Raw genomic sequence first — 143563 nt, 5'->3', positions numbered from 1 at the left:
TTGATCCAGTATTGGCACGGGATTTCGTTTGCACATTAGACACAACTAAGAAAAGCAAATTAGAGCCTAAAAAAAAAAAAAGAGAATGAACTCGAGAGCGACTGGTCAAAATGTTTGCTACATGCTTGGCAATATCATAAGTGACTGAGTTTATGCTGCTGACGACAGGCCTGAGGGGCTCCATCTTCATGATTATATGCAAGGAATGCTGTCTTGTGGGTACAGATGGCGGTAAGATGGCTTTCTGTATTTTCTGGAGGCTTTCCATTATCTTCCTCTTGTAGCCATCCATTGGATCATGTCTCAGTAGTTTATAAGTTTTAGTGTCGCTGAGTAATGACACGATCTTGGCGTTCCCTACGTCCGAGCTCTAACAAGCCACTGACATTCAATAGCGGGGATAACGACTCCTCTGAGGCTATAAATCTTTCATCACCAGCCAGTCAGACTTGCTTTACCTAGTCAGAAGGCACAAAATGAGGAAGTTCCTTGGATGAGAGGCGAAACGTCTGCAAGGATATAATACCAATTCCAGTCGTTCCCCAGTCAGTTCTCTTTGGATGACCTGAATGAATGAAGACATTCACAGAAATGGAAAAAAAAAGTAAAGATGCTCATACCCAGAAATGTATGACACCCATCTTACTTGATATGTACAGCTTTTAATGATTATTTGACTTGAATATTTCTATGACAACATGGAGTGTTTAAGAAATGTGGCAAGAGCTTCTGTGAAACACCAACAGAATCACATCTAAAATAACCAGAGTCTGGCAAATGTGAAAACACTCAGCAAGTACAGAACAGTTAATCACTCGAACAAATTACAGTAAATTGTCTTTCATTATTTCAGGGAACATTGTTATTTCATTCGTTGTTTACTTACAACTAAAGTAATCGAAAAATCTATGCTTTTTGTGTACGTCTGTCTTTGTTTCGACAGTGTTGGACCGTAGAAAACAGTTTGCCTGATGTGTTCTGTCACATTGGTCATAAAAAGAGAAAATAAGATTTACGGGCCTGTGGGAACATGTTGGATGTATGTGATGAGATGTGACCTCCATGTTAAATATGTATTTCTTGTTTTTTTTTTATCAGCGCAGAATTAATGACTGGGCTGTTTTTATTCCAGATGGAATTGCCTGCTGAGGCACGCTTTCATTTTTTTTTATTTTTGCCTATTGCAACATCATTATGAGTGAACTGCCAATATTGTAAATGGTCTTTTTTCATTTCCGTGCTACTCATTTACATGATGGTCTATTCATTTGAATTGTATTGTGTCTTTCTTTTTATCTTTCTTTCATTGTGACTTGCAGATGGAATAGGAATCAACCCTACCCAGACAGCAGGTGAGTTATTTTGTTCCGTTATTAAAAAGAACAAGAAGAAAAAAGCTATTGCCGGCATAGAATAAAACTATTTAGTTGCTCCATTAAAGTCGTTCCAGATGATGTGAGATGGTAAGTGATAAGCTCCTCGCCACATGCCAGTGTACTTTCATCAAAGCCTTAATAACCCAAAGCAGTATTACCAAACTTGAATAAAGCGTGTTTCATAATACACTGTGGTAATGTTTTAATAATAAAATTAATGAGATTACTTTGAGCCCATGACAATGGTGGGTGGTTCCACAAAGGACCAGAAAAAAAAAATAAGATGTCATAAATCAACCTGGCATAATGATCAGGCTTAATTAAGCCAGATTTGAACAATGTATCAGTAAAAGTAAGGGACTGTTCAGAAGTGTCAATAAATCCAGAACCAAAGCAAACAGTCCTCACTCACATTACCCGCTCAGCAAACATTGCAGTGGTGTGCACCGACTCTGAGAAGGGCGGGAGTGCGAATCACATTCGAAATGGCTCTGAGTGTGGTTGATTAATTGAAAATGATTAAAGTAAGCTTGAATTAGCAGGATAAATTTGATCTGGCTGCATCTGTGTGTTTGAGCAGGTCTCAGAGTTGTTTATATGGAAATGGTGTTTACTGAGTCTTCAACATAGATGCATTGCCCAGAGAAGCAGTATTTAATATACAATTACAAAGCAACCTAGCAACTGCAGGCGAGTTTGATGCACCAAGCTGTTCAGTGCTTTACTTCAGATTCCCATATTATTGCTGAGCTGTGGTGAATCACTTTTCTTTTTTTTCTTTTTTTTTTTTTGTCTGTGTCAGCCTCCTTTGTGTTTTCCCTGAGGTCTGTTCTGAAAATGTAGCCCACCTCTCCTTATGTAAGTCGTCATCTTCAAAAAAATAAATAAAAGAACACGTAACAGACGATCGGCTTTTCCGTATAGAGCAGGATAAGAAAATACCTGCTCTGAGCAAGGGCAAGATTGGCTCTTTTTCAGCTGAGAAAGGAAATGAGTGGTGGGAAATCACTACAGCTTTTTATCTGCGCAACACTTATGCTCTGCTGTGCTTCCAAAAATAGCCTCAGTTCAGACACCCCTGTCAGATTGCCCCTTTTTCCTTTTCCAACCGCTGCAGCCGTGTTCACAGGATTGAGTGAAAGGTAGAAACTGATCGGATGTAATTTTACATCCCTCTTTTCTTCACACAGCTTTACACAGCAAATATTGTGCATTTTTTTCAGACATAATAGAGATGCACTTACATTCTGTTGGTCCTGAGACTGAGTCATGCATACATGACCAAATTACTGTATTAAATTGCTTTGTGGTTGTTATGAACTGATATTGTGTGATTTATTTTTTTTATCTTTATATTCCTCATAATCTACAGTTACATTTACAACCTCAAATCGTTTTGTTTTGTTTTAAATCAACATTTCTGAGTAGAGATAGTTTTTAGTTTGTTGCCCAGCTGGCGATCTGTCATCTTGTTTGCAGCGTAGAGACAATAGTGGTTGTAAACCCCCCACCCACATATTAAAGCACACCGATTATAAAATGTTCTCTGTCCTGTGTTGCAGGAAATGTGTTTCTAAAACACGGCTCAGAGCTTCGCCTCATTCCCAGAGACAGAGTGGGAGGACAAGGAGACCGATGCTGCTTTCCCTCTTTGACAGCTTAATGACTCACCCAGCAGAATCATATAACACTTGAGACCCAGGAAACACCTCAGAGTGTGTCATATTTATTTTCTGGCCCACAACTGACAGTGGCTCACATGAGAACACATATATAAATATTTAAACATGATAATGACATGCATACACACTTGCATGCCCCCCACTTTACCAGGCAATTCTCTTTTTTTTTTTTACCTGAAGATATACTCACATCAAAAGATTAGAGTAATTCCCATACATATACAAATACAGCACAGCAGCCACATCCTGGGAAAGATTTTAGCAAAGATTAAAAAAACAGCTGAGTCAATAATTATAGCTTTTGTGTCTTTGTAAATTATAACAAACAATCAGTATGACTAACAGTACAGACTATTAGACCATTTTTTTAATGGCATTGTGAAGATGGACATTTGAAAATTAATTTTTTTAATACATATACATACATGTGTGTGTGTATGTATATGTACATGTGTGTTCAGCCTCTTCTTAGGGACCATTTTCACTATATGTGGCTGTTGATGTAGGAAAATGTCTGCCCGTAGTATACTTTATCGGGCGGCTGCTCCCAGAAAAGTATTCCTCAAATCATGGATCTGTGCTCAGCTCATATTGAGGATCAGACTTCCCTATAAGAGAATATCTACAGATTATGATACATTGGCTAATCTAAAGAAATGAGCTTGACTGGATGTCAAACTGTGCAGGCAGGTAGATCTTTGCTGCCCTCTGTCAGCTTACATTTCACCCTCAGTTTGTACTCACCCGAATGCCTCACCTCTGTATTGCAAAATATGTCTTATGTCTCCTCTTTGCACAATAAATATAAAAAGATTGCCCTGAGTAATTTGAATGTTTTATTAATATGCACCATTAGATTAGTTCGGAGCGGAGCAGCAGGTGGTGAGGAAATAGGGACGGTAACCCGAAGAGCATAGATTGAAACAAAGAGGTCCCCCACACTGTGCCACAATGTGTGAGTGCAGTCTTTAGACCTGTGTCTACTCTTTTGACAGGAACCTGCTGACAATTTCAAAAATGGCTGGATAGAGGGGAAAAAAAGGTTTCATATAAAGTCTTACAAAAAAAGCATGACTAAGAAGCAGAGTAGGAGTGTGGGCCTTATTGTTTCTGTGACTGATTAATGAGGGAAAGCAGTTTATCCCCTTCACATTAATCATTATCGTCTAAGAAGGTCTGAATCATTTGGTTCTTAACCATTGTTTTTTTTTTTTTTTTCCCCCCCACCCCAGGGAAACAAAAATGCATAGTTGGTAAAGAAAAATGGAAGAGAGGCTAATGGAGCGTGCATAATTCACAAGAGGAAGCACGCCGTAGTGTCTCACCATCCATTAGGACACAGGCTCAGATGGATAGGAGGAGCAGGAGCGCCATCACAAATGGACCTCCTCATTTATTTTAATCAAAGTCACTGTTGGGCACATTCACCAGACATTTATTTCTGAAATGACTAAAGACCACAGACTGTTCTAGATGCAGTAGCATCTTGGCCTTGGTGCTCTGAAAAAGAAAATGCATGATTACCGCTAAATAATTCATATTTACAAGCCCACTGTGAAACTGTGTGCACATTTCATTTGAAATCTTTAAAATCTTTGTGTTTTCTTATAGGGTGGAAAGTTGTTGATCAACAACCCAGCATGAATATATAAATACTAAGATAACGATTCCATAGATTCATTTAAATTAAAAATTAAACTTGGACGTTAAGTTATTTCATCCCATCCTGATTTTATGCTCTTAGGCATGAAATTAAAATTTCACTCTCGAACAAAACAAGAGTGGCAGTTTAATCTCCATGAGCAACGAAGTAGAAGGAAGCTTCGTAATCACATTTCAGGTTAAGCTCTCTGTCCTGAGCCAAGTCCGGGATGGGCTGCGGATCCAGCAGCAGCACTTTTCCAACCTTCAGCAAGTTAAATGGCTTCCTGGGAAACTTGTTCGGCAGGCGGCAGAAAGGCTCGGACTATCGACTGTGCAGTGGAACACATCCTCAGGGCAGATGTCACATCAATGATGATCTGACTGAGACGGCCTGAAAATGTAAGAATCCTTCAGCTGATATGAATCAGTGCACAGAGGAATAGAGGAGGGAGTACGTGCGTAGCTGTGGATTGATTCATAATTTTTTCATTATAAATGGCAGAAATGAGAAGAGTTTAATAGATGGCTGACATTTTCCTGAGAGGGAGCAGGCCTGCCCACAACGGCATGTTGAGGGTCCAGTTTCTCTGAGTTTTCAGAATAAAACGCTGCCTGTTGAAAAACTTTATTCACTCTGACTGCATCCTGATGCAGGCGTGGGGGGAAAAAAGAAAAAAAAAAATCTGAAACATTACAGTTTATCTCAATAGCTTTGGCTCACACAAATACGTTTATGATGGATTAATGAGAATGATAAGTAAGATAGATTTTTGAAAGCATTGTGGGGCCTTTTGACAAACTTGTCACATTGACTGATTCATCTTTCTTGTGATCAAACTCGAAAGTGTTCAGCAGTGTTGTTAGTTTCTCAGTTTGAAGAAATGCCCAGGAACGTTAGACAGGATGCTGACAGGGGGTGGCAAAGTACTTTGGGTTTGATGGAGGAATCAAAACCAGCTTGCTGATCTTTCTTTTTCCTGGTCTTTTATGCCCTGACTGCTTTATAGATGACACGCTGAGTGTGCTCCTTGGCTTCCCATTAAAGGCGGACAATCTAAAATGAGATCTGGAGATCCTCCATAGTCACAGAGTGTGGAGGACCAGCACTGTGACCAAAGGTCAGTGAGGCATATAAAGAAATGAGGAACCAGGGAGGGGAAACAGCCTCCTCTCTGACATCCCATCCACTCACTACCATTCAATTCATTCTCGTGCATCTGTCACTCAAACACACACACACACACACACACACACACACACACACACATGTATGTCTGTGTGTGTGTGTGTGTGTGGGAACGCTGCTCCAAATGAGCTGGAACCTCCATCACCGCACACAAAGGCCAGGTGCTGATAAAAAGTCCTAAGAGGGGCGGCATGAAGATTATTTAATTATATTAATGACCTGATCCTGCCCCCTTCTGTCCTAAAATAAGTATGGCAGGTGGAGAAAAAAGTCCCACAGGGGAGCGCAGAAATTGTTATTCAGCTCTGATTCATATTCCCCTATCTGCTCGTCTGCAGAATGACAGCTTATTAATCTTGACGGAGGACAGATATTTAGGCAACTTGCATATTTTAGATATGCTTCCATTCTCTGTAATTCAGCAGAGAGACAGGCCACTCTACATATCTGAGCCCAGGGGAAGATATCCCTCAGATCATGGATCTGATGATCTGATATCCTCAGGCCAAAAGTGAGACAGATAGTGTGGCTTTAAAGCACAGCTGTGCTATCTCTTGGATTTCAAAAACTAAAGAAAAAAAAAAAAATCCAAAGTTCTTTCTCATTCACAGTTGAAATTATTCTTTTAGAAGTGTCGTACTTTGTTGCCCTTTTGGGGCGCCTTTTGAAATTTATTTGATTTGAATCACAAATTTTTATTTGCTGTCTTAGCTCTCAAATGCAAATGACTAACTGACTGATATTTTTGATAATCCAGCCAATGTTTTTTTTTTTTTTTTAAAGGAATAAGGAATCTGCCAACATTAATAACACATCTCCTGGAGAAAAGGCCCACACACATAAACAGGCACACTCATGCTCTTCAGATGTAAATGGTCCACTTATTTCACGTCAAAAACGATGATTCAACCTGCTACTTGAGGAGTTAACAGAAAATACCTTCTGCCTCTCACCACCTCTCCCCTTCCTGGCTGCGGCTCCACTGTTTAACTCAACAACAGCACAGAGTGAAGCTGGTGGTTTTCAGGAGGAAGTTACTTTCACATTTTTGTCAATATGTACTTCTTTTTCAGCAGCAAACAGATTGATCTTTCATGCATCTGAGGAGTCTTTTCTAGTGTGAAAACCTTTTCACATGAACATTCACAACAGATATTACATGACTAAGAATGTATTCTTTAGATCAGAGGTGGCAGAAAATCCCTACAATAGTGCTAAAGCATTTGATGTAATATATATACTTTCTTACAGCATCTTCAGTGTTTTTCGGATATATGAGTAAAACTAAAAACACTTATGAGTCCCTCCACTCCCTTAAGTGGTCTTCTAAATCTGCTGAGGCAGTCCTGAAGCTAATATTTCGTAATCCCCTCCTTCTTTGTAGGCCATCTCTTCTCTCACTGCACCAGTGTGTGTGAAGGGCTGGTGGGAGTATTAATATACAGCTTGGAGAATGTGTTTTAAGGACAAACAGCCACAGGCAAGTTTAGCTTGTTTGTTGAACATCCTCAGCTCAACAACAAGCTCAGTCAAAACAGACAGAGCGAAGTCTTCCACAGCACAACAGCTCGTGCTGCATATGTGCGCAGAGCTGTACTTAAGAGCTCCCCACTGTCTTTCTCTGCCTTGTTTTGCTTCTTTTGGCCGTACCGGCAGCTTAGCTCAGTGGCTCTGTGGCTCCACCACTTAAATCCACACTTAAATATCCCAGCTACTGTTGAAAGGATTCAACCCCTACAGTTTCTCGCACTGGTGGCCTGCTGACATTTAATTCCAGCATAAACGCAGGGGTTCACGCTGTAGTTTTAAGTTTTTTGTGAAGTTATTGATTAGAAGGACATGAAGTTTAGCAGAGATAGCCATTAAGTTGCCCTTTACAGCAAGCAGGTTGACATTTGTGGCTACATGGGAACATTTTCACAGTGTCTCGGATGTAATTACTACACATTAACGTTTCCTTCTGCGTGAACTCTAATCTCTCTGTCGATGCTGCATAAATGTAAATGATCAAACATCCACAAAACTATTCATTCATATACTCCCATCAGGTTCAGCTGTGCTTTGTGTTTCATGGGAATTAGAAAATGTTAGTGTGGTGCTATGCGAAGCTAAAAGATGGTGAACACGGCAAACATTGTGGCTGCTAGAACATCAGCATTAGTATTGCCATTGTGATTGCTTTTTGAGTTACATCTGAGCTCAGAATGAAATCGGAATTGAATATTACATATATATGCTGTGGTGAAAACCCAACTGCTAAATATGACTAAAATACAAGCATTTGATTACTGTTATTCTAAAAACTTCGTTTAAAATGTTATCATTATGAGTCCATCAATCTTCAGTAACCTACAGCTGATATATTTTATAACATTTTTAGCAGCCACAACATCAAAAAGCAGCTGATGAAAACTTATCCAGTCAACAAAAATATACTCGCTCAATAGGACCCAAATATTGCAAAACTATTCTCTGAAAACTTTTTGTAATACTGCATTTACTGCCACTGACTGGATCAGTTAGTGCTGCACTGCAACCATTTTACTCGAGAAATTACATTTTACAAAGACCATTATTCAGCATATGAAAGCTCTTCTTTAATGTCCTCTGTCTCTCTGAGAAAGTGGCGCCATCAGGATTATCTTGGTTTGGGCTTGGGTGTTAAATTTTTAACAAGAAGCACTGCATTTCAAAGCAGACGTTTGTGCGGCTGTGAGAGGTGGGTACTTTGAAAGTAGGGAAGGCCTAATGAAAGTCCTTTATTTCTGCTGCATTATAGGAACTGTAGGATTTAACATTGTAGCTTAGACTCACGTCAGTAGTAATAGAGTTTTGTTTTGTTTTGTTTTGTTTTTTTAAGTTGTGATAACACATTTGCTGCTTCAACTATGAGGATTACTTTTTTTACATTTTTTTCTTTAGAAGTGCACTTTCGACTGGCTGAATCCTGCCTTCCCTCATTATTATCCTCTGTGGCGAGGGAGCTAACCTTTAAATCAGTGAGACTAGCATAGCTTTGCCTTTGTCTGTCAGGTAGGGCTGACCTTCTTGTTCTTTACAGCACTGAGCAATGAAAATGCATTTTTAAGAAAACCCATTTAAGCAGTATTTCACAACACAGACCTTACCGTTTATTGATGACTTGTTTCCCCCTTTGTGTTAGAGGCTCTTTGGCATCTTTTCTGACTATGCTGCGGTGTTGTTACGGCCCACTTTGCACACAGGTGAGTCTGTTTGTCACACGGATACAGTGAACCCCGATGGGGACGGCCGATCAGATAAAAGTAGTCCTCCTCGTAGTGGAGATCTCACCTGTGCGCTCATATTAAATGTCAGAGAGTTTGTGTGTGTGGAACTGTTGGTGAACAAATAACAACTCAGGCAAACAAAGAGAGGAGCAGGGGTGAAGTGATGGTAAAGAGTGTAATACAAAGTGCTGTTAACCTTCAAACCAGCTGCACTGTCTGGTCTGACTCAGAGTTCAGCTGTGACTGTCAGAACTTTGTTATTAGTCTCTTGTACTCTCTCTCTTTTCTTTTAATGACTGTCTTTAACAGTGTGGCCTTCTCTGTGGAGTGTATTTTTTGAAAGCAAATAGATGCCTGTTAAGCAAATGTCAGTGTGAAAATCCTCACTGGAGTACACTTGCAAATTAAACATGGATGTGTGTGTGTGTTCGTGAGTGTGTGCGTGTGTTGTCTGGGGCCTTTGATGTGCTTTCATAACTTTCAGAACAGCCTAATGTGGTAACCCTCTGATTTCTGCTCACCGCTCTCACCCCCGAGCCAGCGGAAAACTTTAATATCCATGATGCGATCATTTGAAATAATTGAGTGTAACACAACACTGGGATGGCTGAGACGATTAGCAGAGACAAATTTAAACTCTGACTCTGCTTCACCCACTGTTGGGGTGTTTGCCATCCAAACAACTGAAATTAACAAACTTCAGCTGCCTGATGACTTGCAAGACCCACGAAGTGATTCCTGCTGCATGCTGCTGCAGCTTTTCACCACCAGAGAGCAGTAGTCTATTAAAAAATAAAACTTACATTCCTTGATTACCTCCACGGGAGTGATGATCACATTTCTGTGATTGATTTGCCTTGTTTAAATCACTCATTGGAAGCATTTGTCTTTTTCTTCTCTCTCTACTGAAACTTTTTGTTTACCTTCCACACATCCTCTCCGACTCCCTCTTATCTGAATCTTTGGTTAATATTGGAATTCACGGTGACAAGACAATCCTGTAAGCTGACCAACAGCTCCTACAAAATTGATAGTGCCTTGCAGGGCTGGGAGCTGAGTGCTCTGTCTGCTGTGTGATGGAGTGTGGCAGGACTGTCCCTTATTAGACTCATCACCTCTGTGAAATAGCATGAAATAGAGAGAATGCACTCTGTGGGGTGTCTGGCATGTCACAAAACCAACCAGCTGGAAATCATTTCACACATCAGCTGTAAACAAGTCATTAAAGTTGAACTGTGCAGTGCAAAGGCGATTGTACGTGTAAGGTAAGATACACCAGTAAATGTCAACCTGGAGAAACACACTTTGCAAAACTACACAAGTTTTTCAGCGTTTTCAGCTTAATTTATTTATTTATTTATTTTTCTTTTTTTTTTTTTTCAGAAAGCGGCTCATTAAAAGTCTTGAATGTCACTGGATAACTTTCCGCAGTTCTTCCAGGCCATTCAACCAGACAGAGATTCACAGATACAGATATTTAGCCAATTCTCCTCTAATTTATTTTAATAACCTCGGAAGCTCTGACTGAAAGTCAAACGCCTAAAGGAGCATTGCTGTCTGTAAATCATGTACATAAATGTGTGAGACGCAGGAACAAACTGGCAGTTTCACCAGACAGTAAACGTTTACCAGAATGGCACTTAGTGTAAAACTCACATGGTCATTGTGTTGATGATTACAGAGCTGCGGCAGCGCTGAGATGCCTGTTTGGACTAAGGAGTTCCTGGTTTGTCCTCTGAATGCCGACGTTTTCACAACTGTAATATGGGAACAAAGACAGACCAGCTGTGAATGTGGATGTGTTTGTATGTCATTGTGTGAATGTATGTGTGCAATCAGAGAGATTGTGAGGGGGGGGGGGGGTGGTGGTGGTGGTGGTGGTGGGGGGGGGGATTCCCATAACACTTTCAGCTGACCTAGACAAACAGTAATTGCATGTTGGGCTAAAGTCTGTGGCTTTGCATGCAGAGCCGCTGCTTTTATGTGCCGATTCCTCAAGAAGCAACAGGTTCTGTGCAGATATGGAGACAGTGAGGACATGGCAGTGAGTTGACAGGAGGCCGGCTCCTTTCATTCACGCTGAGCGCTGAAACCACGAGGGCGACACCTGTGTGATTGAAAACAAAGGTGCTTTTTAAGATAAATGGCCCTTTCTGCAGGACTATTTCATTCCTGCATTGTGATGACTTGATATATTTGGAGCACTTGCTGGTTGAGCAGAGACTAATTTGAACTAACTACAGAAAAATGAGATGCAGAGTGCAAAAGTAGCTATCACTGTTGAAATATAGTTGGGCGTAAAAAATAAATGCCCATTCACATTTCCATCTCAAATGCAGTGAAGAAGACGTGCAATGTAGCATAGGATGATAACACTCAAGTGCAAGCAATCGAATATTATACTTTATTGCCCCCGCTGTGTATGCAGAGGAAATTCTTTTCTCTCCTTGAATATATTCACTGTATGAATAATTCTTTTGGGTTATGGGTCATTTATTTAATGTGTATTAAAATGTGACCAGGAGTGATGTTCTTCTAAAACGACAAAGTAATAGCATGCACTCTTTCACGGCCACACTCAGCTCTGTCACGGCATCACGGATTAAAACTCCTACTACTTGTTTCTGGTGGGTACGAGGTTGAGTTGTGTGGGCGGTGTGTGTCTACAAACAGAAACCCAAGTTTCCTCTGTGCAGAATAGGGGCTAAGCCCTGCAGTGAAAATCTGTGTTTTCTCAGCTGTTATTTTTGGTCCTAATTGTACCGTTTTGGATGGTTACATCTCCAGGAAACAAGATAAAGTAGTTTGCGCCATACATTTACAAACCCTCAGTGATTTTCACTTTGCTCAAACAAAACATGCAAAGCTGAGAAATCTGTTCTGCTTTGCTTGTGCGACTGACTGGAAATCAGTCATACGCTAATGAATATTAATTTAGCTTTTAATGTGGAATGCAGGTCTAGTTCATGAAAAAAAGTCAAATAAATCAGCTTTTATAATTACTGAATGTTTTCGTAATTTGTGTTGTGCATACCAGGATTTTATGCAAATGCAACAATCCCAACCCTCATTACATGTTGCTTTGGTATCATTCACACTCCCATGTAGACTCAAAACCCAGAATCTCCATGTGTGGCCTTATCGCAGCAGAGCAGCTGCTGTGCAGGAGGAAGCCCAACATCTCATACTCTATGAATATGTCATAAATCTCTAGGCTGGACTTTGCGAAACGTTCAAAGTGCTTGGTAGGTGATACACATGAGCTGTGAAGAATAAGCTAGCGTTTGTGCTGCTAATAATTAGGGAGCAGAAAAGATGCCTGTGAAACACTTGACATCAAGCTAGTCAAAATAATAAGGTTTCCCTGATAAACAGGCCACTCATCAGGCCATTATACAGATTCCCGTGTTTTCTGTGGAAAAAAATTGTGGGATTGTGGGAACCGAACACAGTCGCGTAAAGTTCCGGCTGAAAATGTTCACTAGCTTCTAATTTAGTCAGCTGGAAAATGATGATTTTTACATCTGCCCTTTGTTCCCCCCCCCTCACTCCTTCTGTCTCCCATCAGGCTTCAACATTTAGTATAATTTGTCTAAATGTGCCCACTTTTCACAGAGCGGATCCAACACGCGTGAATCTGAGAGATGTCACTCATGTAAAAATTGGAGAAAACTGTTCTGCCACACATAAACTGTACGACAGCTGGAAAAGCTCTGGGTGCTATGTACTTTGAAATGACAAGGCACTGGAAACCCTCTAATCACCTGGCATTTTAAACGTGGGTGGTGGAGAGCCAAGAACAGGATGAAATCACAGGCATTGCTGCTAAAGTGCAGGCTTATGTATGGAGATTTTTTTTTTTTTTTTTTTTTTTTTTAAGACTGCCAGCCAGTTTCACTGAGATGGGAAAATCTTCCAATTGGATTATAGTAACTATATGAATTTTGGTCATAATGGCATTAGTATGAATTGTGACACACACTTTGCCGACGGCCTGTCCCTCACTCATGAACTCCTTTTGGTTCCTGAAAGGTGCAGGAAGTCATCGTCAAACTTCTTTTTGCACTAACTTCTTAACTGACTTATGTTTGATTAATGGCAGCCATGCTTCTCAGTTGGCCAGGACTGATGCCAAAGCCACAGCAAATCCGTCACCACATACTCTAAATATCAAATAAAAAAAAAAGTATTCAGCAGAAATCGCGAATGGCAGAGAATGGATCATATCAAAATGCCTCAGTTGCAGACCAAGGAGGAGAAAAGTGAGTTCATTCTCTCGTGATTTATGCTTAACAGATATTTCAACTTGTCACAGAAATACCTCCCTAGGACCGCGAAAGTCTGGCAGGATAGATATTTTCTTGTTTTTAACCAAAGAATTTGTAGCATTTTTTTTTTCTTCCTTTTGGCATCTTACAACTGAATTTACACCCCCTGCTGCTGCTTGTGGCAATATTTTGGATTCTCATATTTTACATTATATTCCAGTTTACTGACGCAGATTGACAAGGACGGGGTCACTCTGTCTCAAGTCCACTGGGTGACGAGAGGCTTTCATAGTTTTTACTGGCTTGGGGGAAGGTCACCATGTTTCAGAGCCCCAGCGTTCAACTGTCTATTCACTGCAAAAATAAAAATTTAATAAAAATGGATGATTGCCTCCATGAATAACAGATAAGCCGCCTCTTCTCTGTTTTATCCAGGAGGTGTAGAGTTGGAATAAACGAGGGGGCACGTTAAAGAGGATTGTTAGTGGCTGTCTGCCTTTGGGGGGGGCAAAAGGCTTGCAAATGTTTATCTCACCAGTGTCCCATCTCATTTCTCAAGTCTTCTGGCTCTGCTTTGGATAACTGATCCCTATCTTTTTCTTTTAAGCTAATTTTAGAGATTTTTCTGTTTATTTATTTATTTATTTTTTCTTCGTGGGACAGTCTGACAGCCGGCAGAATAGTAGTAGTAGAGAGAGAGAGAGAGAGAGAGAGAGAGCTTTTGGAAGTGAAAAAACAAATCAGTCTGCCAGCCTACACAAATTACCTAAAATAGCTGCCATCCAACAAAGTTAGTGGAATAACCCAACTTCCTCTTTCTTTCTACCATTAAAAAACAATATATTAATATTTCATTTCTCCTAATTACCTCAGTGTTTCTGGGTTTACAGGCGACTTGAGCTTATGTCTTAAACCATAAACCGAAATGAGCTGTTTAGTCTCCATTATCTCTGGCTGCACTTATCAAATCTTGAGGGTATTGAATCGCCTTTAAAAAGAAAATAAAGAAAAAGCTTAGTGTAACTCCACTTTTATCATGTTCCGGAGCAGCTTCTGTTTCCGCGCAGCCTCAGTAATTGAACTAAATGAATCACATCTGTGTAATTGAGCTCATCCTCTTGTCTCCGCCCCCCCCCCCCCCCCTCCACCCTCCGTGACTGACAGCCGGGTCGCCTATGGCCGGGCAGGCTGAAGCTCCGAGCCCTGAAAACGCTCCAATGTGCGGGGAGGGGGGCGGTGCGCTTTTACGCAGACTCCCAAGTGTCTGAAGTTAAAAACTCCTGCGCGCTATTCTCAGTGTATGTTCAGAGTCCGGGCGGAGTGGTGCACGGACATCCAGCTGACTCCGCTCCACTTTTTATTTTTTCTCCTCATTTATTTATTTTCTTTTTAAAATCCCTGAAAAGAAGGTGAGGATTCCTCCCCCATCCTCCTCCTCCTCCTCCTCCTCCTCCTCCGCTGCTCTCAGCATCACCGGCGCAGGTCGGCTGTTTTTCCTCATCGGCCGCCGAGATGTTTTACTCCGGACTTCTCCTGCTTCTGTCAGTAACAGGTTTGGCTTTGGCGCAGCCTGACAGCTCCGGATTGTTTTACGCGCTGAGATCCGAGCTGTCGGAGGACGCGATCCTGGTGGCCAACAGCGGAATACGCGTGCCTTTCGGGAGGTCGGTTTTCATCGATCCCATCAACGATCTGGTGATCCAGACTCAGCCGGGGGATCGCTGCAGCATCACCGTCCTGGACAGCGATCCGCTCTCGCAGAGACCCGGCCACCTCTCCCCCAAAAAGTTTCCGTGTGATTTCGGCCCCAACGACGTGACCTACTCCCACTACGGCTCCAGGAGTCCGGCGAAGGACCGAGTCCGGCTGCAGCTCAGGTACGACGCGCAGACCGAAACCGTCATTATCCCGTTCATGATGGAGGTGGAAGTAGTTTTCACGCAGCTGGAGTTGCTCACCAAAAACATGCCGCTCACTGTGGGCCAGCTCAAGGGGCTCAGCAATCCGATAGATGGGAAGATTTTAGAGTTTACCTACGACAGGGACTCCTATCGATGTGAGGTGGCCGCCCTGTCCGGCGGCAGCGCTCTGCCCAGATATGGGAGACTCGTGGACGGCGGCAAACTTTCCCAGATGATGGACTGTGATGAATTCACACAGGCTCACATCCGCTACGAGCACACGTTTGACCGCAGGTCCCCCGACAGAGATTACGTCCCCATGGTGGTGGAGCTGCACGACAAGGAGGGAAACGTGGTGAAACAGGAGCACTTCCATCTGATGATCCGCATCAAGGAGGGGGCAGAGAACACCCGGCCCAAGCCCAGCTTCGTGTCCATGATGATGGTGGAGGTCAGCCAGTTTGTCATGACCGCCCTCACCCCTGACATGCTGTCAGCCGAGGACGCAGAGTCAGACCCAGATGAGCTCATCTTCAACATCACCTCCCCCCTGTCCTACGAGGAGGGCTACATAGTCAGCACTGACGACAGAAACCTCCCCATCACCTCCTTCTACCAGAGAGACCTGCGAGATCTGAAGATAGCCTACAAGCCCCCCTCCCTGGACTCAGACACCGAGAGGATTTTCCAGCTTGAGTTTGAGGTGGTGGACACAGACGGCGCCGTCTCGGACCCCTTCGCCTTTATGATTGTGGTGAAGCCCATGAACACTCTGGCCCCCGTGGTGACCCGCAACACGGGCCAGCTGCTGTACGAGGGGCAGTCCAGGCCGCTCTTCGCCACGCACAACCTGGAGATCAGCGACGAAGACAACCTGGATATGGTCACCGTCACGGTGGTGGATGGGCTCCGTCACGGCGACCTCTTGGTCCTGGGCTCTCACCGGAAAGTCTTCACACCCGCTGACCTCAGAACTGGAGCGGTTGTGTACCAGCACGACGGCAGCGACACGTACAGCGACAACATTGTCTTCAAGATGACGGACGGGAAGAACGAAGTAGAGTTCCTTTTCCCCATCACCATCGTTCCCACCGATGACGAGCCGCCCATCATAAACGCCAACACCGGCCTGGTGCTCTTCAAAAACCAGATGATGCCCATTTCGCCCCTCATGCTCAGTGCCGCCGATATCGACTCTGAAGACTCCACTATCAAATTCACTGTTGCCCCCCCCCTTTCTACAGTCGGCACGCTGCTCCTAAGGCAGTCAGATGCCCCTGAGGACCCGTCCTCTTGGAAGTTCAACGCTGAGGATGAGGTGTATGAGAAAGAGGTGACGGAGTGGCTTCAGAAAGATGTCACAGATGGGAAGCTGTTTTACAAGCACACAGGCCCTCACAACACTGAAACCATCATGGACCAGTTTGTGTTCACCGTTCAGGATGACAACGACCCCCCCAATCAATCGGGAGAGAGCATTTTTATAATCCGGATTTTGCCCATTGATGATCTACCCCCCGAGCTGTTCCCCGGCACAACCCTGCAGATGACTGTTCAGGAGTACAAGCTCACGCACTTTAACAAAGAAGTTTTGCGCTACACCGATCTGGACTCCGAGGACCGGGACCTCAAATACACCGTCATCCAGCCTCCGACCGATACGGATGAAAACAACCCAGCCGTGTTCGGCTCTCTGGTTCTGACAGACAGTCCGCACACCGAGGTCACGGAGTTCACGCAAGCACAGATCAACCATCATAAACTATCCTACAGCCCCCCGGACATCGAGCTGGGAATCACAGCCCACGTTGTACAGTTTCGGTACACAGTTGAGGACACAGCCGGCAACAGCGTAGAAGGGGCTTTTACTATCTACCTCCAGCCCGTCAACAATAAGCCCCCCCAGATAACAAACACTGGCTTCACTGTGCTGGAACGTGGCATGCACATCATCAGCGTCGCCGAGTTAGACGCCACAGACCTCGACACGGAGAGTAAACAGATTACCTTCACTCTAAGCCAGCCACCCAAACACGGCCAGGTCCAGGTTGCATTTACTGATTTAGAGAAAAAAGGGCTTTTTAGACTCGAGGATATCTCCGAGGGCAAGATATCGTACACTCATGACGGGGAGGAGACGGTGAGCGACGGATTTCAGCTGGATGTGAGTGATGGAATCCATGTTGTCACCGTGACGGTCAAAGTTAACGTAAAGCCTGTCGATGATGAGACTCCAACGGTCAGCCTGCCCGCCGGAACAATCGGCTCTCACTTAGATGTTCTGGAAAACGGAGCCACAGAAATCACAACTAATGTCATTCAAGGCCACGACGACGACACAGATGACCTCCAGCTGACCTTTATTGTGGAGGATCCTCCGGTTATGGGTGAAATCTTGGTCAAAGGGGTTCCCGCCACCAGGTTTACGCAGGCTGACATTATTAACGGTGTGGTTGTGTACGCGCACGCTGGCGGTGAGATAGGTCTGACCTCTCAGCAGGATGGGTTCAACCTGACTCTTACGGACATGTCCGATGAATGGACAGTAGGTGGCAATAAGGTCAACGGTGTCCATGTTCGAGTCACTATCCTTCCTGTTGACAGCCAGCCCCCTGAGGTTGGAGTTGGTGTTCAGTTCAGCATCACTGAAGGGGAAAAGCACGCCATTGGCCCTCAGCACTTGACCGCTGATGATAATGATACACCAACGGATGACATCCTGTGCACCATTATTGTGCAGCCTACTGCCGGCTATGTGGAAAATATATCACCAGCTCTGGGCTCAGAGAAGTCAAGGTCAGGAACAGCTATCAGCGCCTTTACCATCCAAGACATCAGGGAGGGGAATGTGTACTATGTGCAGAGCATTCACAAAGGGGTAGAGCCGGTGGAGGACAGGTTCACATTTAGGTGCTCTGATGGCATAAATTTTTCAGAGAACCATTTCTTCCCAATTCTTATCATCCCAGCAAATGATGAAAAGCCTGAGATTTATTTGAGGGAAATGGTGGTGATGGAGGGAATGAACATCGTCATTGACACCCCGATTCTGAATGGAGCCGATGCCGATATCCCGCCTGAGGAGCTCATGTTCATCATTTCCAAACCTCCCAAACACGGTGCCATTTTGAACCAGCTATCAACAGGCTCGGTTCCTGTTACTAATTTCACTTTAGAGCAGATCAGGGAAGCATCGAGCATTATTTATGAACACGATGACTCAGAGACAACAGAGGACAGCTTCGATATAATTCTTACGGACGGGAAGTACTCTGTGCAGAAAACAGCTGTGGTTGTGATCATCCCCGTGGATGACGAGACGCCCAGGATGCTTATCAACGATGGTCTGGAGGTGGAAATCGGAGAGACTAAAGAGATCAACGACAAAGTGCTCAAAGCAACGGATTTGGATTCAGATGACAGCACGCTCACATATATCATCCGGTTTGGGCCTGGCCAGGGTCTCCTGCAGAGGAAAACTCCCTCGGGGTCTCTGGAGAATATCACGCTGCGAATGAATTTCACACAAGCTGAGCTTGATGCTGGACTGCTAGTTTACACACACAGTGGGCAGGAGGGCATTCGAGACCTGATCAAATTTGATGTCACGGATGGGCTGAACCCCCTAATCGATCGTTACTTCTACATCACCGTGGGCAGCATCGACATGGTCTTCCCTGATGTCATCAGCAAAGGCGTGTCCCTGAGAGAGGGCGGCAGGGTGACTTTGACCACTGACCTTCTCAGCACGAGTGACCTCAACAGCCCCGATGAACGCTTAGCCTTTACAATCACAAGGGCCCCCGTCAGGGGCCACTTGGAGTGTACGGACACTCCAGGTATGCCCATTGTTTCATTTACTCAATTGCAGCTGGCTGGCAGTAAAATTTACTACATCCACACCTCTGACGATGAGCTGAAAATGGACAGTTTTGAGTTTGAAGTCACTGACGGCTACAATCCGATATTCAGAACATTCAGAATCTCTATTGTGGATGTTGACAATAAGAAACCTGTCGTGACGGTAAATAGTCTTGTTGTGACAGAAGGGCAGATAAAGCTGATTACACCATTCGAGCTCACCGCCGAGGACCAGGACACAGCTGAGAGGCTGCTAAAATTCACTGTCACCCAGCTGCCCGTTCATGGTAAACTCCTTTACAACCAGTCCACGCCCGTCACCAGCTTCACAAAACAAGACCTCAATGAAAACCTCATCAGCTACACACACGACGGCACAGAATCGTCCGAGGACTCTTTCTCCTTCACCGTCACCGACGGCACACACACCGACTTTTATGTTTTCCCCGACACAGTTTTTGAGACCCGGCAGCCACAAACCATGAAGATCACTGTTGTGCCTATAGACAATGGCGTCCCCCAGATCGTGGTGAATAAGGGCGCCCCCACCTTGAAGATCCTGGCCACAGGTCACCTGGGGTTCCCCATCAACTCCAAAGTGCTGAGAGCAGAGGACAGAGACAGCAGCTCAGACGCCCTGCTGTTTCACATCACCGCCCAGCCCAAACATGGCTACATCATCCACCTGGGACACGGAAACAACTCCATCGACACATTTAGTCAAGGTAAGCCCTCACCAAAACTTTAACAGCACAGTAGTGCATTGCATGAATACGTCCAAATCAATTTTGTTTTAATGTTATGGATTTTGAAGCGAAACATAAATTACATCAAACTTAATCCCGCTCTCTAATAAACGAGCAATTGTGGCTAGAACAATAACAGCACCACATAAATTTGAAGGGATTTGTCAAAGTGTGTGTGGTTTTAAATTTCCATTTTTAAAAATCCTCTAACGTCTAATGTGATACTTCTATCTCAAAGCAAAATGTTTAAGTTAAAAATCCCTGCAAACCAGTAAGGTTTGATTAATTTTTCACACTCACTGCCAAAGAGTTTAATTTATGGGGTAATAATTATCCCCATGAGTGACGAGTGCCGGCTTGAGAGTCTCAATGGTTAATTTGTGGGCCTGATTTAGATGTGCCCTGCTCATCAAATCATAATTAGCAGACCAAAGTTAGGGGCTGCTGTTTCACACAAATGTCTTTTAGATGGTTAGAGATGAATAATTTATTGCTTCTGCATCTCTGGGGATATGTTCGCATCTGATGTTCTCGACAGTGGTTTGTTAAATGAAGCAGGACAGAAGTAGAGGATGGTGTGAAAAGGTCAGCGCAGACCTTTTTAGTGACAGTGTGGCATTTGAGGTGCACTCTGTTCTGGTTTCACCAGGTCACAGTGAATTTGTGCCAATTTATTGGAATTTGTACAGCTTTAAATGAGGGGGGAAAAAAAGCCTCAAAACTGCAAGGCATAGTAAATCAAAATCAGAAATCCATTTCTCCACACAGACAGGGAAAGTTATGGCACTTGAACTGGGCGTTAGTTTTGCATGTAAGCATTTCTCACTATTGATTTTTTTTTTTTTTCTGCTCAGAGTCAAGACAACAGTAGCAGTGATTGAGCTTTAAAACGATGCCATCAATGCAGCATTTCATTTCATGCTGAGACAGTTACACAAACAAGCGCGAAAATTCACCTCACGGCCCCACAGCCCGGCACAGCCACAGACGGCTGAGTACACACAGGGGACAAAGCAGCTCCTCAGTCTGCAGGAAACGGACACTTCTGACAACCACTGTGCGGCTGCAGTCTTTGAGAGAAAAGTGCAAGAAAAGGGCAAGGTGACAAGATTGAAGCGAGAACGAGAGCCGAAGGGGCAGAAGAAGGGGCAGAGATATCAAGTAAAGTGGAAGAGAGTGCAAAGCGGGCAGGGGAAAATTGGGAAAAATGGAGGGAGGGTTGCATGACAGAAATAAGGAATGAGGGAAGGGGGTTATGGGAGAGAGAGTGAACAAGAGCAAACAGGCTCGTCAGTGGAGTCAGTCAGGTGAAAGAGACAATCCCTTGCTCTTTATTTACTCATCCTATTTCCAGGGCACATCCCGTGAGACATTCTCTTTAAATATTTGATGAATAGCGTTGCCCCCAGTTCACAGTGTTGACTTTTTATTTGCATGGTCCTCAGGCTCAAGGCAGCCTCTTAGCGGTGCCTCCCCAATACAAGCTCTTCGATGCTCTCTAATGGGGGAAAAAGATGAGTCGGCCAACATAATTGCAGTTTGCATCGCAGTAAAGTGTAAAGCGGTTACGGGCATTTTTTTTTCCCTCCTCTTTGTTAGAAAAAGGAGGCATCAATGACTGGAAGTCACATAAGCGGTTGAAGATGTGTCCCAGCCAGAAGTCAGAGGTTTATACTTTTATGAAGCTCCTTCCTCTGACATCTATTATTGAAGGAGGTGGTTTGCAGAGGCCAAGCCCTTTCACGGTCTTGATGATTTCTTCTTTTCTGCACTGTAATAGATGTTTCTGGAATATGGTTGAAAAAATCCAGAAGGTGCCCTGTAATTCAGAGAAGTTTGGGGCTGGGGGAACAGCTGTGGAAGTGCAGCTTGTCTGTTCCCCCCGTCACAATCCTGCTTTTAACATTCTTCCCCTCATCTTTCATTACAACATCCACTGTCACCTGGTTTTCAGAGCTGTTGATGCAGAGAGCCGGCAGGTTCCCGATTCAAACGTTTTGTGTTGGTTTAGCTCGAGCTGTCTTGGATTTGACATGGTGGCCTTATCGTCCTGGATTACAGATGCATGACTTTGAGAGCACTTTTCTCTGGTATAAAATTATTCATGCTGAGAGGTGATAAGGAACTGAAACAGTGTGATACTTGAGACCTGCTGTTACTGTAGCTGATACGGTGCTGAAGCAGGACAGCTTCCATCTTTGGGCGATTATTTGACTGAGAGACTGTTTGAACAAGTCATAAACCCATAATGCAACTTCAAAAGTGTGTTTGAGGCCATTTCTGCAGCCAGCATGAAACTTCCCATAAAGTTTTTTTTTTCCCCCCTCTTTCTTAATCTTTAAATGCAAAGTGTTTCATAAATAAATAAGTAAATGTATTTTTTTTTTTTAACTCTGCAAGGGCAAATCTTTTGGATGTTTGATAAGTTAGCCTTCACCTTGCTTTAAGTCAGTCCTGCACAGTTGTTAATATTTTAACTGTGTAGCCTCTCGCGTCGACATAACACTTTCAGTTTAAAATGCAGAGCTCGCCACCCCTCATTTGCAGTCTATCATTAATTACAACATTCGTTGTTGTTTACTTGTTATCTCTGTGTGGTTTTAGTGTTTGTTCTCCTATGACAGGGCTTTTATCATATTTGCACAAATTTCAGCTTTGTGTTGCTGCTTCAGCTCTTCTGTTTTTTTTTTAAGTAAACAGAAATGTCTGTTTTTCAGCTGATATTGATGACCTGAACATCTGCTACGTGTTGCGGGGTGAGGAAAACGCCACGTCAGATCTCTTCCATTTCTCTGTTGAAGATAGCGGTAAGATTTTTCTTTGTCTTTTGTGTTTGCAAATAGGTATAAGCTGCTTCTTAAATATCCACAAAAATGTTTACCCTCAAGGAGAGAAAAAGCCTCGGGTGTTTCCAAATAACATCTGAACAGGATGCTGCTGGATACAAATTGGCTCATGCGAAGATCAAACCTGTCACTCTGTGGTTTAGGCTCACCGGGTTCTCATCTCTCTGGGTGAATTGGTGACTCTCCTCCTCTCCTCCTGAGTTTCTGCTGCAGTTGTCAGGTTTCGGAGAATCACTCATTACTCATACAGCAGTTCACAGCTCCTGTTTGTGATGCACCTGCGAGTCAACTGCCAAGTATCATATTCCAGCTTGCTGTGTGTTTAATTTTGCAAATAGTTCCCTGCAGCTTTTATAAACAGCTCAGTGAAGTTTTTTTTTTTTTTTTGTTGTTGTTGATATTTTGGTTGTTTTTCCATTCATATCTTTGTGGTAAATGGAGGTCTGCTGCTTTGTCAGCTTCAGATGCATTTGCATTGACGTCCTCTTGATTCAGGATTTGCGAAAGCGGGGGGGGGGGGGGTCTGTCTGTACCTGTACACTATAAATGATGTTACATCTTATTAACTTACTGAGAAACTGATGAGGCTTCCGCTTTCATTAAAGATAGAAAACTCTTTCTGTGGTGCTTAGATTAACATGCATCATTTTCACATTTCAATGATTTGATGAGACCGCCTGTGTAATTTGTGAATATGACTGCCGGATATGTCGGGCAGTGTTATTGTATATTCTGTTCAGATGGAAGGCCGTTTTATTGAGGCTTTTTTAGATAAGCACAAAGAAGGGTATTTCAATCCCGTTTTGTAAATAGCAGCTATAGAATGTCAAGACAACTCAAGCATACAAAGCAATGAGCGCGTTGAATTTGGAGAAAACAACAACTTTAATTTCTCTCCTGTTATGACAAAAGGGTGCTTATAATAACTGTCATCTGCAGTTTAAAATATGCACATGCCACTTAAAATTTTCTACATTTTGTTCTATAAGCGCGCTTGCAATTTGCATAGATTAGCTTTCTGTTATCAGTGACGGTGTCTAATTAAGCAATCAGTGAGTGAGAGGTTCGTATCAGAAATTTCTGCCATTGAGCAGAGCTCAGGAGATCAGCAAAGCTCAGAGAAAAAAAACCAAATGTCCTCCTACTGCACAGAAATCATTATGAATGAGGTAATAACAATTTAAAAGCTTTGCTAAAGCTACAGTTAGGTATTTATATCAGTGTGCAATTAGAACAAAAGTAGATGAAATGTGCATCAAAAGAAACTACCCACATGTAAAAGAAAAACCAAAACATACACAATAGGTTGGTCTAACGTCTTGTGATAAAATAGTCTGGATTTCCTCTTAAAATAAATAAATAAATAAATAAAAATCCAGTGACCAGAATAAACGCCTTCATAAAACCTCTATATTGTGCTTTAAGTTGAAGTAAAATTTTAATGACTTTACACAACAGCTCCCTGCCAACACTTCCGATGTCTTAAAACAGCCACATAATGGCTCTATGGGTTCACTTAAATCAGCAGGATGTATAGTCAAACATTTACCGCACAGCGCTCTGTGCTATTTGTGCACTCCTCCCTTAAACGCGCAGTGAAAAGAATAAACATCTGTACTTTAACAGAGAAAGCATTCAGAATAAGTTCCAGAAACAGTTTCTCTCATTTCTCTCTTTACTAATTTTCCTCCCATATGATCAAACATGGCCGTGTTGTGTTAAAGGCCAGAAAAGAACCAGAGAGCGCTGAGACTGGCATCACAACAAAAAGAGTGTTGTCTTTACTTGTGATTACATGGTCATCCTGTGTTAAGGCATTCAGAATCTCATATAACTGTCACTGACATTGGAGGAAAAAAAAAAAAAAACACTTTGAAGTTTTCTTCTAGAGGAAAACCAAGCCTTACACTCCGTCTGTATAGAAACGTGTTAATGGACGTAGTCTTATTTTTAATATGTGCTTTCTTTTTTTTTTTCTTTTTATAACTGTAACTATAACCATAATGCACTTGGTAGAAGCTGCTAATGTGTGGCAGTGTAGAAACGCAGTGCCTTTATACACATGAAAGGAGATACACTGACTAATAGATTGTCCATCCTGCTCTAAAGTTCTCAGTTGTTTTATTTTTTTTTTTTTCTTATACTCAGCTCGCGGCGATAGTCTGTCTGCAATAAAAGGGCCTGAGGCTTTCAACAGGAGCTCTGTACTTCAATTGAATTCATATGAGTTCATATTATCAATCCATAACTTCACTGGATCTTCTTGGGCTTTGTTCATTCCCAAGAGACTTGTGGATTCTGCAAACTTACCCAACAACTCAATATATATATACGGGTGGACCAACAAAGCAATCTTCTCAGAGTCTTCCTTCCCAGAAATCCCCCCCAATGTCTTTGAGCATCTGCTTTACACCAGGAAGTTGTAATACATGAATGTGCGCGTAAATGGGTACACATATATTTATGAAGCTATGTCACAGCCATGTGCCTACTACACACACACACACACAGACACACACCACTGCAGCAAACAATCCCACACATGCATGCGCAGCAAAGAGCGAGAGGGGTAGCCGGCAGCTAAGGGGGTGGCTGGTCCCCCCCAGCACAAAGAGGTGTTTGATATTTAAGAGCTCAGGCAGCATTGTCAGTAATGAGAGCCCTGGGCGTCTGAGCCAGGCAGAGCTCCCAGGCAACCACTGATAATTACCACTGGTAATTACACGGCTCTGTTACAGGCTCATCTATAGAGGAAGAGTGGCAGGAAGCGCCTTCTGTCAAAGGTTAGGACCAGCTGCGATCGCTGCGGCGGACCGTAATGGGCTGGACTTGTTTCCCAGGCAGAAAAACAACACAAATTACAATGAAAGCAATCTGAAAGTCTCGAAAGCAGGACCGCCTATGTGACTGCGATTTTCATTATTGATTGGCCAGCGATGTCTTACTAAAATATTTTGACTGTCCAATGATCAGAAACACAAAGCCAATCTGTTTAGAATCTACAAACAAAACGCACAAAGGAAACGTTCATATTTGAGAAGCTGGGACTGAGCATTGATATCCATCAAGAATTGCCTCAGACGCTAAGCATCTTCAAATTACCAAACCACACATTGCTCTACACGCTTCGCTCTCGTGCTATTGAGGCAAAATTTAATGTTTTTTTTTTTCCACATCATAAGATTTTGTTGTATTTATTTATTTATTTTTTTATTTCTCTATGTTCCACTTGTAGTGGGTAAGACAGAGCGGCAGGTGCTTTGTGCTGAGGAAGAGATGTTGCTGTTGTATTTGATTCAGCTCAAATGAGTAGTGGCAGAAATCTCAGAGCTAGACGGATGATGATAATAATAATACAATTTTTTTGGAAAATCTGGCTATTTTTCTGGCCTCCAACTGATACAACCAAAGGCATTAATGAATAGGTATTTTGGTTTTCTTAGAATTCAGGAGTATCTCACACGGACAGATGACAGGATGAGGGCAGGATGCTTCCTCTCGCTCTCTCCTGACTTCTATTTGTCTCCATGTTTCTTGGGATCGATTGTTACAACAGATACCTTTCATCCCGCCCCCATTAGGAGCCCAGACATACTGCAGCTTTACAATATATCCCCCTGCAGTTTCCATATCCCCACCTCGTCCACGCTTCACTGCCCACAGCACACATTAAATGCGTTTGGTCGTCACACATTCCTGCTGAATAAAACAACATACTGAGTGCAGATTTTCCCTTGTTAGTGCTCGAAGACTAATTATCGCCACAGACTCCACTGCCAGGGCATCGGCTCTTTGTCATCAATTTTGTTTGGGCACAATGTGTGATTGTGTGAGTCTGTGCTGCCACAGCGACTTCCCTCTCTTTGCTTCAGAAAGCCTTTATTCCATAACAGTAGTGCCAACACTTCAGAGGAAATAGCCTCCTCGGATGCACGCCCCCTGCCTTTTTCTTTTGTTTTTTAAAATGCTTCTCTTGTAACTTTTAAACTCCTCACCTTCGTAATGGAATGAGTCAAAGTCTGATTATATCTTGGTCCAGGAAAGTAAATTCGTCAACAAATGCACTGAATGTAAACAGCATTCATGATAACAACTCAGGCTGATATGATTTCCATGTTGATAGTGGGGTTTGTTTTGGTGGTGGTGTTTTTTTGTGGTTTTACATCTCCTCTGTCGGGTTTCTCTCTGGAGCTCTCGCTGGCTGACTGTTTTCTGAGCAATCTAGGAGCGATATAGCAGATATGCAATACAAATCCTCCAAGACTGGCAAGTTGGAAAGTCTTGAATCATCTTATGGCGCCGTTTCTGAGAAAGGTTGCTTGTATTTGTTTGTGGGATGAGCATTTTGATGCATTAAAGGAACCTAGATCTGTTCCAAAAATATGGGACAATGTCAGACTAATGACATTGTTTTATTTGGCCCTTTTAACAAAATGTAAAAAAAAAAGAAGCATATTTGCCTTTTTGTTTATATCTTATTTGTCACATCGGGCATTATAGGCAATTCAGGCAATAACAAAAACTTTTGGCCATCTGAATCTTTATTTTTTTCCAAACAGCTGCCTTTTTCAATCTCTTTTTCTTTTCTTTTGCTGAGGCGACGGTCTCATAAATGTATGTATCAAATATGGCATTATAGGGTTAATACGTTTCCAAAGTTGCGTAGTTGTCGCGGTATTGGTTTTCTAAATCCGTCTTTAATATATCTCACTTTCCCTTTGGAAATTGAGTTTACACATGAAAGCACCTAAAATAATAAAAAAAACACACAAAAAAAACAAACACTAGTTGTCATGGCCGCGGTGGAAAAGAGGAATCCCTTTTTTTTTTTTTTTTTTTTTTTTTTCCTTCTTGTTGTTCAGCTGACCAGCATGCATTTGCAGAATTGCAGCGTAATGCATCAACATGCATCATCTAGAGACCAACACACACACACAGCAACATGCTTGAAGGCTTTATGGTTTCTCTTTATCTGTCTACTCTCAGGAATTTACTGTCATTCAGTTCTCTCAGGGCCCAACTCTTCCATCTTTATCCACTTCACCTCTCCACAATGTCACTCTTAGATCTCTATGAAAGTGTTTGTTTATTTTCCTCCTGCCACGCCGTTCAGCATCCTTTTGTTCATTATATGTTTTGTTATTTGGTGTTACTTTCATGTCTTGCTGCCTATCAATGTCCTCTCTTCTCCAGTCGAGGTACAGTCTCAATATGTGGCCCTACCCGTCTTCCTGTATTTAATCTGAAAATATGTTGCGGCTCATTGTGCCAAGTGTCAACTGTTGTCTGAAGCTTCAGACAAGAGTTTTACTGTCACACCCTCGCTGCTTTGTCCTGCTGTCTCTCCCCGCCGTGTTTTTCTGTCAGCGCCGGTACTGATGGATGTCTCTGTTGTAGGATTACGGCACATTCTGCAGCTTCGAGTGTCGCAGCCGATGATTTGCAAATCATTATAGTACTGAGATGAGAGCATGAGACTTGTTGAGAGATGTGAAGGGATTTTTTTTTTTCATCACCATAATCACCGGTGATGCTGTGTTTCTCCAAGCTTGACAAGTGATCCGATGCACAAACATGACCAAACAGCGTAATCTGAAGAATAATCTTTTCCACATCCATTTTGCTCAGAAATATTCTTAAAAACCTAAAAAGTCAGTTATTTCAATCAATGTCACCGCTTCCTTCCTCGTCGTGGTTTTCTCAGTGTGAAATAAAACTGAATTATCTTTTTTGCTTGTCAGGAATTCTCTCTTTCCTGCTATTTAACTTTTAAGAGACTCCCATGAAACTTTTCCTGTAACGATTTTTGTTAATCATACAAACATTTCCATGTGAATGGGAGTTGCAGTTGCACTTTTCTGTTTCATGTTGTAATATAAAAGCACACAGCGTTGGGGAGCCGTTCTTAGCTCTGCTCTAATCTGCAATAATAAAAAAACATACATCTAAAAGTATGGGAAGCCACTGAAGTAAAGAGCCGAAGGAGACAATGGAGGGAAATGAGACCATAGGAAAAAAAGTGGTAAGGAGAAACCAGGGATTTCAGTAACCCATCCCTCTGTTAAATATTATATTAGCAGCATGTGGAGATGGAGATTTGCAGTGAAGCTGGAGTGATAGACGCGCTGGAGTTCTGCCTCTGTGATGAGCATACAAAAAAAAAAAAAAAAAAGCTTTTAGATGTTATTATTCATCTGACACTCCAAACGCGCACGGACACATGGATGCACACACGCCCAGCTAAAGCTACAACCGCAGACGCACACACTCTTTCACCTGAGAGAAGCCCCAATCTCTTTGTCCCCGAGCCATTTCCCCATAAGATATGCCCTGGGTCATGAAAGGCATTTGTAGGTTTTTGTAGATATCAGTGAAAAAAGCTCAAGGTTATTAAGTGTATCTCAAGAACTTCAAAGGCGTGAGCACTCTCTGCCCTGCGTGTCAGTTTCCTCGGGTTTCATGTGCGAGGGTGCTCCAGGTGTTTCTGCACCACAGCCAATGGCTGCTGAGTGTAGGAAGGAAATAATGCATTTTTCTGAGGCGTGCAACTTTCATTCCTTTAGGGCAGGTGTTTAGTGGTGGGGTGGTTAATTTTGTGTTTCGCTTCACGTCCTCGCACACGCAAACACACACGACTACATGAAGTGATACAAACTGCAGCAACACGTTGTTGCTTTGGATTGGCTTGTGAAGTCGTGTGAAACGATTGATCAAACGCATTGCGTAGTGGAAATAATTACCTCCACACATGTAAAAGTGTTGGTGCAGAGCAGTCCAACGGTTTTTGATCCTGGTGAGTTAAAAACAAAGAAAGCGCATGCAAATTAGCATCAATTTGCTCCACGGTCGAGCAGCATTTTAAACAGGTGCGCTCATCACGGCCAACCTCCTGACATCTCGCCACATCTCATGAGACATCCCTTGTCGTGCGGTTTGCCACGGGCACAGTGAATGTGCAGTGTGATTCGTGCACACACACACATGCAGATAAACACACCTTGTGGACTGAGGAATAGATCCCACTGCGGTCTTTGCTCTCGCGTCTCTTTGCCACTGGTCGCATAAATGCCAAGCCCGCCAGCCTCACGACAGTGATGACGGCGCATCTGTCAGGCTAAACTAAAAGGTGCTGAAACATGCTGAGGGGGAGGGAGATGTTTGTGTTGTGCCAGCCATCAAAATTTATGTAGAGTGCCACTCCTGTCAGACGGATTGTGCGTGGGCTCCTATTAATGCTGAAATATTACCGCAAGTGTATTTTACTGAGGTGGGTGTCACCTTGTCCTGGGTAATTTGTGAAAAGGAACATCTTGTCAACCAGATGACTGGCAGAATTTAGCAATTACGTCCTGCTCTGATGGTTCGCTAAGGTTTTTGTTGTTGTTGTTGTTGTTTTTGTTGGTTGCATACAGCTGTTTTGTTGCCAGTTGCACTGACTGTTCTGGACTTGTATACAAAGAAGTATACAAGGTTGATGGAGCCATAACAGTGAGGGAAGGACGACTACTGCCAGCAACAGATGTACCCAACAGCAGACAGCATCGTCTTGCTGTGAGAAACTCCTTTTGATTTTTGTGGGTAAAAACTCAGACTAGACACAGAGCTAAGTTTTTTTTTTTTTTTGTTATTTTTGTTTTTGTTTTTTTGAGAGGAGTGAAGCTTCTTTTAAAATTGGAATTAAAACGTTATTTGTCATGGTGTTGTTTCTCATGGAAGTGTTATTTTTCTCACATGGCTCTGGCTGTTGAACTTTATGCTGAAAACACGATATTCTCTCTTATCAAAAGCCACAAGTACACAAAAGAACACCTGCTTCACACATCACCCAAAAACCTATGATTGGCAGCTCCACCGTTTATTTCGACGCACTACTCATAAATGTGTTTAATGGCCAAACATGAGTCTGTGCCGAAAAAGTGAAATCAATTGGAAATCAAGGTTGAAAAGTGTTTTCAGGGAGACTGAAGATTTGATGTTGCCATCTGCCCCCGGTTTGTGCTGTATTCATATTTGCACAGATTGTTTGTTTTGCGTTGGCTGTGTGATGCTTTCAGTCTGACTTATCTCTTGTAGAGAGGTGGAGCTTCATTCTGTGACTCGGTGACCAACAGCATACAGCATTAAATGGGTGATGCCATATTGTGCTAAACCTGGAATGGACACTGATGCTGTAACGAGCCAGTAAAATGGTTTGAATGGCGATTTGGTTGGTTGGTGTGAAAAGTCCTTATAGCCTGATGTCTGAGTCTGGAGTTGGCTGTCAGGCAGCATAAACATCTGGCACTGCTGATGTTTAGAGACCTATTTTGCTGTTTTATCCTTTTCTAAGGATAAAACTTACTAAGATAGACTTTTCAGTTTACTCTTAATCTGACTCAGACAGAACGTCCATGACAGCTCAGTGCAACACTTTTTTTACTCAAGTCAGACTCAGATCAAGGATTCGATAATGGATTCTGCTTTAATAAACTCCAAAATTACTTTCAGCTCCACTTTGACGTGAACACCATCTCTTGACTTCACATGCCCTCAGTTTGGATGGCTTAAGACTTCATTCCTTTCATAGACCCAAAGTGTGAGAATCTAGCATGGTGCTTGAGCAGCATGTTCCCAAACTGAACAGATACCTACAGTAAGGGGGGGGGGTACTTTTAGGGGTTGAGGGTCTTCAAATTTGTAGAAATTGAAGGTTAGAGAGAAAAGGGAGGTGTGAGATAGTGTGAGATGAAAGTGTGATTGATAATCTCTGTATGAAAAAGATCTTTTAAATGGAAGTGGCAGTTCCGGAGACCAAACAAGTTAAAAGACAGCAGAGCAAACAGACGCCTGTACCCAGACGACAGGTGTGTGATTGTGTGTTTTCCTTATCACTCAGATTGGATCTCACTAACTTCAGATTTTTAGCTCTCTCTTTATCCTTAACAGGTAGAGTAGAGTCGTTTTTAAGCTGAGCTTTTTTCAGCTTTTTTTCAGCAGACCACATTTAGACTAAACCGTTGTGTAATATGTGAACCATAAAACTGAATCTGTTAGATGAAAGAAACTGTAAAGCTCCATGGAGGCAGCGTTGATTAATTCCCAATGCTTCATCCCTGCCAGCAAAGGCTTTCACATGACACGAAACCATTTGCCTCGGTGATATTATACAAAACTATAGTCGAAGCTGTAACACTTTAACACTAACAATGTTTAAGTTATCGAATTTCAACAGAAAGGCGAGACTCGTCTGCGTTACCTACGTCGGCACTGTCTCCATGTGTCATTTCGAATGCGAGATGAGCACGTGCAGCGCACAGTTTGCAAATCTTGAACTTCAGGAGGGGATGGTGGGGAAAAAAAAAAAAAAAAAAACAGCCACACGCTTTATCTGTCTGGACAGCTCTCCGTGATTATTCATCATCAAAACTGGAGTATCAAAGTTTCTCTCAGAGCGCCCAGTTGCTTGAAATTTGTTCTACAGGAACGGATCACTAATTGGTTGAAAAAAGAAAACCCTGTGGTGAGTTTTTGTTAGAGAAGCCTTTGAAAGATGCCCTGAAGTGAATTTAGCTCTATAGAGGATGATTTCAAAGCTGTTTTTTTTTTTAATATGGTCAGCACACGTGAAAAGTCTTTTATCCTTCCAAGAGGCCGGAGCAGTGAGGCAGTCTGATGCCCTCTGATTCACAGCCCCATTGTCTGAACACCTCCAGTGAGAGGTCTCACAGTAAGGCAAGGCCAGTTTATTTATACAGCGCATTTCATACACATAGGCCATTCAATGTGCTTTACATACATATAACAGTATGGAGAAGTTCAGAGAAGTTCAGTGCAGGCTTCATCAATAAGCACATGAGAAAAGACTAATTTTTAACCTGGACTAAAAGGACTAACATTTGACCTCCACTGGACGATTGTTCCACTTTTTTGCAGCATAAAAGCTTAATGCTGCTGCGTCTCCATGCTTTTTCAGGACTCTGGTCTGGACTAGGTGACCTGAGTCCATGAGGATTCCTGCTCCGTTTAAATTCTGCTCCCAAACCGTTCTGCGGTTTCTAAACTAGCAGAAGGGTTTTAAAATATCCTGTGGCTGACTGGGAGCCAGTGTAAAGATTTAAAACTGCTGTAATGTGCTCTGATCTCTGAGCTGCAGCTGTGTAATGCTCCTTTTGGGGATACCGGTCAGAACACCGTTACAGCAATCGAGTCTCCTGGAGATGAATGTCTTTTTGGGTGACAAAACTTTTCATCCTGTTGATGTTGTTTTTTGAGCCGGTAAAAGCTGTCTACAGTAGGTGACAGCTTTGATGTGGCTGCTCAAAGCCAGATCTTACTCAACTAGCGCACCAAGGGTGCGATCTTGGTCCGGGTGTTTTTAGAGGTCGAGACCGAACCAATTAAGGACCGCTCCAGAAAGTCCAACCCAGTTTTCCGACCTGTGCGGCAGGATCCTGTGATCTACTGTGTCAAATGCAGCACGGAGATCTAGAAACACCAGGACTGATACGTGAGTGGAATCAGTGTTCAGCCTGAGATCATCTAACATCCTGTGGTGAGGTCGGAAGCCTGATTGAAATTTATCAAGGTCACTGCTTTTGTTTAAAAGGTTGTTGAGCCGATTTAATACAACTTTCTCAATAATCTTGGATATTAAAAAGAAGTTTGAGACAGGTCTATAGTAGCATTTAGAGTGCTCTTTTCTAAGACTTAATGGCAGCTGTCTTTAGTGACTTGGGAAAAATGCCCGATATCAGTGAGCTGCTTATTGTTTGTAGGAGATCAATTTCTACTGAGCTAAAAATATATTTTAAAAAGTGAGATGGAATGACGTCCAGAGTGCATGTTGTTGGTTTGAAATGCTGAACTGTTCCTTTTATGATTTCAAAATCAATCAAACTAAATGGTTTGGCAATAATGTTTAGTCTAAAGGCATTGATTTTTTTTTTGATTTTTTTTTTCTCCCCCCCACTAAAAAAAAATGGCATTTCTCAGTGGAGAGGAGTTCTGTGCTTTTCTGTTTTGGAGGGTTTGTGAGTTTACCAACCACAGCAAACAGTGTCCGATGGCAGCTGACGTTCTTGTTAATCATGTCAGGTAAATGTAGCCGTCTGGCCTTGCTGTTTGTACAGCTCATAGTGCAGCTGAAGTTTAGTTTTTTCCTCCACTTGTACTCAGCTTTCTCTGCATTCTCTTTTCAGCTTTGTTACCGTAGTGGCGTTTTCTCTTTTGTTTGTGTTGTTGATTTTGATCAAATCTACAACATCAATTGCATTCAAGATTTTTCACTGGAAAAGATTCAAGAGTCTGTCATCCGACTCTGCACGCACAGTTGGTGATGTAGCTGCAGCCTCGACAAACTGAGCAGGGTTATTTTTTTTATTTTCCATTCTGAGTGATCGGGAAATCAAACAAAACAGAAATGGTCAGACAAGATCAGATCCATAACCACAACAGAGGAACTTTAGAAATGACCAGGTCCAGAGTGCGGCCTCAAATGTGTGAATATGTTGGACCAGACCACATGTGTCTCATATAAAAGAAAGTTCTTAGTATCTATGTGATCGTTAAAACCCTCAGCTAAGACAAAACGGCTAAAGTCAGTGGAAATAACTGACAGGAAATCAGCAATAAAATTTTATTCAAAAGAACTAACAGTCTCCTCCTTTCCTGCCTTTTCTGCCCTTTTTCATGAACCTTTAAGAACAGTAGCACTGGTGGCTTCTGTATACTGTATCAGTTGTACTGGTACACACTCACTGATTAAGAGCTCAGGGGGCTGGAAGTCAAGGTTGTAGCGAAGTTGAAAGGGGAGTGTGTGAGTGATGAACTGGACCCTCCGATTGCGTTAGCTGTCTTCGTCTGCACGCCTGCTGCCGTGAGAACGCCGAACTTTTCACCTCCGCTGCGTCTCAGCAGCACGTCTGTTACCCGTCTGTGGAGTTGGGCTGGACCTGTTTGTCTACTCGGAGAATGTCGATTCCACTTTTCATTATGACTGCTTGTGTTTATTTTGAAAGCATCAAAACTGAGAAATATTTATTTCATCTATCATCAGAGTATGAAAATGTGACATTTGTCGGAGTGCAGGGCATCCTTTTTTTTTCCCGGTTGGCACTTATGATTTCTGAGTTTATACGATGGAGGTGAAGTTCTATGTTTGTCGTGCTTCGAACTGCAGTGCTGTTCCACCTTGAAGAGGCATGAATAACTCATAGAAATATACATAAGAACAAATTGCCTTGAGATCATCTTTAGTGCAGTTCAATGAGATTTTTTTTCTCTCTGACAGTCAACAAACAACATTTGCACAAATACTCCTTCACCCCTACATTTTCCTCTGCTGGCAAAATACAAACTCTCAGGCATGTAGTTTATCTCTCCCCATAATGCCATGCATAGGAGAGCATTGTTCACTGCGATACAAAAACAGATGAAAAAAAAAAACAAAAAACAATAAGATCCCTCCTCTGCTCCTTCTTTGTTTTTGTTTTTTTCACTTTGACAGTGGTTGCTCACCCTTTCCATGCATTATTGCAGAACATCTCTCATTTACCAGCGTTGTATGTGGGTAAATTAGACACACAAAGCATCATGAGAAATCCTCTCTGACTGCTTGTTGAAGTGGCAGCTATTCAGCGCTATTAGCCTAGCACTACCCCTGCCATGTCCTCTGCATACCACCCCCTTCGTAGTACGGCCTGGCTGGCAACTCCAATCCTCTGGATGATGTGCTGTTTCACTGAAGCAAAACATTAAATAAATAAATAAGGGCAGGAGAGCATATGAGAATTTCTTTTAATTGTAAAACTCAAAGGGTTGCATATACAAAACGTTCAGAACTGTGGGACTTGTCTCTCTCTTTTTTTTTTTTTTCTTTCTTTTTTATGAACCTGTAAATATTGTGCACCAGATGTGTTGTGAACATTTGCGCTGCACTTTGGAAATAATTAAAACATTTTTTCTTCATTACAATTTTACAGTAATTGCTCTCTTGGGTCGCGGAATTTCCCCGCATCGTTTCCTTTCCAGTTTTTACAGAAAACCCAGTGCAGTATTTGGTAGTTAAATCTGAGAAATAAACGAGTGCAGTCCCGCCGCTGCGCCATTTCCACAGAGATCCAATAAAGAGTGTGTTTACACCTTCACACTTGACTTATTCAGGAAGCACATATTTCAGATAGATGAGGACTAGACCAGTAACAGAATGCTTTAACCGTCTTGAATATTTTGTCCAGGTGGTAACAAGCTAAAGGGGCAGCGTTTCCGTCTTGACTGGGCCTGGATCTCTCTGGAGAAAGAGTACTACGTGGTGGATGAGGAGGACAAATTTCTGGAGGTGGTGCTGAGACGCAGAGGCTACCTCGGAGAGACGTCTTTCATCGGTGAGTGCGGTTCTGTCCCTCCTAACCTTTCTGTTCCATTAGCAGGAACGGCCACATCTGTCTGCAGCTCAACAGACGCACAGCTTTGGTCCACATTTCCTGTAGCCACAGTAAATTCTCAGACATTCAAAGATCACAACTCTGGATAAAACCCTGATATTTCTTTTCTGCACTCTCCTCATGTCCCCTCAAAATGAACTCGATCTAATTTGTTGTGGTTATGTCTGGTTCGCAAACATCTGTAAGTTTAAAAGCACTGGTGAATACAACATTTTACCTCTTAAACCTCATGTAAGCACATCAGTGTGCTTACATTTATCCAGTTTTTTACTGCTGTTGGACTTCCTGTTAATTATTTTAGCTGTTTATTCAGTTTTATGTGTACTCTCAGTGAAAATGAAGCCATGCCTGAAACGGTTCTTAGAGATTTAAATTATGATTGAATGCAAAAAAAAAAACAAAACAAGAAACCAAGAAGCAAAAATAGCTTTTACCTAAAAGCGTCTTTGTGCCTGAGCATAATCTCAAATATTTAGCGATAGCCTCGTAGTAGCATTCATTTAAAATGTTATTGCTTATTATAACTACCGTTAATATTCAGGTTTTCATAGCTCTGTGCTCCTCTTTCTGTGTATAAATAGCAATAAAGTAAAAAGTGAAAGGCAAATACTGTCAAAATGGAATGGAATCCAGGAAACGAGACAAAACCTGCACCCCCTCTTTCCACACGTTTTTTCTTTTATGGTGGTTGATGAACACATTTTCTCATTTTCTCCACCGCAGAGCTTCATATATATCACAGTCGCCTGCTGTGCGGCTCCCTAATACATACACAGACCCCAGCTGAAACCAAAAAGCAACTGCACCGTTTCCTACACACAGCGTAACCAGATTTGTCCCATAAACCAAAGTAATTCTGTTTGGCCTTGAGTTATTTTCGAGTTTACAGAATGAATTTTTATTATGAATTGAGAAGACAATATGAGATACAGTAGCTGTGAAAGCAGTTTGCAGAGATGCAACTCTTTATTTCCCACCAAATATAAAAAGTAAAGTAAAAAGTAAAAATAGTGTGAAGAAAAGGTCTTTTTTTTGCCACAGGTTAGCAGCATGCTATTTTCCTTGATTCCCACAAGCCCTTAATTTCTCAGCAGGTCATCAAGAGCACACAAAACGGGGATGGGGAGGTCAAAAACAGATAAAAATAAGATGTAAATGTGAGTCAAAATCTTTTTGCCTGCATGTGTTTGATTTAGTTTCTTTGGCCCTAATAAAGCAAGCAGTCAGTCAGCCATTCAGCAGTATACAGCCAAAGAGTCAGTTTTCAATGTGTCCAGCACTGCTGGCACTTAAAATTCACATTTGACTAACTGAGCATGTTAATCTTGCTGCTCAGCCTGTCTGACTTTATCCTTTCAGTGCAGTATTTCCTCTTTTTTATTCCCACCTCTGCCTTTTATTTTCCACTCCCGAGCTGACAACTTGGGCACAAAGCAAAGTTTCTCGCTGCTTTGATAATATGTCTGTTCTCAATTTGTTTTTTATTCCATATCACAGGGATATTTAATAACGCTCCCAATAGCTTTGAAAAAGGTTGGCTGGCTGCTTGGAGTAGAAATGGAGTGCTAATGCAACTTTAGATAGTAGGCAGGAGGCAAAATGAGCCAATATGTCAGCTGGTCTTTGTCAGGTTGCTTTATATCGGTGGGTTTTATCTGTCAGCACCCTAAACTACAGCATCAAAGGGGAGAGATGGAGATGACATTAAGATCAGACAAAATACAAAGCAACCTACTCACAATTTCATTTAATGTGACTTTGTGCACTGTTGGCTTTGTGAAACACATACATCACTGTCTTGTTCTTGGGGAAGGCGTCCATTGCTGAAACGAAAAATAGAGCTGCCATAAAATTTTGTTCCAAATTAATTTGGCTCTTAAAATTAAACTCATCATCACTCTAAGGTAGCTGTTTCCTTCTCCGAGTTAACAGTGACACACAAACATTTCACCTTTGTCTAGAAGTCTGATAATTATGACAAACAACAGACGCTTAGGAACGTAGGAAACTAACTGCTTATTTTTGCGCTTGTCAAAATCTCGAATCCAGTCAACTTCCCAAAAATCAATACCGCAGTGCTAATGGGCGTTTTGACCAACAGATCTTGGTGATATGTTGTTCAGAGCAACACTGTTTTTGTAATTACGTCTGCTGCTGTATTTCTCTTCACAGGCTCTCATTAGTGCCCTCCCATTTAGTACACCACACAGGAGTAATAATAACTGGTGGAGTGTGTGAAATTTGAAGGAAAGACAACCAGAACATTTATCACTCATCAAAATGTAATCTTTGTTGACGCGAGTCAAAAACCCAGAGAGGCTTTATTTTCCTGCCCGTGCCACCTGTTACATGCAACATGCATTACGCCACCATCTGCGCCAACATGTGGTTTTTTTTAATCAGTCTCAGATTGGGAGCTTTTAGGGAGACGAGTGTCCAGCGTCTCAGTCTAATCCTTTTGACCATTTCAACACATCATCTTGATGCTGAGAGTGATGGTGGCACTGCGAGCCGCCGTAGTTGTCAGTCTGAATACGCTTGTGCCCTCAAACCAGCAGGTTGCTCACATGTAAGAAGGCTCCACAAACTGAGACACAGCACGAGTGTGCTTGCAGGCTAAAAGGATGACGATGGTGCTGATGTCCCTGTCCCTGAAAGGCTCCTTGTAGCCGCGACTTTATCGTGCTTCAGCCTGCTCGCTGTGGGAGAAGCAGCAGCTGTAAGCAGCTTTTACTCTCTCCCACCTCTCAACGTCTTTCTGATCCTCGCTAATCGCTTGGTCAGGTGTTAGCATCACAGTCTGGCAGTTTATTTGAGCTCTAAGACTCGTCCATTGCGGGTGTGTGTGTTTGTGCTTTGAGTGAAGCTCTTGGGTACACATGAGCATTTCTTTGCAGTTGGTGTGTGTGTGTGTGTGTGTGTGTGTGTGTGTGTGCACCTGGTTATCTCTGACTATACACACACACACACACACACACACAAAAACAAGACTCATTCATTCTGCTTTTTGAATGAACGCCTAACATGATAGGTCAGCATGTTGCTGTAGAGCATCAGTGTCAAAGTGGCGTGGCCATTTTTAACCACAAATTCTTTTGCAGGGAAAATAAAGAGCATGAATGTTTATTAGTATTCTTAAAAGCCCACTCTGATGAAAATTACTGTTTGTTTTTTTTAACATTATTAGTATGTCCATATGCCATATTAATCAGTCAAATAATCAGTCACTGCCGTGGTTACCCAGGTTCAGTGGAATTTGAATTAGTCCAACCACTAACACTGTGTCAGCCACTCCCAGGTACAAGCCGGCAAACAGCATAAAGAAAGAAGAAAAACAAAATGCTAACTGCTCTGATTCAGATGACTTCAACCGTCACCAAAACCTAATCCTTATTTTCCTTTTTTACGATTCATTTATTCAGTTTTGATGTGGACAAAAAATCCTATTAAACAAAAGACGAAAAGAAAAACATTTGTACATTTTTACATACGGCTTAAAACAAGACAATAAAGGGGAACGTGTATCAAATCTAACTGACGACAATATTTCGCCTCATAACCAAAATTAAATGTAAGTTCAATGCATTTTGTGTGTCTACATGCCCAGTGTGGCTCTTTTTAGGCACAGATGATGAAATATGGTCCAGTTTAGGGCAACTCAGAATGAAAAACAGAAACTGATCAAAGTCTAATAACTTTCATAGATTTCAATTTGCTGGGCTGGTGAACAGAGGAATGGAGCAAATGAACCAACAATGAAGTGGCAACACACTCGAAATGGACAAAATAGTGAGAACACCATACTATGTAATTCAATCCAATCCAATACTCCTTCAGTGACGGCGCCTTTGATTGATTTAGCTGTCAGTTGAATTTTAAAGCTGCAGTTTGTGTTGTTGTCAAGAAAATATCTCATTAAAAGTCAGTGTTGCTGAGGCTCCACTTATGTTCCTCTCTGCTAATTCAGCTCGTGTGTATCTGGCTCAAGCCTTAATGATTTTTCTTCTTCTCTTTGCCATAGCGTTGTTGTTGTAATTTGGATGTACAGGCCAAGGACAAAACAGCAGAAACATGTCAAGGCCACATGTTAATTTTTTGAAAGCGAAACATGCAACTTCAAAACAAGTGAAAAAAAAAAAAAAAATCTACCAAAAGATAAATACCTCACTTTTTTTTTTAAATGTGTCTACTATTTCAAACTAATTAAAGTTCATTGTCACTTCTGTCAAAGATATAAAACTGTGGCAACGATGATGATCGGAAAGTGTTAACATATTTCCCCAAAGCTTCAAGTTTAAACTGTCACTTTCAATTTGTAATAAAGTTTTGGTTTTTTTGTTTTTTTTTTCCCCCTCACTTTTTATATGATGAAGACCATTCTGTAAGCCTGTTTACACATAAAAATTTCACAAAACATTTCAAGAAATGAAACATTTGAACAGCCACAAACATCAGTCCGTTAACTGAGTTGGATAGTTGAAAATTTTCCACTGTTCTCCCTTGTTCGTATTTTTCTTTTTTGCTGCATTGTCCTAAAAATTGGATGAGGTAGAAAAGATGTCACTGTGATTTCCCAGAGGCTAAGTTGGCATAATGCAGTTGAAAACATTTCAGAATCCAAACGTACTGAATTTCTGGTTATATAAAGCGGAGAGAGGGAGTGAATCCTCACATTTGTAACCAGCAAGTTGTTTAGCATTTTTGCCGAAGAAAAAATAGATTATATTATCACAGTTGTTGCCAAGAGTCGATTGGTTAGTTGATAAAACTCTGAAAAGGGTTGAGAAATGAGTCGCACATTGTTGAGCAAGTATGGATATAACATTTAAAACTCCCTTCAAAGTCATTGTTTCATTTCAAAGCCAAAGTGGAACTGAACCAAAACAATTACAATATCCTTTTGTGTGTGTGTGTGTGTGTGTGTCTGTCTGTGGGGGGGGTTTGCTAAAGAGGGATATGGGAGATTAGTAACAAATATTAAGGATCACGGCAAAACCAGACCTGTAAATGAAAAGAAAATTGATTACAGTGCCAAAAAGAAAAAGGTGGCTGGCGTTAGTGCAGCTGGATGGATTCGAGGCGTAATGTGTCAGAGGTACGGAGGCAGAAGAGAAACACACCCCGCGATGTTTACAGAAGCTTTTCTGATGAAAGCTGGCGTGGTGCCAGGCAACGGCGGAGGAGAGCTGTTACGCTTGCTCCATCACAACAGGACATATAGGTAGAGAGGATCAGTGAAGGACGAGCACAGAGATAAGATCAAGGTTCAAAGATGCCCCCGCGTAGCAGAGCTCAGGCAGAACAGGGCCAGACAAGACTGCGAGGATCAGGCTGGATTCTTTCACTGCTTCGGGCTTATTCCTTCCTTTCTCACGTCATATGAGGAAGGGGCGATAAAAAGAAATCCAAAACATGACTAAGACATCGACCTGCGGCTTAATTCTGCCTCATTATGGGTGTGTGATCGCTGTCTCACGTGCTGTGATCTACTAATTGAGTTCTGTCACTTTCTCGTCTCTTCTGCAACACCTCTCGTCCCGCTGACTTGTCAACCCACTTAATCCATCTCGCAGTCTTTTCATTTCATCGATAATCTCTCCTCGACCTGTTTTACTGTGGAAAACATTTGGCCCTTTGTGCGCCAAGCCTTCCTTTTTTCATCAAAGACAACACCTCTCCATATAGCCTGGGTCTATGCTATAAGCTGTCTCAGATTCTTCCTTCACCTGCTCCCCCATTTGTCATTCATCTTGTCTTCTCTCTCGCCTTTCTCACCCCGCCAAAGCGCTCAATTACATTTTGTTCCTGCTCTGTCTTCAGATTCTCACTTCGTGTGCATCCTGTCTTTGGTTGTGAACCTGTGGCGTTCCTCTGCTTATCCCCCGTCTTTGTCTTCTCACGTCGTTTTGCTCAGTTCCTCATCTTATCCAAATCTTTCTTTTCGTGACTAGTTTCAGGAATTAAAGCTCACTCCTTGACAACTTTTTTTTTTTTTTTTATTGTATCTGCACTGTCCTTTTCTGTTCTGTCCTTGCGCTGACAGACAAGAGCAGGATTGTTACTTTCGCCAGGTTAAGATATATCATCTCCTGTGGGATATATTCCAGTCTCATTATTGGTGCCAAGCAGGGTGGATGGAGAGATAATTTTATTTCACCTGCAGAGAACAGAAGCTGTTACCTCCCTGAACCTTGCTTCAACAGATCTCCACCTCAGCTGCCTCGATGTGAGATGACCTTTATGATATAATGAGCATGAAGGTACCTGCAACCATAAATATTATGATGAAGTGTATATTTTACATCCAGCCAATCTCAGCCTGCCGCAGTATTTGCTCTCAATAGTGGCATAAACTATAATACAGAACAAAGTAAAAGAAACGTTTTCAGCTATAAACAGACTTTTTTGTTGTTTGGAAACAACCCTTTGTATCGGTGTGTTTGTGCGCAATGGATATGGTATGGAGACACAAACACAAGGGGGTGCAGCGCTGAGGAGCAGTGCTGGAGACATCAGAAGGCCTTTGGTGGGTCTATTTCCACCTGCTGAGGAAGAAGCCCAGTGCAACTCCCGGCAAGGCGTGTCTCTACCCTCCAGGGAGTCCAGTGAGATTGGCTCAACACTTCCTGCCTTTGCTGTGGGCAGAGGGTAGGAATTGGTGTGAATATGTATAATATATATGTATGTATCTTTAATTAGCTGCTGATCAACTGGTGCTGAGGATGGAAGGATAAAGACGAATAGAAACCATCTGTTGTGATTTTTTTTAATTTGTATAGTTACCTCCTTCGTTATGTCAACAAAATCTATCCACCCATCTATCTATCTCAGATAGTCTTTATTAGTTGAGTTTGCCTTTCTTGCATCAAATTCAAAGGGAGCTCCACAGGAAATGATCCCTGAATACAAACTGGCTGTGGATCATTTCCCAAGCATAAGATCTGAGCCAGTGCAGGCACACACCTCCCACAATGAAGAAGGCACCCCGTCATGACTTGCATGACTTCAGTATTAACATGTCAGACATCACTGTCATCTTTGGTCCTCCATTAGGGGTGATTTGATGACTCCTTTTGGCCCACTTTCTTTGTTCTATGCTGCAAATAGGTATGGCGTGCTGCTTTTCTGGCTCAAGGCATCACATGCATGCCAAACTGAATGAAATTCACAATTTTGGGATGTGTATAATAAAAATGCACATGCTGTTATGACTAGTAACCACCCAGTTGTTATTTTTTGCTTGTTAGTGGCACAGCCCTGTGTATTTGGCAACAAGATGCTTTTTTTTTTCTTTTTTTTGTCACTATTTCTGCACAACTATTTGTTTTACCAAAGCTTTTGCTCCTCGCCAAGAAACAAATACAACAAATTGCATCGGAATGGCTGTTGACAGTTGTGGCCTTGGTATACCACAAAGCTGAAATTTTCCTCTCTGCAAGAGAAATATCAAAATCCAGCAGCAGGTTTCCAAGCACAGTTATTCTTTGAATCCAAACTTGGATGTGGGCCTTAATTTAACCTTGCAGATGTAGTCACTGATGTTTTATGCTGTTTTAAGTAAGAATGCACCCCTTTCATTCCACATGTTGTTAATTCACAATTCCAACTTGAAAGAGCCAGCTTTGTGTAAATCTAACCAGAGAAAACTCGACCACTCATTAGACAAAACACGTAAACCAAAAGTTGTGCTGAGCTTCCGATCGTCATGTCTATAAAATTCACGTTCCGAGAATGACATTTAAAAACCAACAGAAGGAGTTTTTAGTCATGAGCTACTGCTGAGTGATTGTTGAAGTTGCAGCATTGGTTGGCCAATAGCTATTGATAGTGAATTATAGATAATAACTAACTATCAATAACTATTGGCTAATAGTCATTAGTCTCAATGGTGCATTTAATGAATGCAATCTATGCACCGCAACAGAGGTGAGGTTCAGTAGATTGCACACGAGGCTTCAGCCAGGCCAGATGGGTGACTTAACAAAGACAGAGGTGCAGCCCAAGGCAAACAAAATGTTAAATATAGCATGATTCTGTTGTTGAATAAATTCAGTTTAAGTTGAATAAATGCACATTCAGCTTGGCGGGCAGCTGTGTCGTATGCCAGGTTCATATCTGGTCTTGTTTGTGCTCTAGTGAAGCTGCAGCAATGGATAGCAGCATCATTACTTCTTTTTGTTCAGAGGAAACAGATCTTGTTATTATGTGTAATGCACGACACTCAGGTCAAGTGTGAGGCAGCGCTGCATCGCACCATTGTTGGCTACTTTGACTATCGCTGCCGAAACGTTCTCTTGTAATCGCTGGCGTTCTGAAAACTGAGGTAAAACAGCAAATGACCCCAAACATTTATTTATTCCATTTATTCTGCAGCATATTTGCCCTCTTACTTCTGTTAAAAACAAAGATGATAAAATAAACCCAGAAAGACAAAGATTGGCATGGAAAGTCATTTCTAATTATCTTTTTATTACAGTATTCCTTCATTTCTTGGGAGTCGGCACATTAGTATTAGTAACATGACAGAACATGATTATGATAATAGTTGGGCTCTAGCTTGTGCGATTATTATAAGCCTGTAATTTGTGTACAATGTTTACCTCTCAAAGCTAATTTTTTCTACAGTCCAACATATCGGGCCTCGTCTCATTGTGTTCGCCACCTTCTCCTTTCTGTTTGTTTCGGCCCCTCAATGTCTGAAAAAAGAAAACAGATCTGTTTTATTTACAGACACATGCATCACCCTGGCATGTATCCGCTCAGGTTGTTCTCACGAGGCACTCTGAAAACAGGAAAAGGGGATATGTACAGCATATTTACAAAAGTAATACATTATTTTACAGCTCACACCACCACCAGGGCTCTCCTGATGTGCATTTATATGTGAAACCCGATATTAACAGCAAGCCCCCTGCCGCTGAAGGTGTATCGATGAGGATTCACATGAAAGATTTATTGTAAATGAAGTAAGAGCTATTTGAAGAGGAAGGAAGGAAAAGGAGCTGATACACAGACACACATTCACATGAATATCTGACACTTGGAAAACAGTCATGGTTGCTAATCCACCCCAGGAAGGTGAATATGTTTATTTAAATGCTTCAGTCACAAATTCACTTCACACATTTCTGAGGATCTGTAAGTGATCGCTGAAGAAAAGAAGATGCACCACTTGTTTTCACACCACTCTCTGAACAACATTAAAGGGTGTGAATATCTAATCTGTTTTTCATCTGTTTCTTTTTCCTGCCTGTCACCTTTTCATGTTTGCTTTCTTTGTTTTTTTGTTTTGTTTTTTTTTTTTACTCGTCTGGCCTTTCCTCTTCTTTTCCCTGCTCTTCTATGTCTGTCCCTTTGTGTATCTCCCAGGCATTGGCACCCAGGACGGCAGCGCCAAGAAGGATGAGGATTTCAAGGGCAAGTCCCAGCGGCAGGTCCAGTTCAATCCGGGACAGACCAGAGCTGTGTGGCGAGTCCGGATCCTGACTGATGGGAAGTACGAACAGGCGGAAACCTTCCAGATCCTGCTCTCAGAGCCGGTAATGGGAGTGCTGGAGTTCCCTGCCACTGCAACGGTCGAGATCCTGGATCCCAATGACGGTCCGTGCTGCTCATGCAAACATCAAACCCCTCCCCCTGTTCATTTTAGAGATAAAACTAACTACTACTGGATTTCATTTGTGGCGGAGACTGAGTGCACTTACTCAGTTACCACTGGCACAATATAAAGTTGAAATTGCATCCCAATAGACGATTACAGGAGGAAATTATTTTTAATTATTATCATGTTTGCACAGTTAATCTGATCACGTTATGCAGAACATTGTTGGGAAGATTTGCAGGAGAGATGCCCTTTTATTTATTTATTTTTTTATTCCGCTTCATAAATTGAACTTGCTTTGCAGCAAACAAACAGATCATAAACATCTGTACTCTGTGAATCTATTTATTCTGCATTTCTCAGCATGAATCTATAATTCATTCACTCCTGCATCCTTATTCCATCTGAGATCCATTATTAAAATGTGAAAATCAAATGCATATTATATGGACAGGCAACATAGAGCATTGAAAGTTAATAAAATATATCCAGAGCAGAGACCTTCGCTTTGTCTACCTAAGCAGGCAGACACGCCGAAGACTCTGAGATTTATGATGTTGTAAAGTCCAAGCTGCCACTCAGGCATCGCTGTCACAAAGCAATGAAAAATACAAAACTCATCAGTCAACTTGGCAGAATGAAGAACTGTCAATATAAACATTGCCTGCTGTAGATATAGTGTCATGCCAATCTGCCCATAGGCATGAAAAAGGAGTGTGCTCCTGACATGACAACTTTTGCAGAGTTGTTGTGATGTTTTTTTTTTTTTTTTTTTTCACAATACAAATCGCAGCATAATTTGAATTGCAATTATATCTTTTTTTTTTTTTAATTATCAAAGATTATCAGTCCATCTAATTTTCTTTTTTTTTCCCCAACTGCGTTGCTGGTCACCAGCGAATGCAGCAGTCTAATAGTCTGATGAAATGGTTTCTCTCAAAAAAACAACTTGTCTTTGTGTCTTTGCCAAGAAATTGAAATGTTGGAAAAACTGACTATTGTGCGCCATCCAGGCTGGATTTACTCTGATGTATGTGTGTATGTGTCACTCCCCTCCAGCAGTAGCAACATATTCTAAGTAACATGTAGCAACGATGGAGACACTGAAGCTCCCGTTGCATTCATCATACACAACAGCTGCTTTCATCTCTCTCATTCGTCTCCTCGATCAGTCTTTCTATCTCACCCATCCTCGTCAATCTTTTGTCCCTCGTGGGTTAATTATGGGATGCGTGGAGGGCAGGGGCCGGTCTCTTTTCTGCCATCTCTGGGGATTGTGTAATGTGACAGAGATGTGCCACTCTGTACTCTAATGGGCCAGTGAAGCTTTAGCTATGCCTGTGGCATTAGCTGTACTCCCATTTCTCGCTCTAATGATGAAAACTGGCTTTGTTTGGCCCTCTGCTTAGCCTGAAGTTTCCCTCCCTGGAGGACATGTCAGCTAGGCTAATATCAGCTTTGGAGGAGCAGAGTGGATCGACAAGCTTTAACCAAAAGTACTCCACAATTAAGGCAAGCATAACAAGCGGGGAGTTTTCTCTTTCTGTGCGAATGGCTCGGAGCTCTTCTGTGTATATTTCTCACTTTCAGCTGTAACAAAGCATTCTCTCTGCTACCCTCCTGGATTGAAGCTTTGATTCATAACAAGGAGTGAGCTGGTCCAGGTTCAAGTTTGCCTACCATACACCCCCCCCCCCCAAAGTCTTTCTGCTGCTGCAAAAACAAACTGGAATTTACAGGGTGTGGTGCCCCAGCCTTCCCTCTACAAAACTTTATCACTTTCCGTCATATATAATTCATGCACAATGCTGACTCAAGATGAAGGTGGTAGCCTGCTGTTAGACTGTTTGCTGCAAGCGGCAGTTGCGTCTTGCCAGAGCCAACGATATCTCTCTTGCTCTCTCGATAGCTACCATATATCACCAGAGCTGTTACCCCTCTGCCTCCCTGCATCAAGGTCATTCTACTAAAAGTTGAAGAACTGCTCCTTCTTTTGCAGTATTTTTTTTATTGTGTGTTGAACCTCGGGGCCAGCTGAAGTTGGTTCTTTCTAATTATTGGGGTTTTGTCTCATTTAAGAAGTTAAATCTGTTGACTAAGGGAAAGAACATAAAACATTTTGCGAGGGTTGGTGTTGGAGTGGACTTTGTTTAGTGCACACAGACTCATTGGCTTCACATTTACAGTTAAACTAATGGCAATTCGCCAATGGGGATAACCAGCATTGTGAACTGTTATTGTGTAAAACAACAAAACTATATCACCACACCAACAACCAAACAATAGAAACAAAATACCTCTCCACCCATAGAATATTCATGAAATGATCAATAATGGAAAAGGTCTGGGCATAAAAATAAAAGTCCAACATTTATTTTTTTATTTTGTTGTCTGTTCTGTGTTGTTTTGTTTTTTGGCTGGAAGATAATAGGAGGTACAAGAATTTTTAGTAGTTTTACTACTGTCTTAGAAAACATGTTTTACCTTCCTCCGCCTAAAGCTTTCCTCCAGGAGGTGAGCTTGACCCACTTGGCTAGAATTTTTTTATTTATTTTTTTGGTTTATTATTATTATTATTATTGTATATTAGGTGAATTTAGAGGAGAGAAAACAGCAATGTTTGAGGTGAAATGTGAAAAAAAAAAAAAAAAAATCTGCAAGAAGAGGTGGTGTGCAAAGCAAGTGTGATGAGAGAGGGAGAGAAAAAAGCGGTGTATTATGTGTGTGTCTGTGTGAAATAGGTATAAGCAGGGCACTCTAATCCCCTCTAACCCCCCAGGGAGTAACAAATTGCTGGGAGTGACAGAAAAGAGAAATGGAGGAGAGGGGAGAAAACTGAGAGGCGCGAGAGCGATTTAGGGAGTTCCCATAAAAGGAGAGGAATATTTGAACCCCCTGTGGTGTGTAAGATTGTTTTATGTTGATGACTCCGTCCCTCAGAATCATCTCGTGTGTCGATCTCTTTACGCTGCGTGTCGAATCCTATGTCCAAATCTGCTTTCTTTTTTTTTCTTTAAGATATTCAGCCGCTAGTGCTTTACTTTTAAACACAACTTATTGTTGCACAGGCGAGCCTCAAGTGTTTTGCTTATGCCATAATTCAGTCCCTCATCCGTTCGCTCGCTCAAGGAGGTGTAAGAGAGAGGGACAGGGAAGTGGGGAGTGGAGGGCCAACTAGCGAGAAGATCTGGGACGAGCCGGAGCTCAGTCCACTCTATGTTTTTATTGGTCCCCCTGCGTCTGTGGAAAATAGCTCCAACATTTATTGTTTCTGTAATACCAGTAAGTTCGTCTCTTTGATAGATGATGCTTTCACTGGCTTTAAGTCTCTCTCTCAATAACAAACTTCTCTCAGAAACAGAGAGACGGGGAAGAATATGAGAGAGATGGTTTGTCTGTACGGAGCAGTGGATGAATGAAGCTCCCGTCTGGCTCGCACGGAGGGGTGAACTTTGAGGTTTGCATGTGTAATTGTCTGCAACACAATAGGTAGCAAGAACAAACTTCCGGAGAGGTCTCTTTGAAGAGCACCTCTGATTGCGTCAAACTGGAAAGTGTGATAGAGAGTTATTTTTGAATATGAATAAGCACACTGCGGGTCCACAACTTCAATAGATCTGAATAATAATAATAAAAAAAGAAGTCAGCCGCTGCTCACTAATGCAGAGCCAGAACAAAAGCCTGTATCTGCCTAATGCACTGTGGATTTTTTGGATATTGTTATACATATCATTACCCTTTTCTTTTTTCTCCTCTTGTTCTCCTTTGTCCTTCAAACAGAGTCGACTGTGTTCTTCCGCGAACAGATCCACGCAGTGGAGGAAGATATTGGGGAGCTTTTCATCCCGGTGCACCGCAGTGGAGATATCAGCCAGGAGCTGATGGTGGTCTGCTACACACAGCAGGGTATGCACTGGCCTTTTCTCACCTTATCTAACCCGTTTATCCTCAGTGTACTCTGGCCGCCCAGCTGCCTCCCTGCACGCCTGGCTTCCCGCCTGCTGCTTTTGGTCGTCAAACTCAGCACATCAGATGAGGGGATTATTGTTTAACACACATGATGAACCGAGTGGAGGTATAGATAGATAATTAGCATTTTTGGCTTTTCAGATTAACATCAATGATAACGTCATCCACTTGTATTGCTTTGATACAAACTTTATGGATGCAAGATTTAGTTAGTACGTATGGATCCTTCAAAAGATCATTTCACCTGAGCAGGATGTTTCTGATTTCTCCTGGTTAGTTACATTTTTCCGTTCACATTTCTGAAGATTTCATAAAATGCTAATACACACATTTCTATTTGTAAGCTTTTCTGTCAAGCATCCGCTGTTGTTGCATTAAAGAAACGAGAGGTTAATTTAAATTAAAAAACTTGAATTAATTTGCCTCAGCAGTGCTACCGTATTCTGGGCACATTGGAGGCTAAAGAGAGTTGTTATCAAGACGTGGCAAGCTGGTTAGCATTTTAACTTCAGCAAAAGAAAAGACAAAGTAGACGGGTAAAGTCAACAGCAGTTTATGGTAATGTTGGTTATATAGCAAAAGCAAAAGTACAAACCAATCAGCTGTTAACCTCTGTGCTTTAACTTTTACTGTACTTCACCCTCCAAAGTTCCCCATCATTGCTGAAAAAGACTTTCAATTGCAGCTAGTTGGGGTGACATTGTGTGAAAGGTTACAGACTTTAACCTGTTTGCTCTCTTCGTGCCACCAATCCCACAAAATAAATGAAGACAACATGACAGGATAATGCGTTCCCTGATTAATGAAGACGCTCTTCTTAAATGTCAGAGGTGGCAACACTGCAGGTTTCACTCTGAGAGGAGGTCTGTTCCCATTGTGCCCTGATATTAAAAGTGATATACTGACTGAACTGATGGGCTTGCTGTAATTAAAGGTCATACTTTCATAAGCCACTCTGGTTATCAACATTAAGAATTTTACTCAGTGCTTCATAATACAGATCTTCTAATTACTGATATTTTGTTAACTTGATGTTCATTCCCCTCTGAATTTTTACATCAAATTCAGCTTAATATGAATATGTATATGAAAATTACACCTTCAAATGCAGTGAATCACTAAAGGAAAAAAAAAAATGTGCCTGAAGCTAACCACCCAGTTTTTCTAAAATAAGAGATGCTCTTTGAAAAGCTGTTAAGTGGGCCCAAGGCTTATGTTTTCTGGTTTGGCTTTCAAAGAAATGGTGTTTAAATATATTATGTCAGTGTTGTCCGCATTTTAAATGTTGGACATCTTTTGATTGCTCCCATAATTCATCATATCTGTCTTCACCTCTGAAGGTTCTGCCACCGGAACAATTCCCACCACCGTCCTGTCTTATTCGGACTACATCTCCCGTCCGGAGGAGCACGCCAGCATCCTTCGCTTCGACAAGGGTGAGAGGGAGAAGCAGTGTCGCGTGGTGATCATCGACGACTCTCTGTACGAGGACGAGGAGAGTTTCAACGTGACACTGTCTCTGCCCGTCGGAGGACGTCTGGGAATGCACCACCCCACCACCAAAGTCAAGATCCTGGAGGATATGGATGACGGTAGGGCCCGCTGGTTCCGATAATCCGTATGTACAGCATGTCTGTCGATCCACAGGTAATGAGTGTTTTTTCCTGTCCGTGTTCAGTCGCATACTTCCACTGTCTTTTCGTTTCCAGGAATCTTTCTGGAAAATTAGAGTAACTTTCAAAGAAAATCAAACTCTGCTTGAACGTTGAAGGTAATGCAGTCAGATCACACGGATGAGAGGTCGTGGTGAACTTTACAAAAAACATTTGGTCTCCAAAGACAGTGAGAAGACTTAATTAATATTTGTTTAGTGGGTCTCTGGATTTAAGCTGAAGGGAACACATGCAGAAGCGTTGTTTCATATAACCGGTTTTCGGGAGTGAATTCACAATGTTGGAGGTTCTGATGACTTGAATTCTCACCAGAGAATTTATGCCACAAAGTTCTCTTAATTAAAGTTGTTTACAAACCTGCTGGGTGTTGACACATGTAGGATTAGAGTGCTGACAGCACCTTTGCATGGACCCTTCAGATTGAATAAAACCCCCATCTCTCTGTCATCCAGACAGTTTTTAATTACGACTGAGACTCTCGACGGAGGCCAGTGGGACTATATTATCACACATGACCGTGGTCTGCTTTCATCATGCTGCGCCGCTATATGGACAAAGTATATTACATCTTGTGAGAGGCAAAGAAATGTGTAAGAGATTTATCTGGGGACAGACAAGTCTGCTGGGAAATACTTATTCCAATCTAAGGCCCTCCTCCACCATCTCACTATCCTGCATTGATTTACTTTATAGACTCAGAGAGGTTGAATGTCTCTATTCAAGGTTTTTTGTTAAATGCCATGCTGGAGATTGTTAGAGTAAAAGTCATCCTTTGCCCTTCTTAGAGATGAATGATGAGGGGAGCAGTGGTGTAATAAATCTAGGTCAAATACCAGCCATCTAACAAAGGGCTTGATTTTGCATCCAAACTAATGGATGGAGTGAAGGAAGTCTTCCCCGTCCTCATGCACACTGCGGCTGCCGCTGTGAAGGCACACAGGCTCACATATCATTCTGGCTTCTCAATAGATAAACTCCTCTGTACTGAGCTAACAGTGCCTGTAAACATCCCGGCGCTGAAATAAATAAACAAGAAATTCTAATTGACCTACATCCAGTCCAATCCAGTCCACTGCTGACAGTTCTCCAGAGGTGTGAACACATATGTTTCTCATCCTTTTGTTACACAAACAAAAAAAGAGAGTCTGTGATAAGACAGGAAATCACATGGAGTAAAGAGTCGGATTTTAATCTGAGACCGCTGAACCGCAAAGTGTTCATCCTTTCTATTTGAGTGTTCTCTTGCTTTTGTTAAATAGACATTAACCCGGTTATTTGTCATATTCTCAAGCTGGAAATGAACGTCTACATTTAACTGTCATCTTAAATAACTACAAAGGAACAAAAATAACTTTCTTTCTTGGTGCAGAGAAAGGAGGAGAGATTTTTAAAAGCTTTAATGCAGTTAGACATATTGGTTTTGAATTTGATTTTGCAGGTTCTACTATGCTCTAAATAGACAAAACACCTGAATACTGTGCCACATAAGGAAACTAACAGATGAATATAGTTTGGGTTTTTTTTTTTCCTGCACGAAAACACCTTTATTTATTGATGTCTGCATTGTTTTCAGAGAACTTTCAGCCGTCCTCATCAGTGGCTCTTTCGTTTTGTCATCTCTTGTTTGCATCGGAAAGAACGGTGACAGATAGGACCTGTCACGCTGTAGACTGGGGTACATAAAACGATGAGGACTCAGAGAGCTCATTCAGGGATACAAGCAAATGGGCCCAATTGAATGTGTGTGTCTGTGTCTGTGTCTGTGTGTGTGTGTGGAGGCATCAGGAGGCTAGTTAACAAGAAACCATGACATGCTGTCTGATTGTTAGTAAATTGTCAGAAGACTTCAGTCGTGGTGCCGAGTTCAAAGCAATGGAGATGAGTTTGTGAAAGCCCAACTCCAGCGAGAGATCATTTTCAGCCTCCCGGAGGATAATACAGCGTCTGCCAGCGCTCTCATACCTGCACGCTGCAGCCCGCCTCATTTCAGTTCAACCCGGAGTCACCAAGGAAAACAGTTAGTTTTAATGGAGGTGCGAAGCTGTGTTTTCTTACATGTGTGTGGCTGCATGCGGCTGCAGCGGGTTAACGTTAGACCTCGAGTTCTGCATCAGATATCAGTAACTGCTTGCACTCTCTTCAGCTCCATTTTCCTTCCTCCAAGTCAAAGTCAAGTTCAGAAAGTTCTCCTTCCATCCATTTCTCTGCTGCCACCACTCTCCCCCTCCCCTCCCTTTTCACACGTTTACTTTTTCTCTCACTTTGGCTGGAAAAAAAGGTGCCCATGGGTGTCTGCTGGATTTCGTGCTTTATCAGATTAAACTCTACAGTACCTGTCTCCCTGCGTGCTGCGCTCCGCATGGCTGCTCACTGGCTTCAAGTGAGTGTTGTCATCTCCTTGTACCGTGCCAAGGAGAGAGGACACTCTGAGTCGGGCACATATGGCCACAGCTGAGTTTGTAGAATTGTAGATTAGCTTGATGTATTTCTTGGAAAAACCAATCCTGCTCATAAATATCAGGGCAGCCATGCTGCGGACCACACTCCAGAAGCAGCAGTCTCACTCGTCGGTTTGTCCCTTATGTCTTCGCTGTAAATAAAATGTGCCGCTGTTTTGTTTTGTTTTTTTCCCACTTGCAGGAGGTAGATGGTAGCAGACGTGCAAACTCGTTTTGTAATTGTTGTTCCATTCCGTTCCATTCTTCAGCCAAACAATTTTAATAACAAATTTTTCTGTTTTACATACTCACCATCTTGCACCACATGTCCTCAATTAGCATGCGAGCAGCAAATTGTGGCAAGACCCCTCTCTCACTATTCTTTAATTGTCTGCCTTCATTTTTTCTCATTACGTGCTATTAAAGACTAAGTTTTAAAATCAAAAGAAAATAGGAAAAGTCAGCATGAGTTGTGTTTAATTTATTAGTTTAAGGGCATGAGAAGAAAAAAACTTTTCGCTATCTGTCTACTCAAAGCAAACTTTAGTCAAAAATGAAAGTGTTTTTTTTTCTGCATTTGTCCTTGTAATTTAACACTTTTGCACTAATAGCATTGCAGCCTAATGTTGTATTATTTCAGTGCGTGTCTGTGACCAAGAAAACGAAATTGTTTCTAACATCGTACATTAATAATCCTTGCATCATCCCTCACATGTATGAAATCTAATGCCGTGCACCAATGAGAGGCACCTCGGGCTTCCTCCAAAAACACAACTGTCGTTTTTAAGTGGACAGCTGGGAATGCTCCATAAACGGTATTTAAAGGTGCAGTGACACACAAATTGCTGCGGACACCCGCACACGGTAATTATCACATTTTGCCTTTATACCTCCCCCAGACCTCACACAGAGTGCTGAACCACAGTCGTGGCCTCCAGAGGGGGGAAAAAAAGAGAGAGAGCGATACAGTTCTCACTCATCAGTCATCACTCAGCTCCCTCTCATGGTGTCAAGAATTCATCCTCATGGATGCAGTTAGGACATGTGCGATTTCAGACGTGCACATCAGCACTCAAGCTGTGCTCAAGTAACCTCTCAGAGCATTAGAGAAATGTGTTTCCGGTGTTACTGCTAAGCATGAATTACCAAAACAGTATTAATCAATAACAAAAAATAAAAAACAAAATGTTTAAAAAGCCCACCAGCCTAGAGAGGAGTCCTGGTTTGGTGTTTTTAGCCCACACATATCTCCAATTTTCCTTTCACTCTGCCAGTGTGCAAACACATAAATTCTATTTGCATTACAAACCAGCACTACATCTGTGAGGTGAGGCTCACTGTGTGGGAGGAAAGGTATGAGAAAGACAGATGCACCGAGGAACCAGGTCTTCACATGGAAAGGCTGCTTTTGAAACAAGCTACTCACTCGATATTTTCAAGTTGAGAGTCTAAATGCAGTAATTTTTCTCAATCCCTTCATTATCAAAAACATGATAATCTTTTACTGTCTGGCCCAGTTAGAGTATATAAATAAGACATGAAATTTAACGCACGAGTAAAGTGGTAAGAAAAAAATACCTCAGACTGTTGAAGTATTTGATCATGACACATAAAAAATTTGATAATACGGAGGCTATTTTTGGATTATATGCCAGAATATAAGAAAGAAACTGAGTGCGAGAGTGGCATCTTAAAATGGAGACGGGAACTTTTCTTCTTTCGGTTTTACGGACTTGACAAGGAGGGGAGGTTGTTGGGGGGGCCTTGCAAGAGATGAAGCTGTCAAATACACATTGGACTGCCTCCACTTTGCTGCCTGAGGAAACAATGCCAGTTCAAACAAACCTTTGAGCAGTCTAGAGGGCTGTTTTCTCTCCCCCTCTCTCCCTCACACACACACACATAGTTTTGGGTTTGTTTTGTTTTGTTTTTTTTTTTCATTGAAGTACTGGTTTCTGTCAGAAGTGTGATAACAAAGGAAGATAACAATTAAGTTGGATGAGAGACCCAGAAGGGTTGAAAGGTCACACTTCCCCGTGGATTAACTTCAGACTAAGAGGCTTTTGCTGTTTGACCTCTGCGTCCGGCACCAGTTTTACAAATGAATTGTGTTAGAGCGCGGCCGGCTGCTGACGGGTCTAATTTTACAGCAAGTGCATGCATAAGAGGAGAAGACAAATAGCATTAACAATAAAAAAAAAAAAAAAAAAGCCTGAACAAAAAGTAGAAAATAAAAACCTTGCAGGAAATGAGAATTGATCATCTGTGCATGAATAAGCACTGATCTGAAGAAGTGCAAGTTTTAGGCACGATAAAATTGCCTCAACAAACAACAAGGGCAGAATCTCAAGTTGGGACATCAGGGAAGTGAACCCATGGTGCAGAATAAATAAGATTATAAAAGAATAACTTAGTGCTGCCAATGTATTTATTTCATCCCCTAATTGCTGTCTTCACTCCCCAGCTCCAGTGTTTTACTTTGGAGAGTTGGAGTATTACGTGGATGAGAGTGATGGATATGTAGAGGTCAAAGTGTGGAGGACAGGAACTGACCTGTCCAAAACGGGCACAGTCATCGTCCGCTCTCGCAAAGCCGAGCCTGTGTCTGCAGAAGGTGAGCTCTTTAAATTTAAAATTTACCAAAAACACTGCTGCTACTCAACTTCTGCGCTTTTGTCTGACTTGCCAACCCCCTCCCCGTCCTTCCCACAGCTGGTACTGACTATGTGGGCATCAGTAGTAACCTAGATTTTGCCCCGGGGGTCAGCATGCAGACGTTCAAGGTCGCCATTCTAGATGACCTGGGACAGCCGGAGCTGGAGGGGGCTGAGCACTTTGAGCTGGTCCTACGTATGCCAGTGCACGGCATCCTGGGAGACCCTGACAAGGCTACAGTCTTCATCAACGACTCTGTCTCCGACTGTAAGGAACACGGTTTTCTTTTTAGTCCTCTGTGATCTTTCTCACCTTCGTTATTTGTTTCTTTAGGAGAGGCTCTAAGGAGGGTATTGTCATATCAGTCAGACAATTTGTACAGACATTCATGGGCCCCAGAGGACGATCCCTTTACTCCCATTATTTTGTTTTGCTTTTAGACAATTAGTGGTTGCCATAATATTGGTTAAGGGTACTCAAAAAGCCCAAAAGAGGTGTCTTAATAAGTCCTCCTGTGCCAGGAGGACTCATTGCTATTCACATCTACTCAATGTATTAGCAGAAAATTGGTACAGATGCTGAAGCTCTCATCCCCTCAGTGTTTCATCTAGCACCATTGCTGGACTGAAATTTCAATCTGTCCATTATTATAGTGGTGTAAAGTTCCCATGAGCCTCAGCTTTACTTTGTATTTAGTGTGAATTTCCAAATGTTGGCAGGCCACGGTGCAGAGCGTGTTAGTACACCGACGCTGGCATTACAGAAGTTTGCTTGTGTTTAACTCAAATCACCACGGCGCTGCACGGATCCTCTCACTTTTCTGTAGATTCAGGATTTCACATGTTAAATTACACCTTTTGGTGTCACATGCTGTATAAACAAAGTCTATAAATAATGAAAGCTGCATCCCAACCAAGTGGTTTGGATCTGGACTAAGAAGGACTTTTTGAAAACCTTGGCATCACTAAGTAGCTTTCTGACACACAAACGAAGAACTCGTTTGTCAAATTTCTTTTACTTTCTATTCCTAGTTTAACAACTTTCTTTCCCAAACGATGTGTCAGAAATTGGATCTGCTTTGTAAAATCACTTGTCACACGTGATAATTGTCCACTGTCTGGCAGTGCCGAAGGTCCAGTTCCGTGAGCCAGTTCACACCGTAGAGGAGAGCGAAGGTCAGATCGCTGTGACCGTCTATCGCAGCGGCGACGTCAGACACAAATCTACTGTTCGCTGTTACACCCGTCAGGGCTCCGCACAGGTCGTCTCTGACTTTGAGGAACGACCAAACACGGATGGATCTATCATCACTTTCTTCCCAGGTACTTCAATAATCACACAAGTGCGCCACATGTTTCTTCTTACTTCTTTTTATTCCCCCCATTTGAAAGTATCTCGTCTTGAGAGCTGACACCTTTTTAATTAAATAAGTACGTCTTCAGCTTTTTGTCACACATTTTTGCACGATCAACAGGGCTTTGCTGATCCCACAGAGGCTTGCAAGTTGAACTGTGTTCCACACCTTACCGACTGCAATGTCACTCTCAGTATTTCTCTTTTTCTTAGTTTTTTGCCAATATATTCTAACAAAATCTCTGAAGCAAATGTGAGAAAAACAAGCTGAGAAAAAAAAATGCATAATCGTAGAACAGTCTACACTTCTTCCACTTTAAATAGTTGAGTATGTCCCATCGTCACCATCTTGCTGTGCACCCCAGGCGAGGCAGAGAAGCCGTGTGTTCTGTCCATTGTGGATGACACGCTTTATGAAGAAGGAGAGGAGCTCCGGTTGGTCTTAGGGAACCCGAAGAGTGACTCTCAGTTTGGTGCATCAGTGGGAGCTCTGAGTGAAACCCTGGTGAAAATCAAGGACACAGCTGACAGTAAGTGAGATGGGGAGAGGATGCAATGGTAGAGGAAAGTAAGAAACTAATGCTGTGGAAAAATATCTTTTTATATTTTAGCTGGCGCTATAAATGCAGAAAATATAAGGTTTTCATTTATATTTACTATTGGCAGTGATGAATACGTTGTTATTATCCATAATCCGTCAGCTTGTTTGTTTTTCGGTTCACCTCAGAACCCATCGTCCGTTTCCTGGAGACCAAGTTCAGCGTTAGTGAACCCAAAGAGGCCGGCACTGTGGCAACTGTCAGGATCCCTGTGGTACGGGTGGGCGATACATCAAAGGTGTCTGTGGTCCGGGTTCACACAAAAGACGGGTCGGCCGTCTCGGGGGAGGACTACTACCCCGTGTCTCAAGGTAAACACATCGTCTCATGTAGTGTGGCCATGTAAGAAACTTTTCAAAACTAAGCAGCACTTCAAACAGCAACAGTAATGTGACCTTGACAAAAAATGATGCACGTTTCATCTTCACAGATTTTGGCAACTGCCCAGCAGATACGTCCAAAACTTTAAATTGCCAGCATGTTATGCAACCTTAAAAGTGATTGGTACAAAAACTTCTTCTTCTTCTTCTTCTTCTTCTTCCTCCTCCAACATAAGAAGCAAATAAATCAGGAACCCACTGGTGTGTCACACTGTGGCACCACTAGAGGTCAAAAACTTCACAAGATGTATTATCTTTGTTCTCGCTGCTTGCAGATGTCCTGATACATCCCATTATGCATCTGCAGCAGTTAATATAGTTTTTAAAAGTATGAAATAAGGCTCCCTGAAGGGATGTTCAGTTAACGAAAGTGGGAATAGGAGGTGATCGGGCTGATGGTACGTTGATTTCAAATTTCTAATTTCATCCCAAATGGAAGAAGATTATATCTTCAATACTCCAGTAAAGTATCATTTAATTTTTTTTTTATTGAATTTCTGTATTTATTTATATTTTTGTGCTTTGTCAGCAGGATGAAATCTTCCTCTCTATCCTCTCCAGCTTTTAGTGAAGTGAACTTTTCTCTGCTCAATCAAGCTTTGAAATATTCATGTGAATTATATTCGGCCTATTCAGATCATACCTGGCTGACCCACCGTTCAAATAGTCTGACTCTCCCAGCAGTTTTGAATCATTCAGTGTTGAATTTCTCATTTTGTGCGGTATTTTCTCAGTGCAGCACAGTTTTAATGCAAAGCTGTATTACTTTCTTTCCAAGGAAATGGACCACCTCCGGCTGAATACGAATAGAAGCCTGCATGAACTGCTTTTTTGCATGCTTGATATATTCCTCTGAACCAATAAAGCATGATTGGGCTATATTGTCAGGCTTTTCTTGTTTTGTTCAGTTTTTTTTTTTAAGGTAGGAAATTAAACTTAAAATGTTGATATCCTCTGACTTGTTTAATTTGCACCTCCTTGTCTGCGTGTTTTTGTGTCCTCAGACATTGAGTTTAATCAGGGGGACAAGGAGCACGTGGTGGAGGTGGACGTGCTGTTCGATGGCGTCAGAGAGATGAGGGAAGCCTTTACTCTCCACCTGAAGCCCGATGAAAACATGGTGGCTGAAACTCAGGTCAGGACTGTGTTTGTGCCCGAATGTCACACAACGATGGCATAAAATTCAACCAGACGTTTATGGAATTGTAGCCTGATGAAAATGTAAAGGGATTTAGAGATTTTCATTCCATGATTTGACCCATATTTATCCAGGTCATTCCCGCTGAGTTCGGGGATTTCTTTTACAAGGGCGTTCCAGTCCAGACAAGAGCACTTAACAGTAGTTGCCGCCAAAGGAGTTATGAAAACATTTCACAATAAATATTAGATTATCTGAGATTAAAAATAGAGCAGAAGAAAAGAGGCAGGCAGAGAGAAATGAGAGACAGTGGAAGGATGAAAAGGCCAAAAAGGGGCTGTGAACATGAGATTTTAGACAAATCTAGGTGATAGTTTTTCTCTTTGTTCTTAAAGCTTTTTTTTTTTTTTTTTTGACCAGGTAACAAAAGTGATAGTTTACATCGAGGAGACCAACACCATGGCTGATGTCACCTTCCCCTCCTTGCCTCATGTGATGTCTCTGTTTCATTATGACAACGTAGCGAAGACAGCAGACAACCTCCGCCCACCAGCCGGCTACCCCGTCATCTGCGTGACAGTGAGTCAAACCGAGAAAATATTCAGTCACAAATGGTCTTTTGAGTCGAACGAAAATGAACTGCTCATTTTTCAAAACATAGTTTTACAGGAACTGCTCTTTTCCTGTAATGAGGTAGGAGGACCTAATCAGGACCCACATCCTTTAGGGCAGGGGGAGGTCACATTGTTATCCCCCAGGATCCATATTTTTCTTCAGCCAAAGTTATGCTGCCCTTCCACAGTTTGTCCTCCAAAGACACATTACAGCGTTTTGTAGGCCACGCTCCACGTGCTCTTATACACAGGAGAACCACTCTTGCATGCAGGCTCACTCAGACACTTAAATGGATTTTCTTGATGTGTTAAGTCGTTTGAGTCTCAGGTGAATGCTATGTGTTGCTTGAACAAACTGTGCGCTTTTGTGTGTGTGTGGGTGTTTCCCTCCATGTTTTGGTCAGCTGCATAGGAGGCTCCATGGGAGGACAAAATGAAGTAGTCTCGTCAAAATCTAAGTGTGGAGTGCTTTACAAGGAAACTCAGTGTCAACAGGTTTCAAAAAGCTATTCACAGAAATGCGTCAAAGCTTACGCCTCCACGCTGTATCTCTATCTGTCTCATTACGAAATAAGCAATTTGAAGAATTCAAACAACATAACGCGCTGAAACATCTGCATTTCCTTGGCAACAGCCACTTACTTGTCTGCATTTTCTACTTCTGTCCCCTTTTTGTCCTGCGGCATCTGCTGTATCTTTCCCGTTCCTCTGCCATCCATGCCCATCCGCCCACTCCTCTGCTGTATTTCTGATGCATCTCGCAGGCTTGCAGCACAAAATACCCGGACTACGATAAGACGGGCTCTATCTGTGTCAGCGAGCATATCAACAACACCTTGACCCGCTACCGCTGGCTCATCAGCGCCCCAGCTGGTCCAAATGGCGTCACCGGTCCCATGAGGGAGGTGGACTTTGACACTTTCTTTACCTCCTCCAAAATGATCACGCTGGACTCAGTGTACTTCCAGACAGGCTCCAGGGTCCAGTGTGCTGCTAGGGCTGTTAATTCCAATGGGGATGAAGGCTTAGAGCTCAGCAGCCCCATTGTCACCATCAGCCAGGAGGAAGGTGAGGACAGAACAACGCACATCCGCCTCTAAATCTTATGTTGCTGATTTCTAGAGAAGGGATTAAACCGGGATTTGTTTTCATGGTGCAATGACAAGCAAAAGGAATTTTGCATCATAAAGGTTCAAGAATAATGCATATGAATGAACACCTGTTGCTGTACAACAGGTTTATTCAAAGAGCAAAACTATAATCAATACCTGGAAGGCATTTACAATACAGCCATTTTCTTCCACAAGCTATTGAAGACCTGTTTGAGAAAGTGATCAACAGTGGTGGAGACATCTTTGGGTCTTCTACAGTGTAAGAATAGTGAATTTGAAGCGAAATGCCTGCATTCATAATAATACCTGATTAAAGAGACACAATTGTATACACAGTTGGATAATTTAATTTTGTAATAATGTGTTATATTGTAAAAGATCACAGTATAAAGAGGTTGTAAAATCATTATCTGCAGAATCCCAATAACACCTTTACTCTGAGAAAGTGGGGGGATAAGATGTGGTATAAAATTAAAATATTTGTGTAAAATACTGAGACTATGATATATGGGCTCTCTTTTCTTAAATGAAGAAAGAAATTAAAAAAAATTCACCCAGATTCTGTTACTATGTCACTCTATTTCAGCATGCTGAGTTCATTCACCTAGAAAATCCTAAAATCAACAAGTTCAATGTATTTAGCAGTTTTATATACTTAATTGGGACAATACAAAATAATTAAATGCAGATTGCATAAGTAACCACCTGCTGACGGGGTCATGGCCACTCAGTTTGTGTTGTTTCCATCGAAGTGTTGCTGTCTGTCTCAGTCTCTGCTCTTCTCATCTGTCTTATAAAGGCATGTGTCAACCACGCAAGATTGGGACCGTTGGCGCTGAGCCTTTCTCTGCCAAGCTACGCTACACTGGAGCAGACGACCCGAAACATCCCAACCTCATCAAAGTGACTGTCACCATGCCTCACATAGATGGTGGGTAGGAGCTGGAGGCAGGACTCGTACCACAGATGAAGTGAAGTGTAATGTAGTGTGTGTAATATTCACGTCTGGGGATCCTCAAGACCGTGAAAGCCAGAATATAGATCTTGCTGGGTTGTATTGAACCCCGATGTAGAAACCCTCCAGCACACCCGCTACTTAACATTCCCTTCTTGATTTTTAATCAGTTTCCTTCTGCCTCGCCTCCTCCAGGTTTCCTTCTTCATTTTTCTGTCGCTCCTCTGCTTTTCTTTTCATTACTTTTACACTATTTCCCCAACTAGTTCTTCAAGTATCAAAGGTAGTTGATACATGAGCAGAGCTTGGGATCAAACCATAATCCCTCTCTCTCTCTCTCTCTCTCTCTCTCTCTCTCTCTCTCTCTCTCTCTCTCTCTCTCTCTCCTTTGCAGGCATGCTGCCGGTAATCTCCACTCGCCCTCTCATGAACTTTGACCTCACCCTCAGTCCTGATGGAACCCGGGTCGGAAACCACCGCTGCTCCAACTTGCTCAACTACGACGAGGTAACCACCGGCTACGGCTTCATCTCCGCTTCGACGCGCAGCCCTGAAAGCATGGGAGACGCAGCTCCCTATCAGTTCAGCAGCGCTCTGCGTGGGAACAACACGCTGCGCTTCTACAAAAACCTCAACCTGGAAGCCTGTCTCTGGGAGTTCACCAGCTACTACCACATGTCTGAGCTGCTCACCGACTGCGGAGGCACCATAGGCACTGATGGACAGGTTTGTGTGTTTTTGTGTGCATGTGTCCACAATGTAAAAATTCCAATCTCGGGTTTGTATGTACATCTGCCTGACTGTTAGCCTTTTTGTCTGTGTGCATGTCCACCTATGTGTGTTTCTGTATGTCTAGCGTATTTACAGCTGCCAGAAAGGGAAGAATGCGCAGACAGAACGGCACCTTGTCTGTTTGCCTTCATCTCATTCATTGTATGGTAGTATTGGTCTGTGTGTTTGTGTGTGTGTGTGTGTGTGTGTGTGTGCGTGTTCGCTGGCTTTGTGTCACACAATGTGACTGGCAACCTTTAGAGTGCATGCACTCATACTCACAGAAATATAGACTCTCAAACAATGTATTTCCACTCTGTCAGACACTTACCGCTGCTATCAACATGGGGTATTGAAGCTTTGACTGCCAGTGAATCTGTGAATTCATGAAAGAAAAACCAACCTTTTTGTAGTGCTGGATTGCTTGAGTACACCAAAATCGTGTCAATGTTACGGCCACAAGTCTAACTTATCTAATTAGCAGCCTCTATTTGCTCGTGTGGCGCTAGTGCTCACTAGAAAAGTAAGACTTTCCCACAGAATTTGGCCGTTACCGTCGCCTGTCAATTAAACGCTAACAAACTTCCAGTGGTTGTTTGCCGCTGTTGCATCATTGCAGCGGATGATGCAGTTTTCTCCTGGTTCTTGTTGTTTTTGTGCATTAGGAAACAGACCCTTGCTCCCTTGCTCAAGTCCTGCTGCTCTTTTGTGTTCCCGCTCTCTTTGATCTAGAGGATGTTTGTTTCTGATCAGACTGCAAAGAGTGTGAGTGGGTTTCTCTGTGTGTGTGTGTGTGTGAGAGAGAGAGAGAGACGGGCAGAAAGAAAGGCAGGAAGATAAAGAAGAAATGAAAAATGAACGTACTCATCCCCTGTCACAGCAAGGACCCCTCCACACATAGCTACAGACGGTGCCCATCAGCCCAAGACCTTTGCTTCATTAAAGGGGGTCGCTGTCACTCTGTCACTTCTAAGGGCTCAAATTAGACTCAGAAAGAGTTTGGGTGTATTTGTGAACGTCAAGAGAAATTCAGGTTTTTATACCTTTTATTTGTGAAGAAAGTAAAAAGAGACTGTGAATAATGGCCATCAACAGATGACATTAGCGATCAGCTATACAAATCGACCATTTAAAAAAAGAACCGCAGCTTCGAAGCCGAAAAATCAAACAACCCACGCAGTAACAGACCCTCAATGAAGTGCAAATATCGACCCTGTATTTAAACCCACATTCGGGGGGGGGTTCAGTTAGTCACATCTCTGACTAAGGTCCTGAGAATGTTTTTTTTTTTTCCCAAGATAGTCAAAAGCCAGGACTTTTCCGTGACCCAGCGTCTGCTTTATTTATCTGCACACCTGCTCATGAAAACACGATGCCTTTCATCTTTTTTGTAACGTTGCCACTTAGGCATCATTTGTGGACAGATTTCTTTATTCACCCAGGCTTCTTACCTTTTCGAGATAAATGTTCTCTGAGTGCTGATGGTCAAGTGATTCCCAAAATAAATACAGCGTCTTTATGCAGATCCAGCAGGGGACATTAGCTGGAGGTCATTCTCCATTTTCCTGTCAGCCTCTCCGTCAGTTACTGACAAAAATTAAGGCCAAAAATATATAAATATTCTACACACGTACAACCTTGAATTTATCATGCCGGTTTCTTTTACAGGTTTACATGGGTTCATTTACAGCCACAAACTATTGGAAGTCTTATTGACCTGATTTCTTTTTGCCCACATAACGCCAAAAAAAAAAAAAAAAAAAAAGGAAGAATCACTCACAACCTTGCAGCTTCAGCAGTGTACACAAATCAAAGCAAGCAGAAAAGTTAGATAAATCATTTTCCTCTGAAGAATAAAAGACAAGTACTGTAAAATCTCATATATTCATACATGTATAATACATTAATTTAAGATGAAATATGCATCATCTGTGTTTTGTTCTTACTCTATTTTCATCACAACTTTGACATTTCTTTGACGTGACTGTATTGAGCTTAACTGGCAGTGTGCTGAGAGTTTGAACACAGAAACAAGACGATGAAATTTCAAGAGCACTGAAATCACCTTTTGTACACATCTTTTGACATCTGAAGGTGAAATGCCGCTATATCTATTCTTCCTACGTCAGTCAGGATGGCGTTATTTTAGGAGGTTGTCGAAATAAAATTGTGGTTTATAAAAACCCTCAGGTTTTTATAAGAGGTAGTTCTCTCTAATTTGCAAGCTGTTAATTTCTCATTTCTCCATATCCACCCAAGTCTTTCATTTTGCAAATATTTCAGCTATATAAATATACAAATTTATCACACACTTGTAGTGATACTTTGAGTTATGTTAGAATGAGATTGGAGGCTGCTATATATGTACTCAGCGATGAAGAATGAAATCAGGGGATTAAGAATCACATTCTGTTGTTTTGTTTTTTTTTGGTTTTTTTTTTCCGTACTGAAAATATCTTCTGCTAAATTACTTCTCTTGCCACTTAATCTCCTGCCCAGTTCTCATTTTGATAATTGAGTATGCAAATTGACACATTTTCAGTTGAAAAAAAGATGAATTTTCAGTCAGTTTCCGAGACACGCTGGCATTATCAAACTTTTGTGTGGGCACGTAGTTCAAATGTTCCAGGTCATTCATAATTTTTGAAATGATCTTGGTGAGCAGAGACACCTAGTGGATGACTTTATGAGAATTTTCATCTTGTTTAATTTAACATTTTAATTGTATTCCACTATTATTATTATTTTACATCTCTGATTTGTAACATTTTTTCAGCTTTTACAGATCAAATTAAAAGAGATTTTTTTTCAAAAGTGTAATTACAGTTATATTCTACAGGTTATGCTTCAGTCTTTTTTAACATGAATAATCAAGTTCCTCGATGCTTCAAAAAAAAGGAGACAAGATGGAAAAGAACAACACAAGCCCACATCACTGCCCACTGTGCTACAAGACAGGAAGACTTTATGCATCTTTCACAGCACTGAGTAGGAGTGAGTTCAAACAACTTGTGGAGGAGAATAGTGTGTTCATCTGTTACATCTTTTCAGTCCTTATTATAGCTGAACGAGTTACAGTCACCCTTAATTTAAAGGGAATATGCACCAGTTTCTATATAGTAGCTGTTGATGAGTTCTTCCGAAGAGATTCAGCCGTACTATCAAGTAAATAAAAACCGTGTCTTATAAATCTTTCGTGGAGAACATAATGAGCCTGAGGTTATAACTGCTTTTAAACCAAGATGAAGCCAAACACATTTTGAAGAACGCTCGCACTAAAAATATTTCTTTTGTAAGATATTTGGAAGCACACTCTTCACTCATCACTGTTGGGAACATCCTTTCAGGTGCTGAACCTGGTCCAGTCCTACGTAACCTTGCGAGTTCCTCTCTACGTGTCTTATGTGTTCCACTCCCCCGTGGGAACCGGCGGCTGGCAGCACTTTGACCTGCAGTCCGAGCTGCGCCTCACTTTTGTGTACGACACAGCCATTCTCTGGAAGGATGGCATTGGCAGCCCCCCACAGGCTGAACTACAGGGTCAGTTTCAAAGGCTTGTTTTCTGTGCTTCTGGAGTTAATATCATCCACATAAAAGAGAGGTATAGCTTTTGTACAATCCAGCATCTTTGTGTGTGTCTCCCTTTGTTGCCAGGTGCGTTGTATCCAACCAGCATGCGAATCAATGACCAGGGACGTTTGGTGGTAAATTTCCGCACAAAGGCTCGTTTCAGGGGTTTGTTTGTGGAGTCTCATTATGGAGGCAGAATTAAAAGAGCCGGTGAGAGCGACAGATTATTGCAACCATATATAATACAGTAAAATAATAGATCGGTTTGTCATTATGAACTTTTCACCCTCTCTGTGACCAAGGGACCTCCAAGTCATCCATGGTGATGAGTGTGGACCACCCAGGCCTGACCTTTAACCTCACCTTAACGAGGAGTGAGCCCACCTACAACCAGCCAGTCCAGCAGTGGACATTCACTTCTGACTTTGCTGTAAGTGTTTTGTTTTGGTGTAAACCTGAAACATCTGCTGTGTGAACCTGCAGTCCTGACGGATCTATCTCTGCCCATCTGTCCCCCCTGCTCCATCCAGGTGAGAGACTACTCTGGGGCTTACACAGTGAAGCTGATCCCCTGCACCGCAGCTCAGAATATAGAGTATACCGTTCCACCTATTTGCAGTCCCAGAGAGACAGTCTCCTTCGACTTAGACATCAGATTCCAGCAAGTACGTCAAATTGATTGTTCATCTCCTCGTCTGTTCCTGGCTTTTTCTTTTTTATGTTCTGCTATCCCTCGTTCACTATCTCCCTCCTTCTTTAGGTGAGCGACCCAGTTGCAGTTGAATTCAGTCTGAACACTCAGATGTTCTTGTTGTCAAAGAGGAGCCTGTGGCTCTCTGATGGCTCTATGGGGTTCGGTCAGGAGAGTGACGTAGCCTTCTCTGAGGGTAAATTACCTCCCATAAACTATATATATTCATGTATTTATTTATTTTGTGTGTGTGTGATTTATCTGCTGATGCTGAACTAATGTTGTCTGAAAATCAAAACTGGACAGTGTAATATATTCAGAGGTGGATTTCATGGTTTTTATATTGATTACCGGCTGCTTTGAACTAAAGTAAAGCCGAGGAGGAATTAAAGATCTTCAAAAAGTATATATTGTGAAGACACATATTGTTTTTTTTTTTTAAGTTCACTGGCTAAAACATGCAAAACCACCAGCATTGGGTTCTGCTTGTGTTCCTCAGTGTGAATCATCCCTTATTTCAGGTGATACGATCTTCGGCCGTGTGATGGTGGACCCTGTGCAGAATCTGGGAGACTCTTTCTTCTGTAGCATAGAGAAAGTGTTCCTCTGTACTGGAGCTGATGGATACGTGCCAAAGTACAATCCCACCAAGTTTGAATTTGGCTGCCTGGCTGATTCTCCATCGCTGCTTTATAGATTCAAAATTCTTGTGAGTATATTTAGGATTTTTAATTTAGTTTCAGTACCCAGAGGGATGTGAAATCATGTTTTTAAGTCGCTCAAAAACTAATTCCTCCGTTTCTGTGTTTTGTTTTCTGCTATATTTAACACCCCTCATCAGGACAAGGCTCAGCCAGAGACTCAGGCGACCGTGTTTGGCGATGTCGGTTTTAATGCCATGCTGGCAGTGGATGACCCTTCAGCCGTTTCTCTTGTCAGACAGCCAGGGTCTGATGGCTTTCGACTGGACTCTACAGCCATGTTCCAGGTATCTTATAATTACCTCCTTTTCATAGCCACATTTTAAGGCGAACCTGCAGCTTGAGTAATGAACTATTTTTTTGTTTTTTCAATACATAAAAACAACAGCTGTACAACAGCTGTTGTGGGTGGTAGTGGAGAAGCAAAAGAGCGTTGAGAGCTTTGAACATGCAGACTTTGTTACTTCACTGCTGTATGTACTTTAGAGTGTGCTTTATTTAGACTGGCGTTTTGGTTTTATGTCATTTATTTAAGTTGGACAGCAATGGAAGTGAATCTCTAGGCCATCCAAAGTACTATACCTCTTATTATACTTGTAATCACAGTATGAATTTATTCAGCTCAAGGATGGTGAATGAACAGAAATCAAACATATGAGTCAAGCAGGATTCATCTTCATCGTCATTTTGTAAAGTGAACAATTATGTGTGTTCCTCAGGTTGCTGCAGGCCGTGAGTGGTACCTTCACACCATTTACACAGTCCGCTCCAGAGAAAATTCGAACAGAGGCATCGGAAAACGCAGCTTAGAGTACCACTCCTTAGCTTCCGCAAGCAATGATCTCGCCTTGACCGCATCCAGCAGCAAAGTTCATCGCTCCAGGAGGTCGGCTGGTGATGAGTTCGCTGAGGTCACCGGGGATATCGGAGCAGACAACAACCGCGGTACCAATATCATGCACATCAGTCTGGACCGCACCAGGCGGCGGGCAGTGGGGGCGAACGAGTTGCTTCTGAATGGGCCGGAGCCCAGTGAGTTGAATGTAGATGAGCAAGAGGAGAGCATGGTGACAGTTGTGGGGGCGCTGGTGGGGCTGCTGCTGACCGTCCTCATCGTTGTGATTGTCGTACTTGTGCTGAGAACCAGACAGAAGGATGTGAAGGAGGGATGGCGGGAGGGCGTCCAGGAGATGGTGAAAGGGTCTGTCAGTACAGAACCCATGTTGGTGGTGAGGATGCAAGACTACCACAACAGCTCGGAGGTCTGAGCAATTAGATGCATGGATGGACAGATGGACACAGGGATGAGGAATATGTGGGAGCTTTTATAAAACTTTGGATTTTCATCTTTTTTTTCTAAATTTGTAACTAGTATTGAATTTCTTTCACAACGCACCAAATATCGGAGATTGGTCATACGAGTTACTTGATGTGGGTGTGTCTGTTAGTGAGGGTGGGGGGGGGGGGGTTTCTACACATATAGGATCCATTATGCACCTTGATCACAGAAAACAGCACAACAGTCGTATAGACTGTCCTCACTTAACATTCCAACGTGTGCTTCTGGTAGCATGGTTTTTCCATCCTCTCTCACTGGCTTTATGGTGTAAAAGTGCCTGAAGCAGCTTTATCCCTTCAGGACAGTCCCAGTCCCAGAGAGCACTTTTCTAATAAAGCTAGTGTCAAACAGACCAAGTCAGAGATTTAGTACTGTGAGTGTACCTTGGGTAAAGGGAACTGGATGATGTCAATGTTCATACTGAAGGGAGCCGTTCACCTCAAAAAAACACAAACAAAAAAAAAAAAAAGAGAGAGAAAAGAAAATGACTCGAACTGTCCTTGTGTCAAACAAAACTTCACATGACCATATTTTCTACAGCTTGAAAAAGATAAATAGACCTCTGCACACATTGTGTAGCATTTTCTAAGTATTTAGGAGCTTACAATTGCATCATGGATGCAGTACTTACACAACTATCTCACTTACTGTTGTTGTTCTAACACGCATCCATTTCCAGGGCATTTGGGAGCGTATTGTGGATTGACGGATTGATATTGGATTTATATCATAAACTTAAAACATAGTCTAAATGTTTAGCTGCAGAACATTTAAGACTCATGCATGAGTAGATTAGTATTCATCTTGAGCTAAACTGTGCCTTTAGGCTTAGACTTCTCTCCTGAAATATTTTTCTGTGATACTCATTCCAGATTACATGATGTGTAATGGAAAAAAAAAATGACACAAGACGCAGAAACCAGTTATTTCTTACCTGTAAACTAAAATTGCTAGCGCTCATGTCAAACTACTGAAAATGAAAACCTCCACTGTCAGAATTTGTTAACCAGCAGAATTTTTTTTTTCTTTCACTGTGTCTACTGTTCTCTATTTTGTGCGCCATATGATGATGAATGTTTTCTGTCCATCCTTGCAGTGTCCCACTGTATTGACATATGTATTCAAAATACTGTTCCGTATTTGTTTTTAAATAACACTAGTTATGGTACATATGTATAAAGACACTCATCTCAGGAGTTATTTACTTTCCAGAGACTGGACTGTGTGTTGTAACACAATTGATACCGCTGACTGTAGAGAATCTCTGTGGAGTCCCTTTCCACTTCTGTGTTACACTGCTAATAAGTGTGTTGCTGTGAACATGCAAATGCTGTATCCATAGCCAATGGTTTGACCCCAGATCTTCTCACATTATGTTCCTGTGAGCTTTATTTTTGTCACTAGTGATGTGTGGGATTTCAGTGTTCTGACTCATGTTTTCAAACAAAGGATGCAAACAAAATGCTCCTTACAGATCAGTAGAAGTCACCATGAAAAGCATCATGTTTGCAACATTCAATATAATCTGCTGTATCATTTTGTTGATATCACTGGTGAAATTTCTTGTTTACATGTATGGTTAAACCTGTGTCTTTACTCTGCTCTGGATATACAACATGCTGAGATCAGTGTTCCTGAATATTTGTCTTAATATGGTGTTGTGAGTCATCAGTGTGTGCATATTTCCAACGTTTGTCAGGGTTAGCTGATGTTACGGACATCAGCTGGAGATCGTCTGTGCGATGAATCAGTGAGGGATGTGGGTTGTTTTCTTTAAGGTAGTTTTTTTTTTTTTTGGAGGGAGGGGGGGCACTGATGAATTTGGAAATAACACCATATCTGACATCAAATGCACTTTTTCAGTCACATCCCTGACATGCCAATCCAAGCTATGCAATGTAATGTATAACCCACAGCCAGTTATCCCCATGTATATGACAATTTTAGCACAAACAATCAAACTTAATATTCACTTTGTGTCTTTTTATGAATGGGTTTTTATGTATATGTATTTAAGAATAAATATTGTTGCTTACTGGTAGGTTGCTGATTTAATCAGTATTTTTTCTGTTCTATGGAGTTGGGCTTGAGTTAGAAATAAGATTTGATTGGGATTTACTCATTTGGAGATATTTCTTTTCCAAGTGAGATAATAGTATATTTGCAATTTGTGTAATCTGGTTGGAATTCACATACAACACTTAATAAACACTTTTCATTTATCATATTTATATTTAAGGTTGGTTGACAGAGTCACAACTTCAACTTGAGTCAGATGTTATTATCGATAGGGACAATATTGAGAAAATATTATTCAAAAGTAACTAAAATTTAATATGCCATATGACTTATAATCGTTTTTTTTTGGGTTGAAGATATAGATGGAGTTATTTTGCATTGCCCTCACTGAGGACTATATTATGACTACTATGGCCTTTCCTCACGATATGATGCTGTAATGTATTTTGAGAACTCAAGGGAAAATTGTCTGTGACATGCTGACATTGTACACTTGAGTGATTATTCATAGGAAATCCCATTGAGTGAGGCTGTGTTACTGACAGTGCAACCTATATGCAAGATTTTGCAAAACCAATCTCAGTTTCAATAACAACATTAAGATTGACCTTCATCCAAGGTTGCAGATTATATTTTCTGTTTAAAATTCCCCATCACTTTTGTCAGGATAATTTCCTTCCCACTATATGTTGGGTTGTGACATAACAAAAATTCAAAACAAAATAATAATGGATGGAATATTAAAACTGCAGAAGAAATTCCATCAACAGCAATCATCCCCGGTGCCTCTCATGCAGACCGATCTAGTACTCTGAAAAGTACTTTTTATTCAAAGTTTAAAACAAATATCTAGAACTGCTTTGGTTAAGCTTTAGCCATATTCTCAAGACAGTGTGAGCATTTCTCTTCACTTCATGGCTCCAGGCTTGGGCTCAGACTGGATCACACCAAGAGGCAGAGTTTCTTTTGATTTCTTTCATGTTGAAGTTGATTTACAGCCCCTTTTTCTGCTGCACAACCAAACTTCTACTGAGCCTCCGCAGGTGGACAGGCACCCTGACAGTGTCCTGTAAGACACCTGTAAGCTGTCCAAGCCCAGAGGCAGCTAAGCAGCCCCAAATCATGATGCTTCGTCCACCATAGTCCACCTATGTAGTGGACTTATGCACCATACATGGAGTTGTATATTCTCCACATACAATATCAACCTTAGACTCAAGAGCAGGTAAGTTTATTTTCTAACATTGCTGATCACACTGTGTTATGAAATGAAATCCACTTTTAGGCAGAGTGGCCACACAACACATTCTAGTATTTAAACTCCTTAAGATCACAGCAGATGACAGCATGATTTACATCATCAGCCGCTTCTTTTGAACAGCACAAATCCAACATGGTTGCCTTCAGTTATTTTTTGTCATTGTCATTTATGTTAACTTTTTTTTTTTTTTTTTTTTTTAACACGACAATAATGTTATTAGTAAAAATAGATTATTGTTAATAGTGTAACAGTGATGAGGAGTTAATGGGGGGTGTTCCTGATTGGTTAAAAGGGAAGATGACGCACAGCGTCAACGTCATCACGCCCCTCCCCCCTCCTCCCTCCTTCCTCCTCCACTTCCTGCGGTTGTTGTGCCGCCGCTGGCTCACAAACATGGCCACCGCCGGAGCGACCGCAGACGACGTGAGGAAAGAGCTAACATGTGCCATCTGTTTGGACTTCTTCAAGGACCCCGTCATCCTGAAATGCGGGCACAATTTCTGCCGTTTTTGTATCTGCATGCACTGGGATGAAAATGGCGGAGACTACGGCTATCAGTGTCCCCAGTGCCGAACGGTAAGTAAATAAAACGTTTTGTTTGTCTGTTTGTTTGTTTTTCTTCGTTGTGTATTTACCACTGCGCTTTTTGCACACCGTCTGTTGGCACAGGTGTGAACGTGCTGTTTCCAACTTTGTGTTTTTGAAGCAGTAAAGCTTGTCGGCGGGTTGTTTTTATTAAATGAAATTTGCTGCGCAGTGCGTTTTGTGGCTACAGTTGCTATGATACTAAGCTAGCCTGTTTTAGCTAACAGATGTTCAGCAGCAGATAAGTTGGCTAATAACCAACAAATGCATCCTGGGGATGAAGTAATGCTGTCTTGATTTTTTTTTTTTATTAAAACGAGGTATATCCCTTGATTTCTTTGTTCTCTCAGGTGTTCAACAAGAGGAGCTTCACCAAAAACTACCTGGTGCAGAACCTGGTGGCTAAACTGGACGACCTGGAGTGTCTGGGCTCTGGCTCCTCACCCCCCAAACCTGTTAAAGTAGATGGAAAGTGTGAACAACACGGAGAAGAGCTGAAACTATTTTGCCAGACTGACAAGAGGCCCATTTGTGTAGTGTGTCGGGAATCCAGGGCACACAGGTGCGTCGTGCTCCTGCTTTTCATATGTGGAAATAATTAGGCGTGCTAACCACTTGTTTTCTCTAAGTAGACATTTGTTTTGTGCAGGTTCATCATGCTCCTGGAGCCTTTTAAATTAATGGGTGCAAATGTTAGCAAATCAAATCATTATTTTTCTCCTTAGAACATTTATGAATCCAATCTGCCACATTAAGTCAGACAGGACAAACCCACATGTTTCAGTTGTATAAAATCAGCATTCAGCCAATGATTATATACACAGTTTAGCAGCAAAGCGGTCACTACAGTATGGGGCTTCTGCTGGGTTATTATCATTATTGAATAAATAATTAGTGTTGTTTGTATATGTAAAATCGTGGCTATCAGAACTTTGCTGAGCTGAAAGTGATACTTTAAAATATTTAAAGTTTTTCCAGCAGACACTAGCGTAGTTTCTACAGGTCGGCTGCAATTAAGGCCTCAAAGAAATATTTCATCATCTGTCTCTACTTGCTGAAGTAACCAGGGTTGTAGCTTGTAAGAGATATGATAATCCAAGCCACATGTTAAGGGGAAGTCATAACACATGGGCCCTTCAGCTGGGACCTGGCACTTGATGAATCTGGGTGACCTTGATCTATTTTGTTGGGTTGGGCATTAATCTTCTGATTTGTATAGATTGGTGCTGTTGTCCCATGAAACATTTCTTTATTTTATCATTTTTATTTACTTTAAATAACCTCCAGAATTAAGTGGCATTTCAAGGTGCTAACTTGAATTGCTCATCGCACTCAAGCTCCAATAAATGCTTCTGCATAAGACTTGATGGCCTTTTGAAACTGTGAAGTGCTCTGAAAACCACTAACTGGTTGGCCATTTGTTGTTTTAGACACCACGACGTGGCACCCGTGCCAGAAGTTGTAAATGATATGAAGGTAAATTGGCAATGTTTTCAGAGAGCTTTTTGGTAACCTTTTTTTTTTTAATCCCTTTAATTATATCCTGCTTTTCTGTGTGTCGTAGATCGAGTTAAAGCTGAGGCTAATGGAGCTCTACTGGCAGAAGTCTCAGTGTGTAAAAGTTATAACAGCTGATGAGCGCACCAAAAGTGAAGTGAGGGTATGGAATGGAATTTATCTTTTTCTGTCTGGTAAAATTTGTGGGTCCAGCTTACAGGACAGAATAAGAAGAATACAACCTTCTCGATTTAAATCTATTTTAAACAACTTAAATTCTACAGTGCAAACTAGCTCAAGTGCGCTAATTATTTGCCATAATGTGTTTGATGTATTAGGTTGCAAACTGTACTGAAACTTTACCACGCTTATCATCATCATCCTCAAATTATCCTTTATTGTAATCCTCTGAACCTCTGTCCCAAAGTTGAAGAAACAGAGACTCAAAGAGAAGATTGAGGCAGATGTTGGTGCCTTGGTCCAGTTCTTGTTAGATGAAAGAGACTCACTGCTCGAGAGTCTGGATGCTGAGGAAGTGGCCACCATGGCCCATATAGATGACAACTTGAAGACTGTGGAGATGGAGGCGCAGGCTGTGGACAAGGCCATAGCTGATATCAACAGCCACGTCAGTGGGAAAACTAGCTTCGAGGTCAGTCTGATAAAACAGCTTTTGTGTTCATAGAGGAGTCAACTCTTTGTACCTCTGCTCATGTTCATGCTAGATCCAAGTAATTTTTCTTTTAAACATGTTCTTGGCATGAAAACATCTGGTACAGTGGGGCGGCGGGATTCTTTCACTATGTTGGCATGACTTAAACTGAAATTTAATCTTAGTCAATGTGTTTCCTTCCAACAGAGCCTTGCAGAAACATTCAATGAGTAAGTAGATTATAGTTGGTACTTTATTATGGAAAAAAGTTTTATTACTTTTTATTTTTTTTTTATTTATGATGGATATTATTGTTTTATTAACTGCAATTTTTTTCCCACAGAGTTATCCATTGCAAGCCTTTCACATCATTTGAGCCGGTTAGTTGTCAGACTGAATTTATGGACTTCTCAGGGCCCTTCCAACTTATAATATGGAAGAAGATGATGCACGTGCTACATACCAGTGAGTTTACTCTATGTACAGAAGCTTACACTAAACCTGGTCAAAATGTTTGTATGGACTGACAATGTATGTATTTTTGAATAAATCTTTTGTTGGCATGGTGGTGCAGTAGTTATCACTGCCACATCATAGAAAGATGGTCACAGTCACAAGAAATGTTGGTTTTACACGCTGTACCTTTTTCTGTATCATTTTATTACATTAGCAACATTGTCAAGGATATTTTTAGACTAGATGATGGAAAACAAAGGCACATTTCTGAATAGCGTGGTAATTAAGAGTATTGTTATTGCCATATTCCAAACACAGGTCTGTTTAGAAATATATACATGCATAGAAATAGAAAAAAATCATATTACATTTAGTCTCTTTGATAGTACGCACTAAATGCCATACTTGGTTTATTCTTTGAATGCTCAATTTAATAAGACAGTTCATCATCTACTTGTGCTGGAGCAATGAAAACAAATTCCAGATATTTCTGGCTTGCAGGTTTTCCAGTTTTCTTGGACAACAATATCAGTTTCTATTTTTATTAGCCGAAATGTTACTGCCAGCTTCAGCCAAATTTAGCAGCAAGGTAATTAATCTTACTATGTCCTTTCTGTAGTGCCTCAGAACCTCACCTTAGATCCGGACACGGCGCATCCAAACCTGCTCATCTCAGACTTTGACACCAAAGTGGAGGAGGGCCGCGTTCGTCACCAGGAGCCAGACCTGCCAGGCCGCTTCACCCGCTTCTGTGGTGTCCTAGCCATAGCTCAATACGCCAGTGGGCAGCATTACTGGGAGGTGGATGTGAGAGACAAAGGTGTGTGGTATTTGGGAGTCACTACTGAGTGCAGCAACAGAAAGGGCTTTGTCAGTCTTACTCCTTCTGAAGGGTACTGGAGCCTGTGTCTGCAGGACCGGCTGTATGCCAATGGGGAGGACGGCCGCATCCCAGTTGCTGACTACTGGAACTCTCCCAGGGTCGGCGTGTACCTAGACTATGACAACGGGCGTCTTAGTTTCTATGATGCTGTTACAATGAAGAGACTTTACATGTTTGACACCTGCTTTGACGAGCCCGTCTACCCCTTCTTCAGCCCAGGGAAAAACGATCCAGGCAGCCGGTTGCAGATATGCCACTATTACTGAGAAAGCAGTGGTGCGTTTCACTAAATTGTCAGTTAAACTTATTAAACGGTTGACTCATGTATGCCAATGTTTTCAGAGCAGTTATCAGCAGGGCCCAAGGCTGATCTGTGGAAGAATTAATGCATTTGAGCCGTTACCCGTTGATCTTGCTGATGCTGGTGAATGTGTCACCGTGAAAAAGAATCACCAGGTGTGTCATCACACTTTGACTGGAATGAAGAGCTTAATTTCTCTCATGTTTTGGAGTAGAACATTTTGAAATTTGACATTTTTCAACACAGACACACACTGTAGGCGTATTCCCCCTGACTACTGTGGCTTGGGGCCTGGAGAGGTGCTTTGCTGTCTATATCTGTCTGCTTGGATACAGATGTCTCAGATGCTCTTGTTGATTAGAGCATATACAGCTCTTATCCTATAAGCAACTGTTATGCTATACTACTGTACATGAACTCATATTGGCTAAGTTATTGCCAGGCAGGGTCTGTGCTCTTGCCTTGTTAGGTAGAAGTATACAGGAATATGACATCATTATCACATTGATAGTTGCTCACAGTTCCCACATTGATTTTGGATTGAAGGACAGTTGGTCGTTACTGATAGTTTATCCATTTGGCCAGAATCTGCTGGGATTTCCACTCTCAGATTAGACCTCCAGGTACTACAGGCTCAGGTTGTCTTCTTTGTGGATGCTGACATCGATACAGATAATAATTTTAATATCAGTCTTTTTAAATTGTCTTCATGCATACTTATTTTTTTATTGTAATTGCGAACATTGTTCACTTTTTTTGAGTAGCCCTTTCACATTTTGAGAAGGAGGACTGATGGTACCTTGAGCCTTGTTGGAAATATTTTCACAACTGAAAGTTTTTCAGTCGCCTGAAAATTAGACAAAGCAAACAATTCCAAGTGATTTACTTTATCAGCTATGTCCCTCAATATATTAATGGATTTTGCTGTTGATGTGTTTTAATGTAAAAGACATTCCAATACTCATGCAGGATGACAGTGCTACATGTTGGGGTTTTTTTTTGTTTTGTTTTGTTTGCTCTTGCAGTAGCAGTCCCTTAATTGTTTTCTGTTAATTAATTCTGCTTTAATTGCTTCTTGTGGAGTTGGTCCTGGTGCTGCAAGTTGGTTCCAATATGTTTAGGTCTATTATCCAACTCAGAACAGTCTGATCTTCTTTTTTATTATTATTATTATTATTATTATTATTATTATCAATTATATTTTTATCCTACTTTGAATGTAAGATTACATGTAACTTCATAATTATATATTGTTTTTCTTCATTCCGAAGGTTATGATTTACACATTTTATTTGCGCTGATGAGCTTAATTTTTGCAAGTGCGATTTTATGGCCGTCTCCACAGTGAATCTTTAGAGGCTTTCTTTATTCACTTTTTTTATTTTTATTTTTATTTTTATTTTTTTGGGATGTCTTGGATGGCTGTGCTAGAACTGCAAGATTTTGCTGAATGTTTTGTCTAAGATGATGTTCCTCCATTTAATATCTGTAGATACTTGTCATTCATGTTTTCTACATAGGTGTTTTTGGGCTGTCTTGACAAATGTGACATGCAAAAAAAAAAAACAAAACAAACAAAAAAAAACTTGGTAATCCTGTTTGTGGTCCTTTCATCTGATATCAATATGAAATGTGTTTCTCTGAGTTTTCAAGAGATTAAAACAGGTAGAAAGATATTTAAATTTTATTTTTTTAAACTCTTACTATCCCCTTAGTGTCCCTGCTTTGTCTATTGGCATTGTTCCACTTTTCCTGCCAGACAGCTTGGATAGTAGTTCAGAGACATTAAAAATGTTTCACTGTTCTCTTAAATGGTTTAAAGAGTATAGTTTTCCCAGAGTGGCTCCTCAATAGCCAAGTCTTTGAACCTAATGTTCAAGTTCCAAGTGAGGGCTGCTTTCTGTCACTCCCAGAAGTACACCCTGAATCTGCTGGGCTTTGGTTCACTGAAATGTCACCCTCATGTTCAGTACAGATTTGCTCCAACATCCTCTTTTAAGTCGTGGGGACAGTTTGGTGCTGCTGATTCAGTTCTCGTACAGCAAGAACATTTTAAGGAGGAGGTGAGAAAACAAGAGTCCTCTCCATCCTCTCTCTCTCCCAGCTCTGGCAGTGACTCAGTAGTGACTTTTTCCTGTTTTTTTTTTTTTTTTTTTTTGGGGGGGGGGGGGGTGTCCATTTTTCACAGAAATGTGCTTTTAATGAGGGTTAATATAAATAGTTGCCCAAATAATGTTATGCAAATTAACCAGAGGTGGTACTTTAACCCTGGTTAAACATTTTAACTGAGAGCTTAATGAAAACAACTAAAGTTAGACCAGCTGAGTTTTTGCTGCAGTTTGTTTAGTTAATAAACTAAACTGGTTACAGGTAGAAGATGGTTGGTTTGTTTTTTGTTTTTGTTTTTTTACTATCTGGCTGTTTCCCAGCTTTTTTTTTTTTTCTCCACTCATTCACTGTTTCTGTCTCAACTTTGTTGTATAAGCTTTGTGGAAAAACTAAATGTCAAAGTCATTGATTTGTCCACTCGTTGGGCTGATTAAAGCTGTGTTTATATGCTACATCACTGGGGCCCTGCTGCGTTTGGTTGCCAAACAGTTTGACCATCATCAGCACACATTGTAATGGCTGCGAAGGATACCACACTATCCACTGTAATGCCTGCTGTGACTCACTTAGTCCCATAAAAGTAGATAGTGTTTCTCCTCCGGTGAAGTAGATGGAAAATTTTCACTGGAATTATATTTTCAGCAAAATCCTATTTTTGGGAAGTAAAGCAATGAAAATGTTTGCGGCTAATTTGATAATTTTCTAGCAGCCACTAGGGAGCAGAAAAAGGCTTGCCAGCAGCCAAGACTGTCTCCTCTAAAAGGACACAAAAGAAGTCATGAATATGCTGTTTTCCAATGTACCCAAAAAAAATATATAAATGTTCAGCCCGCTCCCAAAAACTCTGGTTATACAAGACAAATCTGCACAATAGTTTGCAGTGTTATTCTTTAATATTTACAATCATACCTTTGCCATGGTTACATAGTGATTATTTCTAAGACTGGCCTCTTGTAGTTTACAGTCGGCAACACAAGATGGCTGTTGTAGTTTTAAATTTGCATGTGCTTCCTTTATTTCACACAGTTATGAGCAGGTCAGTGATCAGTACAGGGCAGAGATGGTGAAAATAAATAAGGGAATTCAACTAAGTCTGTCGTCAGTTTAGGAAACTTCCTGGTGTCGGCTGGTGTTGTGTTTCTCTGGGAGCGAACAGAGAAAACCTAAAACGCTGAACCACAAAGCAAATGAATGCAACCAGCGGCAAAGTCATGATGAAGGTGCTTGTGAGCTGCAACAAGAATGATTGTAATATACAGTACACTTTCTGATTATGTTAAATGATTACTATACACAGAGGCATATATTACTCTTGCAAACTATATAACTCTTAATAATTGTATTTTTTGCAATGTTCAACAACAACTTACAACAATACGATTTATAATTTTTTTTTTTTTTTTTTGGCGAGGGAGAAGTTACTGCGTTTAACTGGATGTGAGCTTGTTGTGGAAAAGGAGGCAAACGAGAGAGCTTTTCAGTGCTACGAGTTACAAGGCTTATGTACAACGACGTTTGGCAAAGAGGAGACAGTTCAAACTCACCAATTAGAAAAATAATTTGTAGAACAAATTATGTAGAAAAGAAAATGAAAAATAAATTAAATCCTTTGCAAAAAACAAAATACAGCAAACAATGTGCATACAACGTTGTTCCATTTATGTTATTCAGTTGGCTACGACTTGGCATGACCTCCTACTGTATCAGTATGTACGCCAGTGTTGAAATCCTTGATTCGTTTAGTGCTGTAATAAGTAGGCTATATAGTGAAAGAACATGGACATCAAATCCACACATATACATACATATATACGGAAATATATGCATGTATATATTTATTTATTTACACACCCAAATGTGAATATGTACAACATCAGGTTGTGGCTTAGAATACGCAAAAGTGCAAGAAAGAAATTTCTTTTGGGGTTATAGATGGGGAAGTGACAGGAGTTAAAGTTTAAACCTTTTCATCCTGTTAACTATTGTGCTTCCTGATGTTTGTCTTTGGGTACCAAAACAACAACAGTGGAGGAAAAAAGAAAATTGCATATTGGTGATAGTTACTTTGTTACTTTAGCCACAAAGTGCCAAAAAGGCAGTGGACTTCCTATTTCTGTGCCTCACTGTTTGCTGGTTGCTTCGCTGGGATTTGTTGCCCCCCCCCAAAAAAAAAAAAAATGCTGTGTATCACCAACGTCAGACCGTCAGGTTTGTTGAAAAACGCAAAGCTGAAACACTGTGTTCCACATCCTCCCCTCACGTGGTCAACATTTCTGACGTTTGGCTGTTTCACGTTAATAAATCATAACCGATATCTCACAATGGATGCTCCATTAGTCGTACATAACAGGATTGTGTTCTGAATTTTTCACTTCCCACAAAGGTTATAATTTGTGCGATCTGTTTTATCTTTAACGATATTTAATTACACTTGAATTCAGGGATTTCAGCTTTTTCATGTAAACACTTTCTCTGAATATTAGGTTTTGTAATTTATCTGCAAACAAAATGAAGGTGAGTTTGTGCACCCTGGAGCCACAAGCAGACTGAGACATTAACTCGTCTGAACTAGTCTGAACTTGGAGTTGTGTCGTCCCTCAGATTACTGCAGATACCTGTAAACCTTAAAGCAGTGGTTGCCGGAGTCAGCCACAGCCACGTGTCCGTCTGAGGTGAGGGCGAGGCCCTGGGGGCCGTACAGGGGGTCCGCTGAGGTGTTAATGTAGGATAAGAAAGAGCCTGTGCTGTCAAACACCTGAAACAGAGAGACGCAGACGTTTTGCCGCGTATTTTTTAGCGAGAGATCTGCAGATTTCAGGTTGGTGTTCAGTTTACTGGTGCTGAATTGATAATGTGAAAATTCCACGTCAGAGACTGAACCTGAGGCAGAAAACAGCCTGTCTCACCTGTATTCTGCTGTTCCCCCAGTCTGCAACAATGATGTTTCCATTGGAGTCCACAGCCACACCAGTGGGAGCATTGAACTGGCCATTGCCTTCACCATGGGAGCCAAATTTGAACAGGAACTCCCCGTCTGCACTGTACACCTGCAACAGGAAACGAATAAATGTCAAGACCACGTTTGGTTAAAAAAAAAAAAAAAAACTGCCAACAAAGGCGGGACCTCTTACCTTCACTGAGTGATTGTGAAAATCTGTTACAATAATTTCATTCTTGTTGTTAACTGCAACAAAGTGTGGACCTGGATGAAGAGAGAGAACATGATGTAGTTGGAGCTGATTCGTGGAGTTTAAATCCCTCATTTTACGATAAGTAGGCCGTCTAGATGAATTTGTGGCAGCTGTGCCTACAGTTGCGATTAAATTATCCAGTTTAATCAAAGGATTGGCTGTACTGATCTGCTTGGAGGAGTCTGCTGGAATTTATTCATGCATTAGATGCTTCAAGGTGAGTTACACGATTATTATCTTGTTTTTGTGTCAAAGCAGACGTGAAACATCAACATCAAATTAGATTGAGAGGCTCAAAGTTCTGGACACTGGCTGAGTTGTGCGGCTCACAACACCGATCGTCTTATAAGCAAACAGGGAACATCGGTTAGTTTGAACTGGAGTCAGAGAATCATACACACTGATCGTTTCATGGCCATTTACACAAAGAAACACAATGCATGTGACAAAAATGCTCATTATTGTAATAGCAGTGATTATTACAATGGCATGTACTGGTACGTTTGATCAGAATCATACAGGCACAGCGTCATCCAACAGCGTGTCAACAATCTTTGCGTTTTCAAAAAGGTGAGACACATAATCAGGGAGTCGGGTTAGACAGAGGGCACTGCACTGTGGGATTAAAGGTTGGAGCAAGGCCACACTTAGTACTTACTGAAAACTGAGCCAGATTTATTTACGTTTGGGCCAAGTTTTTCTGAATCGGAAAACAAGAGGAAGAACAGAAAGAAAGAAAAAAAAATAGGTAGTCAGAGACGAAGGATAAGCAAAGAAGAAGAGTAGGGTGGTCAGCACGGGCACAGCTTTTTGGGGGAGCAGAGGCGTCATTGCGTTGCCTGGGGCTTTTGCCTACAAGTATACACGAACTTGCGTTTTTAAAAGAGGATGGCATAAATGTTACACATCAGCGTAAATGTGGAAATACAAGAAAAGCACAAACTGGTAAGTGTACACAAAGAAACGAGTGGAGAACTGAACAGTTAGATCGAGAATCTTCTGAGCAGGGGAGATTTATCACACCAAAGCTGCTGCCTTACTGAAAATACTTTCTACTTTCGTGCCCACATAGGCACAGCTAATATCTTCCTAAACTGGACCTCTGTGCTCATAATGAGTTTCTAAATATAAAAAATAGCACTCATTAAAGTGAAAGCTGCGAAGCTCTTTCGAAATCCAAAATAATATTTACAGTATTCATTATTAAATTTGCGTCAAATTCATTTATAATGACCGATTTACTTTGAAAAGCTGATAGACCTGACATATTAATGCTTCCTTCTCACCTGCGAACTGTCTGTCTGACGTCCCCCTGCCTCCAAACTTAGTCACAAGCTTCCCGTTGGACTGAAAGATGAAGACGCAGCAGGCCTTGTTGTCCACAGTGATGATGTGTCCGTTTTTATCCACAGCCACGCCTTTAGGACCCATGAGGCGGCCTGCGCCGATCTTATTCTGAGAGGACGGACGACAAAAAAAGATATTACCAAGTAAGGATTTCTACACCGTAGTTTGTTTTCCTTTCCTTTAACGCTGAGAAGGGCCGAGGAGGCGTCTTAAATAAGTAAACAGTTAATGAAAAACGCCCTCAGTGGCGTTTATCCAGTGTAAGCTCTGAGGACTCACCTTGAATTTGCCATCAGAGGAGAAGATGCTGACCCATCGATTGTCGTAATCAGCCACTACAATGTCGCCGTTCATGTCCACAGTGACGCCTGTCGGTCTTTGCAGCTGCCCTGGGGACCGACCTCTGACCCCAAAGCGCATCTTGAACTGCCCATCGTTGGAGAACACCTGTAATCAGGTTTCGTTACACGTGACCGTATAATGCTACACTTAGCTTAACATCCATCTTCCTGTCTGTGTCTGCCTGACCTGTATGCACTGGTTGTTGCTGTCAGCCACCACCACTCTGCCATTACTAGAGGCGGAGATTCCCTGTAGATTGGTGAACTCCCCTCTCTCTCTGCCCCGGGAACCTGACAGAAAGATAATTACACACCAGTTGGACGTGCCATTTGATATTTTTAATTTAGTTTCAGTGTGTCACATTTTTCCTCACAGGCTCATACCAGTTCTTCGTGTCAGTTAAGTTTAAAAGTGAACTTGCAAAGACTTGAAAACCTGCCTGAGCCAGTTTCTCCACCACAATGAGAGTATTAAACTTATTTAACTTTCAATGTGATATTATTAAACTATGTATTATTACACACTAATGCCAAAACACAACCACCAACATTAAATGATCATTTACACAAAATCCATGTTTGCTGGCTTTCTGGGTGTGGCCTGTTGACAGTGTTTTCTGTGATAGATGTTCTGTCAGGTCCCAGCAGGCGGAGCTTAAGTCTGAATGGCCTTCATGGACGACTGTGCCAATTTAAAAACTTGTTTTATAGTTTAGAGTTAAGTTTACAGTAAAGTTCCTGATCTGCTTATAAGATGAAACATTCAAAGCTACAGACACAAGATGTTTTGGTGTTTCTCTACATCCTTTCCTCGGTCGTCTGTCTTACCCACTCTGTAGATGAGCTCATCCTCAATGGGGTTCTCCTTTTTCTTGGTGGTGCTGTACATGCTGGAGGGCCGCCGCACCGCTTTCTGCCGTATGTGGCCTCCTGTCCCGCTGGGAGACTTCACCCTCCTCTTCACGTCATCCGGAGACTGCGGCACATCTGAGGGCTTCACCGCCCGCAGGCGGAAGGGGCTGCCACGTATCGGCTGGCCGTACAGCAACAGAGCGAAGGAGTACTCCCCCTCTGAGCGTAACGTGTAGCCCACCTCATACGTCCCGTTCTTATTGTCCGTTATCTCTGTGTCTGCAGCCCGGCTCCCATCGACAGACGTTATCTCTGCTTTTAAAACAGCATTTCCCGTCCGCACCAGCTCCCCATCCTGTAGACGCAGGTCAATCATTCACTTTCAGAGCACAAATTATGAATCAACCATATGTGCATGCAGACACTTTACAAGCCCCTTAAAGACTTTGTTTTTAGTATTCATAATAATAATAACCCTAATTAGTTTCTTGCCATCATGAAATAATTGACTACTGAGTGAAAGCAGGAGAAACTTTGAAGCTTAATGATTCACTCTTTATGTGCAGTGAGGCTGAATAAAGCGAGGACAGTACTTTATCTTTAGTTGTGACAGTAACGGTGTGGTGCTGTCCGGTTGCTGCGTGGCGGAGGCCCTCCCCTGTGGCGACGGAGGTGTGAGCTACAGCAGCCGTGGTGAGGAGAAAGCCCAGGTTTTGGATGGAGCGCCGCAGACCTTCAGTCTCCACCTGCAGCACAAAATATTTTCCATTAAAGAATCACTTTTGTTCTACGGTTGGAGAAGAACAAACCAGAGATAAAAGGAAAGGAAAGGTTAATCCAGCAGATGACCATAAATGCAACAACAAAGGGAAGTTCATGGGACTCTTGTGTGTGCAGGATGCATATAGCATCAACATCATCAGCAAGAAGTGTCACATCCTCAAAGGAACAGCATGTTAAAGAAAGAAAAAGCTGCCCCTGCTTGGTCAGATGGTAATAATACAGCAGATACCTGGCAGTCCAGGTGTGCATTCTGATGTGGTCTCTCTGGAAAATCGTGTCGGGCCAGCGCTGTGACCCGCTCGCTCATCTGCTTCTGAACCAGCAGCACCTACACTTGCAAGAGACACGATTGCCTTCAAAGGCAGCATTTTTCAGAACAGCTGACATTCTGCATTACATTTGATGGCAGATCACCACACGGGTCAGAAACTGTTCGAAATCACAGTCTGTCGGCCCACCTCGGTCGCACTCCCGTGGCTGAGAGCCTGCTCTGTGAAGCTGCAGCTGCTCTGGATGTGTTCCTTCCCCTGCAGGAGAGATGACAGCTGAGCCTGCAGGACCTGCAATCAGGTGTAGCAAAGAGAAACAAAGTGATGAGAACAGATTCCAGTTACATTTTGAGATGAGTCGAAGCGAGTGAAAATACAAAGGAAAAAAAAAAAAAAGTTGCACGTGTTGAATATGAGGTGAGCCAACCTTCTGCTTGGCGCTGCAGATACTCTCCAGGTCTGTGATGAGCGCCGACTTGCGCTGATGCAGTGCCTTCTCCAGCTCTTCGAACGTACTGGTAATCTCTGCTATCGCTTCAATCTTCCTGTCGTTCAGCTGGCGAGAAATCTCACTCACCAGTTCGATGGCTGCTGTCAGCTGGGGGAGCCTGTAGGATCACACCGTCACCCAATGTGAAACCCACATCACCCAAAAATCGTATTTAATGAGCATGATAATACATCCTTACTGAAATGATGTCAAATATTTAAAGTTTATCAGGTGGATAAGAAAATATGAAGCTACAAAAACCTCATTCTTTGCTCGGCTCTGAATAAAAAATGAGCTTCAGTTATCAGCACAGAACAGGTGGTGTGTGATGGTAGATCTGGGCCAAATGCTTATACTGCTAAACACCTGAATCTGAGAGCCCTATCAGGGCATCCAGGCCCCACCTGCTGTGTATTGCGTCCAGCTGTGTCTTCAGTGCAGCTTTGTGTTGCTCCACGACGTCCCGCAGAGGAACGGTCACGTGTTCCCGGTGCTCACCCTCTGTGCAGTCCAAACACATGGCCGTCTCACATGACTCACAGTAAAACTCCATCACCTGCAGAGGGAGACAAACTCAGTAAAAACAGGCCATAGCCAGGAATCTTGATAGCCAAGTGCATTTCAATCGCTGCTCAAAACAACACGGCCTGAGCCGGGATCTTCCCACCTTCCCCTCATGGTTCGGGCAGCAGAGGGGTTTCCCTGCTACAGCAGCACTGACTGACTCCAGGACACTGCAGGCCTCTGGCCGCGAGCACTCTGGGTCTCTTTGAAGGACCTGCTCAAAAAAAATAAAAAAAACCCAAACATTTCAACCTTCATTATGTTATGTTTTAATGAGCCAGGTTAAGTGGTATTGTGTTGTTTCTTAGGTATTTTGGCGGGATAGTGCCTCTTTTATTTGACTGGGAGCAAGAAGACAGAAAAAGTCAGCAAACAAGAGTCTCCAGTTAGAAGTGAAGCGGGGACACTGGCAAACAAATCCTAAAAAGGGCCCAGTGAAGAAGCAAGGACTGTCCAGAATGACATCAGTCTGAAAAAATGTCCTCCCTTTGTTTAACACAAGGAGTGGTTCTCACAAAAACAGCATCAGGAACACACACAGGCCCCCTGGCTCCAAACCGCCTGTTACTATTCCTTAATAATCTTTAATCATCTTTACCTTGTTGTTGACCTCAAAAGCCTTTTCTTTTTTTTTTGTTGTAAGTTCTGTGCTTGAAAATCCTGTTGGGCTAATGTGTCAGACATGAAGTGAAAAAAAGGTTTAGGAGTCACACCTCCATGAGATTAGTGATAAAGAAGTTGTTCTGTAGAGCGCAGACTCCTTTCTCTGGCAAGATGGACGTTTGCCGACACACCGGACACGAGAGCGTCAGAGACTCTGGGGGAATGTAGTTCTGGAGACAGCTGAGGAGGGAGTAGACACATGAAGAAAAAAATCAGGGTGACCCAAACCTGATCTGCGAATAATTATCAGTCGTATTCAATTCACCAATACACAAAGAGAGAGTGAGAGGACGACACTAGAGCGTGAGAGCTGTCACCTTATCCCCGAAATTGAGAGGCAGCGCCTGAACGCTGCTGTCACAACAAATTGGGGAAAGTGTAAATCCGAGTCGACAGAATAGAAGCCATGGCTTCAGGAGGAAAAAACCCACTATTTGTTTTTGTGCAAGTGAATTTCTGCCAAATCAATCCACCCGACGGAGATGCAGAGAGACAAAAGACTTCAGGGAGAATATATAGTATGTGTGTGGCCTGTATGTTTGTATGTTTGTGTGTGTGTGTGTGTGTGTGTGTGTGTGTGTGTGTGTGTGTGTGTGTGTGTGTGTGTGTGTGTGTGTGTGTGTGTGTGTGTGAGAGAAAGGGCACGTTAAGCCTCGTTCAGGCAGCAGCCAAACATCCACCCCACCAGCCCCTAAAGACTGAGGCTGCTCAGCTTCAGTTTCCCCCTCGAAGCCAATCAGTTTAACATTAGACACCTTCAAACCTGAATTTAAGCAGCAGTCAGCGAAAATCAGATGCAATATGCAGATTCCCCCCAGCCCCCAGCCCCCACCCCCCACATGAAGCTCCACTCTTTAGCTTCTGTGATCACTGACGCTCTGTTTACTGCTTCAACAAAACCTGAGGTCATTGTCTGCATACAAACACCTGCCCGTTTTGTTTATGAATTTAACACACGCGGCTTTGGTTAAGTTCATTCTGAGCTTTTTGAGAGCTTTAACAAAAGTCTTGGTCCTCCTATCACCCTGTCAACACCACAATAACACAATGCTCACGCACACTGGCAAACACGGGCTAAAACAGTCAGTGGTGAACTAATGACTCTTCCCCCCCCCCCCCCCCCCCCCCCTTCCTCGGATGATTAAGCTGTTGAAGTTACCTGAACCCTCTTAATTATCAGACAAGAAATGAACTGCCGCTTCAAGATTTTGTGCCCGTGTTTTGAAAATGAATATTTTGCCCCAATAAATATTTATTTGCAATAAAACAAAAAGAAAAAAAAAAACAAAACAGGAAAGCAAATAGAAAAATCTGACTAAGTGATTAATTGACTCTTTCTTGTACTAGGGGAGCAACACCCAACAGTCGTTAGAATGAGCAAAAGAAACCACATGGCCCTTTTGTGGGAACATGTGATTTATTTCAGCTTAATCTGAAATGGTTACCTGAGGGGGAAATGATCCTGAGCTCTGAATAGATTCATGAGCTGATGTGTTTTAAGTTTAGCTGCATGTCGACTGATAATGACTGGCAGAGGAAAAGAGGCAGGATATTAGTGTGGTACCAGACCATACCGAGCACCGACAGGAACCCCTCAGCCCTAAAACCCCTACAGCTGTACAGCATTAAAACACCTTTCTGGCTACATCACGTATAGTTCCAGACAAAAATCTGTTCACCTCAGCAGGGCTTCAGATCACGTGCCACCCAGTTAAACCAGGGATTAAACTTTCTCTCTGGTGGGCAAATACCCCTTTCCCTGCTTGGAAAAAGGGATTTATCCCCTACTTTGTGTGGCTCTTCAAAACTATTCCATAAATAATTCTTTGATCACAGGTTTAGGAGTAAACCAGTTTGAAACGTAACCCTTGTTATCTGAAAACCATGCCCCTCCCTGCATTCTCCATCCTCCCGCCCTGACCCACAGGACTTTCCCAAAAGCCTCCTCTGCTTGGCTCGACACGAAAAGGCCAGAGTAAGTATCGCCCAAGGGAGAGTCGTCTTTCTATGCAGCAGCAAATTCAACTATTGTAAATGTATCTCCCAACAATGGGGCTTTTTGTGCGACCGCGGTCCCCGGCGGTCCGTGCAGCGAAGGAATGCGCTCACTCCGGTGGAGTTGGTGAGGAGAGGGGCTCTCAGCTCTTTCATTGTGGGAAGGGATTTGCAACAGAGAAGGTTCTTCTATTACGGGACACGCAAACATGACAAGAATTCTTCAGTAATAAGGTGCTAAGTGGGTCCTGAAATAGGTACAGTAAAGATTGTGTTGTACTGCCACAAAAAGCTCCACATGTGATCAGTGGTGAGCAGAGACTCGAGTGTGTGTCAGGCTTCAGCTCGAGGGGATTAAGGGCAATTAAGGCCTCAATGAACGCCAGTGTTCATGGAGGCAGAGACCAGTGAGTGTTGGTTACCTTTCGCAGAAGGTGTGCAGGCAGGGCAGGACCTTGGGGTTGCGGTAGTGATCCAGACAGATGCTGCAGACCAGAAACTGCTTGTCTATCTGACGCACCACAGGGCTGGTACTCCCAGCCTCATGTTTGGCCATGGCAGAGGACATTTAAAGCTACGGCCAGCGACAGCAGATAGCCTGGAGAGGGACAAAGGAAAAAAGCGTGTCACTTTCAAGGCGCCTGAAGCTCAACAAACTTCTCACGGGAGGCACCAGGAGCCAAACTGAACAAAGCTGATTAATTCCTTGATTAGTATAAAAATGTCTCCATTGTTGTGTTGTTGTTTCTAGGCTAATACCAGACAAAATACCATCTGAAAGAGAGCTGTGTGAAACAGGCACATCACGCACCAGTCTGGGTCCGTGGTAGACTAACCTGAGCGCCTGTGGGCCGGGCCGGGCTGATTAATGTCTCAGCTGTCACCAAAGCAGGAAAATAAAGGAGGCTAAAGTCTGTAACTGAACAACGAGTTCAATCTGGAGTGAAAGAGAAATCTTTTATTTACAGATCCACAAGACTTCATTAAAACAAGACCTGGCAGCGTTTTGTCTGGAGTTGGATTACAGATGATGTATATTTTTTTTTTGTTTTTTTTGTCTAAAGGTCAAAAATGTTTTGGTGATGTCTCAAGATTACCCCCCCCCCAGCTATATTTTACTAAACAAACGCTACGAAAACAGTCAGCCAATCAGAAGAGAGTCTTTCTCCTTATTGGCCTCAATGTCTTATCGTTACTAGAGCTCCAGACAGAGGAGCCTCTTAAAAACATAAATATATGTTCTTGTGGATACCGACACTTTTTTTAAACAAAATTAAATTTTGTTTTCAAATGCACACACCAAACAACAGTTTAGTCATGACTAACAGTGGCAAAACTGAGGAGCTCATTACATAATCTCATCCATTATGGAATTACAGCTGTAAGGTATAGATGTTCTGCCCAGCAACGCACAGCGGCACCGTCTCCTACACGGCCCACTTTCACAATCATCAGCGCAGGCTCTAACACATGGCGTGAAATTTACAGCAGTATGTGAAAGATGCTATTGAGCAACATTTCCCTTTGCTAACATGAAGTCAGTGTGTGAATAGAAAATGTGAAGGAATTGCTGTTAACTAGGAAGAAACCAAACTGAATAATGCAATGCCATTTACAATGTGACTTTTTTTTGGGGGGAGGGAGATGACGAAAGCCAACAACCGCGTTTCTTTCTTAGAAGGCAGTCTTACATGACCTGAAGCTTCAATTTGCACCTTTAATTAACACTACTAACACTACGCCATCTTTATCTCTGCGATGCTCACTGGTTGTAATGTAGTCCTGCCATACTTCTTCAGTAGGTCAACACATGTATTATTCAGGTTTCAGATACAGACATGCACTCATACTCATAAATGTAGGAAGGGTGACTGAGTCGCAGCGTGCCTGTAAAAGAAACATGGCCTGGCCTGAAGATATACAGTAGTTCTGAACACAAACAACTGCAAAGACGCACAAACTTGTGTCCCCCATCAGACTCTCACCCTGTCCATGCATCTGTCACGGCTGGATCTAACACAGCATTCAATCCCCCGTGTCCCCCACACACACACACACACACACACACACACGCAGGATACACACATTCAGGGTGAGTAAGAGCGAGGCGGTATCTTCCCAATATGTGAAGAGTATCCAATGAAACATAGTGAAGTTAAAGGTCGCAATTTACTGCTTACGGAGAAACACGGAGTCTGGGGGGAATGAGAAGTGGCTAAATATTCTAAATTGTTCTCAAGAAATTCTGCATCAAAAAACATCACTTCAGGAGTATCTGGTTGTCTCTGATGAAAAGAAACTTGAAGATCTCTCGACATAACGGAGAATTCAAGAGCGATCAACCCCAGGATGTTATGTACACTTCCCTGCTACTCTGTCTGTACTAGAACACACTGATACTAATATCTTTCTGTAATGACGCGATTCCAAATTTAGACACATGTATTAGTGGGCAGACGAGGAAGCAATGTCAGAGAAACTAAAATAGGAGCAGAAGTCTTAGGACTGCTGAAGAGATCCAATTATATTTGAAGGTATACCTTCGTTGGGTTGACAGCAATAAAATATGACTATAAATACAAATAAAGTTGTAAAATAAGAGTTCTTTACAGTGGGACAAAAAAAAATGTCTGGCTGATGCATGAAGGACATATAAAGGTGTTTATGAAGCTTTTGTAGGTTCTTTACTCTGAAAACATAAAATCCACACATGGTGCAACAACAACACATGTGAGACTCCTGCATGCATATGAATTATGTATATGTATTCAGCAGACTGCTGTCCCAAAATAATTCATGCTTTTTTCAACCCTTAACTGGGCCACAATGCTCAGTTGTGAAGCTTTAAAGGAACCATGACCAGCAGTTAACTGGCAGGCTTGGCTACGTCAGCGCAGACGTGCAGATTCAGAATGTAGCTGCTGCAGTGATAAGCAACAGCGTCGGATAAAGCCAAGCCGGGCAGGACTGCTTCCTGGACACATCCTGCAGGGAACTATAAACTAATGAAATCAATCAAATCAAAAGGTGCATAACTATCCTGAAAACTATACATGCAATGATAACAGCAGTAATGTTGCCTGTGACCTTTGCTTCAGTAATTTCCCAAAATCTCTGCAACTGTGACTAAGTGAGTGAGTGCTTGTGTTTTTTTGTTTTTTTTTTTAAAGTGGTTTGCGTGCGACACAAAGCTAGCACCCGTGGAGTTTATACGCAAAGAGCCCGTTCATTGCTGGCTTAACAGCACACAGAGTAACTGTCTTTGTCTCATTTGGCAGCGAAACCTCTGCCGTTGCTTCCCTGTAAAACAAGATCCTCCCGGCTCATGTGTACCTCTTATAACACACACATGGAAAAGTGGAGCAGGCAAGACAGGAAATTAATCGTCCTTCTTCTCAGTTCAACAGGAGGCCGAGGAAAAGAGACACAGAGAGAGGGAGAGAGAGAGAGTTTATTCTGGAGGGGAGTAAATATAGTAAAAGTATCAGCCTATCTGCTCTGTGCGTACTGTCATGCACCTGTACAGCTACGATAGATACGAGCTGATAGCTCGTACAAACGAACACAAGTGCCCTATGTGAGAGCTGAGCTGAGACCGTCGGTCATACATGCACACATGTGCTGCATGAAGATGAGGACAAACACACAAAGATGTGACACGGAGACTACCTACTGTCAGTCTAGAGGAGCAGATCAGTGGAGAGGGCTCCATGGCAGCTGTGTGTTAAATCAGTGCAACGCCCTGACTCACACTCCCAGGCCGACTCCCCCTCTCTGCTTTCAGTCGTGCAGACCACTCTTCCTTTTCCTTTCTTTGGTTTTTTTTTTTTTCCTCTTTCCTTAAAACTCGCATGCCAAACTGAGAAAGGGCTGAACAGGGACAGCGACACAGTGGGGGAGTGTAAACTGAAAGTCCCTCCTACTGTCACTGTTGTTTACAAGCATGAACTGACTGGATATCCTCCTACTGCTGCGCTCTGATTGGCTGACAAACTCAAACTGTGGAGTGGGGTTGCATCATGGGGCAAATATTTGTGCCGGCCAGAGGGAGGGAGATGTTGAGAGCGAAACAGAAAGGCCAAACAAAGAAGAAGAAGACGACCATGAAAAGTCCAACTTTCAGCGCCGGAAAGACGACAACCTGAGTCCAGGAGCATTTTATACACCATTACATCTCAATCTGCTGTCTGATTGTGGGATTTGTGAAATGTTGTGTGGAGGTTTGTGTCTTGAACGCGGCTTGTTCAAAAGCAGATGCTGACTGCTGACATTCATCCAAACAGTTGGATCATCTGGCCTCCGGTCACTGCTACCAAGAAGCACGTCGTATCTGAGCCAGCCAAGTACGCACATGCACACACATCAGGGCTGCCAAAGAGTTATATAATGCGTGATGTCACCTTTAAAATACATAAATCAATAAATAAATGAAGAAATAAAAGTAGGATTTGGAACATATGCCTCTCTGTCTAGCATTATAGTATCAAATTACACACATGCAGGGATTAAGAAAAACCCTTAATACTGAAATTTGAAGTAAAATATCTCGCTACAGGATGATTTTACTCTCAATCTCCTAAACATCCCGTCCTTATGAAGTGATCAGACTTTAATCTGGAGCAAGAGGTGATGATTTTCTGACAGAAACATCAATCTACAGTTAATCTGGGTGGATTGAGTCCAGTAGTCTCTCTCCTCCCTCGCTTTACGCCCACATACACCTTTTCCAAAATCCCATCGGCCTTAGCGCACAGTCCCGACTGCCACGCCGCGCTTCACAGGAAGTGGAGGATAAATGGATGAAAATACCACAGACAGAGCTGACATATCAGTAGCTCGCCGCATCAAATTTATTCAGTCACCCATACATATTATTGAGGCACTATTTCATCTGCTTTTCTATCGCTGCGGCTTCCTAACAAGTTCCACTTGCATTGGTAGGAACAGGTGAAGTTTTGGCTGTTAAACAAATGAGCCAAATGCCTGCCGGACTTGACAACAGCTACAAGATCTGAGGTTTGTTCTTTCCAAATGAAATTAACTCCCACAAACATACTTCCAGCGGATAGATCGCTCTAATCAGACGGCTTGTTTTCATGCGCCGCAGTAAGTAATTAGAAAGAGGGTGTCTGACAAAACCAATATACAAAATGCAGCACTCCGGTGTGGGCAGCCTTTTGAGGAAGACGGCTGTTGTCCCTGCAGCAAGCGCTCCGCAGCATTATTGCTTCAGTGCTGTGTTTTCTGCTGAAACAACAGTTTTATCATTATATACAACTCCTGCAGTTATTAAACAGGAGGAGGATGAATCACCAGTGGCAGCTACAGCGAGCCTGCAGAAGCTCATTCAGATGATATAATTGGAGTATCCAGGAGAAGGCGATTTATAATCATAAAATAAAGTGTTTCAATATTTCAATGTTTTCACATATTAGAAGGTTTACACCACTATACAACGCCACCATTTTTTCCAAAATGAGTTTTTTTTCCCTCTACCTCTGTGGTTCCCAACTTTTTTGCCAAATAATGCACTTTTGATTTTATTAATGACAATTAAAGATTGAACTAACAGCAGAAGAAGCGTGTTCCCCTTCAGCACGAGACAAAAAGCTATTTTAGTTCTAAATTAGAAAGATAATTCAATTTTTAAACATTTAAAAACTAATTTATACATTTGTATGATTCCAAAGAAAATCTTTTCACCAAAAATATAGTTTTGTGAATGATTTGTTGGCCCATTTTGTGATTGCTCGGCTCACCCATGGGCCTCCTGGGAACCACTGCACTAAATAAAATCAATTCTACTGTTGTCTAGGTTTCAAGTCTGATTAATACTTTGAGAGCTTGTGTTACACTAAATGGTACAATCCCACTACAGCAGTGTACTGTACATTGTGTAATCAACAGCTGAAAGACGTCGTTGTGCCTCAGGGTCAAGAGGCGGATCAATAACAGAAATGAAAGGGGTGCTAGCAATTCTCCGAAACGTATCCAAGAAGATACTGTGACGAGAAGCGTTTCGTAATGGAAAAGGTGAGTAAGACGGGTTGAGGGCGCAGCCAGTGATGTGGCCAAACTCGCTGCTGCACACCCGATGCCTTCTTATTTCTTTTTTTTACTTGATCAAGTGTATTATGAGCTTCACTCCAGACACAATGCTGTATCCTCCTGTCTCTGTATGCTGCACCAGAAAACACTGTGATCGATGTCACTGGTGAACTTGGAAAAGAAGAGCAGGAGAAATAGACTCAAAGGCAATATGAGAAGGAAAACCGACAAAAAGGAGCTGGAGGAAGAACAAAAACCGGACATACAGAAAAAAAAAAAAAAATCTAAGATAGAAATAAACACACTCACACACACAGTGAATAACGAGATTGTGTAACAGAGCACGATCCTGAGATCTTTATGATGATGGTGTAAAGGTCTGACAGCTACGGGTGTGACACGATAACTATCACATGCGCACACGCGCACACATGCACAGTCAGTCAGCTGCTTTAGTCTGAGACACATTATAGCTCACCTCCTCCTTTCCTCCTTCACTGTACATACTACATACAAACATAACACCATGCACACACACACACTCAGAGCATTTAAAGACATACATAAAACAACACAAAGCCACAGATAATAGATGGTGTGTGCAATAGATCAGCCTCTGACCCTTGTTAGTATGCTCAGCGAGCCTCCTTTCTCCTGCATGGTCCAGTCTTAGGCCTCCATATACATATACTTCTATATATAGAGCTATCAGTTCTCATCCCCTTTACACCAGTGGCAGGCACGTGATCCAGGCTGCACACACACTGTGAAAAAGAGCAGGGATCCTCAGATGACCAGCATAGTAATGACTCAGAAACTCTCCAGAACGATCCGCATCGTGAACATAACTCTCCGGTTCGTGTCGTGTCTTTTATCTGTGAACCGACGTCCCAAAACAACAAACAGTATCGTCATGTTTACAGTGTGATTCCATCTAAAGTCATGAGTGGAAAAAAACAAATTGAAAGTTTGTGTTTTGTAAGAAAAATATCAGCGCGGTTATTCTAAGCATGTCAACACATCCTACCAACAGTCACAGCAGGCCATTTTCCACTTGATAGTAAACACATAGTGAACATGCAGGTCTCCTTTACGTGCAAATCTGCTTTTGACTGATGTGTTGAAATGACAATGCTGCGGCAGCCGTCCAGCTGTCATTACACACACACAGCTGGCCTCAGGCAAAGCAGGTGTGTCAGCGTAAATTGCCTAACAAGAGCTCTCCTTCACAAAAACATCCTTCCTTTTTTCATCTATACTAAACAGACCTGCAGAGGCATAAAAAAAACAAAACAAAAACAGAACTACTTCAAGTGTTAACTTTGATCACAGAAAGCAGGTACTGCACACACATCACTGATTGTTAGACTCTCACAATTACTGCTGATTTTGCATGTAGGTCCTGCAAAGTGATGAGTATCCACAGCCTCTGAATAGGTAATGGGAACATTTGTTAAGTTTGTTGCGCCACCAAAATAAACTACAAGCCAAACTTCCTTTCTGTGACTGCCGTTGGTCTTAAAAGCATTATATCTCCCCTCATGTTCACTCCACTGCGAGCAGATCTTCATCAAGAGGATCTTGACATGAAAAACATCAAGGCAAATCATCAGAGGAGCCACTCAACTCCAACGAGCCAACGAGAAAAAGAAACACGAGCTGCTGGGATAGAGCGACACAGAGTCCCTCACATCTCTCGGGTGTACATGATGCAGAGCCGCAGCCACATAATATCCTAACTTCACCCCGATATTAGAACAAATTTGGGGGAGAGAAAAGGGGCACAGTGTTTTCTTTCTGCTCTTGTTGAATAAACAATATCAAACACTTCCACCTGAATTTCAGCAGGGTCTGTTAAAATGTGACCCTTTAAAGCATCACAGATGAAATCAAGAGATAAGAATCCACATTTTAAAGTGCATATTTAAATATGTCGATGTGAAATGCATTCAAAAGGAATATTAATTGCTGCACGCTTTCTTCCTCTTTCTTCTTCAACCCGACCCTCTCCCTCTCTCGCATGTGCCACAGGGTAGAGGAGCTGATCCTGACATAATTTGTTTCTTTAAATAACTGTGGGAATAGACGCTCTGAGCTAAACATATATTAACATAAACAGCCAACACCACGTCACATGGCACGACGGAACTAGAGCACGGCGATGTCTCGGGTGTGTTGAAGTTTAAGAGACCCTCCATGAGACTGTTTGTGTGTTTGTGTGTGTGGAGGAGCGGAGATGTTTGTCATCAGCTGAGTGCTTTTAGAAAAAGGTCACAATGTGGCTGATGTTAGAGCCAAATATCCAGAAATCAAGCACACCGATCACAACAGGGGGGAGAAAATGCACTTATTCATGGGCACGCGCACACACACACACACACACACACACACACACACACAAAAGACGTCAGAGACGATGCAACGTGACCCAGAGTTCTGATCTGTACTCGAGTTGTAAGGAGCTGAATATCTGTACATTAACGTGAAAGGTCTCTTCATCAGCCCTGTTACTGGTCATTTTAAAAAGGTGTCATGCAAAACCCAAGTGCGTCCCAACAGGGCGGAAATTCATTTCCTTAAAGGGGATTAAAAATTCCACAATTTGTCCATCATGCATCTGGGTCGACGGATTTGTGCTCTGCATGACAACCTCATATACGTGAAAGAGGAAAAAAAACTGGATATGTTGGACAAAATAACAGAAACACCTTCCAGTATAAGGCAACGCAGCCTGACAAGGCGAGGATCCAAAATTCAATAGAACTCGGCAGCAGTCTGCCATATTGCTGCTGTGATTGCGGTGCAGAAATGCAGGGGAGCCTATCTGCTGACTAACACATTACAACACACGCATTTATCATGTGCAGTCCTACAGCAAGGACGACGTAGTGGGTGACAAATGCCGGCGAGTGTATGCCTTCTCTTTGCTGTCCTGCACGCAGCGGGCCTGCCTGATGTAAGCACAGCTAAAATTATCAGCGGCCCTGATCTGAGCCAAGCTGGGCAGGAATGTGTCACAGGAACCGTCTGTATCAACATATTAACACAACTCGCACTGCACCATGCAAGCCCACACAGGTGCACACAACACTGGTGGCACGTCTGCAGAAAGAAGGAAACACAGAATCCAGCTAGGGTTGAATTCAAATCCTGATTTTAAATTACAGAAGCTTGATTGAAGCTGATTACAAGTGGACGTTAGAACAGCATACAATCATTAATCACGGTTAGTGTTCAACTGAATTTATCTGCAGATGTATTTGTAAATTCACTTTCTTCCTGCAGTGCAATGACCAGAGGCACATTACTGCACATACGTTTGCTGGACATCCAGCCAGACTTCAACAACTTAGTGCTCACCAAGCCATTTGTGTTTATTACCGCTGAGTCGCCGAAGCCTTCATTTTCACAGTCCACGATTCTGACAAGAGCGTGATGAACAGTAAGAAGAATTCAGTTTTATGATCATTTGGGATCCATAATGTGCAGTGCTTATATCTGAGAGTGTGTCTGTCCTTCAACAGGTAATGAACTAAGACAGGGCTGGTTCAGGGATGAATGCGAAGACAGTGACCACAGGAGCATCAGTGACTCACTCAATCAGCGACTTTTTAGTCTATCTTTGACTTGAATACAACAGACATTCTCAGGTGCAAGACACCCAAGCTGCCAGTGCTGGTGTTCATTATAAACAATGATGTTTATAATGAGTTTATAATGAGCAGAAGCATCAACACACAAATATATGTTTTACTATAAAGGTTGGAATTGAAAGCCTCTCTGAAAAAGGTTTATGGGAAGAATGTGGTGGCAAGGAAATGATAGAGTATCACATAATTTCTGATGTATGAGGTGTCTGTAGGTGTATAAGTAAATGGATTAAAAATATCTCTAATGGGACAACAAAATGTCGAACTGACTTTAGAAATGGACTGTAGCAGGTAAAAAACAGGAGTCTTTTAGTGCAATTGTATCTACTGCCAAAGATACAATTGTCAAGAAATGCCGTAATATGGACAGGGCTATTACTGAGACCCGCCGGGGGGATGTCTAAATATATCCAACATGAGATGACTGCATCCCTCAGCTCAGGCACTAAGCTTTCACCACATGCCCCCCACCCCCCACAGTGCAAAGTAAATACAGTTGAATATGCCTTGGTAAACATGAATGCACAAACAGGAACTCAGTCACTCTCCCACACGTAAATGCTGTTTGTGTGTGCATGTCTAAGCGTGTCAGAGTCACTTATTTTAAAACCAAACAGGGGACAGATGCCAACTGTGCTTTTGGAATCTGTTATAATCCGGTCTCTGATGTTTCGTCAACTTTGTCATCAATTTTGTCCTCCCTAATTGAAGCGCAGAATACACAAAGTGAATCAAAAATACAGAAAACATGCAGATTCAACTGACATAGCATAAAGAGTACAACCCAGTCACTTCCACGTGGCCGTTACGGAGGAGAAAAAGCGGTAGGTCAGTCCAGAGTCACTTTAAAAAGCTGAAGGTGGAAGTTTGAAAAGGCATAGGTCATTGTAACTCAATGAGAAATCACAGCTCCTGCAGCAGAGGGGAATAACAATTAGCCGGACCAGATCCTTCCAGAGTTCCCAGCTAAAGCTGCTACATCTCTCTGAGGAACCCCTCGAGCTTTGAGAGTTTAATCAAAAATGTTCTCTTCTTCTTACAACTTTCAGCCAATGAGTTTGAGCTGTACTTTTTTTTTTTTTTTTTGCTTCTGTGGCAAAGGAGTGGCAGTTTGCCACAACCAATTAAAGGACATTTGCATAAACATCTTCTTGACCTTGCAGCATGGAAGAGAAATTTTCTGTCGCTGTCACCAATGACAACAACATTGCTGTAGGGCAGCACGCCTTAATGCCTCTAATGCATTAATAAAATAAAAGGTTTCCTCCATGTTGTTGCTGCAGTGTTTGTGGCAATTATGCCACAAAAGGGGCAGAAAATCCATCCAGTAGTAAGCTGAGTTAATCACTCTGTGTTTTTTCACTGTTAAGTTTACATCCACTCCTCTCCTGACTCCCCCTCCCCTCCCATGACATTCCTCCCATGCCAGCTGGACATTCCAGGCTCCACTTGCCCCAAAGCGAGCAGAGGTGCGCCTGAACCACTATTTCAACCTTTCAGAAAATGTTCAACATCCCAGGCTTTTCTATTCTTATGTGTGCCAGAGTGGATACCTTTGTTGTAGTCTTGTTGGACTTCTATTCAAAGCACAAAGCTTTAGGCCAAGGTAACGCTCTGCTCCCAGCATCCTCAGCTTCGTAGAGTTTGGTATCACACCACAAAAGAAGAACTGTAATCCACTTAACTGATGCTTAGCATAGCAGACAGTCTTGTTTTAAGACTGTTGTCAATGGAATTTTTAGAATCCACAAAGTTTTGACGAGATTGTTAAACCCACAAAATGCTAAAAAAAAAAAAAGAAAAAAAAAAAGAGGTTGTCATCATCCAAAAAAAAAAATGTTACCAATATTTGATTGATTCATCCTCATTGAATAAAATAGATTTTCTTAAAATAATGTGTACAATACAAAGTGTCTTCAATAACACAACTCTGAATAACCGCATCATCCCTGCAAAGAACATTCAAAATCAAACCGCATATTTGCATTTAAAGCGTCTCCCAGTCTCCATTCAAACCAGTATACCATCAAACCACCCACCCAGCACTGATACCTGCAGCTCGTCCTCATGATCAGGCCAACCTCACAAAGCAGCAAAAATGTTTTAGCTTATTAAGTGCAGCACAAACCCCATTACAGGCACAGCGTTATTCAACACAGGGTGTAGGCATCCTCCACTGGGAGGGGGGCGTGAGAGAAGGGACAGACTGGCACCCTCTAACCAAAGGGAGGAAGGTGTGGGATGGGAACAGTGGAGGACGACGGACTGAGAGCTGGCACATAGTAAGGGGAGGAGGCTGTGGGGATAGTGGTGGGGGGGTGGTGGAGAGCAAGCATCATACCAAAAGGTTTACTTACAGCAGGCTCCTGGCAGACGAGGTGCAAGGAAGTTTCAGAGCGTTCTCCTCCAGTGGGAGTGATATCCGTCCACAAAGCCCGACATCGCCAAAGCAAAAAGCACCTCATGCAGAGTGTCAAAGGAAGCAGGCGGGAAGAGGGAGGGTGTGTGTGTGTGTGTGTGTGTGTGTGTGTTCAGGAGCTGGTTTATATGCATGTGTGAGTGTGCTAACAGGAGAGAAAGTGACTGAGGGAGACAGAGAAAGAGAGAGAGACGCTTAGGAGGCAAGAGATACGGGAGATTGTACAAGCTGACTGGCTGGTGTGAAAATGGGAGGGGGCTGGATTGTCCAATAGTGTGACAGATGAGCAGAATGAAGGAGATGTAGCAACAAAGAGACAGAGAATTTTTCAATTCCTGCCCTCACCTATCTCATCTTCCCTTCTTTTTTTTTTTTTCTTTTTTTTTTAAATGGTGTTTGTATGAAAAATCTGAAACCGCTGAAAAAGAAAATTGGTGAAAGACGTGATAAACAGACAAGACAACCAGGTCTACCGCTCCCGGTGCAGGGCAGTCGACAGGAGGGATGACCAAAGCCTGCTGGGAAACGATGGCTGGAAAGAATGACAAATGTGGCCCTTCAAAAGGGGTGATGCTATTGTTCATGGATTGGTGGAGAGGGAGTGGGAGACAGAAGAAAAATGAGGGAGGCTCCAAGTTCTCCCCAAAGATGACTGACAGTGTTTTTTTTTTTTCTACTGAGTTTGTATTGTGTGTGTGTGTGTGGACAGCAGAGACATGAGCACCATCCTCCTCTCCAGTGTCTGTGGAGCACTTGTGTGCATGCGCATGGGGGTGGGGACCAAACCATCTTCCTAGGATTTTGCTGCGGGAGCACCATGTTGCCATGGAGACTGCATCCAGTGCAGCAGAACACACAGATGGCTGCTCTCTCTCTCTCTCTCTCTCTCTCTCTGAAACAGTCCAGTTATCTTCTCATCCCTGACCTGCAAATCACAAAATCTGGTCTCTGTGCAGGTTTAGAAAACCCTCCAGGTACAAACAAGCTTTTGACTCAGCACACAAACGAACTGTCTGTGTGTAAATTCATGCGTGAGCATTAATGACCGCTGTCGTCATCTTATACATTCTGCATCTACAGGTGTCACGGCAGCTGCAGAGGACGAAAGAAAACTCTTCTTTCTCCATTGGCGCACATTATGTAAATACTATTATTATGGAACAGCTGGGGCAGAAAAGATGATGTAAGTGGACCACGGTTTCCTTGATAACTCTATATTGTAATAATAAAGCTCCAGGTCACCAGACTAACCTCCTAACTTATGACATCAGTGTGAGAAGGTGCCTAAATTAAAAAGTAGCTCAAGGAATCTATTCAACTCAGTTAAAAAAAGAAAACACATCTAGGCCCACGATTAAAAACACATCATTGCATCCATTGACCCATATTGGCAGAAACATAAAGCTGCACAATAAGCAGTGGCCTGCTGCATACAGGACAACAGTAGTTTGTTGTTTTGAGGAAGTGAGATTGTGAGATTGTGTAGACGATCACACAGAGTGGAATGGTCCTTTAAGTCCTGGTTTTATGTTCATGGTATAATAAAGAGTACTGTAACAACAACAACAACAACAACTGGGCTTTCTGTCCCCAAATCTCTACTCGAAAAATATTTCATTAGCTGTGCTACTTATGAGAGCAAACTTCCATCTAACTGGTGGATTGTGTAATCCCTGTGAACGTGGTCAGCCGGGTATTAGTGAGTCTGAGAATCAAGCCGCGCTGCTTTGGCTGCTTCAGCAGGTTGGTGTGTGTGGGGGAGGCTGGATGTAATCTTATTCTGCTCCCTGACAGTGAGAACACGGAAATAAGAGAAACAAGAGACCGCTCTAAGGTGGCTGATGAAGTGTGCTTTATGTGACAGGGATGGATCAACAGACAGAAGAGCGCAGATCTGCTGTGTGCACTTACCGATCCATCTTCTGGTCACTGATGAAGGTTTCTAGGTTCTCTGGAAGCTCCTCTTCATTCCTGCACAGAGCAGTCAGAAACACATTTAACACATGTGGAAAGGGGTCATGACTTAGTTCCATGCTTTGTACCAACTGGGTTTCAGAACACGAGCTCTGAAAAATGGACTGACGCTTTAGATTGGACCAAAAAACCAACCAGGCGCTGTTAAATCACGCCATCTAGCGCCTGACTGAGATAAAAAAAAAAGACCTTCAACGCCAACATCTAAACATTTTACTTCATGGAGTTAGAAAGTATAATCTCCACTTCACTGCCTGCGATTCGACGAAGCAGCACCGCGGTCTCACCTTTTTGCTGAATATCAAACGATGCGTAAAGTCTTTGGAGCTGCGCGTAAAAAGTGACCAAAGCTGGTAACAGCGACGAAACACAAACGGCGAAGGTCGGTGTGTGTTGGTGTTAACCATGCACAGCTGTGCCAATCTGGACACACACAACGAAAGGCAGACAGAAGCATGAGATGGCGGATTTAAGTACATCACCTATTATTTTCCGAGGCACGGACATGACCTCGTGGCGCAACGGTAGCGCGTCTGACTCCAGATCAGAAGGTTGCGTGTTCAAATCACGTCGGGGTCAATACTTTAGATATTTAGTCGCCAAACGGGATTTACATTTGTTATGGACCTTATGTTTCTTCAGAAAGCCAAAATTCTTGGACCGATATTCTCCTCGGAGCGTTTCAAAGTGTCCATATTAACTTGTGAGCACCTTTAATTTTAAATTTATAAATCTATTTGTGGATTTTTTTTTCTAACTTCCTTAATCCCAAGACTAGTTTTATTGACATACAGTTCCTAAAGTGATTCAGGATCTTTCTTTAAACTTATCAACTTTTAAGTTGAAATCAATAGTGCAATAAAACTGGAAACACACAAGATGGAGGTGATGCCTCACACAGGCGCTGAGGTTCTCCTTGGCTTGACATGGGGTGTAAACAGTTACAGGTCCAACCACCATTCATGTTTGCCCTACAGAGGAATCTACAGTTTTCCACAGCAGTTCTGGAAGAACTGTAATCTGTAAACAACTGTAACTGTAAAAATGCAGTTCACATCTCAGTGTCACGAGTGGATTCTTCACGGTTTTCCCTTCTAACCTCAAATGTGATTACAAGAGTCTGATACTCACGGCTGCTGTGCTGGATTAAGTTTCCAGCAGAAGCAGCCACAGTGTGATCCTGAATGTCAGCAGGACTTTGTTTTAACAAGACTTCTTTCTCGTAGACAGTTTGGCTTTAAAGCCAAAAGTACACGGAAAAGCACAGATTAAAACTTAAAACAAATACAGTGCTTGGGGCAATTCACAGCTCATCTGTTATCATGCATTTGTGTTGAATTAGTTAATTCATGAAAATACCTTTTCGATCCAGCTGCCAGTTCCCACATAAAAAAATATCCGGGATTGTCAATATTCAGGCTTTGCTGAGCAGGTTTGCATCTGTAAATCGTGTCCAGTGACAGTGGCCTTTTTGTTTTCTCCGTCTCCTGAAGATACTGGCCTCCTCTCTGCGCTCACATGCTCCTCTGCTGAAATGCTTCCTCACAACACAAAATGCAAGACTCCCTCTCTCTCTTTCGGTCGGTCCAAGTTTCCCCCACCTCTTTTCTCTCGCTTCTCTATTCGTGCCCGTTTCTCATCTTTCATCAGGACACAAACACAGTTGATGAGGGACGGCCCCGGTGAGAGTGCAACTTGGCGAGGACAGCAGGTCACCTCATGTCCTCAGGAGATGGCTCACATGAGATGGTCCTCAGCAGTACTCAGCACAATATAACAATGCCCCGATTGTACTCTGGAACTCTAAATTGACATCCAACCGGTCAGTGACTGCTCATTTAGCACTCAAAGTACCAGACTGTTGTGTGCGGGGCCTTGCTTTGAGTCCCCGTAAGAGGAAAGTTTGCATGTTTACAGTGAAAATGCTTCATTTCCACTGTCACATGGCGGGCTACTTTTTAAGAAAACTGTCCATACATCTCCCGAATTCCCCCTTTTATTCTATTCATCGTCCCCCTTGATTCAAAATGCCAGGCTACTGCAAAGGTCCCCATTGAGCGTGAGCCAGCAGGAAGGATAGATGTGGGTGGACAACAGAAGAGCCAGAAAGGAGTCTGTGTTGAGCAGATTGTTCCAGAGAGTATTATTACACTCAGAGCTCAAATGAAATGGGCGTAAACAAACCCTGTTCCCCAAGTGATCCAACTGAATGTCTCCTTCTGTCCAAAATCTCACTTACTGCTGAGCAGAGACACCAGGGCGGCACAGCGGTGGAGGCCAGATCATCTGGAGGCCAAAGAAGGGGGGGGGGGGGGTACCCTGAAATATCCCGTCAACAACAATGCGTCTTTTTGAAATGAAATAAAAGCTTGACATTTAAATAAATGCTCCAAATTCCTGAGCTGTGTGGTTTGTCTTCATGATCAGTGGACCCACCGTTCAAAGTTAAAAGCCTAATGTCAGCGCTGCTTGAACAACTGTCCCACAGCTAGACTGACACAGAGAAGAAATAATAGATGAAGTGAAAGGCAAGCACTGGAAACTGAGCAGGCGTCACTAAGGAGACATGAGCGGCACGCTGATTTTCATGACGAGGAAACATTTCAACCTGCAAAGCAACAAACAAAACTTAAATGCAACGTTAGCTGTTGATGTCAAAGTGCATATTCCATATACACAACTACACTTGTTTTGCTTAAAAAAAAAAAAAAAAAAAAAAGTAAAAAAAAAAAAAAAAAAAGTAGAACTTCACCGTTTATTGTGCACAAAATGACAAAAGAATGAAAGATGTAATGATTTTTGAACGTGGACTGACTTCCAAAAATCAAAGTCTTCGCAGTTCAAAGCAAGTCCTTGATTGCCTTGGTTCCACTGAAGGGTAAAACCGTGATGGGGGAAAAAAAGACAAACAAGTTATAACAATCTACAGCGCAAAAACACAACAAAGGTTGGTTTCTGTCTCTCAATAAAAATGTTATCAAGTATAAGTTCCTCTGAAGTTTTGTTCTTCCACGTCACCGGGCTTACTTCTGCCTCCAATGCGTCTGAAGAAGGATATAAGCCCGGAGCTGCTCGCTTGCCCGTCCACATTATTCCTCGCCTTACTGCGACGCAGAGGAGAAACTCCTGCGCCTTCTCCCATATTTTCTGTCCTAGAACCGGAGGAGAATGACCTTTGAGACATGCTCCTCTGGAACAAGTCCCCCAGGCGGAAACCTGACGCCGGAGATTGTCTAGTTTCATCCACGGAGGTGGACCTGAGGATCGGACCCTGCGAAACAGGTCTCTGATTGGGGGAGCACTCGGGGAGCGAAGCAGCGCCCCCAGATAGAGATGTTGTACTGTCTCTGTTGAGAAGAAAATTTCCTTCAGTCTCCCACACTCCATCCAGGTCATCTCCAGCCAACGGTGAAGACAGTCTTTGTTGGTGTGCTTGTCTGTTTTGGTTGGGGTCGTTTCTTTGTGGACAAGTGAAGGGGCTCAGGATCGTCCATGGGGAGCCCACATCCCCGTTGTGGGCAAAGAAGTAGTCTCTGGTTCTGGGCCGCGGGGTTTTTGGAGTAGCTGGAGAGTCTTGTGGTCTCTCTGAGCGCTGAGGAGTGAATGAAACTCTGTCCCCATCAAGGCTTCCTCTGCTGTTTTGGTAGCGAAGGACCTTCCTAGTTAGCTCACGCATTTTCTCAGTTTCCTCCTTGTTATCAGGCGTTTCTACTTTCGCTTTCTGCAGTTTGGGTTGCTTCTTCTCCGGCCTTCCCTGTTTAGAGGAGGGTGTATCCTCAGGGTTTTTCGCTGATGCAGCAGTCTGAGCACTGCGGCCAGTGGGGGACAGCATGTTCCTCCTACATCTGGCTAATCCCTCTGGAACTGTGGACAGGAAGCTGTGCAAGGCTGACTCCAAGCTGGCCGCCTCCCGATCAGGCTCAGTTGCCTTGCCGAACATGGTTGAGCGTCGTTTGGATGCAGTACGTATGCTCTCCTTCCGCTTGCGCCTCTGCTCTGCTGCCTCTCGCTCTCGGTTCTCCTACAGTCAGGTCAGGAGGACAGAGCTTGGTGAAATTCACGGTACTTCAAAATGAACAGCGAAAAGCTCCGGTAACTTCTGAGGAATCCTAACAATTCTGGAGTAACCCTCCAACACCAACCACGCGTTATTGAAAACTTTCTAGTCGTACCTGTACAGCTGTATCGAACCGCTTGCAAAATAAATGAAAGATGGAGCAGCACTCCTCCATTTTGAAGGTCACTGGGTCTTCACAAAAGTACTCGGCGACAGCATTGCACAGGGAATTCAGCTCCTGCAGGGAGGCTTCCATGTCTGCCAGCTTGGCTTCAGCTCGCTGAAATTTTGAAATATAAAAAGGGTATAAAGGCGAGGGATCCAACGCGAGCTCTTACAATATTAACTTCAATGGACAGGGAGAAACCTCACCATCAGGAATGTTTCCATCTGTTGCAGGATGGCAGGCTGTCTGCTGCTGTACAATCTCACTTCTTTGATCTTCTTCACCTCTTTCTCAAAGTCTGCAATAACCTCCTCTTTACAAATTCTATGGTATCATAACATAAATAATGATAAGATGCATTCAAAGAAACACAAAGGAGAAAAAAAAAAAAAAAATCACTAATCAATCAGTGATTTCACCATTAATGAGCAAAATAACAATAAGTAAAATATAAGATAGCCACCTTGATGCCATCCCGATGTGTTCAAGCTGGCTGGGAAAAGCCAGCAACTCAGAATCAATGTCCTCCGCTTGCTGTGGGTAGAAGACGAAGACGGGAGAGACAGTCAGTTACATAACAGCTCAGAGTTGTAACATCATAGCTGAGATGCAGCATCCTTTATGACCGCCTCACCTTCGCAACGTAGTGCATGAGATTCATGCCGGGCTTGTTGGCCTTGGTGTCTGCCAACTTGAGCAGAGATGCCATCCTGAAGCCGATGGCATTTGCACTGTAACCGCCCTGAGCAATATATTGTTTCAGTTGTCCATTCATCAGTATAATAAATTAAACGAAATCTTAAATATTATACATTGATGTGGGTAAAGGAAAGGAATGATTCTGAATGAAAAATACCAACAGCGTTCATGTAATTCCCAGCTTTTAGCACCAGCCGAATAACTGAGTGGAGGTCATCGCAGTCCAACAGCTCTACAAGCACACCGGACAGAGAGACAGAGACAAAGAAGCTCAACGTGAAAGCCAAATGGGGCCTGGGTGGGGCGGATCAGACCGAGATGGCAGCAGCTTTGGCAGACGTGTGTGAGATTACCATTAGCTGCTTTGGTCATGACACCAACAGAGTTCTTCACCTCCTCCATCAGTGGAAAGAATTCCTCCCTCAGCACCATCGCTTTCAGGCGTTCCTCATAGCTAAAGCAAAGATGAAAACAAAGCATCAGCTGCTGTCCAGTCGAGAGTTTCAGGCCTCTTTTTAAAGCCTACAGAGGTCTGTGTCGTGTGTATCTTCTGATAGAGGTAATACAGCATACTTCACCCAAAAGAGTAGACAAAAACTATTCTACACATTTTTTTAATAGATCAGGAAATAATGTTTTATGGTCTTAATGGTCTTACGGATCATGAAACTGTGTGTAAATCTTTTTTCATTTTATTTAGCTAAAGTGGCTGTACATGTGGTTAATCAACAGGCAATCAAATATCTCTAATGTTTTTAGAAGCAAATAAAATTTTCACCCCGGCATTTTGACCAGCTGCACCATGAACTGGTCGGCCTCAGGTAGCACAGAGAGGTCCCCCCTGAACGACAGCAGCTGCTTCGCCTGCACATTAACAGGAATTTTGATGACAATATTACATTCCCTGACACGAAAGCAAACCTTAAACCAAACAACCTGAACAATCAGAGCAAATGGAGAACTTCAAGTCAGTATAGAATACAATATCTAAATATAACACAGGAAGATACCAGCTTTTGATTATTACCTTTGCATGTTAACAAGATTTATTTTAGACATACAGGACCAATGAGGGAAAAATAAATGTGGTTACCTCACTTTCTTCAGGTAAAAGTTTACACAGCTCTTTTAGTTTGCCTGTTCCAAATCTGAGCCAGTTCCCTTGACTGATGTCCTGCACCAGATCTGTCACCGGCCTGCAGAGGGAGACAAAGGACAACAATAATAAACAGGTGCCATGATCCCATTACAATCGCCATCACCTGCTTAGTCACGGTAAATGTTTCCCTACCTTCCTGCTAGCACTGTCTTATATCATCCATCACAGTATGCTTTACAAACAGTTTCAGTTTCTGTCTGCTTTAAGAAAGCCGCCAGCTGGACTTAGTATCTTTACAATACTGGGTCACTTCTACTAAAACAGATTGAGAGTTTGACGTGTGCATTGTGTGCGGCAAGGTACTTGAAAGATGTATGAGTCATCTGCTCAGGGAAGGCATGTTGATGTGTTCATCTATAAATGCACACTGGGCAGCATACGATTCAAATACTTTTATCAAGTGCACTTGCAGAAAATGACGCAATTTGAATGCGGCTGCAGGAGACTGTTCTTCACTGCTGACACACATTCAGGGCATCTGATATTCAAAGTGACAGCTGGGTAAACTCTGGACTGAAAGTGACATCATTGTGATAAGCTTTCGACACGGCTCCAGTATCTGACAACTACCTCAAATGTGGTGACATTTCTATAATTTTAGCTAAGTGTGCATTACGGGAATAGAATTTGGATGTCTGACTGGAAACCTTTCAAACAATTATACAAAAATACAATTTTCCATTTCCCACCTTCTTTTACAGTCTTTGTTTGGTCTATTCACTAGAATCTCTAACTGTTGTTCAGCAGAAGAGACTATCAAAATGTTGATGTAAACAATTGATCCAGCTGCAGAAGGAACTACAGAGCTAGCTCAGGACACTAAACTTACTCACCAAACTCTTTCCAATCTTGCTGCACCACCTCACTAACTAGGACAGCACAATATTTTCTGTCATGTCTGTGTTAAGAAAACGAATTCTAATTATTAAAAGAAATGTGTCGCTCCATATGTTGCTTCTGCTCTAAAGTGATGTTTAAGGAGGGATTTCCATGTATTTGAATATGGTCCACTGAGATAAAGTGTCCGCCGACTGAGTAATGATTCGCACAATGGAAGCGGTTTTATATGTAATGAGCTCTATTTTGACTCTGTGTTTGACATGAAAGCATCTTCTTCTGAACGCTGCTTAGTGCAGTTAGTCCCACTGGAGCTGGAGTCATTGTTACGCATCATTTTCCCTTTGACATTTTACTCCGACTGCCGCCTTACCTCTTGAAATGCCTCAGGAAGATCCCAATATTCATGCTCCTTTTGGAGTCGAGGATTGTGACCTGAAAGGGGGGGTGGGAAAGGCATCACTGATGAAAGATGCCTCACTCCAGCCATATTCAGATGTAACAGGTCACATATTTGAGGAAGCAAAAACACTCCTGGTTCCCCAACAATAATACAATTAATGATGCACTTCCTACTTTTTGTGCTCATTACTTCCCCAGTGAGTGGATGTTTGTTTGGGCTACTTGCCCATAAAACTTTCAATCACTGTTATGTTTCGAATGTGAAACCTTTACCTGAGGTTCCTGTGGAAAGAGGTCCAAGCCATCACTGTTATTCAAACCCATGACCCTTGAAGTGCGTAGCGATGCCCGTTTGTCTACATGACTGAACAGCTCCTCCATGCTCCGAATATCCAGCACCAGATCCCTCTGAGGCCGCTTAGACGTCCAGACATTTAATGTCCCCAGGACGCGCTGTCTGGGGATAGTGTCCCAGTTCAGCTTTTTCATGGATCGCCTTTGGACATTACGAGAGCCAAAAGGAGAGGAAGCAAGAGGAGGTGGGGGAGGAGGAGGAGGAGGAGGCGGTGGTGGTGGTGGTGGTGGAGGAGGAGGGGGTGGTGGTGGTGGTGGTGCAGCAGCAATAACACACACGGATGGAGGCACAGCAGAAGATGCTTGGAGATTTGAATCCTCCTGAGCATCTGGCAGTGAAGGAGGAGACGAGTCTTGTGAGGAACAGTTTGGAAGAGACGTAGACTTTAAAATCAGCACTCCCTCCATCTGGATCTCTCAAATCCAAAGACGATGGATGGAAGTATCCCGATGATGGCCACTCAGATCTGAGGAGAAACAGCACAATATACATTAAAATGCATTATTTCAGACAAACAAGGTAGTTTGGCACTGATGAAAGTAGGTGTGCACTCGCTGCAACATCACCAGGAACAAGCTGTTTCTAATGTAATAGCTTCTCATTATTTCATAGCTCCAGATTAATCTTCTTCAGAATAAACACACACTACGCAATTTCTAAACATCAACATCACATTTAAGTAAAATATAAAAGGACTGAAACATTTTAGTACGATGCCTTAGTTTGTTAAGGCCAAAGTATATTTATAATTATGTATACAAAAGAAATGAAAAGATGAATAAACAACCAACTTTCTCCTGATCGTTTTGGGTTTTCTTTGAGTGATCTGTCAAAAGGTAGACACAATGTGTGCTCTTTTCAACTGCTACATTTGTACCAGCTCTGGTTGTTGCTCTTACACGAACCACCATTGAGAAAATGTCACTTTTCGGTGGTTCCTTTTTCCCAGCAAAGAAAAAAAAAAAAACCAAACTCCCAATTATACCTGACATTGTTTATTAGAGGCCTGTGGCGTATCCGACCCGGATGCATCTACCAAACTACCTACTCACACTGAAATGTGTTTGCTGCTGTTTATTTTGGTGACAGAAAAATAGCGAACAGTCAAAGCAGCCGAAATAAAGTGCGATGCTACAGAAACAGATCCAACTCGGTGTGATATTCTCATGCTGACATCAAAGCCTCTGACATTTTACTCAAAGTTGTTCTTTTTTTTTTCCCCCGACCAACAAGGCATAATTGATTTGACTTTTTTTTTTTTTTTTCGGTTACAGTTTTTCTGTCAGTGATAAATCGCACCCTTGTTCCTGACTCCAGTTTTACTCACCGTGCTGTTCCAATAAAACGATCTACCTGTCAGATAAATCCTCAGTCCGCTCTGCCGCCTCGTGTTTCTGCAGACTGTCTCAGTCAGTCTCATAAACAGCGTCACAGGTGCGGGCCGCCTCTCCACCAATCAGAGTCAAGTCCGTGTTCCGTGAGGACACGCCCCTTTACGGGAGGGGACCCTACAATATGGCGATCTAAAGAAATTTACCAACTTAGAACAGAAGAAAAGAAAAGATTGAATGTGCTGATTAGTGAGGTTAGAGTCTATCCATCCATCCATCTATTGCATTTAAAGCTATTTATTTTTATTTATTTATTTAGAGCTCGGCATATTTGCATTTAAAAATGTGCAGCAAACATTCATAACTCTGGCAACTTATGTGTGAATATGAGTGAAATGCTTTGCGTAGTGCACAATAAGGAAATAGGATTTAATTACACAGAATACATGAAGTCGATCGAGAGCAGGTCTTAAATTGTTAAGCGCGATCTCAAGTTCATAAAATCCTGTTTGACTGAAGTCAGATGGCTTCTGCTGCTGCTGGTCAGCCTCACATGCAGCACAAAGGAGATGAAAGAAAACAGTAAATACAGCCAGAGCATTTGAAAACGTGTACTTTTAATTTTGTTCCTTTGGGGTGGGGAGGGGGGGATTTTCAGGTCTTGAGAGAGGAATGGAGGCAGAACATCACATCAATCCATGACAGGACTTCATTAATCATCTTAAATGCCACTATGAGCAGTCATTCGCACAGTACAGTACACCAGCTCAACCTAGAAAATATCAGTTGTACACAAATAAAATATCTCATTTTTATAAATCTTCATTTTGGTGTAAGGGGGATGGAATTTCAAACGGGCAGGTTTGGAAAAGAGGAGTCACATTTTTGTTAATATTGCTGTGTGGTGGTCAAACAGACCAGGAGCTGGCCAGTCAAACTGCCTTTCTTGTCGTAAGTGAGGCCACTACAGGCCCTACAGCTGGAATAAAACACACCCAGTCGACACACGGACACGCAAGAATCCAGAAAACACAAATATTAAGCTTCCCATGGCAATCCTTGCAAGTGCAGCATCCAAAAGTGAACCCAAAAGCATGACCATATGCCAGTTCAAGCGAGCTAGCACGCAGAGAGGGCTGAGAGTAGAGCAACAATGCATCCACACATATCTGCAGCTACACTTTGGATCGCGGTCTGCCATGCAAATAGTGGAGAAAGCTGGAGGCTGAACACATTAAGCGATGGAGCGCTCCCCTCTGTTTCTGCAATTAAACGCAGCATGGGAAAACATTCATTATACTGGATTATCTTCATTTGACTTTACAGCATGTTCTTCCTATCAGTCGGAGAATCCTTCTTTTCTTTGCGAGTACATCAGTAACACATTCGGTTAGACTGAGGCATCTTTTCATGTACATAATTGTGTCGTCCGCAAATTGCTTAAATGTCATCGTCGCGTACTGAGGAATTAGCACAAACCAGAAGTTGCACTGTGCAAAACGTTGACTCCAACAGATGAACACGTACAGAAGACATAATAAATACACTGATGCATAAAAATTCTACTTTACATTTGTACGGCCACGTGACAATGGCTGCTCTTAATTGTCCACAATTCATGATTGTTTGCTTCTGTTAGGCTGAGACATTGTTCCAGTTAAAGGAGATAAAGATGAATCATGAGTGTTACCCCAATCACCAACTACTAAATTAGACAATTTTATGTTGAAATACTACAGCTAGTGATATTAAACAGCTACAATAATCTTCAGTGTGAAGAAAAGTAACCGTAGACAATTATATTCTGCTTCAAAAGGACTGGAAGATAAGACCCCAAGATGTCAACGACATCTTAACTTTCAAGAATCAAATAAACTTTCAACAAATCCACAATTCAATGCATCATATCAATGTGAAGTCCTTGTAAATACACTTCAATGATGGAGTGAGTCAGTTCAAGTTTGTTGGATCTCAACAGACTGGCATGCCGATCTTACAGGCCACTGTGAGACTGAAACAAACAGTGTTGATTAAATAAATTAAACATGAAAACAGCAAGGGTCATCATTCAATCATCACCCCCTGTAAATTCTCTTTGGGTAAATAAATTGCTATTTATGAACACTCAAACCAGTGTAACTTCAGGAAGCTGTGGAGGATTTTCTGGTAACGACAGACTAAACTCTGCAGCGTTTGCAGAATAAAAACCAGCACACATTGTCCTCATCACAGGCTGTCCTGCTCAGTTGGCCTCAGAGTGAACTGATATAGATTATTGGGAAAAAAATAAAGTGATGATGGAGAAATTAATCAAGTGCTAAACTAAAAATTTAGCTAAAAAAAAAATAAAATAATAATAATAATTTGAAATGCACAATGATTTGAATGTGCATGTTCCTTTCCAGTGTACCACACAGATCCCCTTCATGTCTTCTTTGAGTTTTTTTTCCTGGACTTACAGTAGATCATACATAAGGAGGCACAGGAAGAGAGTGATGAGGTTTGGAAGTGTGTCATGTTTGGTTACATCTGAAATGTATACAAACGGTTTTTAGTATTTTTTCCTTCACTCTGTTGCTAAGGTGGTGTGGGGTTGATGTTTTAGTCAGAGCACTGGGAGCACTTGAGTACAACAATGGCCATAGGAATGACTAACACAAGCGCACACAGCAAAACAGTGTCGAGATGGTGGGATTCAGGTAAATTATGGAGAGGGAAGGAGAGAAGGAACAGTTTATCTGGGAACAAAGCACAAGGAGAAGATTAGAGTGGAAAAAAGAGGAAGTTGGGGAGAGAGGCACTAATAGCCCCCTGACTGTTCATGAAACTGGCCACATTTGTTTCCTGCTGCATTTAGCCCATTTATCAATAATACCCTGCAATCCATCGGTCCGATCTTCTCTCATCTGTCCACTCATTCAGCCACATGCTTATCTCATATCTTCATCCACCCAATTATCTGTGAGTTTCCCTCGTTAGTGGTCCTCTGTAAGTTGGGGGTTTCAACAGGTAACAGGTGGAGGCGGTCAAGAGGGAGGCTGCAGGAGATACAAGCAGACCCTCTCATTGCTCCTCTAACCAGGAGGGCTTGTCGGCCCCTGGAGGCCTCAACTTTATGTTGAACTGCTTCAGCGTTTGCTCCAGCTGCTGCTGGTTGCCAGCGAAGTATGCTGAGATGGCATTATGAAAGAGCAGGAGCTGCTTATGCATCACCTTCACCTGAGAGACGGAGACAAGAGGTTTTAAGAATTCAGTGTGTGCATTTTATCAGAAAACAAAAACTGTGACTCAGCGTTGATATAGTCTTTTGCACTTCAAAGGCTGATGATGAAACAGGTCTGTCCTTCAAACTAACCTTATTCTCCTCCAGGAACTTGAGTTTGATGGTGACATCTGAGCGGAGGCGTTCATACTTGTCCTTATGCACTTGGTACTGCTGCTGAGCAGCATCTATACGGGCCATGGCAACAGCATCCCTTGGACCCATACTCAGTTCCTCCAGGTCTGACCGATAGGCATCAAACTCCAGTCTATGAACAAAAGCAAAGAACAAAACACTGAATTTATCAAAAAAGAAAAACTAATTTCAGCTTCATCTTTAAGAAAACCTCGATCCCATCTGCTCCCATGTTAGTAAATTAGTCCATTTATCTGTTTGAAAGATTTTATCATTATGATTTATTATTATTAATTTGGACTGGAAAACTACATTTTAAATTATTTCAAGCCTGGTCACTTGAGGGAAGCAGAAACAACTTAGGAACACAACATTATCACCTTTTAAGGCTGATCCGGTGAACGAGTTAATTACTTATTTACACAACCAGAGTCAGTTTTTGGCACCCAATATTCAGAGTTTTCTGTGCTCTTGAAATAGAGGACACATATGGTCCTTTAAAAGCTACACGCTCTACAGTGTTTACCAGCGAGTCTCCTCCTGCGGCTGTCTGAAGTTTGGTGCTGAGCAGGTTGTGTAAAGTGGGTTTTTAGACCAAACAGTGAAGTAACTGGTCAGAAACATTGAGCTGAAACTCTCTATAAATCTCCAAGCAATTCAGATTCAGATTTCTGTGCTCACTCTTTGTCTAAATCTTTTCAATCCTCATATGAAGAGATTCCATTTAGTTTTTTTTAATGGAATGAAAAATGTCCTTACCTGGCATTTTCATACAACTTGATTGTCATCAAGGTGTCCTCCATTGTCTTGTTGACTAGTGTGTTGATGCTGGACACAAAGAAGTTAATAGCACCAAGTAGAGTCTCCCCATTCTTACACAGCAACTTCTGCGTCTCTGCATTGTAACCAAACTCATCCTAGAGAAAACAAGGCATTAATAGGGAAGGTATTAATTTTAATTGCCGCTGACATTAATGCTTTAACATGTCACTTTTTGTTATTCAGCTTTTAAGATGCAGAGTGTTTAGGGTGATATAAAGGTGACATAAAAACTAAATAAAGCCATTCTGAGGCCTCACCCGTAGCTCTGGAGATTTCTGACTGAGGTCAGCAAAAGTGTCCCCCAGTGCATGCTGCGTCTGTACCATGTTGTAGAAGTGGTTGGTCAGTGCTCGAGCCAGTCGCAGCACGTTCTCATATTTCCTTTTAGTGTCTCTCAGCACTTCGATCTGGGCTTCCAGTTCCAGGTCCACAGTCCGGGAACCCCGACCAAAACGCTCCGAGATCATTTGCTTTGTACACTGAACCAATGAGGAACACGCACAAACCCATCAGCAACACAAAGCATTTCCTTTCTGGGACTTGAGAACAATTCAAAAAGACATGAGGAGAAGGAGATCCAGAAGATCCTCAAGAACACACAAAATATAGAAACTACAAAATAGGATTTAATCATAGAAATTACCATCAGTTCACAGTTTCACTTTCAGTCTACATTACAGGCACCTTGTAAGTGTTAAGACCCCACTTCTTCATTGTTTCTAGTTTTTCCACAGCCACCCCGCGGGTCACTTCTTCTGCCGTCATGGATGAGCTGCTGCTGCTGTGGTGCATGTTGGGACCTAAGTGATACAAGCCAAAGGTACAAACAGTGAACCACAAATACATTCAGGCAGACAGGAAGTTTTACCCTAGAAAAAAAAAAAAGGCCAAGTAGAGAACCCATTACCACTTAAGGCTGCATTTAAACAGTGCTGTTTTCAGTAAAGAAATCTGCCACCACCAACCACTAACCCTTAAACCAGCATGGAGCATGCAGAGCAGTTTTGGTGAGTGAGCAGCAAGAATGTACAGAGAATGAAAAATTAACAGGATATATGGGAAAATGTGGGGGAAACAGCTTTCATGTTCTTTTAATTAAACTGTGATGAAAGGTGAGTACTTCGGCTCACTGCTAAAACCTCGATCTGTTTAGGTATTGATGTATAACCAACGCAGAGCCTTTTGAATATTTGTGGGCCCACGTTCTCCTCTCCAGTACCTTGGTATTCATGTGATTGGTCTGTTAGGCGGTTGACGGCACTGCCCGGGGGAACACTACTTCGCCTGGACTTCATACGCAGGTCTGTGACAGTGGATGATGGGTGGTTGCAAGGCAGGATAAGGATGAAGTAATGGTTTGGGTGAGTATGAATTAGGGTAGGGTGTGGGAGTGTGTGTGTGTGTGTGTGTATTTATATATAGGGAATGATTTATTTTTTTAGGATCAGGATTTAAAATGATAGTTGAATATATCAGGGTTTGGAAGGATGAATAAGCATGCCGCAAAAAAGGAATGATAATGTAGGAGAGATGTCAGGAAAAGCAGGGAGACGCAGAAAAGACAGAAAAGTAGGAAAACAAAAGGAAGAGGAGGAAGATGAAGAGCATGTAGGAGGGAGTTGTGCAAAGAAGGTGGAGAACAAAGATAGACAAGTACAAAGATGAAAAGACATTTATTTATTGCATGACAATCTGTGAACAATGCAGTAAAATGAGTGATGGTGAAGATGGAGGCAGTCTGAACTGCAGCAGGACTGAATACTGTGATACTATATAAACTGGATCAGTCTTTTATTAAATGGCAATAAAAAAACCACTGCCCAAAGTGAAATTGCGGAGTCTGAGAAGTAGACATATATTGACGCAATATTATCTGACTTTTAATACTGATTTTTCAGGGTGCAAATACCCAGGAAGATGATTTCTGTTTCCTAAAGAAAACAAAAATGTGTGGGTGTATTGAAGGGTGAGTGAGTAACCCCAGAAGGAACCAACAAAAAATAGAAGAATAATATGTTGGGAAAGGAGCAGCAGGCAGAAATAAGTTTACTACCCCTCACTCCTCTGAAAAGAAAATATTTGATACAGAAGGACAGAAAAGCTGAGAAGTTCTCAGCTATTTAAAAAGGTCATACTTTGTAGGAAAAGAACCTTTTTCCAAAATGAAATTATAAAAATATTCAGTCACATTTTGTGTGCTGTAGGTCTTGTTTCTCCAGTGCACAAAGACTGGCTCTTTTAGATTTCGTAAAAATCTAGCACTGTTAAAAATCTTCCTGTCGCATTTTGGAAACAAGCTCTCCATTATTAATAATAATTGGGTCTAAGGAGCCACCTAATCCTGTAACTGGGATCCTTTTGTTAAACTTTGCATTGTAGCGCACAGCAGGGCCTGAGAGGGAGAGAGCAGCACAGAGATGCAGATATATTAGTCAAATAAAAAGCAAGATGGAGCTACCAAACTGTTGAAACTGTGTAGAGTTATGTTGTGAAATCAGCACCTTGAACTAGATAGAATGAGGTAAATACGTCAGTTGCAAATATATTCTATCAAATGTATTTGTCATTCAGTAGTTTCCTTCCTTTCACCCAAACAGTTGAATATAAGGATGAGGTGAAACATGAGTATTAGTGGGCTGTAACCCTAATAACCCATAACAGCTGATTTCTTGACCCGATGTGGATTCAAAGCCACTTCCTGACATTCAGCAACACTGATGTATTTGATAATGAAATTGTCTTTCAGTCCTGTGGAAAGTTATCATGGTCATACCGATCTTTGGTTGTAAAAACTGAGCAAACACTGCACTCACAAAAGTAATCTATGAGGAATATGTACTTCAAACATGTTAGATGGGTCAACATGACTCCTTGGGCCAGGTTAACCTGTTAATGCTGGACCAGTCTGTTTTCTTCACTCAGGTCCACTGATAAAAAAAAATGCAAATAGTTGATATTACAATTATATATATATATATATATATATGTTTTGTTTTTTTTTTGTTTTGTTTTTTAAACAGAGTTCAGTCAACATGTCATTATCAAAATATTTAGGTTCTCACAGTTGCTGAATAAAAACAGTGTACAGTAGTTAATCATTCACTACACCATCCTGTTTATCCCATTTCTGCACATGAGGCTGCATCATCTGAGTATTTAACCAGAGAGAGTGGAGAGCAGCACTGGGGATGAATCTGCTCAAACTGACAAATAATTACTGTGAATTAATTTCAGTATGATCTCACAAGAAGACCGACAGGAAGTCTGAGGGTTCAAACACTCCATGGGTCTCTGAAGTCACTCACTGAAAAACATCTGAGTCTGAGATGGAGCACAGCGGATGGAAGAAGTCAAAAATCAGAAAGCAACAGGATGGCTGAGGAAGATGCTGGCAAGACAAATGAGTGAGGGACAAAAAGTGAAGTAGGACCCTACCTTTGATTGAGCTGGTGGGGATGATACCCTCTGCTGTTCCTCCATAACCTCCTGATACAATGCTAGTCTCATTTAGATTGGGCCCCGATACCATCACCTGCTGTAGGTCCTGCAAAGTTTAAACGGTGGAAAAAAAACAAAACAAACAAACAAAAAAAAAAAAAAAAAACACACACACACACACCAACCAATCAACCAACAAAAAAAACAAAAAACAAAAACACAAAACAGAAGGACAAAGGGAGGGGTTTCGGGTGGGTTGGGGTGGGGATACGTAAACAAGGGATTATGACTGAGTGTTGCATTCAGACAGTGCAGACAATGTAAGTTTAAGGCTTATTCACTAGAGGGGGACAAACACTTCTGTGTTCAGAGGTACACACAATCTTCAGGCATTGTCTTGCTTCAGCTACTTATCTGGAGGCCCAACAGGGAAAAACGATAAAGTCTGCGAAAGACAGAAAACACACCGCTGTGTGTGCAATCAATAATTAACCGAACTAGGGATTTCAGCTGCTGTTCTTCTGCTGTGATGCTGTTGAGAAAGTAAGCAAAAGGAGGCTTATATAGCAAAGCTGTCACAGACTTCTGAGTCTAAGCCGAGCCTGGGCTGCGGTGATCTATACAGCAGGAAATGCTCAAACAAACTATTTTCTCCTTCCAAAATAATCACCATCACAGGCTGCAGCAATCACACTGGGGGGACCGAGCTATGAGCCACATGATCCATCTTGTGTGTTTACTTTAATTAAAACTCACTGCTTTCTTTTGTCTGCCTTCCTGCTTGTGTATCAGCTAGTGAAGGAAAAAAAAACCAAAACAAAACAAAACACATTGGTGAGGGATTTATGGAAAAAAGGGAATATCTGGCCTGAACAGATTTACTCACTTTGGTTTGAATTTTAGTCACTCCTGAGCTGGAAGCAAGGCTCTTATTTCATTTGCTACAATAGCAATACATAGTGATTCAACCAAAGGCAAAGAGGAATATTGTCCATTGAGAAGTGAATTGGGAGGATCGTATGTAGGGCACTTCCTGGAGCATTGGGTTTGGACTCCAAAAGTAACATTGTGACAAGGAAACTACTGAAGGGAGGAAGTTATTTCCTTGTAAACAAACACCCAAAGTATGTGTGATAATGACAAGAAGGAAGTCAAGATACAGTTTGTTACTTTTTAGAGGTCAAATAGCATTTGCTAATTATCTCTCCTTCAGGGCTTTCTCTGCTTGTTGCGACAAACTTAATATTGTCCTGAGTCTCTTGCTGTAAATACAACTACAGCTCTGCACAATCAAAACAAAAATGGCAAACCAAAGACACATCAGCAAAACACAGCATTAGTATGACACATTGATTATTAGGATGTTGCCATGTTTTGTTTTGTCAACCAACACCTTCCAAAAAGAAGAAAAAAAAAAAAAAAAGGATGACACTCTCACATCACCCAAGGAAAGACACAAACACAGAAAATCTAAGCTATGTTAGCTCATTTGATAAAATAGAAACTAGATAGTTTTGAATTGAATAATCAGAAACAGTTTTTTGTGTGAGTGAAGTAGCTGCCAGCTATGTTTCTCTTGAAACATGTCCAGTTTGAGAGACGGTGTACATCTGGAGTTAGTAGGAGCCAAGTTATCAGACAGAACTACTCAGGCTGCACAGTGGTTTGGCATGAAATCCAATATCTGGCATTTTGTGAAGTAAACCAACAATGCAAGGTAATGTCACATGAAGTCAAACCACTGAGCAGTGCTACACACTGACAAGGACACACACAAACAAATGCACAAGTGGCCTGCTCACCCTGGTGCCTCTGGGGGTCCCTACCTTCTCATCTAAGCTCCACTGCAGCTTTACAGCCTGCACAGAGATGGAGGAAGGGGGAGGGGGGGAGGGGGGGAGGGGGGAGGGGAGGTCGACAAACACAACAAGAAAAACAACAACAAAAAATAAATAAAAACAAAAAATAACACAAAAAAGGAAGAGACAAAAAGAAACATCTGTGACTAAAATCATGAAACAAGATAGAATGATGTAAAAAGAAATGATTGTAATGTCCACAGACACTGGGGATGTAAGATGGAGAGCAGTGATGACTGATATCACAGCAGCCCAGGTCATGCATCATCATTTAACTCAAAGTTTCAAGTGGATCCTCTCATCCACAGGGTGGACATGTTATTCTTCATGTTTTCATATGCAAAGCATTTCTACAGCTTTGCCATGATATTACTCCATCACTGTCTGGATACAGATACAGTAAAACTGATTCAACATTATAAAAATGAATATATTCATTTACAAGACAATTCACAGACATTAAATGTGACGTAAACCTTAAGGGGGAGTAAAAAACACACAGAAAAAAAAAGAAAAGAGTACAAATACAGGCATCCACGAAAATGCCAAATTTAAGAGCCTAAACTTCAGGTACCATTTATCCAATTCAAACTGGGTCATGTCAGGAACATCCAACTGACACTCATCAGAGGAAAAGTACCAATTTTCCGCAGCTTACAATCAGTTTTCTGCCGTTCTACTGCATGGACGCGGAACCAACAACCAAAAAAACATCTTAAAAAGACGGACAAAACCTCCATTCATTAGAGATCTGCCTCATGCTGTGGCATCTGTTCAGTGTGGGAGAACACTGACGCAGACATTGATCCCTCCCTGGACGCCTTGTGGACATGCAGCCTGTTCTCTAAGATGAAGGAAACTACAGAACCATTGAGTCATCATAAAATAACTCTGGTAGAAGCATATTTGTTAACTTATAATACCGTTCTGTCTGTTTTTGTACAGAAGTATCAAAAACTCAATGCTGTAGCACGACCAATAGAGAGCCACAAACCATTATTCTTTGAATATAACGCTGCCATTCAAGGAGTGCCCTCCAAATTAACAGCACAAGTACTCACCTATGAGTAACTGTGCCAACAATATAAGATGCTGCTGAATTCACACCAGTGATCCACTGTGATGCCTCTGATGCTTTTTGCCAGCATGCTGTGGGCAGTTGTCGCTGTCAAACTGCCAGCAGCCAGACATGTTCTGACATGAGCGTGATGCCACAGCATCTGAAGCTAGACATCTGTTCCTTCCTAACCTGCCAATCTTCACCTCTGTGTGCTGCTGCAGCGTCGAACCAAGTGTTGCACAGCAGATATCAATCTGATTTCAGAGAGCTTTCACCCAAGGACAAAGCACAGCCAGCTTCACTGCCAGATTAATTACAGAGTTGCCATGACAACTGGTTAATACCCAGCACTTAACGGTGAGGCCAAACACATACGTGAACACATTAAACTGAATTGGCCGCACCAAGGGGTTTTAATACTTCACTGTTCATGTTTGGGGAAAAGGCTGGGTTTTCTTTTACTACCTGAGTGGAGTCACATAGTTCAGTGAGCAAATAATAAAATTGCTACCTGTGCTTCCAACAGGATCTTCAGTCTGTTTGTCAAACAAGGCGTGCCCTGAGAGGCAGGAAAAATCAACTTACTCCTTCTGACTGTACTGTTATTTCATTTTATCTCAGTCTGACCAAGACACACCTGAAAATGTAGTGGAGACAAAATGTGTGTTCAAACGCAGAGCAGGAACTTCTGGGTTCAAATGAGGCACAGAGTGCTTATTCTTTCTGTAAATACAGTTTCTGCGGTCTTAGCTTTCCAGTTTCACACCTTATTTTCATAGTTAACCAAATACATCAAATGTCTCTGTTTGCAGCCCCCAACGCGCAGCCGCATTATTGGGCGAAACTGGTTCCCAAGGAGACATCTGGACTCCTACAGCTGATTTCCCAGTAGGGGAAAGTCTCTTTGTAAGGAAACAAGCACTTCTGGCGGCATATGACAGGAAGCAGCTGGAAGACAGCTAAAGATGGTCACTCTGCTCAGTTCAATACAGATATATATGCTAACGAAAGACATGTGCATGTACGGAGAGATATTGCTGACAAACAGAGTGGTACTGTAATGTGAATGGCATGAAAAGACTCGGCGCAATTAACTAATCTTGTGATAGCTGAGAACAATACCAATCGCCATTATGTCAACTTTGAACAAAGTGAAAGGCACGCCTTTATCCGCCATACTGTGCTCAACCAGGAGCAAAAACCCTGTAATGACATCAACTGGTTGACATAAGGAGGTTTGATTCTCTTTGTGTGCTCCCATGTGGATGATACAGCATAACCCTCAGGAATATTATTGTACCGACAGGAGCATCATCAAATGAAAGCTATTATTAGAGGTTTCTTCAAAAGTAAAGTCAGACAAAAATATTTAGGTGTTTGATAGAAGAATTGACTTCACAATTCATCTTACACTTAAAATGGCACAAAATCCTTACACTAAACCCCCATGAACACACACATACACACACACAAAAAAAAAACAAAAAACCACTGAGGAATAAATGACAGCTTTTTGTACTCAGCTCTGTTTGCTGCAGTTTTGTTGTATGCAAATTATCTTTTTTTGGCCTTGGATCACATGATAGAGAAAACAAACAGTTTGCATGTTTGTCCCCTTGTGTAACACCTTTAAATAGGTAAATAACAACTATGCACAGTGTCTCAAAATGTTACACACACACACACACACACACTCAGCTGATACATTAGCCACAACCCACCTGTTCAAGGCTGTCGTCCTCTGGTAGTGTCCCTGTGTCGCCATTACTGTTGATAGGAATTTCCATGGTTGCAGCTTTACTCATAATGCTGTCTGTCATAATGCACTATTTCTGGGAGTAAAAGGGGGGAAGAGAGAGAGAGATAATGTTGGGATAAAACAATGTGCTATGTGTAAAGAAAGTGAAGGAGGCAGGAATGGAAAAACAGTAAGGCTTTAATTTTGCTGTGAAGAGAAGACCAAAGAGCGTAGTAAAAACAGCCAAGTCATTTAATGGATGGGAATATGATTACCACAAACAATCGAGGAGGTGGGTTTCAAAGAGCAAGGCTACCACTCTGCATAAAAAACAACGGATATACGAAAGCCCTGTGCACCAGGAGCCACCACTACAGTGAGCTGTCCTGCTGAAGTGGACACTCTACTCAATTAAAAAGGCTGCATGTTGGCAGCACCCACAGCCCTAAAAATCCCCCAACAAGAGAGAAGGCAGGAAAATGTGAATGTCAATATAGTCCACCTGTTTATGTTATGACACATAAATGTTAACATCTGGCAAATCACAGAAAATAGCATGTGTTTTGTGTTCAAACTAAAATAATGAGCTTGTTTAATTCACTCCAACAATGATCAAAAGTAGGGAGTGTACACTGTGGGTGTGTGTGTGTCAGATGATTATGTGTGAGAAGTTATCATGGCAGGCTATAGCTAAGGTTAAACAGAGTAACATAAATCCAGCATATTGCAATAACTTCACACATGGTTAAGAAAATTGATTCCTGATTTGTAGATTGTGTGAGTTTAAAATACTCAAATCACTAAGAGAGGCTTCAGGCTGATGCCCAACGTTGTCACTCTGCAGCGATTGCTTTAACTATAGTCACCTCTTATCATACAAAAACTAACTCACTAATTAGAATTCACTTTTACAAAGTAGTTCAATTCCCCAACTGCACTTGCAATTTCCCCACAGTGGGACAAATACTGGAATTTGAATGTGACCACGATTTTTCTGCTGACACATCTGCTGATCTCCATTAATCTACTACTGGTCTATAAATATTTTAACCTTATTTAATGTCCAATCTAATGGGGCCTTGAAATACCGTATAATGTTTAAATGCCACAGTGCAAAGCAAGCTGTACCGTATATGTTGTATTCTAGTAATGACTGTATGGAAAGACAAAAATATGAGCTGTATGGAAGTCACTGGCTGGCATCAATGTCACTGCTGCATAAAGGGACGTATGAGTAAGACTTGTTTACTTTTGCTCTGACCTCGCCTGAGTGGCTTTTCCATTAGAAATGCACACTTTGCCACGCTGAGCCCAGTTCAATTCCAGGGAAATGACTCTCTGTTGACTTTAGCCAGCAGAAGAAAGACAGACTTCTCTTTCCACAAAATACTGGATACCTGTCCATGTAAAAATCTAACATGTAGTATGAAGAAGAAATCTACTTATCACTGTGATATTTTACATTTAGGGAGGACTTCATAGACTGAGGAACCAAATCTGCTGCTTTGCATGAACTAGGCCCTGGTCCAGCTACAGTATTTCGTCCTCAGTAAGTGCCTCAATCCACTAAAGTATTTTGGGCTCTCAGTCTTATAACTTAAGGCAGACTGAATCAATGAGAGATCAGTTTGAACTGAGAAATAATTGTTTATCATATTCATCAGCAGTCTATTATAAGACAAGAGCAGCATCAGAAATAACCCCAACTATCCGCAGAGTGGCTGCATAAGATAGGCCAAAAAAAAATGCTTTGATAATTACTATTAAATCAAGTTCAATTCAAGTGCACTGTGATAAAATTGAACTGAATGATGAACATGTAGCATCTGACAGAAATAATGGTGACATGACTGATCCCATTGAACTGACAGGTGCACCAGCACAGGTGTAGTTATTCCCCCAGCAGCAGGTAACGCTGGTTCGGCCTCCGGTCGGTTCAATACACCCGACATAGTGTGGGGAGTTAAAAAAAACAAAAAAAAAACAAAACTCCTGATTTGCTTTCATTCATTTTGTTCAAAAGGTAATGTATTTCAGGCTGGAAAATAATTACCTAGCAAAAAAATAAAAAAAGGCCTGCCTCCAGTTAACACATGCAGCTGTTCAGAGGAAGCTGCTTTAAAATAACAATAACAACAACAACAGTAATAATAATGATAACAATGATAAAAGAGTGAGTTCACCGTGCAAAGACGGCTGGAAAAGAAACGACATTAAACCGAGACACAAAGCAGCGGGGTCGTGAGCAGACGGTTTGACTTACGGTGCCGAGTTCCGTCGTTCACTCGGAGATGTTCGGGAAGCTAACGAGCTAGCAGGCTAACGCCAGCGCATCCCAGTTCGTGAGCGGCTCAAAAGAGCTTTTTTTTCCCCCTTTATCGGGCCGAGGAAATAATTTAAAAAAGGAAAACTCCCCACCTGGGATAACACTGCAGGGTCCCTTGGTTTAAGGATATTTTGATGACATAACAAGGTGAGGTGCCTGTTCTGCCTGAGCCTGTGCTGCGGACTCTCCTCGTAAATAATCCTCTGCCTCCTTCTTCTTCTTCTTCTTTGGGAGAAGCGTTACGCGGAAGTGACGTCATCACACAATTCGTTTCGCAGACGCGCTGGGAGACGAAGATCGTCCGTTGACCGCAAGATAGCTCCCTCCTCCCGAAAACGAAAAAGGACGCTGCCTGCAGAAAGGTTATATATATATACTTGCTAGTTATAGCAAGTGGTCAAACTGCTTGTACCTGCTAAACATCATTACACATTGAAGTTGAGGTTACACCCATGTCTGCATAATTACACTTCCGAGTAGTAAGTTAATATAGCTCAATTTTTTAGGGGTGTTGAGTCCCTCCCAGAAACATTAGTGTAAGGTGTGTGTACTCATGCATGTATTGCTTTGAGGAAGCGAAAATCACTGATGAAGGTGCTAAATGAAGGCTTTTTTTTTTTTTTTTTAAAGGAAGTTTATGTAAAGATAGATACACAAAAACCAGCAATACAGTTCAGCTGTTTTGTGGCCCCTTTTATTTTTTCCACCACAAAAGGCCCAGAAACAATCGACACAGGTATTGTATGCTGGTTTTATCACGATTACAGATAAGAAAAATGAGCTGGCATTCTGAAAGTCTGACATTCTTTCCCATTTGAGTAAGTGGCTACAAAATGATGATAAGAAGGTTTGCTCCTTGATCTGCTGCACACTGGAAGCCTCAGACACCTTTGAAGAACTTTATAGCTCATTAAGGCCATTGTGAGCAGAATATGAAGGATAGAATATTACAGCACATGCTGGATATCCTGCCTTCACATTCCTGATTTGTGCATTAGGGAATAATAACAGAGGCACAGTTGACAGAAACTCTAAATATAAAATCAACTTATCAACATTATAAAGGTGGTTTCAAACATAATGTAGAATTCACTGTAAAAATCAGTGGCTGTAACACTATATATATATATATATATATATATATAATCCAGACTTTAAGCACTCCTCAGAAATGTAACTGAAACTCTGAAAAGAGTGAGGATTCTTACTTTTTCTTTTATCAGGATGAAATCTTTGGATGCACCTTGGAAGTGATGTGTTGAGGTCTTTGCAGGCTGGCAGGATGGTTGCACATTAACTCAAACAAAAGTGAGTTAAAATTGGTATTTTGGCTGTGCTCAGAGCAAGGCAATGACCCCTGTGAGTTCACAGTTTGAATCCAAACTCTACTAGTCAGTTAGTTAGATACTCTCCCCCCCGTGGATGCAACTGGGAATTCACCTAGATCAGGAGCTGGGACATGGTGGCCTGTAGGGAATAGCACAAAATGCAGCTTTCATGATAGTCAGTTTCCTGCATTGTAATAAGGCAAGGCTTTTTAAATGTGAAAGATAAAGACATGAAATGAATGGAGCTGAAAATAATCATATTCACCAAGGTAACAGAATTACAACATACTTTATGTAAATTAATATAAAGTGAAATGCTTTTAGGTTATATATATATATATATATATATATATATATATATATATGTACAACTTTGTGCTCATAGGAAATCCGGCCTTTCAGTAGGTAGGAGGTGTATGGGAGAAAAGGCCTACATGTGGGTGGTCAGTACGCTCTCTTTCTCACTGATAAAGAGATTATGTTGTGACATCTATTGTATGGGAACAAAGCCGTAAACACTTCATCCCAACATACAAACAGTCTCTCATTAACATACAATATCTTAATACAGCAGGGGTATGCAAGAGAAATGTATGTTCCTTTATGTATTAGACAAATTAGATTAACTTTGTTTAAACTTAACTTCAGTGAGGACTTATTCTTCTTCTTCTGTGTTCTTTCCATCTCTTCTCATCACATGTGCGGAAATCTTTTATACTTTAAAAGATTCACATCCAAGTAAAGGTTGTGGTGAAAGCACAATGTAGCTCCTGTGCTGCCCTCTGTGGGTAAATTTTGGTCTGAGGTGATCATAAGAGAGCAAAGATTATGGCATCTACTCTCTGTCCCTCGGTGAGGTATAACTCCTGTGTGAGCTAAATTATTCTTCAGCTTGTTGCATGAAGCACAGGACAACTTGCTGAGACTAATTAATTGCAAGAAAGAATTGCCTGGACTGGACTTAGTCATAATCTGAAACTCAAGCCAAAGAGTTCATTAAAACCAATTATCCCAGATACATAGCATCTGTTGTGCACCCACAAGAAAGCGTTTGGAACGATATGGTTCAAATTCCAAGTAAATCATCAGCACTGTAGGATTTGGCCTTCATGTGAAGGATATCATTTAAGCCTAACATTTACAGCATGCACATCTTGCTCTCACGTACTTAAGCTAGGAATGAACCACTGCTTAAGAGTAACATTAACAACACTGGACGATGTCCTCCAAACACTGACGGGCTGAAGAGTTTCAAACTGCTTCTGCAATCAATCAGAGCTACAGGAAGGAGGTGCAAAGTGAAAGTGTGAACGTTTTATTAATGAATGGATGGCAAACTGAAAAAACTGTTACGCCAAAAGAAACTTATGGTCTATTTTTTGGAAGGCCTTTGAGATTCCATATGGGAACATTTTACCAATGAAAGTGTGGGTGAACACAGAAGGAGTTTTCCAGCTGTTGGTTTTTTTTTTTTTTTTTTTTTTTTAAATTTTTTTATTCCATGTCTGAGTAACTACCTGCTGCACTAAACATGGCGTGGTGTTTTGTGTTATTCCTTCCTCTCTATCCTGAATAACCTAAACAGAGCACAAAAATGTTTTACAGCTTGCAGACACACAAACAATAAAATCACATGTAATATAATTTGCTACAGCTGCTGCTGCTACTGCAGATGTGTGTGTATATTGTCCTGTCCACCCAAATTACAGCATACAGTTGTCGCACTCCCACTGCAGGTTGGCCCGTTACCATCCGTTTCTTGTAATTATCACAATGATTCACTTTTACTGTGTAGTCAATCGTGACTTTCTAGAAAGAGAGTATTTACTGAGTCTTTTCCTGGTAATGCTATTACATTGGTACCATCCATGCATGGAGAAGAGAAATGAGCAAGTATGAAAACATGAATTTTAAAAGTCCAACATATAATTTTTTTTGTTTTGTTTATGAAGCAGGCCGCGTTTCTATATTAATGTAGTGAAAGTTTCAGAATCACAACAGCCCCATACATAGAGTCTATGTTTAAAAATGAACTGAAGCTGTGGGGACCTTTTTAACTTTCTGATGTCATGACAAAACATACATTTATGCCTTAAGCCCAGCTGACCCAGACCAACCATCCACCTGTGGAGGATTCAGTTTCTTAAAGTGTTTACCTGATAGCTCCTATATTTTTGTCTTTTGGAGGAAGGCTTGCTCACAGGGCCTGTTCCTATTGGACATCCAGAAAGAAGCCTGAAAAAGGAGATATAAAAATACTCTGAGAGAGTTTTTCTTCATAAATTTATCTTTTATATATCTTTCTTTTGAATAAATCCAAACCTCAAATAAAACACAAGAAAAATGTGGAAGATGACATGGCCAAACTAGAAGACTTAATGCTGCTTGTATATTGATGCTAGGAGGGAGACGCAGTGAAAATAAGTATTACTCACTTTCTATTATATATTGTATGATGAAAAAATTAAAATGTTTTTCAAAACAAACAAAAAATGGACAGTTACGGAGAAAGATATAGTTTATGCTTTAACTGCGTTTAGTCTTCTTTTTGGTAGAAAGCTAAAAGAAAAGAGAAACATGCTGAAAGCAGCTGCATTTTTAATCAGGCTATTCAAACGTGTTCTGTCAAGATGAGCCGCTTATATCTGAAATGATTCATTCTACCAGAAACTCACACCACACAAACCGACAGCCGTAATTCATAACCCTGCTTGACTCTTCGTGCTCTGCCTTTGTTTTTTTTTTTTAATGGGCCTGTGCAGAGATTTAATTGCATATTCCTGTGAAACAAACACATTAATTAAATTCTCACTTTTTTTTTCTTTTTAATTTTGTCCATTTTTCAAAAACATGAAAATCAACACTTGAAGGAAAACATTAGGAGACAGCACGAACACAGTGTTTTTAATGCGTCACTCTCACGTACTCAGGTTGTGTGGGACACTTCATTGCTGCCAAGGAAAATGCAGCGTTAGCAGAGTGTGGCTCAGGGGAGGTAGGTGCATATTTTTCAGTTACACATCCTGGTTGTAGAAAGTGATGAAGAAAGTTTTTGATCTTGGGAGTTAGTCAGCCACTGCATGAGACTCGAGTTTGGCCGCGGATGGACCGGTTACTGGAATCATAGGATGTTATTCCTGATTCAGCCATCAGTGAGCAGACCCACCTGTTGACTCACATGAGAACTCACACACATTTATGGTTTCATGCCATCACACACACATCAAGTCTCAAATACGTTCATCAGTCACGCAGGCCCTTTGTCCATGGACTCTGAACAAAAACTACAGATTCATGCATTTTACATTTTCAATCAAGCAAAACTTTTGACATCTATCAGAAGTGCAGTGTATATTTAGTCCCCCGTTACTTCTTCAACAGAATTTCTGCTTTATACCTAATATGCCCTCATGATGGCACCAAATCCCAAACTTAAAATGCATCCAAAAAAGTATCAATTCTATGTCATATAAATTGTCTGCAGACTAACATCTTAAAGTCAGTTCAGAGGCTGGCGGAGATTTTCAGATATCATCTAATGACTGCAGCAGCTTTATGAGCATTTATGAGCTTACTGGTTAATTCACAGCTCCTTCAGAGCCACTTGTAATCAACTGCTGACTTCACATGTGGACGTCTGAGCTTATTGTAAACACGACACTCCACGAACATGCCAATCAGCAGCAGGCCCTGCAAGAACTGCACTGTTGTATATCCTCCAGGAGACCACACCAGCCGTGATTTGCTTTTGTTCATCAGCTAATCAGAAAAGCTGCTAATAGACTGATGCTCTCTCCGAGGTGTTTATATTGTAGAGAGACACCCCACCCTCCTTTTAAACAAAGAGTGTCCGACCCTGTGGTGGTTGTTCAACAGCGGCTCTCAGTGTACATAGACACTGATTCAAGACTGTCGAATTCTCACAAGGCGCCGACGCATGCACACAAACACACTTTTCTCATATGTATTTTCAAGTCATATCAAAGTTTAAATATTTTGACTGACCATGAAGCTACTGAGTGCAGCCGAGGGGGTTCCAATTCTCGACAACGAACCAAAAAAAATGTAAAAAAGTCATTCATCTGTTCTGCATCAGGAGCAAAAAAAACACCAGTCTCTGCCCGGAGGTGTGCGGGGCCCTGTGTAGCTGTGAGCGAACCATTCAGGAGTCAACATAGGTAAATATTACAGGTCATTGCCATTCAGGGTTTTTCTTTTTCCTTGAAGGGTGTCGTGCTGCTGTTTTCGTAAAGCGTGTGGGTTGGAGAGCTGTAATATTGGCACAGCAGCTCTCAGAGTCCAGTGGTGTAAATCCTTTCGCTATGTTTCCTTCAATAAATGGCAGCATTTTTATTCCAACACTAACAGTAAAAAAGTCAACATTTCCAGAAGGGTTACCATATATTTGATCATTTTCATATGTGAATACATGCAGTTTGATGCTAATTGACAAATATTTGCCGAAACAAATCTTACAACTTCTGAAAGCTCTGGCAAAACTACTGTGTTGTTATTATTATTTTTTTTTAAACCATAGTTTCCAGGGTTAAGAATGAACTTCAGGATAACACAATACATTCTCTTCATTAGACAACAATGATGGGGAAAAAAACAAAACGAAAACATCCACATCCACATGCATCCACTTTTACGCCTCCACTACTGGAAAGCTTGAATTAGTTTAGGGTTAATTGTCTAATTCAAATGCTCATCATAGTATTGAATGATAACAATTAACAGCCAAATATTAAATGCAACGCACAGCAACCTTTAGCACAAAAGCATTATCCTGAACCCTGAACTCCTTTTTCCTTTCCAACCTCAACTGATGATAATTTCTCTTATCAAGACAGACGCATTAACTAGATGATAGGTATTGATATTGATGCATGCTGAACGTGATATGGCTATAGTTTGTCTCCCTCACTGAAGAGTTTGTAATTTATATGGAGGCCTTTGCAATGTTGGAAGTATTCCCTGTTCCCATATGTGCCAGAGATGTTATTAATGCTTCCTGAGTTTATTTTGTGTTTGAAATCAGCTACCTGTACTTGGCAGAACACATTGTAGCTTGTTAAAAACTGCACAACGTACACATGTGGACACACGTGCACACACCACACAGACACACAGATGAGGCCAAATGAGAAAGCTGTGATAAATGTTTGTATTAGTTGCCAGGATCGGTGTTTTACAGCTGCATTTGTTCCTGAATCTGCTGGTTTATGGTGCACTCTGGGTCACGCACTACATCCAAACACAGCCAGAATGAAAGGGAAAAAAACACGCCACCTCAACCCTTGGCACATACACACACACACACGAGTGAGAGGCCTGCCCACACACACCAAGACGGGCACAAGCCACATCAAAGCAAACACACTAATCCAGCCAGGAAGTGGGGGATCCATAGGCCTAATCACGAAAGCAGAGAGAAATGCATATGAAATAAAATAAACAAAACCCTATCGCCTAAATATTTACGCCATCTGCAGTTAATCAGTGGTTACAGGGCCAAGCTTCTTTATTTTTCTTTGGGTGACATCTTAAGAGACAATTTATTTTCAGCAGTAATAGCTATGGGATCACGAAGCTCACTGGATCTGCTATTCAACTATGACCTGGACATTACTTTTGCGAGCACATATACATCATACTCCAAACAAATCATGAATGGGTTTCTTTATAAACTGATCAGTGTTCAAAATGAAAGTTTGAGTCGAGGACAGTCACATAAAGCATGGATTTGGAAGTAAAACGTGCAAAATGCTTTTCTCCAAGTTTAACCTGAATTTACACGATAAAAAAAAATAAAAATAAAATAAATCACATGAAAAACAAAGGCAGTAGGGATAGATCATTTCAAACCAATATTTCTTTGCACTGTTTAGGGAACCTTGAGGACCTCCAACAAATTGTATATTCTGAAGAATCCTTTTTCAAATCAAGGAGCTTAGGGGCACCTCTTTGATCTCATCTCTCTTCTTCTTGTTTTTTATTTAATTTTTTTTCCCTTTTGTATGTCCCGGCGTTCTTTGAAACTGTTCTGATGAACCCATAATTTTTTCTTTTACAGTGAGCCCAAACCGGCCCTAAACCAACCTCAGCGCTTTAAGGGGGACTTTGGGTTGGGTTGACAGAGGATGGCCGGGCAGCCACCTGGTGGGGCTGTGGGAGAAGGGAAATGGAGTGTAATCAAACAAGCCGCCAAAGCAACACCAAGCACTCACTGGGTTTATGAGGCAGTCGACCGCTAACAATAAAAGAGGAAACACCTTTTTTTAATTTTTTATACACATTCCATTCTGTGCTTTGTCTAAAAAAATGCATTTTACTGTTGATGCCCCATCCAGGCAGAGGAATTTTCATTTTGCTTTTTTTTTTTTTCCAGCCCTGTGACAGCCATCTCTTTTCTAACATGATTCATTTAAAAGCACACACACACTCAGACACTGTCCCCAGTGGTTTTTGTCTGTGTGTCTCTGTCTGAGTTCCTTGGTGACACCTACATTATTCAGCTGTATAAGATCCATTAGGGTGAATGTGCTGCGCCGAGTCCAGTCTGGTTTGGTGTGGAGCTTTCCATTACGCTGGTCAGCTGGAACAGTTGGGAGATGCTCGAGGGGGGAAAAAAAAGGGCAGGGGAAAAAAAGGTTTAAGACAAAAGTAGGACAGACAAATAACGGTAAAGATGCAGGATGCAGACTTGATGCATGAGGGCTTAAAGTTCTGTGTGAACTTTCTGTCCTGGGGGACTCCACCGACAGAGTACACACACAACCTCAACACTGGCTCTATCATCATTAAAAACATGCTGAATTATTTGGCGGGGGCATGGAGTGGGAACAAAGAATTCAGTGGCATAGATACAGCTAATGTAAATAATTCTACTTTTTCACATGGGCAGAATGCAAATGCAAATAAATCTTCACTAATTTATCAAGATTTTAGGAGAGGCACAGAAAAAAAAAAAAGGAAGAAAGGAACAGCTGCAGCTCCGAAATGTGTGAGACCTTATCTCCTGCCCCTGAATACACCGTTTCTACCCTCCCTTCACCTCTCCCAGCCCTCCGCACCTCCAGACATAACAGCAGGGCAGTATAGGCCAGATGTGCAGGACGCAGAGGTGCAGAAAGATCCTATCCAGCCTCCACTGCCCCCAGAGATCCCCGGGTCCATTTGGTCCTCATGTTTCAGACCACGGGCTGTCAATCCTAGTGCCCGGCTCTCCATGACAGAGGCCTGGCAGCAGACTCACTTCTGTCACTACTCATGCTCAGTGGCAGCTCGTGTAAATGATTTATAGGATGATATATGTGTGCATGCATGCACATTCTCCTGACACGTTTTTTTTTTTCCCTCTTTCTCTCCCTCTCTCTCACACACACACTTTAACACCATATGCATCTTGACTCCAGAGACTTGTTGGTCCCCATGGTGTGTGTGCTGTTTATATCTACATAAACACAGATGTAAAGTAGCTGCACAGCAGTGTGCCAACATATAACTAAGTGTTTTACTGCACACTGAGAAAAATACAACGATGCCTTTCCAGTATTTCTATAGACCAAAGTCTTTTCCATAAAAACCCCAAACCCTGTTCTCCTTCTAATTAAGATGTAAACTGGTTCCATGGGATTGTATTAATCTGGAGTATATCTCCACTTGATGTCAAAGTAATGGAAATTCCATTGTGATATTTACTTTAATAATGGTATTTTTCCATGTGTGCTGGGGCATATCTGTTGGAGCTTGTGCAATCAGTCACAGACTACACTCGGCCCATTCCTCTTGGGCCTTTCCCTCCTGAAATGCACGGGGAGAAAGATAGATGCTTGCAGTCCTTTTAAGCCATTAAGAGGGTGAGCAAACATCCCCTCGAAACTCTTTAAAATGACAAGAACGTCTCCCCCTCCTGCAAAAAAAGCAAATAACCTCTCCTGTTCTCCCTAGCTTTCCTCGTCTTTCGTCGGCTGCTCTTCCTCCTCCTAATTTCAGCGACGACATCTTAGGGAGGATGAGACATCAAGTAAAAGTTGTTGAACTTGGGCGTTGAGCGGGAAACTGAAAGCACTGGCATGCATCTTCAGACACAAAGTGTTTTGAAATCATCGTGTCCAGAAAATTGACAACGAATTTAACAGCGGAAAATCAATCACGCCTAGTTTGCTGGCCAGAAACTACAAATATTCAGAAAATTGGAGACACTGGTGTATCACCATATAAAAACTGACAAAGATACCTGTAGCTGGGGAGCTCAGCAAGACCATGTAGTTAGGTGGAGCACGCACGCACACAATCACATTTGGAAGTGAACTCCTGAAGGGGCTTCATTTATTGGGAGCTCAGAGGATTTAACTGAGCAGGGGTCCACAGCCACCCAAACATCTACTTCCTCTGCCCCGTGGATAAGACTCCTCATCAAGATGGGCATACCTGTAAGAGTCCAATAAAGGACAGATTCATGGGTCACAAGAATTTACCCCCACATTCCTGAGATCCTGCATCTATCTCGATGTGCCTGTAGCAAGTCTGCCTCCCCTAGATGTACGTCACAGTGACATTTTGCTCCCTCAGCATGACATGAAAGTGAGTCAAGTTTGGCACAGTAGCCCACTACTACCCTACCCGAGTTTAACAGGTCAGAAACGGGTGATTGGCTCACCTGCTTTCTCTCCCACTTGCAGATTTTGCACTTTCTCGATTTTCCCTCATTCTTGTACTCCCTCCAACCTGTTCCGTGTTTTATCCCTGGACTTTAAGGGGTGGTGCGGGGAGAGAGGGTCCAGAAAAGCTTCCACTGGAAGAAAAATGGCTGCATTTTTGGAACATTACAGCAAGTTTCTGACATGATGTTTGGATTGAGAGCACCATATGTGATATTGTAAAATGGGGAAGTTATAGCACAATGTCAGTTTTCATTGATTCCTTTTTTTTTTTTTTTTTTTTGGTCGGGGGGCAGACACTGAGTAGTTCCACTTATGTTTTATTTAGGAAAGCAACATGATAGTTCAAATTGTCAGGGAACTCAGGAAAAATGGGAATAAAGTTGATATTTTATTATATGTGGCGGAATATATAACAGCGATGCTGCAAATTTGAGAAATGTACAGCAGCCAGCTCCCTCATGCATATTGTTTCAGACACACGTGCTGCACAAAAACAGGTAAAAATAAACACATACAAATAAAAATAACACCTAACAAACACTTGTAGAGGCACATATTACCTCCCTGAGCCCCAAATGTTATCCTTGACCAACTTATTAAGAGTCCATATACCTTTCCTCAGTCCCGACCCTGAGTCAAACATCAAACACCATTATTTCCACTTTTGACCTTTGCCCTTAAACCTTATTTTAAACCCCGAACTGCCCTTTGAAGAAATAAAAATGTCAGACAAAAATGTTCTTACTTTCCAAAAATATCCCAACTCGCAAGGTCTAAAATGCAAAGTACAAGAGAACACACACACCCGCACACACACACAGACACACTCATAGAGTTGCATTTGAGATTGCAGATCAGGAGAAATAATGTCCGTATATGGTCATGGTGTAATTTCTCTCTCGGTGCTATAGCCTGGAGTAAATCTCCATGTGTCTAGCGAGTTTATTAAAACCTGTGAACTTTGGTGAGCAGAAGATTTGGAGGAGACACAACAACAGCTCATCCAAGTGATTTTTGTAGCCACCCTGATGATGGCTGTGTTTCACTAGAGTTCAGACGAGGGAGACTGTGACACACAGCTGATCAAAACTATGTTGATTTTTTATTGCGCTCATGAGTTTTTCTCTCTGCATAATAAAATAAGGTTTCTATTAGACATCTGTTGTTTGCAACTGCAGTTTTTTTTTTTTTTTTTTTTTACAAATACCTTTAGTTAGCTACCCTCACATTTGATTTTTGGTGTGAAAATTCTCCCTTCCTCTGTCTCCTCTGAAAAGCCTCTAAGACAGGATGTTCACTGGATTGTATGTAAGAGACTTTTAAAAAGCAAAGTGAGCCTCAGTTTCTCTCACAAATCCTGATCCTACTAAAAAAAGAGAAAGTTCAAGAAAACAGCCTCAACTTCATTCTGAGCGATGCAGCTTATAACGTGGCTCATCCTAGCGTCTCGGAGCCTTTCATTGTGGCTTACTGTGAAAGCAGCTCATCTTAGCCCTGCAACGGCTGCTGATACTGTTCAGACATCTGTACTCCACAGTTAAGAAATACTCAGCTCAGTTTCACTGTGCCCCCAGTCACCACCTACTCTGAGAGTACGTATAGTAAATCTAGGGTAAACCAGAAAAGGGTCTTACTATTGTACAACCATCTTCGGAAGCTTAAGGACCAGTTTAATACGTTGGGACTGCTTGAGGCTCAACTGCAGCAGGTTTAGCCTGAATTAAAGCCAGGATGCACAAAGTAAACTTTAATGTCTTCTTTTCAAACTAACCCGCTCCCCAACCTCCCCTCCAAGAGCATCAAAAGGTCAAAATCTCCATGTTTTAACAATCAGCATCAACTGTGAAAAAGTTTTATCAGACGTCAGTTTCGGGACTTTCCTCTTATTGTTTTGTGCAACATCATCCATCAGTTGGAAAACTCAGGATAAATAGGTCTTTATCCTTGTTCATTTCTGTAAATCCAAAATTTGGGGTTTGATAAATGAATCACGAGGGAAACAGGCTCAGAAACAAAGTGACGTATTTGTTAGTTACAGAGACAACATTCATGATGCACAAATAACAGCCAGTGCAAATTCTCCTTTTTTCCCCGCTGACCAGATGACATAAATCTGAAAAACAGGTTATGTTTTCACTCGTGAGTCACACTTGGCCAAAAATTTCCACCTAAAATAGATGCACATGTTGCCTCAGAGTCGTCTTTTTGCTTTGATTGTATTTTCGGACGGGCAGATCTATGACCAGCTCACACATGTGCCAGCACTCACACCCATACCACACACCAGAAGCGTTTGCCACATGTTTTACTACAACCCTGATTTACCACCTCCAGTCTACGTGATTGTATATGCCATTCCTGTCTCTTCCGGCCAAGCTTATACATATTCTACTGAGCGTACTGAAATTGCATGGTCGCTGCTTGTCATTATGTGCAGAATTTGATCTGTTCAGTGACACGATGCCAGAAAATGTCGAGACAAATAAAATCACAGAGCATGAGCGCGTAATATGTCCCAGAAAAGCTTTTTTTTTTTTTTTTTTTTATCTATTGTGGGTGAGGTTTTTTTTCTCACCTAATATAATTATTTCACATTCATGCATACTGCGGATAGTTACAAACCCACCATTGAATTGCAGTTTTCTTTTGTTTGGAAACAGTGCTTGGTTCTGGATCTGAATTCATCTGTTATAAATTTTACAAAATGTACTAATGGTTAGAGCGATACCACAGGCATGTTAAAGTCAAGCTCCCCAAAGTCACTCAACGCTTCCCGATATTTGCATTTTTTTTTCTGCTTAGTAGAGTTTAAAAGGATTATCCTGCAAAGTTGAAATAGCAGATCTGATAGGAAAAGTCAGGTGTGTTAGCCTTTTATCTGGTATGTGATGTTAAAAAACAGGGGATTTAGCGTGGCAGTATTTCTTCTCTTCAGTCATGCTGCATTCTGGACTCTAAGATCGTTAATGCCTCTTCTGACTTTTTTTTAACATAAATTAGCTCCAAGGGGCATCAGGTTACCATTCTAGTTTGTTTTCTTTTCTCTCGTAGTCAATCACTCTCAAAGCCTTTCTCACCCCTCTTAAGCACTCTGTACTTTGACCTTTGACCTGTATACCCACATCACCCAGATCTTGTTGTCTCAAAGGGTTTAGCCACGACCCACACTAAAACAAAAAACAGACCGAAGTGAAGAGTTCATTGAAACGGTACTTTAATAAACAAGTGGAAATATTGATTCATGCCCATTGTTTATAATTTCATTCATTGTTTTTATCAGAGCCTCATCATTTTTCATCCGACTGGATTGGAAAAATCTCAACTCACTTAGAAGCAAATGGAGAACCCCGCAGAGAAATCATCCTTCCTCACATGGGACCAACAGACAAACGAGTAAATCAATATACGAATAAATTGCCCCCTGCAACCACAAGAGGACCCAAAGGAGGAATAGAGGAGCAGGAAGGGAGAGGGGCAACTACGCAACTCTTAAAAGAAGGCTGCAAGGCAGCAGGGCAGCTTTGCTTTAATGAAGAGACGCTCCAATTGAATTTAAATACGCAAGAAGAAAAGACAGAATGGGGGGAGGGCAATGAGAAAGAGGAGCATCACCTAAAAAAAAAAAACTAAAAAATGTATGTACTTCATGACTTATTCATGCACCCCATGTGGCTGGTTAGAGTCCCACGGGAAGAATTAGAAAGATGGGGGGCCGTGCACTTAGTCTGTCCGTGTCTGCAGGACTATGAGGTCATATGTGAGCCAGTAGCCTGCCCTCCACTGACCTGCGGTACCTTGCCTGAGACAGCCGATTAGACCGTGCAATGGTAAACAGAATTACATCCCCATAAATATACAGTAAATGTCTCTTTGGGATATTCATTGCAGCCACAAACTCGTCATTTCTTTGTTCAGACGATGCCTACATACATCAGTGTGGACTTGGAGAGCGTTTCATTCATTTTATGAATTATTTGTATGGATGGGGAAATCTTTGTTCGGTGCCCAACAACTCCAATCCCTCCCTCTGGTGTATGTTATGTGAAACTCAAACAAACCTGACATCAAAAATGAACAGTGTTTGTTTAGACAAACAAAAACATGGCCTCCATTGGCTGCCGGCTATAGCATCTGCCTGGGAGTTCGCGCCGTGATTGCATTGGCTGCAGAGTGTGACAATCCAAACCGAATCATGCAGGGAAAGACCGGGAAAGGCAGCACGCTGCGATGACATTAGCAGATGGGTATAATTCATCGAGCAGGAGCTCCCTCGTTCAACGTTGAACACACAGACACTTAAACATGAATTCAGACGTCTCTTGCTCGACCTCCAGCAGCACTGGAGCCTCTGTGCTTTTTACCCCAGCACGAATTTAATGGGACGCAAAGTTGTGGTGCACACTCAGTTGGATTGCCTGAGTTTGTGTGTGGTGACCATTCATTATGGCAGGACCAAGTGAATACAGACTACACTCAACAATGCTGGTTGTTCTATTAATTGGAATATTTAATGCTGCAGCGGTGCTCTATGCTTGTTTGCCCTGCTGGGAAACACAGCAAAGTGAAAAACATTAGCCTCAGAGACAATACTGTTTTATGACAACCTCAGGAACAATGATGAGAACTGAACTTTCTTCAATCAAAATGATTATCTTCTAGGAATTTACATAAAAAGGCCGTGTCTTTGCCTTGGTAACATGCTTGTTTTGTTCCCTTGGAAATCCTAATCAAAGAAAGACTGAGGATTTAGTCATTCTTTATTGTGTCCCTTTATTGCTCCCCATTTTTCCCCTAACCATGACCCAAACCGTTGTCCTATTTATCAATAAGTGTTCAGTAGAAAGAAAGAGCAGATGTGAACTAGCATGCATGAACACTGACATTAGTTTTTGCATTCTTTAAGAAGTAGGCTTGAATGTTTGTCAAAAAACCGCCCAAAATATTGGCCAAGTGCAAAGACCAAAAGATGAAACAAAAAAAGTGACAGAATTTTTGAACACAATATTTTTTGATTGATTGATTTTGTTCGCCACAAGTGGCCAAGTCAGCGCATTTCACTTTTCAGCAAACATTTGCTTAATTGCATGTCCAGCAGTTGTGTGGAGTCGTGTCTCTGACCAGCTGTTGAATGTAAGTCTGATGATCACGCTCTGATTTTGCTGTCTGCCAGCCGCAGACAGAGATATATGACGCTTGTTAAATGCGCCACTATGCTCAACAGCGTTTCACTGCCAGCTGTGTCTGTTTGCGGTTTGGTGCAGAGCAGGTAGCGTACAGTGCGTTTTAAAAACTTTTTTCATTTAAAACGGTTTCCTGTGGAGGCAGAAAACAGCTAAACTTGAGCGGTGAGTGAATTGTTCAAACGTTCCACATCATCAGTCAGCCATTTGACATTTTTCCATTATCATTTGATGAATTGTTTTTATAAAAATATAGATTTAAGCCATGTTGGAAGCTATTTGAACCTCATCATTACTTTTTTCAAAGTTAAAACTTCATCAGATACATCCCTCTAATAACAAAAACACAGTGACAAGATTCAAGATGAAGGTAAAAGTCATTCCAGTGCACAAGTAAAAACAAGCCCAAGTGTTGCACATGAGCAGGATCAGGTCTTGCCTCTACTGGGGATATTTTAACTCATAACACCACAGGACAGTTTTATAAGCAACCAGAGAGAAAGAGGGAAGTAAATGTAGCCCGCTCACATTCAAGTCAACACTGAAGCTTAAAAAAAATTACAATAAAGCAAATCTGTGCTGCGGATGGCGATACAGAGAAAAGAGGAGGCAGAGAAAGAAGGATGGATAGAAAGAGTAGGGCAATAAAAGTG

At 42.0% G+C, this 143563-nt stretch overlaps 6 protein-coding genes and 1 non-coding gene across 13 annotated transcripts in view; 4 read left to right on the top strand and 3 right to left on the bottom strand.

Annotated features, from left to right (window-relative positions):
• Positions 1 to 3880, top strand: part of ufm1 (ubiquitin-fold modifier 1) — a 10199-nt gene extending 6319 nt beyond the window's left edge. Inside the window, exons 5-6 of the mRNA XM_029519136.1 lie at positions 1320 to 1352; positions 2939 to 3880. Of these exons, the coding sequence (XP_029374996.1) occupies positions 1320 to 1352; positions 2939 to 3039 (134 nt within the window). The 3' untranslated portion in view covers positions 3040 to 3880. The remainder of the gene's footprint in view (positions 1 to 1319; positions 1353 to 2938) is intronic.
• Positions 3881 to 14916: 11036 nt separating this feature from the next.
• Positions 14917 to 69801, top strand: frem2a (FRAS1 related extracellular matrix 2a). Its single transcript, XM_029519720.1, has 24 exons — positions 14917 to 19891; positions 22630 to 22719; positions 35973 to 36119; positions 45549 to 45779; positions 49561 to 49686; positions 51090 to 51341; positions 56325 to 56474; positions 56573 to 56782; positions 57640 to 57837; positions 58234 to 58398; positions 58596 to 58778; positions 59852 to 59982; positions 60406 to 60564; positions 61364 to 61667; positions 62511 to 62642; positions 63061 to 63392; positions 66785 to 66977; positions 67092 to 67217; positions 67310 to 67437; positions 67538 to 67672; positions 67768 to 67894; positions 68220 to 68407; positions 68540 to 68686; positions 69119 to 69801. The coding sequence occupies exons 1-24, from the start codon at positions 14917 to 14919 to the stop codon at positions 69665 to 69667; spliced, it is 9378 nt and encodes a 3125-aa protein (XP_029375580.1). The 3' UTR covers positions 69668 to 69801.
• Positions 69802 to 73406: 3605 nt separating this feature from the next.
• Positions 73407 to 79955, top strand: trim47 (tripartite motif containing 47). The gene is made up of 8 exons (XM_029519168.1): positions 73407 to 73594; positions 73954 to 74165; positions 75034 to 75079; positions 75168 to 75263; positions 75528 to 75752; positions 75960 to 75982; positions 76096 to 76217; positions 76828 to 79955. The coding sequence occupies exons 1-8, from the start codon at positions 73412 to 73414 to the stop codon at positions 77355 to 77357; spliced, it is 1437 nt and encodes a 478-aa protein (XP_029375028.1). The 5' UTR covers positions 73407 to 73411; the 3' UTR covers positions 77358 to 79955.
• Positions 79956 to 80843: 888 nt separating this feature from the next.
• trim3b (tripartite motif containing 3b) lies at positions 80844 to 105584 on the bottom strand. Of its 5 annotated transcripts, XM_029518910.1 has the most exons (18): positions 105447 to 105584; positions 104025 to 104084; positions 90419 to 90594; positions 88052 to 88181; positions 87442 to 87552; positions 87179 to 87330; positions 86712 to 86892; positions 86474 to 86575; positions 86245 to 86343; positions 85826 to 85978; positions 85209 to 85587; positions 84568 to 84671; positions 84319 to 84486; positions 83979 to 84147; positions 83351 to 83392; positions 82633 to 82703; positions 82408 to 82548; positions 80844 to 82256 (listed from the first exon to the last, which is right to left on the bottom strand). In XM_029518910.1, exons 3-18 carry the CDS (start codon positions 90562 to 90564, stop codon positions 82104 to 82106), a joined length of 2301 nt encoding a protein of 766 aa, XP_029374770.1. In that variant the 5' UTR covers positions 90565 to 90594; positions 104025 to 104084; positions 105447 to 105584; the 3' UTR covers positions 80844 to 82103. The 5 variants fall into 5 exon arrangements, with proteins under 5 accessions (XP_029374770.1, XP_029374771.1, XP_029374769.1 ...); XM_029518911.1 differs by lacking the exons at positions 104025 to 104084; positions 105447 to 105584 and adding an exon at positions 102052 to 102185; XM_029518909.1 differs by lacking the exons at positions 104025 to 104084; positions 105447 to 105584 and adding an exon at positions 93670 to 93879.
• trnaw-cca (transfer RNA tryptophan (anticodon CCA)) lies at positions 104595 to 104666 on the top strand. Its single transcript has one exon. It is a non-coding gene; the product is annotated as a tRNA-Trp (tRNA).
• Positions 105585 to 106845: 1261 nt separating the features above from the next.
• fhdc3 (FH2 domain containing 3) lies at positions 106846 to 113155 on the bottom strand. The gene is made up of 12 exons (XM_029519873.1): positions 113090 to 113155; positions 111681 to 112228; positions 111379 to 111440; positions 110103 to 110205; positions 109788 to 109873; positions 109363 to 109463; positions 109171 to 109241; positions 108945 to 109052; positions 108774 to 108844; positions 108517 to 108634; positions 108260 to 108424; positions 106846 to 108108 (listed from the first exon to the last, which is right to left on the bottom strand). Exons 2-12 carry the CDS (start codon positions 112167 to 112169, stop codon positions 107065 to 107067), a joined length of 2418 nt encoding a protein of 805 aa, XP_029375733.1. The 5' UTR covers positions 112170 to 112228; positions 113090 to 113155; the 3' UTR covers positions 106846 to 107064.
• Positions 113156 to 113699: 544 nt separating this feature from the next.
• arfip2b (ADP-ribosylation factor interacting protein 2b) lies at positions 113700 to 127944 on the bottom strand. Of its 3 annotated transcripts, XM_029519629.1 has the most exons (10): positions 127671 to 127944; positions 125391 to 125501; positions 120748 to 120856; positions 119648 to 119704; positions 118532 to 118615; positions 117997 to 118112; positions 117570 to 117791; positions 117250 to 117407; positions 116449 to 116623; positions 113700 to 116312 (listed from the first exon to the last, which is right to left on the bottom strand). In XM_029519629.1, exons 2-10 carry the CDS (start codon positions 125487 to 125489, stop codon positions 116157 to 116159), a joined length of 1176 nt encoding a protein of 391 aa, XP_029375489.1. In that variant the 5' UTR covers positions 125490 to 125501; positions 127671 to 127944; the 3' UTR covers positions 113700 to 116156. The 3 variants fall into 3 exon arrangements, with proteins under 3 accessions (XP_029375489.1, XP_029375490.1, XP_029375491.1); XM_029519630.1 differs by lacking the exons at positions 118532 to 118615; positions 119648 to 119704 and adding an exon at positions 122553 to 122609; XM_029519631.1 differs by lacking the exons at positions 118532 to 118615; positions 119648 to 119704.
• Between the last annotated feature and the right edge of the window lie 15619 nt (positions 127945 to 143563).

This window comes from Echeneis naucrates, chromosome 14 (genome assembly GCF_900963305.1).
Source record: "Echeneis naucrates chromosome 14, fEcheNa1.1, whole genome shotgun sequence".
NCBI lineage: Eukaryota > Metazoa > Chordata > Actinopteri > Carangiformes > Echeneidae > Echeneis > Echeneis naucrates.
The sequence above is the reverse complement of the archived record's forward strand: the minus strand, read 5'-3'. Positions and strand labels throughout refer to the sequence as shown.

Excerpts from the sequence above, each read along its gene's own strand:
- frem2a (XM_029519720.1), top strand. The coding sequence starts at position 14,917 with ATGTTTTACTCCGGACTTCTCCTGCTTCTGTCAGTAACAGGTTTGGCT. Across the intron at positions 57,838-58,233 it reads TATCATCACTTTCTTCCCAG|GCGAGGCAGAGAAGCCGTGT; the intron begins GTACTTCAATAA and ends TGTGCACCCCAG. Across the intron at positions 66,978-67,091 it reads CCCACAGGCTGAACTACAGG|GTGCGTTGTATCCAACCAGC; the intron begins GTCAGTTTCAAA and ends CTTTGTTGCCAG.
- trim47 (XM_029519168.1), top strand. The coding sequence starts at position 73,412 with ATGGCCACCGCCGGAGCGACCGCAGACGACGTGAGGAAAGAGCTAACA. Across the intron at positions 75,753-75,959 it reads GTGGGAAAACTAGCTTCGAG|AGCCTTGCAGAAACATTCAA; the intron begins GTCAGTCTGATA and ends TCCTTCCAACAG. Across the intron at positions 76,218-76,827 it reads GATGCACGTGCTACATACCA|TGCCTCAGAACCTCACCTTA; the intron begins GTGAGTTTACTC and ends TCCTTTCTGTAG.
- trim3b (XM_029518910.1), bottom strand. The coding sequence starts at position 90,564 with ATGTCCTCTGCCATGGCCAAACATGAGGCTGGGAGTACCAGCCCTGTG. Across the intron at positions 86,344-86,473 it reads GCCACGGGAGTGCGACCGAG|GTGCTGCTGGTTCAGAAGCA; the intron begins GTGGGCCGACAG and ends TTGCAAGTGTAG. Across the intron at positions 82,257-82,407 it reads GGGGGAACAGCAGAATACAG|GTGTTTGACAGCACAGGCTC; the intron begins GTGAGACAGGCT and ends TCTCTGTTTCAG.
- fhdc3 (XM_029519873.1), bottom strand. The coding sequence starts at position 112,169 with ATGGAGGGAGTGCTGATTTTAAAGTCTACGTCTCTTCCAAACTGTTCC. Across the intron at positions 109,874-110,102 it reads TTTTACCTGAAGAAAGTGAG|GCGAAGCAGCTGCTGTCGTT; the intron begins GTAACCACATTT and ends GTTAATGTGCAG. Across the intron at positions 109,053-109,170 it reads CTGGGAATTACATGAACGCT|GGCGGTTACAGTGCAAATGC; the intron begins GTTGGTATTTTT and ends TATATTGCTCAG.
- arfip2b (XM_029519629.1), bottom strand. The coding sequence starts at position 125,489 with ATGACAGACAGCATTATGAGTAAAGCTGCAACCATGGAAATTCCTATC. Across the intron at positions 119,705-120,747 it reads CCCCACCAGCTCAATCAAAG|GCCCTGCTGTGCGCTACAAT; the intron begins GTAGGGTCCTAC and ends TCTCCCTCTCAG. Across the intron at positions 116,313-116,448 it reads AGTTCCTGGAGGAGAATAAG|GTGAAGGTGATGCATAAGCA; the intron begins GTTAGTTTGAAG and ends TCCGTCTCTCAG.